Below are 133,356 nucleotides of genomic sequence, written 5' to 3' on the forward strand. Positions count from 1 at the left end.
CCTTTTCAATGAAATCAGAAAAGTAAAGCTAATAAATAAAAATACAAATAAATAATCTTTTTTAAAATAAGGTAAGTCTGGTCCCACTGCATTGGCTTTCAACCAGTTTCTGGGCCCAATTCAAGGTACTGGATTTGACCGATAAAACATTAAAACAGCCCAGGACCACAACCCCTCAAGAATAACCTCTCCCCATATGAACCAACTCGGACCCTCTGCTCATCCATGTGAAGCCCTTCTTCCTGTGCCCTCACCACAAGAGCTTTGGAGGATGGCAACATTAGAATGGGTCTTTTTTGCAGTAGCTCCCTACTTGTAGAATGCTCTCCCTAGGGAGACTTGCCTGGTGTCATCATTATATATCTTTAGGCACTAGGCAAAAGCTTTCCTCTATAACCAGGTCTTTGGTCTTTAACTATCTGTGGTCTTTTAGAAGTGGGTGAGTTGTCCCGGACCGCTTTTAAAATGCTGGCCATCGGGAGCAAAGACTTTCGCCCACCGCCGGCCTTCAGAAGAGGTCGCTGCCGCCCGCCAGCATTTTAAGATCGCCCCAGGACAGTGGAGAAGTCTCCGCTGTCCCGGGGGCTTTTAAAATGCTGGGGGTCGGCAGCGAAGGCTTCGCTGCCGCCCGCCAGCATTTTAAGATCGCCCCAGGACAGCGGAGAAGTCTCCGCTGTCCCAGGGGCTTTTAAAATGCTGGCGGGCGGCAGCAAAGCCCTCCTGTCCCCGGAGCTTGTGGGGCGGGAGGTGGGGAGAAGGGCTTTTCTTCCCACCGCCAGCCTTCAGAACAGCCTTCTGAAGGCTGGCGGTGGGAAGAAAAGCCCTTGTCCCCCCCCCCCCCCAGCCTTCAGAAGAGGTTGGGGGACAGACTGTCCCCGGACCTGGTCTGAAGGCGGTTTCCATAGGAACGCATTGATTGATTTTCAATGCATTCCTATGGGAAACCGTGCTTCGCAAGACGAAAAACTCGCAAGAAGAAAAAACTTGCGGAACGAATTAATTTCGTCTTGCGAGGCACCACTGTATTTTGCACAGCCATACAAAACAGAGTTCAGTCATATCATCATTTTTTCAAACACAGTATTTTGGTTTGTTTGCATGGAATAAGTGAATTGTCGTTTTTCCAAAAAGGGGGAGGGGAATCAAATGCTGAACCATTAATACCCCTCCATGGAAAACTTCATACATTTCCTATGTTCCTCAAAGTGAAGAACATTTGCTTATTCACCACTGCAACCCTTGCCAGACTCCCATGTCCAAATATTCCCTGTTCCAAAGCATCCTATTTGTTCCATGTGTTCAGCAGGGCTTCCTCTGGAGCAAATGTGCTTCTTCACCCGTTATTATTCTGGGTGCCCTAGATATTGTCGTTGCTTTTTAACCAGGCAGCAATTGCTCAAGCAAAGCTTTCTGGCAACCCGGCGTCGCCGCGGCGAGATCGGAAAAGCTGCGCCTGTTGAACTTTTGTCCGCCGCGCTACTGTTAAAGGGGAGGACGCCAAGTCGAAGGGGGGCGCGCGTAGCAACAGCTTCAGCTTTCACTGCAGGCCCCGTTTCTAGGGCATTGGGCTCGTTGGCTATGAAAGGTTTTTGGCCGGCTGCGAGGGGGGCGGGGCGAGGCAAGTTGAGAAGCTGCCTTCGAACGCCGAGAGGGGGCCGAGGCCGACCTCTGACCTCACGTCCAACGCGGCGCCTTGGAGACGGTTGCCCGGCAACGGGACGCAAGCGTCGGGGCCTGCGCTCTCTGGTCCCCACCCCAGCCAAGCCCGGCGGCCATGGATGCTGAGACGCTGCCCTACGCGCTGGACCTGGTGGCGAGCAGCGGCGTGTGCCTGAGCCCGGAGAAGCGCGCGGCCCTGCGGAACTCGCTGCTGCTGGTGCGCCGGGACTACCGCTTCGAGCAAGTCCGCCTGTGGGGCCGCATCCAGGGCACCCGAGGAGCCTACTACATCGCCGAGGGCGTGGGGCCCGACAGGGCGGGGGCCAGAAGCCGCCTCTACAGGTGGGCAGCTGGGCTCGCAGAAGATGGACTGCGGTGAAATAGGGCAGGTGAAATAGCGGGGAGGGAAGGGGGGGAGACATGGCTCCAGCAGGTTGCCCGTCCTTGTCTCCCCTTTACTCCTGTGCCTTTAATAGCTGCTTCCCAGGTAGAGGTTTGCACAGGTGCGCTGAAGGATTGCGAGATGCCCCCAAAGTGTCAGCTGTCAGACTTTTCAGCAGGTCAAGCTTTTCCCAGCAGCGCAGCACCACGCTAGAAACCCTAATCTCACAGTTATTGATTCAAGCCCCACATTGGGTGAAAGATTCCCCACATTTCAAGAGTTCGACTAGATGATCCTCGTGGTCCAACTCTACAATTCTGTGATTCTAATGGTGAGCCTTAGTTAATCACAGCTACTTTTTAAAATCCAGTCAAAACATTAAGTTCAAGTCAATGGAACAGAATTCAGGTCATGAGGGGACAGTAATGTCTACAAGCAACATCCTCCTGATGCCTTGTAAAAAAATGTGTGTGACAGAGGGAGTGAGGTTGATTTTAAATGGCAACATAGGCAGAGAGGGCAAGTTAAACTCTAAATTACAGTTAACACTTGTGGAACACTTCTGAGTGTTCAGAGCACTTTGCAGGCATTATCTATTATCTCCATATTGCAGACAGGGCAACTGAGGCTGAAAGAGTGACTTGCCGAAGGCCATCTAATGAGTTAATGGCATAGGCAAGAGGTGACCCATGAACTTCACAGCGCAGTCCCTTAACAATACATTCCTATTTAGAAACTAGTCTCATTGAGTTCAGTGTGTCATACTTCCAGGTACATTTGTACTGGATTGTAGTCTTAGTCACTATTTAAAACCATTTTCTTACTGGCAGTGGCCACTTTGGGGCATGGAGCTACAACACGAGGAAGCTGTTGTTATTGGTTTTTTTTAAACAAAGTTGTTTTGCAAGGCAAGGGGCATATTCGGCAAGAGATTCATCTTTTGTCTTTTGCATGTCCCTGCTTTATATAGCACCCTAGCTTGGTAGGAATTCTGACCTGATCCTTTATGAGTTTGCTACTATCTGTTTAGTTTCGCCCTCAGATTTAGAAGCCATTCTGCCTTTCCTCCTACCTATCTCAAGTGGCTTCCCCACTCCTCCTTTACACATTGTGGTGCCATGAAGGGACAGTTGGTTTTTATCTCTGCTTGCCACCTATTCTCTTGCTTGTTTCTGTGAGATCTTTCAGTAGACCTCCAAATGTCTGAAAACATGAGTTTTTTTGCCAGTAAAAATATGCTTTACCCTTTTATTATGTATGTGTGAATGACAGCTTGAATTGTGTGGAATGGAGCCTTCTGCCACCTCCTAATGAGGAATTTACTGCACTGACTTCAGTGCTAAAGGGACGTTTCCAAGGGGACCCATCCTATGAATATGAACACTATGAGAAGAAAGAAGAAGGTGAGAGACCATATGAAGAGGAAGCAACAGTGAGTACATTGCAGCACCCCTGGGATCCCATCACCTAATGCTCACAATATATTTTTTCACAATTTGCACTTCTGCTTTTTGGAAGTAAAATTTTTTCCTAGTTTTCTAGGAATGCAGAACAATATGATATAATAATGACATAAGACTACTAACATTTTTGTGTTGCTTCATTTTTGTTTTGCTAGTGTAGGAATTTAATATTTGGAATTTTTTTTAATTAGGTACCAGAGATTTTAACTGGAATTTCTTATAAACCTTTCTTATCCATTTAACATATCTGGTCCTTGGAGCTCACTGGGCTTGGTGCAGGCAAAATACTAAGTTAAAAGGCTTAACAGAAGCTTTTTATAAACACATACACAAACACACCTGCACTCAGCTTCATATAGATATCACACAGGCATATAAAGAAAAGATACAAAAGAGCTAATTCCTATGTTCCAAGGTTGGAATGGAAAGGTAGAAGAAGTTAGAGGTACCAGTGGTGACCTGCTATCCTTTATCCACCCCAGCAATCCAGCTACATATTCACTAGAATTTGTCAAGAGATTCATGCCAAGCTGCTTCTCCCTCTATCCCTTTTTATACAGTTCTTGTAAAACATTGAGGTTCCATAAAAAGTAATGTACCCCACTCCACTACCCTGCTAGTAATCTAGCCTTCCCTTTCCCTCCACATTTGACTTTGGCCTACACCCCAGATGTATCCCATATGTATGAGCTGAATATTCCAGCAAGTCTCTATATACTTATTTCCCACTTCTCTCTCTGTGTGTCTCATGTGGAACACATACATACATGTGCTGAGTACCTTCTCAGTTGAACCCTAATCTCACTTTCCTGTACTCCTTACAGCTGGTTCCTCTTTTCCTAATCTTGCTGTAACCTAACAACCTAACCTAACACTGTGGTTCCTGTTTTGACGCAGCTGACTTATTGTGTGTGTGTTAAAACAGCATCTGTCTGAAGCCCCAATGCCATGTAATGAAAATAAATGTATTGGCGTACGTTTCCCCTATGATAGATGAAGGGAATATATATTTTAAGTTTGTAGGTGCATGATTCTGTTCCAGTTTTCATTCTAGTATGTAAAACTAAGGTGGCTTTTCTTAATGTTTGCTTTTTTCTAAAGAACTTGATCAAGGAAGAAGTACGTCTTGTATCTGCAATAGATCAGATAGATAAAGCAGTGGGTATTGTTCCACGGGGTGCCTATATAAAGTCACCACTGGGACCTGTGCATGAAAACAGAAACTTTGAAGGTAAGTCATAACTGTGTCTTTGAACACAAAAGTAGCCACAAACAGTTATTTCTTCCATATTTGACTTGGTGGCAAGGGTCTCTGCTGCTACAGTGAGCTGATGGGAAATAAGGGGATGCACACATCCGCATAAATTAAAACAATAGAAATACTTAACCAATCACTTCGGTTCTGCCCTCCCTAACTGAGTCCTGCCTCTGCCCCCAAATCCTGGCTACGCCCATGGATGCACAACCAGAACTATTATTTGTTCCTTCTTGGGGCAACAACAGCACTAAAGTAGGAAAAAACATATTTCAGTTCATTTTTTGCATTCATGCTCTTTAGTCTTGCTAGTCATGCGAGGAAATGTTACTATGCATGACAGTGTAAAGCATCCTGTCCCTCATATGGAGGACCTTAATCATAGTAGATGTATGACAAGCCTTGTACATTTGACAACATAGGCCTATCTGGAATGACTTTGATTTTGGAGCTACCTATCTCATGATCCTGTAGTGCTTTTGGTTATGGTGCTGGTTTGAAGAATGCTTCCTTTGATTTCTGGGCTCAGTTTAGATTGCAGCAGCTACCAATATATTTCCCTTGGTTCAAAGTGGGCTGCATAAAAGTAACTGATTTTCCATGGTACTGCAAGACTACCTATTTCTAGAGGTCTCTGTCTACTTCTGTGGGTTCATTTAGTGTCATCAGCACATAGATGCTTCATAAGTCTATTAGATAGTGAGCTTGTAGTAAATTGAAAGATGGCAAAGTTCTCATTAACCCAACAGGTCTGTCTTTGGTGGAGGCTAAAAAATTAAGCTCATATTTCCATTTCACTGAGCCTGTAAATTTGAAGAACAAAACTCTCCTGGAGAAAGCTGACCTGGACCCTGCCATTGACTTCCTGGATTCACTTGAACATGATATTCCTAAAGGTAGGGAAGATGTGACATTCCAAATGCAAAATGAAAATAGTGTTGTGAAGCTTTCATATCCACTTAAGAAGTGCTATTTGCTTTTTCACTGTGTAATAATAACAATAAGCATTTATATGGAGCGTCTTAGTGCTTAGAGAACACTTGTTTCAACCCACTGCAGGTTTGTAGGTCTACAATTCCCATACTGTAGACTGTGGGAAGGACTCTGAGCATGATGGCAGTTTACCTAAGGCCATGTAGCTTTTTCATGACTAAGCTGAGCTCACAGTTTCCACTCTTGTTGGTGTGTGTGCATAAAAAAAGATGTATGGCCTTCCTTTCAATACAATAATTTTCAAAGTGGAGAACAATCTAAATACAGCAATAAAGCACACACACACAAAAGCATGAACCCCATAAGCAGAGCAGCTAAACCCAAATAAAATCAGATTAGGCACACCAAATAGCAAAGGCTGCCCCAAAACTAACATGCTACATTATTTCTCATAACAAAAACATGATACATATAATTTGTGCATGGTCTGGTTCTTCAGATATACCAACCTTTCCAGTGGCAGGATAAAACACATAAAAACAAATGGAGCTGTTGCATCCTTTCACTGGGTAGCTTTCTCTGTGTCTTGTGTCAGCACCCTGTTCTGCTTGAACTTTCTGTGTTTTCTCTTCATTAAAAGGGGCTTGCAGCAGCCAGTGTCCTGGTGGGCGAGATAAGGCTACTTAGAGATAGGAACATTTTTATGTGGTTTCAAGTATTTTGCAAGACCATTTCCACCCAATATTGCCTCTTATCTAAATGGGGTCTTGTTAACTCTAACCTTGTATCCTGGGCAGTCTAAGTTCAAACTTTTCTTTGATAAATCTCTTACCTTGGCAGGAGAAAATGTAACAGTTTAGGAAATGGAGGAATACACTCATTATTAAATGTGAATATCTTAGCCCCTAAGCACAATGAAAACAATTAATGTAGCTCTTATTGTTTTCTAATTTATGCTGTTTTACAGCTCCCTCCTTAAAATACTTTTTGCTTCCATATAAACATAACAGAACTACCAGAGCTGAATAGAGATTGCTCTTTTGTACAAATATGACCCTTTATTATCTGCAAATTGAACATGTCAGCCCTTCTGAAGTTTCCTAACCCCTCATCAACACAAACGTTATTACCTCTCCCACTTTCACACATTTCTTTTGCATCCTATATGCTGTTCTTGAGTTCTCATCCTCTTAATCTCTTCTCCAGAGCCCATTCCACTCTGCTTAGTATGTTGAATTAAAGTATTCCATGTTGTGTATCCAATGCTTCTCCTTTACCTCTAGCTACTCATTAAATACTTCCAACAGAGTTTGTGTAGAAAAGGGTATTTTAGAGTCTGTGGTGCTCAGGCTAGGATTTGGTTTGTAGTTTAGGACCTTTTTTATCATGAATTTTTATATCTTTCACATAAAAATCTTTGCTGATTTTGTTACTGTAGTTAGGGCTAACTGTGTTTGTGCGCATCCATTATTTCAAAGAAGAAGTCAAAAGGGAACAACAAAAATTACATGAGTTCGTTTTTGTATTTAATGCCCCCCCACCTTTATGGCCAGTATTAGTGAACTTCTCACAGCCAATTTGCTTTTCAAAGTCATTAATCTGCTACCTTTACTTCATGAGCAGAGTAGCATGTGGCATGGCTCCTTCCTATCAGTAGGGTGGCCATTTGTCCTACTTTACAGAGCGTGGTCCTCTGTTTGTAGGGCTGTAAAGTACAAGTCCTGAATAAAGATAAAGAGCTTTAAGAGGAGACAGCAGGGTCTTTGAAGTTGCTCATCTGCATTCAGTAGACTGAGCATGCAGACAGGTTACCTGGTCACAGTCTTGCTCTCTGGTGAGAGGTCTTGTATTTCTGTTTCTAAATCTGCATTATACTTCCAAATTGCTATATGCAAATCTATGGTTTCACCTTTATTTTGGCAATGCATAAGTGGTTATTGTACTTCTCAAACTCTGTGGTTCCATGACATGGGGAACCAACATGGAAGCTGCAAAGTAAGGGCTTCTACACTCAATATTTTATATAAATAGCAATGTTTGAGAATGGTGAATGAGCTTTCCATTCCAGTGCCAGAAAGTAGCAATAGCACTTGAAGCAACTTGGCTTGTCGGTAAATGCTATAAATTTGATATGGCTTCCAAGGGGTTCATATCGAAAAATGTTTGGGAATTGCTGAATTTGATGAAGAATTGTACAGAATTTGAGAATGGGAAGCTGGAGCGAGAGAGGGAGATTATTTGTGCTGTGAGAGAGAGCCAGTGTGGTGTAGTGGTTAAGAGCGGTAGTCTCATAATCTGGGGAACCGGGTTTGCGTCTTTGCTCCTCCACATGCAGCTGCTGGGTGACCTTGGGCCAGTCACACTTCTTTGAAGTCTCTCAGCCCCACTCACCCCACAGAGTGTTTGTTGTGGGCGAGGAAGGGAAAGGAGAATGTTAGCCGCTTTGAGACTCCTTAAAGGGAGTGAAAGGCGGGATATCAAATCCAAACTCTTCTTCTTCTTCTTCTTCTGATCTGCATGACTGCATTCAGAACAGCAGTTATTCATCCTGCTAAATACAGAGTTTTATAAATTTGTAACACAAGGTGGCATCCAAATACAGAAATGTCTGAATAAATTCCACATAAATGCATGAAAATATCCCCCCCAATATCACAATTCTGCTCATGCTCACTCTACAGAAGTGACAGGAAAGTATAGGTATGACATTAGATTAGAAGCAGCTGCAAAAGAGAGGACTTTGAAGCAAGTGACAATGGGATAGGCACTCATATGTCTGTGAAAATGTGTAAGGCATGCCTCACAATACAGTGGTACCTCTGGATGCGAATGGGATCCGTTCCGGAGCCCCGTTCGCATCCAGAAGCAAACGCATCCAGAGGCGTCTGCGGGTCGCAATTCGCTGCTTCCTCGCATGCGTGTGATGTCGTTTTGACCGTCTGCGCATGCGCGAGCGACGAAACCCGGAAGTGACACGCTCCGTTATTTCCGGGTCACTGCAGCGCGCAACCGGAAAATACTTATCCTGAAGCTACTTCAACCCGAGGTATGACTGTAGAGCTATGAACTCTGAAATATTAGAAGATGTTTTAACAAACAGGCTTGCTATAAATCTTATTATTTTTCAGATACAGCAGATCACTTTATTTGAGCCTAAGCAGTTGCTCTAGTTTTGTGTGGTATACCATATTTTTCGCTCCATAAGATGCACTTTTTTCTTCCTAAAAAGTAAGGGGAAATGTCTGTGTGTCTTATGGAGTGAATGTGTGGTCCCTGGAGCCGAATCGCCCGAGTGTGGCGCGCACCATTGCCCTGCCCTCCCGGTTGCCAAGCAGCCTCCCCTTTCCCCTCAAGTCCCGGGAAAGTTTGGGAGTGGCGTGCAGGCTGTGCACCGTTGCCTTGCACCCCCGGGCCGCTCTCTTTGTCTGATTCTAGAACAGAGATCTGATTTTAATCTTGAGCTCTCAATCTTTCCTTTATAGAAATTATGTTGAGTTGTGTGATTCTTGAATTGGCCCCTAATTGGCCCTCACACATTTATGGATATGTAAGATGAACAGAACAGAAATATAGCACATATTATGACTATAATATACCACATGTACGAAATGTATATCATGAGCCAGAGCCCCAACTTATTCCAACTCTCTCCCCAAAACAACTGATGATGGTGCTCATTGTGTCTGATTACCAGGAGTTACTATTAGATCTTATTATACTTCCTTCACTGCTTGTGAGAACTATCTGTATCAGAATTATCCAACACTGGTTTCCTTTGTAGGGTTGAACTTTATCGGTACAGCATTTAATGGGGCTTTAGTATTGGGCGATGGGGCCTCTTTGTGCAAGTGCTTGGAGAAAATCCTCCAGGTTTTATGTTAGTGCTTTAATAGATGCAAAAGCCCCAGGTGCTGGGAGGATTGAAGCTAAGAGACATGAACCTGTTTTATATCCAGGCATTAGCACAACTAATTTATTCCCTTTCACAGTCCCCCCGCTCCCCCTGAAGTGATTAATCCCCTATCAAGCTCTGTCTCCAGCTATTCAAGAAGCCTGAGTCTGTAGGGTTTTTGGTGTTTTTTTTTAACAGCCCCTCGCCAGCAAGCAGACTGTAAGGCAGCCTGTTATCGGTGTGTGGTGGAGGTGGTTTGAAGACAAATGGCTGCCTATCTCCCAAGTGGCCTTGCAAAACCCAACAAAGTGTTATGCTGTGCTGGCCACCTACTTTCCCCCAGCCTCCTCTCCCTGCTAACGTTTCACAGATGTGACCTGAGCCCTCCTCTTTCATAGCTTAACACTAAGCAGCACCTCCACAGCCTTGTGAAAACTCTGAGCCCGAGAGCACTTTACCTCGCAGCCTGCCAAGAGCCACATGGGGACAAGACCTTTCAAGCTGCTTTTCTGAAATCCAAAATAAGAAGTTTATAATGGATGAGGGGGAAGTAATGGTGTCAGAGAGAAAATGATGTTACCAAGAAGGCACGGGGGGGGGGGGAGGGAGTCTGGTGGTGCTTCTCTAGTCTGTTCTTCAGTGGGGAAGCGCAGCTTTGAGAACTTGCGGGTTCAAAAGATAACAGCAGTGCATCATTTGGAGCTTATGCAACATGGTAGAACAGGCATAGGCAACATTCGGCCCCCCAGATGTTTTGGCCTACAACTCCCATGATCCCTAGCTAACAGGACCAGTGCTCAGGGGTGATGGGAACTGTAGTCCAAAACATCTGGAGGACCAAAGGTTGCCTATGCCTGTGGTAGAACAATCCAGGAAGCAGCCATGCAGTGAATTGAGTTGCTGAAGTATATGCTTAACCTTCTGGAGGATAAATGACTCCCCAGACTGTGTGGATAAGTTGATCTGGTCAAATGGCCAAGTTAGCAGGTAATTTGCTTGTGCGTTAATACTATTTTAGCATTGGGCTGCTGTACCAGTCACCTTCCAGCAGGAGACACTGTGGGGTCAGCCTCAGTAGGAAGAACAGAAACCCTAATCAAGTAATATGAGAAAAGTTTGGACTCTTTAGTGAAGTGAAGACAGAGAAACCAGACTGTGTGTGGTATATGCTGACCTCTTGAACTGTGGATATGGAGAGGAGACTATCAGCCCTGCTAGAGTTCGCACAACTTTCAGGAGGCTATATTGCTTTCCCTTAGTACCAGCATCTTATGTGTGTTCAGCTCAGGGTCTCCCGTGATTTTCCCTATCAAAGGCCACACACTAGGCCTGTTCATGCCAAGAATGTGTGTCTGTATTGACACTTTTGGAGTCTGATGTTGCTACTCCTACACTGATCATAGGGTGTTCCCTCAAGGTGTGACCTTTTCTTTGGAACTGATCCTTATGAGACAATTGTAACATGAACAAGAGCCAGTTAGAATTGCTGCTTTTGACTTTCTGACCACCCACAATTTGCCCAAATTATTGGAACTATGCCTTTATCTCTTGAGCTTTGCTTCTGTATGTAATAAACTGTCATACTGGGTTTTTGGGTTCAAATTGTCAAGTACTTCAGGGGTCTGGTTTATCAAGAAATCTTGGCTACTCTTCGTGAAGGAGACTGTTCATTGTTTCTGAGGTGGTTTTACCGTCCCCAGAGCAAACAAGGACAGGGGAGCCGAGAGTCTGTCGTGTCATTCCAGGGCATGCAATTATAGGCTTTTAATTTTACTTTTTTTACTATGTGACTTAGTTCCTGCTTCATATCTTTTTTTCCAGTTTTGTTATAGGGCTCTTGATTCTGCGTTAATAGCTGCCTTGAGACAGAACCAGGTTATATTTATTACATAAATCAGATATGGTCTAAATCTGGTTCTAGGGACTGATGAGCCTTAATGAAAGTAAAACCCTACCGCAAGAGGCCATTTTTAGGAAACCAGAAGAAAATTTAGCATAGTCAGGCTTCATAAAGCTCTATCTGCATCTATCTGGTGGAGGTTGCTTTGGGAAAGGAGACATATCCCAGCTTCCCTTTGTAAATGAGGGGAGGAAAGGTAAACGTATAGGTCTTCTTTATGAATGAACTGTATGCAAAAACAACTTCAAAGCATGTCAGTGAAATTTTCATGCAAGCTGAGAAATAAGGATACAAAGCCCCCCCCCCCCCCCGGTGTTTTCATAGCTAATCCTTTTTAAAGTTGACATTAGGGATTCACTGTTTCATAGCTCCCAGCTAGCTACCTGTGTGCTCCATTTAGTAGTGGATGGTCTGAATATTTCTGAATACCCACTGATTGACTTTTAGAAAGTACCGGTAGTTTCTCCTTGGCTGTTCTTATTATTTGTGATGAAGAACTCTTATAGTTGAGCCAGATGTTGAGATCTCAGTGATGGTCATCCTCAGAACTGCCAGTGCTCTTCTTGCATGCTGAAGAACTTTTTTTTAATTACCTGATGCAGAGTCTGCCAGTCTGACCCTGCACAATTTGTGCAAATGTTGGAAGAATTTTTCACTGTCACTGTCAGAGCATGATGCCTATCTCAGAATTAAATTGTTATCCTACCATGTGTCCCAATGCATGCCATGGTCAATACAGGATATAGTGGTTTTGAATCCAAATACAGATGTTATCAAGTTGCATTATTGGAAACTGCAGCAACAAAAATAAGTGCAGACAATAAACTGCCAGTGGATTGTAAAGGAGATTCACTAATTTGGGCAACTAAGTAAGAGAAGCCTTTGGAAGCTGTCATGAGGGTTTTTTTATTTGTTATTTTTGTCCTGCTTTGTATGCTATTTATGAATTGGTAGCTTAATTTGCACATTGTATGTCTGTTTCAGACATGTCCCTCTTATTTGTACTGTATGCAATGACCTATGGCAGCACGCAAACATTTATAGTACCGACAGAACATGTGTGCCTTAGTCTTTGAGGTCAGCATGAAAATTTCAGTTTATATCTAGCATATTTGCAAGTTGTTTTGGCATTGTATTCAGCAACGTATTATTCTATTGCAATAGTACCTGACAGAGATCACTGTTACTAGATTGGAAAGCTGAGATGAGAGATAAGAGATGAGTACATGGAGAACAGTAATGCAAAAGAGAGCTTCAGTGTGACTCATTGGGTAATTTTTAGATATAGACGTGGAAGACCTTGTTTCAAATCAAAGTTCAGCCATGGACTCATTGGGTGGCCTTGCGTTCAGTTTCTATCCACAAAGTAGGAAAAATAATAATCTACTTAACAGGATGAAAGTAAATGCTTTGAAGTCAGTCGTTCTATAAATCTGAAATAAATAATAAAAATTAATCAAGTACTCTGGCATGATGTAAAAGAAATAAAGAAGCAGCCATCTTATGAGCACAGGTCTATGCTTTCTGGACGGGGCTGCCATACCACCACCCTGCCCCTCCTTTTTTATTTCTGATGGTGAGAAAGGAGAGGTTGGGGTCAAGTTTATGTACATGATACAAACCGGATAAGCTGTAATGAAATTCCCATCAAAAGCCTACCCACGTTGACCTAGGGCATCTCTTTCCCCTTGTTGTGGGAAAAGCTTCTCAATCCACATCCTTCTCCCTGCTGTGTGTGTTGAATTATTAGTTGGAGGACTAATTGCCCTTGTTCAGGTTTGCCTCCTGCCCCAGCTTTTTTGGAGTGTGGCCAATTAAGGCGCTTCTGCCCCAGCACTCTTGTCACATTTCATCTCATTTCAGTTTCGATCCCTGTAGTTCTGGAACTAATCTTTATATGTTTCCCATACATGTGCACTTCCTCCTACCAGAATTGCTGGTTTTTGTTTTTTAAAAAATATTCCTTTCTTAATAAATACTGAATTTGTACAATTCTATCCATACTCATCTCAACAAAATCTATCATATGTCTGATTCAGATGTAACGGGAAACCATGGTTTCTTATAACTCCCATGAGCTGCAGCAAGCCTTGAGCTGTGTGCTCCCTTCTCCTCTTGCATGCCAGAAGGGGACACAAATTGCAACTTCTAATTTTAAACTAACCAGTTTTCTGCAGTGTCCACAGTTGGGGTAACTGATTTGCCTAAACCGGGGTGGGAATCCATTTTCAGCCTGAGGGCCACGTGTGAATGGCTTGTATAGGTACCCCTCCCTCCTTCATCCAGGAAGCAAGATGTATCACCACAGTTCAAGAACAGGCACAAGCACTTGCAGAGGGATGGGGCTTGGAGTAGGCAAGCAACTGCTGGAGGGCTGAAGAAAGAGGACTGGAAGGCTGCATTCAGCCCATGGGTGTGAGGAACATAAGACGCCAGGGGGAGCAAAGAGGGGATCATTCCATCTGGCAAGTCAAAATGCTTGCCTAATGTTTAATGTTGGCAAGAACATGTTGGGGGAAATGGGAGTAGTTAAAAATCAAAGTGCAACTGTATATATGGATGCGAGAGAAGTGACGTAGTTAATTCTGTTGCAGTTGTCTTAGCAGGAGAACAAGGAGCAGAAAAGGATGTATGCGAACACAGCCATAGCCATACGATGCTTTGTGAATAGTATCACCTAGATATAATAGAGGTGTCACTGTTTTTGTTTCCCTAATGCGGCCTTTTGGAACAGGCAGCTTTTACCAGCATTGAAAACTGCTTCTTCCCATCCCCACCCCTGTTCTTTGAAATACATCCAAAACAGGAGTGTTATGGAAGAGTAGATTTGAAGTGGATCAGCTCTGTTGTTTTAAGGGCCTCTCATTTTACAGTTAGTAGATCAAGCGTCTCCACTGCCTGCATATCATAGAGGGCCCAGGTCAGAGCCCAGACAGACATGGGGGATGAGAGTGGATACAGTGGCAGGCTGGAGAGAAAGCAGAAGCCGAGGGGAGGGAGGTTGACGTTTAAAACACAGGCACTAGGGTCCTGGCAGTTGACAGAGGGCCATCAAGGAGTCAGTGGCTGGTTGAGCAGACAAGCTTTCGGAGCAGTGTCTTGTTTGGGAAATGGTTAAGCTCCTCCTCAGCATTCCCACCCGTATTTGGCAGGGTGAAGGTTGCAGCCTGCTCCAGAGGGGGAATGGGAAGCTCCAGATCTTCATCCAAAGGATATTTTTCCCAGGCTCTTTCCTCCCACACAGACCTGACAGGCAATTTTTTTCAGTCCAGACAGTATTTGGCTTAAGCTAGTTCTGGCGGGTGCAGCTTAAAAAGCAAATTATGGGGTTTATAGTTATTTGAAAAAATAACACAGTAACTGTGCAAAGCTTTTCTCATGAACGTGCCATATGCCGGATCTCTGATCCTTCGTGAATGTCATCTTCACTGCTGCTGAAATACTGTTGGAGCCACACCTCCTTGTTCACTGCCTCAGCTGGTGTCTTGCGCTTGCTGCTATGTGCTGAGCTCTGCCCACCAAAGTTTCTGACTGGGATATTGACAACAGAGGCAAGAAAAGTATCTCCTTCAACCATTTATAACATTTATGTGCTTATTTAAAATAAAAGTTGTGCGGCTACAGGAAATAAAGGAAGCATTAATTTTGGTCATAATCCAGCTAAATTGTGATTAAGTTGCAACTCACTTGTTCCTTTGGTTTCATTGGAAATGCAGTACAATCTTACAAATGTTTATTTGGAAGTAAGCCCCACTGTGTTCAGTGAGGCTTCCTCCTGATTAAGCCCAATCCTAAACATACTAGGGAGTAAACCTCACTGAATGCAGTGGAGCTTAATCCTGCAAAAACATGCATAGCATTATGCTCTCAGTCATGCTTAATTTTTTTGTTAACTCATTATGAGAACAAGATACATTATGTAGCATTAGTTCACAATTCTGTTACATCCTAGGGTATGAGTTTCTGTTGTACATAATACCATAAAAGCTACTTGAGATTCTACTGTATGTAATGGAACATAATTTTGAATCTGAATTTAATACTTTGTTTTCTTATAGGATAATTTATGTCCTGCACCTTCTACCCTAAAAAAGGCCACCAGATAGATCTCCCAATTATTCTGTTAGAACAGCCATGCTACTAAACCCCTAGTCATTTACTGTACTACGCTGCAGGGTTGTTTTTTACCTGCATGCCTGCTTTTTTTTTTTTACTAAAGTCCTCTTGTGAATAAAAAGCAAGTAAAAAATAATAACTAGCAGGCTAGAGGAAGCATAGTAGCTACTGTTCTTCCTCCTCTACACCCCATCGATCTGTCCATTTTCTCCCCTGCTCCATTACTAGAGATCCTCATAGGAAAGGGCTCCTTTTTCTTTTTCACAGGAAAGGGCAATTGGAGCCAGCTCCAGCTTCTGTCTCCATTTGCTGGAGCGTATCTTGGCCTCAAATAGCAGGCACAGACAGAGCTGGCTCACTGATACTTGTGCAGAAGCTGACCAGGCTGGGGAAGCAGGGACCCTGCTTCATCAGCCTGATCACTTGCCTTGAAAAAATTCCATGCATTTGCCTCTGTGAAATTCCTGGGCGCCAATGGTGATAATAATAATAATAATAATAAATTTTATTTATATCCCGCCCTCCCCAGCCGAAGCCGGGCTCAGGGAGGCTAACAACAATAAAACAATACAAAAGTACAACACAAACAACACTCTAAAATCATTCATTATAAAATTAATGAATGATCAGATGAATGGTTAATACAATTCTGTATTAACAATAATCCTGCCTTGCAAAATTACAAACAGACAAGAACTCAAAAAATCATTGTCTTCCAGGAGTTGAATTGAGGCATTTAGAGTTTTTAGCACCCCAACTTAGTGTTTTGCTATGTAATTTTGTGTAACAAAATAGGTAAGAGGTTCTGTGAATAAATTGCACCTTAATTCACAGCCTGATCTCTTCATGGACGAAATTTTATAGAATTGAGAACGTAGCACAAATGTTCCCAATTTCGCCTCCGTCTCAATTGCGTGAAGCAATGTGTTGATTACAACTAAAATGGTGGCGTGCACAGAGAGTGACTCATTTGGGATAGTCCGAGTCTCAATTCGGCTGCTCAAAACAGGAGAAATGGGACATTGTGGTGGGTCTGAAGTTTGATTGGCAGGTAACAAGGGGAAAAGCAGTGCTCTTTTACGCAGTCCTCTTGTTGGAAAGGCAGCTGCTTTGTGCAACAGCTGCAATTTCTGAATGGCCTTTAATGGCAGTCCCAAAGAGGATGTCCCAAGGAAAGTGTGTCAAGGAAATCAATATAGGAAAATATGGCTTGCTGGCTGGGGTTGTGCTGGAGAAGATGCATCAAATTGGCCTTCAGAAAAGAAAGGAGAGCACCCCTGCCCATTGCTGCTCTTCCAAGTGTCTCTGATATTTATTTATCTTAAAGCTAAGTTGGGATAATGTATGTAGCTAACACACCTCTCAGTCTTCTTGCTTCCTGAACATTTCTTTTGCTATATGAACTACATGTAGCATCAAGCATTTGCCAAAGCTGACAAGCAGCTTTTCTGAATTAGCTCTGTCATCAAGTGAGGATTATCATCTGTGAGTCTTTTTCCTTTCATTGCAGTATTTTGATGGTTTTAGGTTACTGTCTCCCCCAAACATCTTCTAGCCTCATGGAACCAAATCTGCTTTAATGCTCTTGCTTCTCAGGCTGTCATTTCAGGAACTGAAATACTCAGCAAGCCATTGAGCAGCTGATTATAGTAGAGAGTTCATTTTCACATTGTCTCTTAACCTTCTCAGCAGCACCAAAGCATAATTAATATTGAAGCTAATCCCTTTACTGCCCCAGTGCACACTTCCTCCAAAGGTGGAGGCAAATTAAGACTCCTAAGGAAAATTAACTCTTCTATAAACTACTTCCGAGCTGGAAGCTCTGTTAAGTTTCTCTGTCATTCACTTTCCTCTTGCTTTCTTTTCCTTAGCTTGTCCATTGGCCAAATTTCCTTCCTGATACAGGCAATCGGAAAATGTGTCCCAAAGTTGCATTTTAGCCTCAGGATAATAGTCTCTCAAGTCCCAAATTAAAACATAGTAGGTGCATTGATTTCAGTTGGTCTATGCAGTTTATGACTAATGTTGGCTATTGACAATTAGGGTAGCTAGCCCACATGTAGTCTTGCTTCAGGTGGAGAACACACACACACACACACACACACACACACACACACACTGGATGAAGAGCTGCATGCTTAGTCACTGCCCCTAAAATGCCTCATGCAGTAGCTGGGGCTCACACTTATCAATGGAGCTGAGGGAAAATGAACAGCTATTGGCTCCCATTTCCTAAACAATTTGGTATTATCAATCTGTCTGGAGCTGCACATAGTTTTGAGTATCAGCAACTTTGCATGTAGAAACTTTCATTTATTAATTTATTTATTAATTTTTACTATGTTTTTATACATGCTTGGAAGCTGCCCAGAGTATTATTATTAAGCCAATGTGCACCTCATGCTGCTGGTGGTTGGCCCTGAAGGCTTTTGCCCCTAGAAATCAAATAGGCTGTAAGGTGCAATGCTTGTCCTTTTGGAGCTTCTATTTGGAAGAAATCTGATTACTGTACACCTTCCTGATATTATGGGAAGGGCCTTAGCTCAATGGTAACCTGTTCTGCATGCAAACGGTCCTGCCTTCAATCAGACATCCCTAGGTAAGGCTGGGAAAGACTCTAGGTTGTATCCAACTAAGTCTTACTAAGAGAGAATCACGGCAAATCTTAGAATGAAAAGGCAGAGCACAGAATCCTAGAATTGCAAAATAAGTCATCTAGAGAGGTTACATACCCATGCTGATATAATAGAGAAGCTGAATGTCGCTCATTAGCCGACCTTGCTTATGTCTTCAGCCTCAGGACTTAATGAGAAAAAGGTTATCGTATGATAACTGGATCTTACTAGCATTATTTGCTTGTTATTTTGTGGACCTGGGACCTCATGCTGGAGTTAACACGCTTCACATACAAAGGTAGCAGCTACATGAGGGGGTAAGACACAGTTACATTGGTCTGTTTACTTGTGTGATTAACTGAGCCAAGAATACAGTAGTCTGTACTACAGCTAAGTCAAGCTTGTTCTAGTGCCAGTGTTCACTAAACACATATGATCCTAGTTTGGCTTATCACAGAAAAGCTGTCTTTGTCAATTAGGATGAAATCCAGCATCCTATTCTTATGCAGGGTCCTGGAGCATCCAATTTGAGAGGGGAGGCAGAGTGGTAGTACTACGAAGTTTGCTCTGGCCTGGACTCACATTCTACCATGTCCCCAATACTAAACAACATGGCTACATCTACTTTGGCAACGCAGAGAAGAACCTGGACCTGCCCTTCATGCTATGAATAATAGCACGAGGCTGAAAATGGAAGAGATGCCTTGTACTAATTTTGTATTTGAAACTGGGTATGTATTTTTGCTTTAATAAATTAGCATGAAATCAGTCTAATGTGTTTGTGAGACCATATTTTAAAATATTAAGTAGATCAGCTGTGTGCCATCTAGCCTGTAAGCCAGCTGTATGTTATCTACTCCTTCCCTCTAAATTATGTCAGTCTCCTTAGAGTGCAGCAAGACCAGTACCAGAAGCATTATTGTTGGTTCACTTTTGTTTTACTTTGTATTTATGTACTTAAACATTGATTTGGCAGGGTTTGTTTGTTTTGGTAATACTGATTTATTCTGCATTTGTTGAATTGTTGATTTTTGTCATTTGAATTTACTAACATGTTCTGTAATTTGTATGTTTGTATTTTCAATGTTTTGATTTTTTTTAATGTTTGGTGTGAGCTGCACAGTTCATTGTGGAAAAGCAGCATATAAGTAAACTAAATCATCAGTAAACACCTCTTGATAAATTACCATATGCACTTGCCATATGTACTCATTCCCTGCAGGGCTCATATTCTGTCTCCATTACTTTACAAAGGAACTAGAAATAAGAGACCTCCTAGGATTAGGAAATCAGGAATCCTAATTGTTGGTTTGCTATCCAGGCACATGAGCTATGTAAACACAGAAAATGAAATTGTTTTGTGGTATAAAGTGTTACAGATGGTTATGCATAGTCTACAAGTCTAGTAGGACACACGAGTGATTTCTGGTTTGACTATTTGCTCTGGACTCCAACATTTCCTTTAATTATGCACACTTTCTAAACACACATCACTTTTCCAATTGCACCAACAAAATCAGGCTGTAGTACAATCATGCTTCGTGTACAGTACTTCAGAACTTGATACCTTATGGACATTATTTTTGCTTTAATTATACATTATATTGGGCTGACTGCACATATTCACAGATTACATAAGTTGCATGTATTTCTGAGATGTAATTGTGTGTGAAAATGAAGTTTAGAATGCACAGGTCCTCTCTAGAAGGTTTCATTTGCAGCATAAAAAAGCCATTATAAAAATACCATTCTCTCCAGAGAGAATGGAATGTTGCTGTGTCTGATGACTTTGGTTAATAGGTTCAGGTAGGGAGGGATTACTGTGAGCTGGTAGATCTAAAAGACTGCTGGCCAGTGCCTCAAAATAGTGGCTGCAATAAAACAAGCATTAGAGCTGAGCAGCAGAAAGAATTAAGCATATTTTTTTTGACCCAGAGCATTTCCCCAGCATAGAAACTGAGGTAGCCTGTAGAGGAAGTGACAACTACAGTTGTGTGATACTAGTTGCCTCACTTCTATCCAGGCTTTCCCCCATATTCACAATTTAAGGCTCCCTTGTGCATGTTTCCCAGCAACCTGGCTATAGCAATACTCCCCCAGTCTACCCCATCACCTTGAAATATTCAAAATTTTACAGGACAAAAAGTATGCAAATCATAGGCTACAGATGAAAGGTGGCATACAAATAAATAATAATAATAATCACAACTGAGCAAAGTTGTTTGATTTTGTCTATACTGGTTGCAGGCTGTAATGTTCTCAGAATCTCCTTTTGGTTTCACAAATATTAATCTCATTTTTGTCCTCAAAATCGTAAGTTTTTCTGTCAAGGCTAAAGTGGACCTATATAACTGATCAGAAGATCGAAGCTGAATGTGTATTTATTGCATCTGTGGGGAACTACTTTGCGGTAAATATTCTTCCTAAGTTTACACATGCACTCCTGTAGGATTTTGTGGGGGGGGATGGGGACAGGACAATGGGATTTTTATTCTGCTTTAATTGTCTTCCTCCCATCAGCATCATGAGCAGTAATAGACACCATCTATTGATGTCAATTAAGGACATCACTACGGAAGGGGGGAAATCCACTTGAGCAGTGAGTTACAAATTCTTTCTCTATTGTACACGTGCAAGAGGTAGAAGCTACCCAAAGAACTGAAACAGTACACAGCACTAGGAGTTGACTCAAGAGTTTAATTGGGATTTAAATAAAAGAAGATAAAGTTTTGTTATCCTGAAGCAACATCTATTGCATTATCTTTCAGTTAAATGACAATTCTTCTTAGCCATTAAATTCCCTCTTTTCTGAAAATTCCTGTATGCTTCCAGAGGAAAAATGTTCATTTGGCTCTTTCCAGAGCACCAGACATAAAAATACCTGTAATGGATTGACAAATACTGAGCCACAACTATTGTAATTTGCTGTCAACACCAGCTCTATACCATCCTAGTGGTTAAAACGAGGAGGTTTTGACCCATAAGTAACATTATCACGGAGTATAGGGTGCGATATAGGCATGGGAACCTTGCACCACTTGTGTCCCTTGTTCCAAATGGGCCGCACGGATTTGATAGAGTATCGGGTAAGGTACCTGTGAAGAGAAGCAGAAAAGAGGTCATGAGTGACTCACAACTGAGAAAAGGTCTGACATCCAGGGGTTCTCACTTTCATTTGTACAAGAGTGAATGCTGGGGCACTATGAAGCATAGTGCAATAATCTTGGTGTCTTATTCTAATGGGTTTTTGACAAAAAGAAACTGAACATCTTGGAGCAAGTGGGCTCTTAGTTGTGACAGCGGGTGCAACTCACTGAAGCTGCACATACCCAGAGCTGCTTGACTCAGCAGCAAGGACCAGTGTAGCCTATGACAGGATAAATGCAGCTCCTGTTCCCCTTCCCTACTAGCTGTTGTTATACAAGACCGGCTTGGGGCATGTACAGTGTTTCTGAATCATGATCACTCACCCTCTTCTCCATTTCAATATTTAAAATAGATCAGACACAGATACAGACTTAAGCCTCTGGCAGGCTCCAATTCTGACTGGCTATAGCTGGATGTCAGGTTTTTTGACTGCATCAAAGGCCAGTTTCAAATGTATTCCTCCCGTTTCATCTTTTTGGGAAGACCCCAAGCTCTACAGAGTCATAAGCTGCAGGCACAAGACAACTACATAATAGGCCAGATTCATTAGAGAGTCTCCAAAGGAATTAAGTCTATTTTCCTAAGAAACTAGGTTAAGTTTTCTTTCTGCTTGGGAATAAGAATTTGGCAGGAGAATGTATTTTCACACATGCCTATAGAGACTATAGTGAGGCTCTTGTAGGATTCCGTTTGATTTGCTAGTGTTGGAAACAGAATCTGCAAAACAAAGAGGTGCAGCTCGAAAACTGATGTTATGTGAGTCTGGTTGGCAGTGTCTGTCAACACCCTGGAAGCAGCATTCTGCACCAATTTCAGCCTCCATTTTCAAGGGCAGCCCCACATAAAGTATATTGCAATAGCCAAACCTGGAGGTTAACAAAGGGTGGATTATTGCAGCCATGCTTTCTCTGCTCAGGAATGGACACAGTTGGCAAGTCAGCCATATAGCTGAATGCAGGCACTCCTAGTCATTGTAGCCACCTGGCCTCCAAGTATAAAGGTAGATCAAGGAGTACCCCACTTACTCTTTCAAGGGGAGTGTAACCCTATCCAGAACAGATTGTCTTTCCAACTTCTGGACCCCAGAACAGAAGTCCCCCACTGCTATTGGAAATTGTCCTGGAACATTACCACTGTAATACTGAGCCTCTAATGCCCAACCCTCAGAGCTGTTTCAAGAGGTCAATTGTATCAAAGGCAGCTGAGAAATCAAAGAGAATCAACAGGGTTGCACTCTACTTGTCTCTTCCCCAACAAAGGTGAACAGTTAGGGCTACCAAGAAAGTCTTGGCACTAATTCCAGCCGTGAATCCAATCCAGACTGAAATGGATCTAGAAAATGTGTCCTCCAAGCATGTGTGAAGCTGAGCCACCACCACCGTCTCCAGAACCCTGCCACAAAAGGGGATGTTAGCAACTGGGTGAGTTGTCCAACACTTCAGGGTGCAGAAAGGGCCTCTTAAGCAGGGAGCAACCCCTGCCCAACTATTTAAAACAGCCTGACACATCAACTCAGGAGGCATTTACCACTCCCAGCACCCACCCTCTAGCTAGCTTTTATTAGTCTTGATTGGCAAGCCAAATACATTCAAGCAGCTTTCCCACGTTCTCAGGCTGCAAATACATGGTGGTTGAGATCATTTTTACCATAAGCAACTAGTATTTTGGTTTTCAATCTACATTAACACAATTGTCATTTATTTATTTGCAAAACATTCTATACCACCAACCTTTTAAAAAGGTGGTAAACAACATGAAAGCCAACAATAAAATTGCATTGATAAAATACAGAATACTTCCTTAATCAATAGATCAGCCAAACGCATCAAAACAGCAGGGAAAGCCATTCTGTAAATGGTTTAGGGGTGCTGGTCTATCAGCATGGTGGTGGAGAACTACTGTTCTTCAGTGCAAGCAGTTGGGATTGGGGGAGGAGAGGAAGCAGGCTAGGTTCTTATGTAGTCTTGCAAGAGCACTAAAGCACTAAAAACATGACCACTAGACCTTGGCTCAGTCCAAAACTGGACCAGATCTGCTTCTTCTCTGAAAAAAATGCAACACTGCTGAGCACACAACTCTCTGGTGAGCAGTAACATGGTCTTATGACCCCAGTATGCCCCCTCCATCCCTGTGGTTTGGTCATCCTGTCTTCGTTGCACCATGCAAATTTAGATGTTAAGTGCTCTGGGCAGATCCTAGTGTAATTTATTTGATCAGTGAAGTGCCGAGCAAGCATTGGGGGCCTGTAAAATGGTAATGAAATCTCAACACCACCAAGTAGTTATGGAACATACAAAAACCTCTCACATTAATCCAGCATTTTTCACAACAAAGGATCCCAAAGAGCTTTTCAAACCAAGTGAAAAAACAGACTGCATTCAACACTGTCAAGCTTCAGAAACAAAACAGCTTCCAAAATGAAGCTCAGCAATAACCCTCTATCCTCAGCACACGGCAGTAGCTAGTATTACAGGTCCATTAGTGCAGAAGCCACTTCAGGTACAAGTCAAAAAGATCAGCAGCAAGGAATTAGCAGAAGTATTTTATGCTTTATGCAAAAGGAGCACCAATTAAATTTTTTTTTTAATCAGCCCAACGCATTAACTCAAACCAGCCTTTGTGTTTAATTCTGGCAGAAAAGGAGAAAGCTGGGTCTGTGGGGTCAATCTAGGAAGGACAACTGAAATTTAGAAACTCTAGTTCATTCTGGAAATGCTCTACTGGTATTTCATTGAAAGTGGGTAAATTTGTTTTACCTGAAGGCCAAACATCAATTTATTTCCCCAAAGGCACTCAAGGTGGCATACACAGTTCTCTCTCCCATTTTATTGCTGCAACAACGCCATAGGTAGATTATGCTGAGAGTGAGTGACTGGCCCAAGGTCACCCAGTGAGCTTCATGGCTGAGTGGGGATTTGAATCCTGATTGATAAACCCAATACACTAATCACTACACAACACTGGCTCTCCACTGGATTATAAATAAAATCCAGTGGAGACACTGCCTGTTCACTTTAACGGTTGAGGAGGATACCAATGTAACCTGCCAAACAACTTTTATAGGCATTTAATGGAGGAAAGGAGGCTCCTTTGATAATAAATGATCTCACTGGAAGAGGAAATCTGGAGGTACACAAGCAATGAGAGGTAGTTATGTTGAAGTCAATGGCTTAAGACATCCCTCCATTTTCAATTAGAGCCTTGGGAGGCACACACTCCAATTCTGGGAAGGAAAAGGGATTTAGCAAAGGCCAAATTTTAAAGCTTTTATTGTTTTTCTTAAGCAGGTTAATCCAACTCTCTGGTCCAGGCCTGTGGCTTCTTTTGTGAACAGCAAGCCGACTGGGGGCTTTTCACTGTTAGCTGAAACAGACTTTTGGACATATGCCCTTCATGGAACACACTTTACTTTTACTACTTCAAACATGCTTTGTCCAAAACTAAAAAATGCCCCTGTTTATTTACTCCTTTTAATGTTGATGATTTGGCATGGGAGAAAAACAAGCATTTCCCTCGGGCTGGAGGCAGTCTCTGCTACGCCAAACATTCCCTCTTTGCCTAACCCCATTTCACTTTGGTGAAACTAATTTTCTGCAGAGGAAAAGGGTTTCCACATGTCCCTAATTTCCAAATACAGTCATCAGTGGTACACTTGGCAATAAGAGAGATACTACAGTTCCTTTATCTCTTCTTTTCAAAAATTCAAGCCAAGCAACACCAGAGAAATCCAGGTTGATACTTGTGGGCATTTATTTTGGACAAAATCCCAAGGTGAGTCTTTTCCTGCAACAGGGAAAGGTGAGGTTACAGGGAACCAGGCAGAGGGCCTTCTCGGTAGTAGCGCCCGCCCTGTGGAACGCCCTCCCATCAGATATCAAGGAAATAAACGACTACAGTGGTACCTTGAGTTACAAACGCCTCAGGTTACAAACACTTCAGGTTACAAACTCCACTAACCTGGAAGAGTTACCTCAAGTTGAGAACTTTGCCCCAGGATGAGAACTGAAATCGTGTGCTGGCGGCGCAGTGGCAGCAAGAGGCCCCATTAGCAAAAGCATACCTCTAGTTAAGAACAGTTTCAGGTTAAGAATGGACCTCTGGAACGACTTTAAGAAGACATCTGAAGGCAACTCTGCTTAGGGAAATTTTAAATGTTTGATCGTGTTTTTAATATTCTGTTGGGAGCTGCCCAGAGTGTCTGCGGAAACCCAGACAGATGGGCGGAGTATGTATGAATGTAAAAGGTAAAGGTACCCCTGCTCATACGGGCCAGTCGTGTCCGACTCTGGGGTTGTGTGCTCATCTCACTTTATAGGCATTCAGACACTTCCAGGTCACGTGGCCAGCGTGACAAGCTGCATCTGGTGTGCCAGCGCAGCACACGGAACGCCGTTTACCCTCCCGCTGGTGGGCGGTCCCTATTTATCTACTTGCACCCGGGGGTGCTTTCGAACTGCTAGGTTGGCAGGCGCTGGGACCGAACGACAGGACCGCACCCCGCCGCGGGGATTCGAACCGCCGACCATACGATCGGCAAGTCCTAGGCGCTGAGGTTTTACCCACAGCGCCACCCTGGTGTAGTGTGGTGTAGTGGTTAAGAGCAGTAGTCTTGCAATCTGGGGAACCAGGTTCGCGTCTCTGCTCCTCCACATGCAGCTGCTGGGTGACCTTGGGCCAGTCATACTTCTCTGAAGTCTCTCAGCCCCACTCACCTCACAGAGTGTTTGTTGTGGGGGAGGAAGGGAAAGGAGAATGTTAGCCGCTTTGAGACTGCTTCGGGTAGTGATAAAGCAGGATATCAAATCCAAACTCCTCCTCCTCCACCCGCGTCCCCATGTATGAATGTATGTATGTTTAAATAAATATCAATGACAATATTGGGATCCTGTTGATCCTAAATTGTCCCGCATCCATTGACCTTCAAAAGCATGCTGCAATTACTTTCTATTGTTTTCAGAGAAGCACAGCACAAGATACAAATATGGTCTTAGTACATCCACCGATACAATGAGTATTACTTTTACCATCTACAACAATTATGAATTTAACTTCATGCAAGTAAAATAGCTAGGCAACAATTGTTAGAATGTTGGACTAAGATCTGGAAGACCAGGGTTCAAACTTCCACTTGCCTATGAAGCTCACAGGCTATTCTTGGACCAGTCACCATGTCTCAGTTATAAGCCCATCATAATACAACTACAACTGATCTATGTGTAAACTCAAGAGCATAAACATGTGAAAGCTTGCTAAAGCTTGCCAAATTGATTCTGGTACAAAAGTGTCTACCCCTCCCCCCATTCCAATTTTTATGAATGGCTCAACAAGGCTTGAAACATTATAATGGCATTAACATATAGTTGGTCTGCACCAACATAGATGAACACAACAAAAACCGTTTCAGTGGCCTAGAACAGGGGTTCCCAAACTGTGGTTTGTGAACCACTGGTGGTCTGAGCTTCATTCAGGTAACCCACAGCCTGTCTGTAAAATACAATTTAAAATCATAAAGCACCTATCACAGTGCATTAAAATTGCTACAACAGGCAAAAAAAATCCCTAAGTGGCCTGTCAAGATTCTCAGCAATTTTCAAATGATCTATGGAGAAAGAGGTTTGGGAATCATTAAGCTAGAAACTTATAGAAATCCTTGGAATGTGCAAATACACATATTAACATTTGGATTATGGAACTATAGGAGTTTCTACACATATTCACCTTAGCCATTCCCATTATGGGACAAACAATGAAAGGAGAAGGGCGGAGGGCTGTCCACTATAACATGTCAGCAGCCGAACTAGTCCAGCATTCTGTTGCCATAGGTATCTGGTCACCCACTGCAAGCTCATGAGCAGTACATGAACGCAACAGCGCTCTCCCCACTCATGTTTCCAGAAACTGGTATTCAAAGGCATACTATTTCCAATACTGGAGGTAGTACAGAGCCATCATAACTAGCCATTGTCAGTTTTATCCTTCATGAATCTGCCTAATCCATTTTAAAGTTGCTCAAGTGGATGGCAATCACTATAACTTGAGGTAGCAGATTCTGTTGCTAATGATTTGTTATGCAAAGAAGTCCTTCTTTTTGTCGGTCCTGAATCTCAACACTTTAGGTTCATCCATTTTTGCCACCAGAGCACCAGCAAGGGATGATGAGCACTTGTCAGGATCAGAGGGAAACCCCTCCCCTCTGCCTCCCATCTATAGCTCTGAGCTGGAAGCAGAGGCATGTTGGCTTGCTCGCTCTACCTCCATTTCTGAAACTGTGTAACAGGGAGAATGCCCTGAGCCCATAGTGCAAACCGACGCACCGTCCTCTCCAGCCTGGAGCCGAGGATGGTAGGCAGAGGCTTGTTACTGCTGTGTACTTGCACCTGCCAAGTGCAGAACAAAAACAATCTCAGGCTTCTGCCACAACTTTGGAATGGGGAGGGGATGGAATTCATCAACCTTCACTGGAGGAAACCTTGGACTCATCTCACTCTCCAGAGCCTGGTTAAACACTCAGCATTGTGAACGGTGAGGGAGACTGTCAAACCCCATGAAAGTGAGAAGCAGAGCTGTATGTTGAGCTCCTTGGAAGTAAGGTGTAATATAAAATAAACTTATGGTCTCTCACTACAAAACTTTAAATGACCTCAGTCTGAGGTTTCATGTAGATGGTAATTCTCTGTGAGCATCTGGCTGCAAGATGTGTGTGGTTTGGGAGTTCTGGTTTGGGGGCTGGTGCTTGAATGATACAGCTTGCATTATAGATACAGCCTGAACTTTTTGTCATTTGGTCCTTTCCATTTCAGAATCACTTTTCTTGTTTTCAAGCAGATCATTTACCCCCAAGCCCAGTTGGTTGGTCAGTGCCATCTGATATCAGCCAGCTTCTTCCCACTGTCCCATGAGAGAGAACTCCAAGCCTTTGTACAGTCAGGGCACCAGGCCAGACAAAGACAGCTCAATGGGTTACTTATCTCTTTGCTTAGGGGGAACAATGAAAAGAATTTTGAGGGGGAATTGGGCATGGAAAGTGGCCTTCAGGTTAAAGTAACCATTTAACCATTACATGTAAAGCAGAATTTCCCATGAAGTCACACGCTCTGTATACCTGACTTTCCATTCTGAGAAAATTAAAAAAGAAAAGAAGAAACCTCTTCCTGTCCTATTATGAGGTGGTAAGATGCAAAATTCTGAATGCTTGTGTGAATGAAAGAAAAGATCTGAGACACACAAACTCTAGTGGAGAAGTTTCTCAGTTCTGATATTTTTCAGGTAGCACTGCAAGCTGCTCTCATAAGATCTGAACATGTTCAATATACAGTCTATAACGTTTTTAGACAACCATTTCTCATGAACTGTTATTTCTGATTAAGCTTTTTATGCCTTCTTCTCTCAGTACATATAAAGAAAAGGGAGCAGGAATGCATCTTCCTACTGAACAATTTGTTCATATTGCAAATAAGGACCTCGCAGAAACACTGCCTATCAGACACAGGGGGCGAATTTATTAAGGAAACAGCTTTCTGGGTCAATTCGTTTTAATGTATGGTGAGATCATTGGGGGGTGTTGTTAAAAGGAATGATTGGGTGGGGGACACGCACACACTAATCAGGGATTTGCTTACTTCACCCCCTTTCAACTTTAATTAACTTTATTTTGGGAAATATATTCCTGTATATTAAAAGTGGGTTAATGGAACCACAATAAGACCACTCTTTTGGAAAAGTATCCAAGGTTATTTTCTTGTGTTTGTGTGAAGGCAATCTAGTCAAGCTGTAACCAGTGGGACTCCAACAGTCAAGTCAGAGCCACTGCACAGCTTTTCTGTCACTTTTCCAATTCTTCCTTGGAGAAATATTCAGAACTCTATGGTGGTATTTCAGATGAAGGACCTGCTTGCTAACTCAAGCAAGCATGAGGAGCCTGCTGCATTTTCAAGGAGCTACTTTGATCACCATGGACAGAACAGGCTCAAAAGCCACCTGTGGAGGGAACAGATGTATCCATCTTTTGTTTCCTTTGTCTTTTGCTTGGAGAAGGGAAGCAAACTGAAAAGTCTGAACAAGCTATGCTAAAGGAAGCCTTGAGCTAAGAGATCTGGTGTTTCCAAAGCAAAAAACATTATTTCTCCTATACTAAAGACCTTCAGTGGTCTGCCCAACTGCTCAAAGATGGCACTTCAAGACTTAGTAGCCCAAAGGCAGGAATGGCAGATGAGATGACCAAGAGGAGTAGAAAAATGAAAGTCCCCACAATATTGATATTTCTTCACAGCAGGAAAATGTGTCTCTATTTCCTACCGAAGATCCTGTCACTTCCCCCTTTTAAACACTGTGATTTATGACATTGCAAATTATGTAAGTCTTACAGGTGGAAGCATGAAGCACCAAAGTTGGAGGTACTTAAACAAGACTGCGGCAGAGCTGAACACGGCAACTTTCAAGCTTGGGGCCTGTACCTTAAACACAATTGCTTCTTTTGAAGCTGCTCTAAAGAAAATGGGACATGGCAGTTTGGACAGAGTGTCATGACCTAACCCCCCTAGGGCTGTAGAAAGGAAGTGGTTAAAAAGTCTCCTGTCCTTTGCATCACTGGCTGTTTCAGAGATCAACGTGGGAGGCACAGGTGGGGGTAGGCACAGAGCCAAACCCCTCAACACTGCTGTAGCGGTTGAGACATGGCAAGACTCCAAAAATGCAGAATTTTCTACCTCCAGCCGACAGAGACAATACCCTGATGAACTGGAGTAGCATTCCTAAAAAGCAGAACTCCAAGCAGCCCCCTTAAATATTAGTACCTACTTTCCTTTACTATCCCACCCTAATAATGCCTTCTGCACACTCAAAGATCAGCCCTTGTTCCTCCGTGGCTGCCTGGCTCTGTTGCCAGATCCATTTCTGGCTTTCTCCTTGAGCTCGCCACTCACCCCCATCTCTCCCAGATTCCTTCTGGGTGGTGGGAAAAGCCAAGGAAAGCAAGGACAGAAGATGAAGCAGGGATACCAAAACTAACGTCGTAGATGTGATGTCAGACAGAGCGACTACTCCTTTTGCCTATTCAATTTTGGAGGGGGGCAGGGGACTAGAATTCATCCCTTCCTGCCTTCATCTAGTAGGCATTATTTCACAGCTGCAGTGAGTCACCCTGGAGTTAATAAATCAATGTGTGAAACTAGCAAGATACAGATTTGATATTCTGAAAGCAAAGCTGTGGAGCGGCAGGAGTCTTCCTTTTCAAACCTCAGGCATGTGCCACACTTCTCTTCCCCAATATTTGCACAGAACATGATCTTCAGAGAGATACACTGGCCTATGGCACAACATCTTAAGAGAAATGGACTACCAAGGGCTAGGCCCACACTGCAAGAGGCATCTTGTGCTGAAAGCCTGGAGCCTCTGATTTCTCAAGCAACGTGCCTGTGGCCTTTAGTAACCCCACAGCTTGCTAATATGAACTTCATAAACTGCTTTGACATCCCCATGGAAACAGAAGGCGAGGTCATAAATAGGGGATTAGCACCTCTTAACACAGAGCAAAGCAAAAGAGGCAACAGGGGGTTTAAGTTCCCCCATTAAGGGGCAAGGGGCTGCTTGGCAAAGAGGGAGGGCAGGATGGAGAAGGAAGAGTGCGACAGAGGAAGGGCAAATCGCGGGTGAACTACAAACTGTAGACAAAAGAGGAACAGGCACAGGACAAAGAGGGCAACAAATCTAATGAGCTCCTCCTTCCTGTCCCGTCCACCACCCACTGCCAATACCTAGACAGCCTGTCTATTTCAAAGCTCACACCAGCACAGAAGACGGCAGCGACTGTTTTCCCCAGCTCCATTTTTCTTAAATGGCACTCAGCTCCTTCAAAGTTGACAGTAGGCAAGAGAATTAATGGGAGAGGGAGGAAAGATAAAGAAGGCACCTTCTCTCTCTCTCTCTCTCTCTCTCTCTCTCACACACACACACACGTTTTACAAGGTCAATATAAGCAGGTTCGTTCGTGTGAAAAAAATGAAGAATGGAAATATCAACCTGTCTGCAGCATTTCTCAAACTTATCCCCTGCCCATGTCTTAAGCCCTCAATATCTCATTTCTCTGCTCCAGTTCACCTCAAGCACTTGGCAACCAGGCATGCACCAGTCAGCAATTGGCAATTCCACTCTTTTCATTCAACAAATCCAGTCACATTATCACCAACATAGCATAAAGAGGCTGCTTGCACTCTCTCCTCCCCAGGACTAGGAAGGCCTGCTCCCCATTTTGAGAGATGTTACATTATAAAGCCTGGCTCATGAATAAGTTTGTGGCCTTCACTCCATGCATTCTAATTCTGAAAACAACAACAACACCCCTGTTTTCAGAGGACAACTGACCTGTTGAGCTTTGGTTTCTTGTTTTTTGGAACAAAACCTTCGGGAAGTTTAGGTTTATGATTTGGCAGCAAACCTGAAAATTGGGGTGGGGGGAGGGGGAGAGATTCAGATGTCAGTTTGAGTAGAAAATGTATGCATAAGATCACAGCTAAAGTACATACACACCCACCCTAGAGTGGGATGCCATAAGCTATTCTAGGTTACATACTAATCCCCAAATTATTATTATTATTTAAATAGAATTATATTTTTAAAATGCTAGTTTTAATGTATGTATGTGTTTGTTTTTGCTTAAAATATTGTAAGTTGCTTTGAGTTGCCATAGCAAAAAAGTCACTAACACATTTATTAATAGAAACCTCACTCAGATTCCATCTATTCACCAAAGTACATCACCAAAACCAAAGTTTTTCTCTTAGTCCAAAACTAAAAACCTCAACATCTCACTGTAGCAGTGTTTTTCTTTTTCCTCAAAAAAGAGATCTGTTTGACATACAGCAAAATAACTGCAACCTAACTGGTTTCTAGACTCCCTGTATGTATCAAAATGCTGCCGATGGTAAATCTCTAGCCATACTGGGCAACATTCCAATATAGAAAACAGGAGTCTGTTTCCTCTGTGTCCTCCTGAATGGTTTATTTCACACACAGCATATGGGAGCCTGCCTAGTATTAAGGTCAAAGAACATCAGGAGAAGAGGGGCAGTGGGGAGGCTCCTGGCAGCTCTGCTGCTGTTTTGCTGAAATACCTGGAGCACTAACAAGATTCAAAATCCAAACATTCAATGGGCTCTACAATGTTACACCACTGCCTAGCTAGCCTAACTCATTGTGAGTTGTCAAATGCATCAAAAGAAGGGTTTAATTAACCAGTAACAGGTAGCCATTAACTACTCAGAAAATCATAGTTGGACTGACACTCTGTGGCACTGCAAAGTAGTAGTCTGGGAAGCATTCTTAAGAAGCAAGGAACTCAGGATGGGCAAATCCTTCTGATCATTATAGGGTCGCTGAGTCCCAGTTATCTTTGGCAGCCCAGTTTTTGCATGTAATGCATTCCAACGCAAGGAAGCCTCAAAAACTGAAGTTAGCTCCCAAACAAAACGAGTTACCTGCTCGATGAGCCATTTTCACACAGACTTCAACCTTTCTGTGCTCTTCCGTACAGAGGCCTGTGACTCTCCTGGGCAGCATCCTTCCCTCAGAGGTTATGAATTGACTGAGCAATAAAACATCCTTTAGAAGCAAAGAGAAGGGAAAAACCCAATCAACACCAGAGCATGAATGACATAATACCTGCAAAGTGATGTTTGAGCCAAAGCTTCCGAAAAGCAAGAGAGATTAGCCGTCTTTGATGTTTCTGCACAAACAGCTCCTACAACACTATCAGGCGTTTCCAAGGCGCTTTGCTCTATCTACTGGACTAAAAACCACTCCCTCTAACTTGCCGTGGAATGCAGAGGATGGAAAAAGGGAAAGACAGTGTCATTTCAGTAGTGCAAGTAACACTACAAAAGAGGAATCATAAAATAATCTGAGCCTGAGCATGCCCATGTCAGTTACAAATTGGTTTCCATCCTGAAACATGGCATTTTTTATTTCTGATTTATAAAAGTTAAACCTGCCTGCTTAGTGTTATTTGTGCCTCTATAAAATGAAGAATCCAAAACATCACAATACCCTCCAGAAGAAAAATGTTTTGCACCTTTTTTGGAAATATATCCATGGAGCAATATTGCAACCCTACCTCAGAGGACATTCCAGAGCTTTCAACCAATATCTTGTGGCAAAATGAATAACATACAGTATTTCTTTAGTGGAGCTGGAATAATAGATAGAAATTTGGCTAAGAGGAACATTATTTTAAAAGCTATGTTGAGATGAGATGAAAGAGCAGGATTTAGGTAACTTAAAAGGCTAACTTGCACATAACTACATCAGCATGGGAGCTGTTTCCCCATGAATTCTTCCCATGCTGCACACAATAATTTTTTTTATTTATTCAAGCCAAAGGGAAGCCTACTACAGGCAAATAGATAGAAATGCATAAAATAACAATATCCTTAAAAACAGACAACAAATCACTCTTTAAAAAGTTACTAATAGCAGCAGTGATAGAGTCTCTCCTCCTCCAAATGCCAGCTGAAAAATATGCTTCTTAATTAGTCACCTAAAATATATAGAGAAACAGGGCCAGATGCACCTCAGTAGGGAGGTGGCTACACATATGAGGAGCTCCCACTACACAGTTGGCACCAATTCTTGAGGTTTTCTGCACCCATTGAAGGCCCATCTGTTTCCTTAGGCATTTGCTAAACATTAGCACTTGGGTGGATTTTGTATTTTTCTCTTGCTCTTGCTCATTAAGATGCGGTATTCTTTTTATCATTGCTATGTTTCCTTTTATGTTGTTGATTGGATTTTAATGTACCCTGCACCAAAACTGCCTCCGCAGTGAAGGGTGGGAAATAAATATTTTTAAATAAAATAAACACTGTAAACAAGTTTACTTGTTAGGCAACTGGGATGGGAGTGGAAGCTGCTTGAAAAGCCAACAGTCAGCTCAAATAATATGCACACCACCCACATGAGCAGTCACTTTGCCCAAGTAAGCTGTTTAATATCATTGGATTCACTCCTTGTTACAAAGTTTTGCAACAGTGTAATGTATGAAACAGCCCTGGGCCACCTCAAATGACCTGGCATTTGGGGACCAGGATGAAGCTTTCAAAGATCTAGGATTACAGCACACGCTCTTACATGTATTATTTTTGAACTGTATTAGCTTGTAATGCGAATTCCAAATCTTGTGTTTTTTGCAAAATGATAGCCATTCCCCCCCCCCCGTCTTACACACTGTCTGATTTACAAGAATTAAAAAAATTAATCAATTTAACTGGAGTTGGAGAACTACCTAACAGCAATAGTATCTCTGAGCTATGTAAATGAAGGTTGTTTTAAAAGATTTGTGATCTGGTGTATTCATTTGGACCTAGTTGGTGTATTTGCCAAGTTTAATTCAATAAGCATCTCCTTATGAAAAAATATTTAATACAATGGTTTTAAATACAAAAATAAAAATAAGGGTGCTATCCAAACAAGGACTTCTGTTAGTGCAAATAAATTTGGCTGCACAACTGAATTTCCGCTCCCTGCACCCCTTTAATCTGCTCTGGGCCCCCCCGTGCTCTGCAGCAGATTTAGGGCATGGGGAGAGGAAAAAGGCAAGTTCCACTGTGGAAATGGAAATCATTGCATTAATGGAACTATGTCCTATTGGAGAGATGTTGTTTGTAGATGACACAGCTTTGACAGGGCACTCTACAGAGTCTCATCAACTGTTTTGCCCAAACCCGTATGGAGTTCAGCCTTGGCATCACCCTGATGAAGACCAACATCTTGGGTCAGGATGTTGCCAGAACAGTGGTACCTCTGGATGGAAACGGGATCCGTTCCAGATCCCGTTCGCATCCAGAGCAGAACACAACCTGCATCTGCCCGTGCGTGGGTCGCGATTCACTGCATCTGCGTGATGTCATTTTGAGCGTCTGCGCATGTGACGAAACCCGGAAGTAACCCGTTCCGTTACTTCCGGTTCGCCGCAGGACGCAACCTGAAAAGATTCAACCTGAAGCTACTTTAACCCGAGGTATGACTGTACTCCACGCATCAGCACTGGTCACTACATGCTTAAGGTGCTAGACAATTTTGTCTATCTCGGCTCCACCATAACCAGCAACCTCTCCATCGATGCTGAGCTGGACAAGCATATTGGCAAGGTGGCTACAGCAATGTCTTGCCTCTCCAAAAGGGCATGGGAGAATGTGATGCTAATGACCAATACTAAGATGAAGGTCTACCAGGCTTGCATGTGGAGCACACTGCTTTATGGTAGTGAGACTTGGGCAACTTACACCCACCAGACATGATGCCTCAATGCCTCCCACATGCACAGTGTCAGGAAGATTTTGGGCATCACGTGGCAGGACAGACAAACAAATGTACCGTATTTTTCGCTCTATAACACGCACCCGACCATAACACGCACATAGTTTTTAGAGGAGGAAAATCCGTAGGCATGCCACCCGTAGGCATTCCCTCCATAACACGCACAGACATTTCCCCTTACTTTCTAGGAGGAAAAAAGTGAGTGTTATGGTGCAAAAAATACGGTAAGTCCTCCCAAGCCCACATTCCCAATAGGTTCGCAGATAATCTACACTGGCTTGGTCATGTCCACAGAATGGAAGGTGGCTGCATCCCCAAGAACATGCTCTACAGGGAGTTGGCTTCAGGCACCAGGCCCGTTGGCAGATCAACTCTGCATTACAAAGATATCTGCAAATGTGACATAAAAGCTGGCAACGTGACATGAAGGCAGGCAACATCAACCCCACCTTGTGGGAATCCCTTGCAGACAACCGCAGTGCCTGGAGATAGGCAGTCAAATTCTATTTCCATAGCAGTGACCAGAGGAGAAATGACCACTTGGAGGTGCGCAGAGAGAAAAAACGCCATGGTATATCTGCATCACCAGACACCTTCATCTTCCCCAGCTGCAGCAAAACATGTCTCTCCTGTCTCTACAGCCACAGCAGGCACTGTGACTCTTCAACAGTTTGACTTCACCCGCAAAGGCATATACTTTCATTGCCTCTCGAGGCAGACATATGGCAACCAAATTCTGTTAAGCCAGGTGGTGCAGCAAGAGGCTCAAAACTCCACAAATTTTATACAACCCAATTTCTCTCTTTTAATTTTTTTGAATCAACATTTGTACCCCATTCTTCAAATCCAGAGAATCATCAGAACAACTTGCAAGATTTAAAATCTATAGCACTAAACAGTGAGATAAACACATAACAGACAAAGAGCAGAATTCAATCTCATTGACAAAAAGCCTGGGGAAATAGATTCCTTTGGGAGCTGATGACAGAAACCTGGCACCAGATGACCCTTCCAGGGGAGAGAATGGTGAAGTTGGGGCACCATCGCTGTAAAGGCTCCATCTGTGGTCCTCACCAGTCACAGCACCTTGGAAGTAGCAGAATCTGATGAAGAGTCTCTAAAGCAGACCTGTGAGAAAGGGTCATGTGGGAGAAGGGGGCCCTTAAGTATCTGGGTCCTGTGCCAACTATATGTAGAGCAAAGTACTTAAAAAAAGAATACGAAGGCAGAAACTCTGTGTCAGGTAAATGGGATCACTATGGGGCATAGTTATGCTGCTGCTCTCCTCAACATGCCCTCTGGCTTCTCAGTCTTTAGTAGATCAGTGCCTGCACATTTCTCTTAAAAATGAAAGCTGGACTGCATGCATTTTTGGCATTATGAGAGGCATATCAATATATAGAATAAGACATTGTCCAGATGTAAGATAAGATGTGCAAGATAAGATAGCACTCTTAAAAAGCACCTCAACAGACGTTTTAGAACACTTGCCAAAATGACTTTTGTAGCACTGCTATCAGGCTATTCAGAGAGCCCATAACCACCAGCCCTCCTTCAATATTTAATTTTATTTATTAAACTAGTATCCTGACTTTCTTCTGAAAAGAGCCCAGGGTAGCAATCATCAAAATGTTAAAACAGTGAAATGCAAGTGTGATGTAGCGTTGGGACTAGGATCTGCGAAACCAGGGTACAAATCCCCACTTGCCCACAAAGCTCACTAGGTGACCTCAGGCCAGTCACCACTGCTCAGCCTAAACTACCTCATAGGACTGCTGTGAAGAAAAGGTGAGGAAGGGGAGAACCATGTATGCCGCCATGGAGAAAAGGGGGGAAATAGATAGATAGACAGACAGATAGTCATACTTACCCCCTACTTGAAAAAAAAATTCTATAGAAGTGCTTAGCAACTTGTTGCACTGCTCGCTTTATCAATCAAGTAGCTTTGTTCAGAACAATGTAACTAGTAGTTTGAACATTTCCTAGTTACTTTGGCCTTTACCTGAAAGTTTCAGCAGCAAGACTGCAGGAAGCACCTCCTGCCAGAGATGCATTATAATCTGCAAGGTCCCATCAGCAAACATCTTAAGAGACCAACTTAACTAGTGACTGTATAGTTACCAGTTTGTTTTGAGAGGCAGTGCTGACAGTGCTACACCCCAATGACTGCATGTAAAGTGAACTCACTTCCATGGAGGGAACTGAAAGAAGAGTTCAGCACAGGGTGCCTCAGAGGCACAGGCCTCAGTTCAGTTACACAAACTGTTTGGGAGCAGCAGAAGTCAGTGGCAAATTTCATGCTGCTCAGAGCAGCTAGCATAATTTACATGAAATATGAGAAGATTTTAGTAAGTCCTATGCCTATTATGTTCAGGTTCCTTAATGTTCCTGTGCCTTTCTAAAATGCAACACTGCTCATGTGACATTTTAAAAATAGGGAGCAGAAAAAGGCGCTGTTTCTTTATCTCAGTTGTCATCAACAGAATGGGCTCGTTTCCAGTTTCTGTTTGACCAAATAGAGGCAGCAACTAATCTGCTTCTCACTTGCAAAATGTCATTTCAAAACAAATCAATTAGGTCCCACCCATTTCCAGCCATGAAAATTGTACCCTAAGCCATTTGGCTTAAGAGGGCTGCTTGTTAGCAAAAGGTCACAGCAACTTCAGAAAAGTCCCAAGTGCAACAGGGACTCTCCCACTAGCATCATCACATGGATTTATCTAAGCAACAGGGACAATGCAGAAAGATACAGTCAGGTTTTAGGGCACAGGAGAAACAAACAAGAATGTAAAAGGGTTAAAGGAGAGAAAGAGAATTCTGGCAGATTTGCACACTGCCGTCATGTTCCATGAAATTAACATTTTGTGCTAGTGGGCAGCCAAGACTGCAACCACAGATTTGCTTTAATCACTGGACAGCTCCTGGGAGAGGCTGAACCCAGATTCCCACCCCTGTAATCTGTAGGATCTGATGAAAACAACTTGGATTGAATTAATTCGAGGCTAATAAGCAAATACTGCAGTTCTGTCTCTGCTTTGTGCTGCCAAAGTGAGATGACATTTACTGCATGATCAGACTAATCATGTTCCAAGGGAGAAAAGAGGAAACATGTTTTGCCTTCACCTCCATAGGGTATTTGATTTCTCCCACTAGGTAAACAAACTCCAAAGTGAACAACACATTTTCTGGATTTAGAGGTTCACTGGAACAGTGGACGGAACCAATACCTGAGGCCACCTGGAGAACTGACAAGTGTTAATAATCTGACTGAACACCATCAGAATCTGTGCCAGAGTCTGTTTATACAGCCAACACACTCTTTTCTTAGAACACATACTATCCCATCCCCTTGGGTTGCAAAAGATCTGCTGCCTCCAAGTTCTCCTCTGGTACTTCAAGCTATCAATTTAAAGGATTTTTGCTGTCTAAAGTTTTCATGTTCTAAACCTCCCAATTTCCCAGTGAAAAAAATCTGGTTTTATTTCCAATCATGTAAGAGTGAAATAAATAACAAACCTAAAAGAAGCAAAAATTTAACATCAATATAGCCCTTCAAAGTCTTTTTACTGTAACCCTTACAATCACCCTATAAAGGTGATTAGTATTACTATCCAGTGGAAGCTGAAAGAGTGGCTTCATTAAAGGTCACCCAGTGAATTTATGGCAAAAGGGAGATTCCTCAGAGGTCATTAGCAGCTTGTCAAAACAGTTATGCCTGGAATGAACTCTAAATTTTCACCCCACATTTAGTCTGCAATCCCAAGTCATTGCATTCACATTACAACACCAGATACATATATTGCCTGTCATGTCAAATAGACAATGAGAAAAAAACTGCAGAGAAATGAAAATTTGAATATCTGGAGGTATGTTAAAACATAGACGGTCATATTTTGTAATGTTGCCTCTAAGCCTGCAAATCACCTTTCAACAGGAGAATAGCACCAGCTGGCTTCTGAAATGTCAAAAATCACACCATCAGTTTAAAACTAACCCTGCTCCGCACATGCTATGAATTGGAGAGGAGTCTGGCAGTGCACTCAAGAGTGAGACTAGGTGGTCACATCTCTGCAGATCTCTATGAAGGTATGGCTTGGAGACCAGCTGCTTGCCAACATGAGAACATAGGAAGAGCCCCCCCTCCTTTACATTACATTTATATACCACCTTTTCCTCCAAGGAGCTCAAGGTGGTGTACATCATCCTGTTTTCATAGTGGCGAACCAGATGCCTGTGGGAAACATGCAAACAGGACCACAGCACAAGAGCAATCTCTTCTCTTATGGTTTGCAGCATCAGCATGAGAGTTTGCAACTCCTTGGAAGCAACACTACTACAGTGGGCTTGTCTCTGTTCAGCTCAGGCAAGTACAGCAGAGCACTTTCCCCACCCAAGAACTTCTGGATTGAACATCAACCTTGACATGGCTGGCTGATTTATTAAAAGGGAGTAATCCAAAGAGACTCCTCAGTGGAAAGGATAATACTTTGAACAAAAAACATATTACTGAATCATGGCATATGTCTGCAGAAGCAGCAAGTCTTTATGCCTTAGCCCAGAAAGTAGAGGAAATACTATTTGTCACCCTGTGAAGTTTGGTCCAAATACAATCTAGCCCCTGAATGGGAAACTAATAGGAGGAACACACACGACAAATGCAAACACAAAAACGTATCTATACATAACCAGTTAGGTATTTAGGATTTTACGAAAAGAATTATGTTTAAAGCCACAATCTTTGAGGATTCAGCAGCATTAATTAACATGGGCAAGAGCTGGTATTCCATGCTAAGATGGAATCTACTGAAAATTCAGCTACAAGAGATCCTATACTGTTGTTGGCATCTGTCTGTCTTAGGAGACAGTGGAGGAGTGCGCCTTTGGGGGGTGAGGTCAAGCTGTTGGAAGGTTGCAGAGCCTGCTGTGGCTGTAGAGACCAATGTGGGAGAGACATGTTTTGTTGCAGCTGGAGCAGATGAAGGCGTCCAGTTGTGCTATTGCCATGGCATTTCTTCTCTCTGTACTCCTCCCACTGGTCATTCCTCCTCTGGTCACTGCTATGGATACACAATTTGACTGCCTTTCTCCAGGCACTGCAGTCATCTGAAAGGGATTCCCACATGGCAAGGTTGGTGTTGCCAGCCTTTAAGTCACATTTGCAGACACCTTTGTGTTGGTCTGCCAATGTGCCTGGTGCCTGAAGCCAGCTCCTTGTAGAGACACGTCCTTGTGGATCCTGCCATCTTCCATTCTGTGGACATGACCAAGCCAACGTATATGTTGCCGAGACGGGAATGTGAACATGTGGGCTTGGGCGAGCACATCTTTGTCTGGAATTCTGTCCTGCCATGTGACACCCCATATCCCCCTGCTGTAGCGCATGTGGAAGGCATTGAGCTGCTGCTCCCGAGAGTTGTAAGTTGCTCACGACTCACTTCCATAAAGCAGCACCATCAACATGAAAGCCTGGTCCCAAAACTAAATCTTCAGAGTAACAGCTGCCTTAATAGTACAAATAGAGTACAGTGGTACTTCGGGTTAAGTACTTAATTTGTTCCGGAGGTCCGTTCTTAACCTGAAACTGTGCTTAACCTGAAGCACTTTAGCTAATGGGGCTTCCTGCTGCTGCTGCACCGCCGGAGCACGATTTCTGTTCTCATCCTGAAGCAAAGTTCTTAACCCGAGGTACTATTTCTGCGTTAGCGGAGTCTGTAACCTGAAGCACCTGTAACCTGAAGCGTATGTAACCCGAGGTACCACTGTATTACAAAACTTCTGAAAAAATATTTGGCCAGCAAAGGGGGTTTGGTAGTTGTTGAGGGTTAATCAACAATGCTTCCTAATATACCCTAGTTGTCAACTCAGCAGACTGATGGTTACTTTGGGATCCTCTCAGTCACCCTTAGCAATGACACAGCCATTTTCTATTGTTCAAGCCTATATTAATTATTAAAGACAAGAAGATCACCTTCCCTAATATTATTTTTCCATGTAAGGCAGGCCGATTTGACAAAATAGACAGGAGTTATGTGTCTGGACATGAGATGAAGCTCACCAGACAACCTTGGCCAATTCATTATCGCAGCCTAAAAGTGCCTTACAGGATTGTTGTGAGGATGAGTTAAGAACTGTATACCGTTCTTAATAACAGTGGATGCCAAAAAATGGCTTGACAGTACTGGGTAAAAAGCAGGCCTGCCAGATGTCTCTTGTTTTAAGGGAATGCCTTGTATTATCAAAATGCACAGACATAAAAAATAATGGGTTCTCTTAGGACAGACACTTCTCCCTTATTTTTGTCTTATTAACCTGTAAGTGCAGTAGGAGGCAAAGAATTTTTGGGAACTAACTATGGCCTACAATATCAGATCAGCTGCTCTGCAGTGATGTTTGTGTACTTTGCTTTACAACTGTTTTGAATTATCTGTTCATTTAACATTATGTTCTTCGAGATAATACACTTGATCTGAGCTTCTCAAAAGCAAATAGCAGCTTCAGAGAAGCTATTTTTGTTGGGCCTATGACAGGGGAAGAAGAGGGTAAATTTTCCCCACCCCCAACAGCCCCAGTGCTGACATAACTCCATACAACTACTATTTGAGCTTAAAACAAAATACATGTGACATTAAGCCATGTGTTTAAGGTCATATAGTGCCTGGCCTTAACACTTTCCATGTGGCAAATGTCATGATCACTTCCTAAACTTTTGATTTTGGCCTGTCATTTTCCATTATTTCCACACAAGCCTCCTCAGCCCTTTGAGTTTCTAAAAATGACTCAGTGGAGCAGTATCTTAGCAAAACCCCTTGGGATGCATGTATTCCAGACCTGCTAATTAACTCCATGTCTCTACTGTTTCCTTACCTGCTTTCTTGAAAGCTCATTCAACAAGGCCATCACCACTAAATTGTTTATCGCTCCTTTTCAATTCCTTATTTTTCTTGTTTCCCCTCTTTATTAGTGAGCCAGCCAGCCATTCACAAACCATTTATTTTCCTCCAGATGCATTTCTGTCTCTAGTCTATTAATCCAATTGACATTAGCTTATTCTGCAGCTATGGCTTCCTTATCTTTAATGGTGTACTCTTGTCTGGTTCTCTTCCTTTCCATTTCCAGCATGGTATTGCCTGTCCCTTGTCTATTCCAGACTTGGAATAACCTTTGGAAAAGCAACTTCTGAGAGTGCAAACATTGTTGCTCATATTCAATGGTATTTTCATTTGCTTATTTTTCTCTCTTTTTGTATTATGTCTATTATACTCCAAACCAGTATTGGTTAAAGTACTGGTGGAAAGGTGATGTGCAAACATAGCAATGACAGCTACTTAAGTATGCATAGCTGCAAATCAGGGAAACAAGTGTCCCACTGGTATGTGAATGGCATGGAAGGACGTGGAATACCAGTTTTATCTATATTATGAACAGCAGACTAAACAGGGTTGATGGTAACAAAAGCCACTGGGATATGAAGCCGAATTAGCAAGGTCACACTTCCCTTGTCCCTCTCGCAATAAAGGTCATCTATCAGCGTAACCAAGGCCGGTTTGATGCCAAACCCAGGACTGAACCAAGAATTAAATTGGTCTACATCAGGGCAGCCCAATTTTGCATACCAAGTGGGCCGCAAGAGTACTTTGACAAAGTACCTGTGGGCCGCACACTGCTTGGGGGGTGGGCGAGCGAAGCCAAAATTTGATGTCCCCCCCAAGCCCTCTCATTGCCTTCCCAAAGCTGGCAAAGCGAGGCACAGGCTTTGGGAAGGAGGTGCGAGGCTCTGGCAGGGTCCTAGAGCCTTCCCATCTCCTCCCCAAACCACAGTGTATAACTTATCCAGCTTTCAGAAAGCAGTGCAAAGGCTTGGGGGGGGGGAGGGTTAAGTGTTGCTGTGGGCCGCCAAAAAAAGGCCTAGAGATACCCGATGGACCACCCTAGTCTAGATAATGTTTCATCCAGAATGCCCGCAGCTGCTCTGCCATGTCCCTCTCACACAACTTCCCAAGAAAAGCAACTGGTCAGTTAACTATCCTAAATGAGGGAGTCCGGGGTGTTAAAAAATAAATAAATGAGCAAGTGTTCCACCACCTCTTTCAAGCCAGCAGGCACCACCACTGTGTAACATCGCATTCATCATACTTGGACCCACCCAGTCATGCCTTGCCACATAGATTTTATTAAACATGAACAACCAGGGATTGAGAGAACATGTGGTTGGACAAACAGCTCTAAGTACCTTGTCAACACTCTCAGGCCACATCAACTGAAACTGATCTCATAAAACTTGGCTAGACGTGGTGTTGGACATCTCACAGTTCTACACTAACTATGGCATCAAGGCTGCTACTGAGCCAAGCAATTTCACCCTCAAATTGTCTCAAGAAATATGTCATAGTGGGCCTCCAAAGGGTCCAGGAAAAGTCCCTCAGGAGCCTGTAACCTCTGAACCACTCTGAAGAGTAATTTATTCTGCTAAGAAACAGGAGAGTTGAGAGAGTAACATATAGTAGTATCTGGTAGCTACATGCAATTTTTAAGCCTTGAAAATACACTACAGGTCCTGAAGCTGTACTCACCTCGTAAGAATACTTGTGCTTTAGGTTCCAGCGACAGATAGGACATTGACCAGAAGGATTTGGAGGAGTCGGGGCTTCCTCAACTTCCAGCATTTTACCTTCAATCTAGGAAAGAGAGGGCAGATGGAGGGGAAGATTTAGATTTCAGACTTCCAATATATATTGTACTGCTTAATTTCCAACAAGTGTACCCCCCCAAAAAAAAACCTTAAGGAAACTTAAGGAAAGGGTTAACTGGTATTAGCTACTGGCAATCCAGAATACGACAAAGAATGGACTTGATGACAAACGCAGCAGAGAGTGCAGTTTAAGCACGCACGCACGCACACACACACACACGAGATTTCAGCACTTTTGCAAATGTCAACAAACTCAAGAATATTAGTCAACTACTTACAAGGAAGATTCCAATTTACTGTGTAGCAATAAATTCATAAATGGGCATAGCTCCCTCTAAAAGACACAAACTGCACCTCCCTGGCCATGAATAATAAGACATACTTTTGAAATTGCCGCTTTGACGATATCAGCAAACATGGGCTCTTAAGTAGACTCTTTTTAAAAAATCGGCAGCAGGACAGAGACACTTCTTCCATTGGTCAAAACTGCAGGAATGTTTATGAAAACTGGGGTGGCTCTCCACAGCACACTTTCCTAAAGTGTAGTCTGAATTTAGCTTTAAATTGCTCAAACTGATGAAATTGATAGCATTTCCCTTGGGGAAGTATTTAACAACTTAGCCTATCTGACAAGAAGCATTTCCTGCCAAGCAGCTCATGTATTCCTTTTCTTTAAGCAGACCACGACAAGCTTTTAAAAACAAACCAACCCCAGACCTCTCTCATTTGATACAGCCAGAACCAGGGAGTTCTTTTTTAAATATACAGCTTCAGTCAGAACTCATCAACTTAAAACTATCCTGAAGAAAATTCGATTTAGATGCAGTAGGCCTGACAGCTACAAACTTGGGCAGGCTATACATATTCCAAATGGCCAATTTTGTAAATGTTCAGGCTTTACTATTGATGTTTACATGCTATGATATAAAGCCATTATTCATATTCACTATTTAAGGTAGTATTCTCAACCAGTAAAAGAACTAAATGGTATATGCTATTTGTTTCACATAGTTGTGATTTGGGGCGGGGGGAGGCAGAAGAGACGTTCCTCCTTCAGTCAGGGAAGGAACACGACTAAATGTTTTTCCTATAAGATCATTATTCACGCAACAGAAATCTACATAGATTTGAAGAGCAGCATGTATATTATGTGAAACGATTCAGAGAGCTGCATCAATCTATGGCAAAAGAAATATCAGAAGACGCTTTAAAAATTGGCTTTTAGAAAGTAGCCTGACAGTTGAGCTTTACATCTCAATATTTTCCATTTGCAACTCTTTCCAGAGTCTCTCTGAATGAGAACTGTAAAGCTTGAAACCTGTGACACCAGAGCAAGTCTTCAACAGCACCTTTTGGAATATTTCCTCGTGTTAACTGTCCTTTTTTGTAATGATAAATCTAAAGCAAAAAAAAGTACATAGTTTGGGAATCAACAATACTCAAACAAATTCACTCTTCTATAGAAGGATGGCCATCTTGAAATCATTTATGGTGAAGGAACAGAATAATTCTTTTTTGGAGATGTTAAAACCTGTATCCTTTTACTGTAACTTATTATTTTGAAATGAATATAGCTGGGTCACAAGTACACCAAATTGATTTAACATGGTTAGTAGTACACAAGAAGTATATTAAAGATGTATATTAACATCACCTGGCTCAAAAACAGCCTAACAATTCAGATAGCAAAATGTTTTATTACACCACTCAAAATGTAACATGAGTTATTCTGGAAAGGCCCAAAGATCAAAGCTAATGTTCATGCCCCCACCATGAGTATCTTCACAGAGCTTCACTAAGTGCTGGCTAGAGGTACATGCACCTTTCTCCCCCAAGATTTTGGCTTTATTTATTTCCCCAACCAGACATTTATGATGCTAAAGAGAAAAGCAAAATGTTCCAGAAAGCATATTCAGATCACACTTATAAAATCAAGAGAAAATTAAAATCAAACGAATGACCTCACTTTTTAAGCATATTTAATTTCATCTGTGCTACATCTTTAACATCGCAGAGTATTCTTTTCCCCATGAGAACATTCACCCTTCATCAAAGCACAGATGGGGATTTTCAGTGAACTATCCCTCATTATTCTTGAGGATGCTAGGGAAATCTTCACCATTCAGTACTGAATATTGATGGTCTATCAACTACAGCAGTCTTGGGAATTCTTCATATCTAGAGTGTTTTTGCTTGCCTTCTCCCAAAATAACCTTTGCTTGCAGAGAACATTGCATTTTAAGCAAAAATCCAACACCCAAAGCACCACATGATGCATTTTTATTCTGTAGCGCTGTGAGGTCTCCGTTTCTTCCCAGAGAAGATGTCTCTGTTAGAAAACCTCCCTATATCCAGGAATGATGTCAGCATATGAAGCAGTATTATCATAATATCATAAACATTTTAAGATGTGTTTTCCCCCAAGTGCACCTCAAGTGGGGAAATTCATTCCTTCTGTTTACTGACAGAGAATGTAGGGGAATGTCTCCCACCCAAAACCTCAAAGTATACAATATACTTAAGGCTGTCTAATTTCTGCTTGTAACTTACAAAGATATTCTGGAAAGCTAATGATTAGGTTTTTCTTGGCTGTATTACCACAGACAGAGTTTCATAAGTTATTCCTCCCACTTTCACTTCTTTGAGGAATTCTCATGGGCTAGGATTAACCTAAAATTTCCAAGTTCAACTAGCATTCCTCCACCAATTTACTTGTTAAGAATTTTATACATTGCCCTTCACCAGAAAAAGATTCTGTGATTTGTAGAAAAGAATCAATAAAAACCTAAAGTACAAATCAGCATTAAAAAAAATCAAAACACTATTGAAAAGCAGCAGACTGAGATTTAAAAATCTGTAAGTGTCTGGGAAAATAAAAGGAGGTTTTCCTGATACCTAAAGAACTCTCAAGGCTGTGGTATGCTAACGCTAGAAGCCTGTATTCTCCTATTAGTATCTTTATATTTAATAATAAAAGCCACAATTCAGCAAACATTTGTTCTGACTTAGTCCCTTGAAAGCAATGGAACCAAACCAAGCTCCATTCCATTGCTTTCTTGGAGCCTAATCATGACAAACATCTGGTCGACCATTCAAATTCCAACCGGATAATAAATACTGCCAGACGAGTAAAAATAATCTATAGAGATAACATACTTTGGGCAATATAATCACTGTAGGGATAACCTGGTATTTAACTTTTGGAAGGAGATCTGGGGTGAGACCAGATGAAGAAATGAAATAGAAGAGGCGACTAGGAAGAGAGGCCACAGCACTAGTACGTAAGTCATTTTTGAGCTTTGGGCACATTTTTGGGGAGAAGTAAAATACAACTTGATAATCTACTACATATTTTGGAAAGTTGTCTATTTGTTTGCTATGCATTTGTACACCTCTGAAGGTATTGTAACTAATTTTTGCATTAAGGTTCCTGAAATCAAGAAGCAGGTTTTCACCTATGTTTGGATACAACTGAATGCCATTTTGAATCAAGATAATGGACTAAAACTTTCAAAGCTACACTAATTTGTTTGTTCGTTTGTTACAATTCCTGAGCAATGCTGGGTACAAGGCTGTTGCTTTTGTTATTAATATTTCTCCTACTAATAGTCACTATGGTAGGCCTTCTAACACACTTGTTCACTCTTCCAAGACAGTGTTTATTAAGCAGTAAGGCTCAGCCTAGTGAATACCATATTTATAGTCTCATATAGCTTTCAGAATTAAAAATTTGATGCCACTGTGCTTATTAAACTAAACTCCTACTTTTTGGCTTTTATTCATAGCACATTTGGTTGATATTCAAGTCGGGTGCTACTTGTCTCTTTGGGGGAAAAAAATAAAAGGAAATTCCAATAAATTAAAGCACAGTAAGACTTATATGGGCACATATAGACACTATATTGTGAGTGCTTAATTTCCATTCAGAATAAAAAGAAAAGTTTCAAAAATATCAATGAATGGAGAAATTTCTTAAACCCTTTTCATATTACTTCATGGTGTGGGAGCCACTGCGGCATGACTTCTTCCTGCACCATGAAGTCAAAAGCTGAAGCAGCAGCTTCCACGTACTGTTATGGTAACTTTGGGCTCTTTTGAGTATGCATAACTGCAGGCATTCCTAACCTCTGCATACACCTCTAATTTCTCACAAATTTCTTTCACTGATGCAATGGGCACTAGAAAATTTTGAATAGGGTTCAGGAGATGAAAAGGTCACCTGTTTACTCTCTTCAGGAGAATCACTGTATTCAAGAAAAGAGGCCTAAACTTACATTGGTTACATGATGGAAATTATTCAATTGCATTTTTCTGCACAAACACAGTTGCTGCGTTACAAAGACAAGGATCTGAGACTTAGAAAATAAGTCAGTTATTGTACTTACAATAGTGGTGTTTCCTTCAGTAGTTTCTACAACTGCAGGTACAGAAAAAAAGACAGGATGTCAGATTCATTCAAATACAATTATATGCATTCTTGTTCAGTACAGAAATTGTGCCTATGAAACACTGAGAGGAATGCTGTTAAAAAACTGCTATGACACTGACAGCAAATAAGCATTTCACTAAAACTGAGATAGAGGTATTTCACTTAGTGCAGGTAGAGACAGATGACATGAAGTAATTGTTTTTACTGTCTGCCGTCATAAAATCACCTCCCTAATACTGCTCACAAAAACTACAGAAAACCTTATTAACTCTTAAGGATGGTGCAATAAAAAATAACGCTAGCCTGTATTGAGGGATTATTCTGCCTTGTTTTACAGATTATTGAAATAACATTTTCATATGCATTATAACTTCTCACCAGGAACCATTTCAGAACTGCTTATGGCAAAAAGCAGCCTAGCCCTGTTGTCCCTCTGTAAGGCTTTGGGCCACAGAGATAGCATTAGTATTTGTGCTCTCTCGAATATCAGAGGGCCTTACCTCTTCCTTTCAGAGGACCTTTTACTGCATAACTCCCTAAATACTCCCTGACAAGGAAGCTAAAAGCAACCTAATACTAGAGTTGGAGCCTTTTTCGAATATGGTTCATGTGCTCTTGACTGCTAGATATCCTAGCTTTTCCTAACCTTTTTATTCTAACTTTCCTGGTCTTGCTTGGACCACTTCCTATCAAGGTTCACTCACAGTAGCTACTCCCCTCTGCAGGGATGAGGGAGTTGGTGACCCACTCCAAAAGGTTAATGAAATAAACATAATTCTCAAGGATGCTTCTGTATTTTCTGTTGGCATAACTGACTTTCCTGTCAATGCTTTGGTCACTCTGTGGAAAGTGGAGATGACTTGGGCCAGGAGCTGACACAATCACACCTACGGTAAGTGCCATTTTCTGCTGAGCAGATCCATGTCAACTTGTTAAGGTTCTGGGGAGTTGAGGACACTGAATCAAATAGGAAGGTATCTATAGTGCAAGCAGGAAGAGATTCACTGGGAATCTGACTGAACACTAATGGAGTGCTCATTTTTGAGCCTGCATGGTAGATGTGATGTCAGCAATGCAACAGCTCTTTTCCATAACCACTGCATCCTCACAGTGCTGGGTTGTTCAGGGCCTTTTGGAATCTGTTGCTTGTCATGCAGGTTTTAAGTATAGCCACAATATTAAAACAGAACCTCCAGGTTTAGAGGCAATAATCAACTGAATACCAGAAGCTGGGACAAATAATTCTGGTGGTGGGAGAGCTATTGCCTTTAAGTCTTGCTTTTGAGATTCCCAGATCATCTGGCAGGTGTGGTTGCTTATTAACCAGGGGGAAAAACAAGTTCATTATTCTTTCAACTTTTCCAGGCTAATTGCCAAAAAGTAAGGGTCAAGGCTGCTTTTATCTCACTTGTTTTATTTTCTTTTTATTAAAGAAAAGGTGTACACTTTTAACCAAACAGACAGTTTTGTATTACATTACATTTATAGACCCACCATAAAAATAAATGCTGGAGCCCACCCTCAAATCCGCCATACCTCTGGCTCTAAATTTCTCATTCAAGGCTAGAAAACACTACTACCAGGTAACCAGGATTAACAGAAGTGACAGAATTCTCATATGCCTTTTATTCTTTTACAGGACTCTTGGCACTCTTGAACACAAGAATTCAGTGTTGCTCAGTGCAACATAGTAATAGTTCCTGCTGCAACCAACAAGTTCCTGAGAGATACCATGTGCTGGAGAAGGATTATTTTGCTTCTGTTTAGCTGTTGCCCCAACTAGAGACAGAGTTCTGATTGCACCATCAGCAACTGCCCCATAGCAGCGAAGAATGGGACTCCCTTGCCTCTGTCTCATCCTAGGCAGAGAGGATTATACTATACACACTACAATCAACAAATATGCAATCTGTATACAAGAAGCATACAGTCTTGCATACACAATAGCTGAACTATAGAAATCAACAAGTGTACATTTTTTTCACACAAATACCTGTAGATGTGTAGACAGTTTGTACCTGTATTTGGCATAACTGGTGAATAAGCCTGAAATGAAACCTGGAGTGAAGAATAATGGTTTTCCCAACCCCCCAAAGCAAAGAGCAGAAAATGATACAAAAAGGGGAAACACTAGACTAACAAATGATCTACCTGGGGTCACTGGTGCTTGTGATAAAGATGAGGGGTGCAGGACATAAGAATTCTGAACAGCAAACTATAATTTTGGGTCTCTGAAAGGATTCCGAGTTGATAAATTAAAAACAGGATGCTTGACTAAAGCTGCCATCTAATGCACCCACCTGGGAGTAAGACCCAGATCATTAGACCCTTAAGCTCAGGGTTGCGGGTTCGAGCCCCAGGTTGGGCAAGATTCATGCATTGCAGGGGGGTGGACTAGATGACCCTCGTGGTCCCTCTTCCAACTCTTACTCTATGAACTTAAGCGGGGCTTACTTCCAAACAAACATGCACAGAGCGGCACGGTACAGGTGGATCCTCACTCTGCCCCTTCCACGTCCAAAGGAGGCTTGCCTGAAGGAGCTGCCCTTTCAAGCCTTAGCGCCTGTTACCTGGCAAGGGACCGTGGCCACCTCCTCCGAAAGGATGACTAACCAAGTAACAGTCCTTTATTATTGTCGTGTTATTATACTTCCAGCCGGCCTCGTAGCCCCGACTTGAGCGAGAGGGATGGGGAGGGGGGAAACACCACGGCTCAAGTTGTTTATTCTTCCCCTCCTCGGCGATTACCGGAAAACGAGCCGGCTCCGGCCATCCAGGAGCTGACGGGAAGGCGCCTCTCTCGCCGTTTCCCTACCTCAGCCCCTCGGCTCCCCTCCCCGCTGCAGCCGGGAGAGAGAGAGCAGGAGCCGTTGGCACTCACCCTGCCTCAATCCGCGAGACGGGGCGCGAGCCCAGCCCCCCCACAAGAACCCAGACACCAGCCGCCTGCAGCCGGAGAGCAGCGACATGGACGCAGCCATCTTGGCAGCCCTCCGACGGCTTCCGCTTCCAGGTTTCATTGGCTGGCGCGAGAACGCGCGCGCGCGGGGGGGAAGCCGCTTTCTTCCTCGCCCGCCCCGCCTCCTGTGGCGGGAAAAAGCGAAAGGCGTTGAAGTGCCGCCATTTTGGTATCCAAAGCAGGGATGGGGGGGGGGCGGACGGGGGCGCGAGGATGGGATGTGCTTGGGCCACGCCTGGCACACGCTTGTTATTGGTTGTTATGGCAGATTTGAAACTTCATTTCCCCTTTTTCCTTTTAGTAATAAATGAAAAAACCCAACATTGTCAGCTGTAATTTAGGTTACCAAAGCGCATTTTTCTTTCGCTTTTTTTTTAAAAGGTCATTTTATACACTGAGCTATATAAGCTGTTTTTAATACTGGATTCTAATGCTTTAATATGCCTGTTGTCTTTGTCCATGGAGTCTTCTTGGCAGGGATACTGGAGTGGCTTGCCGGTTCCTACTCCAGGAGGATCACGGTTGGTCAAAACTCTCCACTATGCCCTGTCCGTCTTGGGTGGCCCTGCAAGGCGTAGCTCATAGTTTCTCTGAGTTATTCAAGCCACTTTGAGAGCTGGACCATAAAGAAGGCTGATCGCCGAAGGATTGATGCTTTTGAATTATGGTACTGGAGGAGACTCTTGAGAGTCCCATGGACTGCAAGAAGATCAAACCTATCCATTCTTAAGGAAATCAGCCCTCAGTTCTCACTGGAAGGACAGATCCTGAAGCTGAGGCTCCAATACTTTGGCCACCTCATGAGAAGAGAAGACTCCCTGGAAAAGACCCTGATGTTGGAAAAGATGGAGGGCACAAGGAGAAGGGGACGACAGAGGACGAGATGGTTGGACAGTGTTCTTGAAGCTACGAACATGAGTTTGAGCAAGCTGCAGGAGGCAGTGGAAGACAGGAGTGCCTAGCGTGCTCTGGTCCATGGGGTCACGAAGAGTCGGACATGACTAAACAACAACAATGCTTTAATCTGCCCTGGGACTGTAGGATGAAGAGTGGGTAATTAATCATCATCATCATGCTCATAACCCATCCTGGCACTTTAGAATGAAGAGTGGGTAAACAACAACAACAACCACCACCCATCCTGGCACTGTAGGATGAAGAGTGGGCAATTAATACTACTACTAACCCATCCTGGCACTATAGGATGAAGAGTAGGGAAAATACCAACAACAGCAACAGCAGCAGCAACAACAACAACAACCCATCCTGGCACTGTAGGATGAAGAGTGGGTAATTAATAATAATATTGTACAAATCTTTTTCAGTACCCTAAAGTATTGGGAGGATGAGATATAGGCGCCTTCCCTTTGCTTAATCACTAGTTTTACTGGGGTACAATGCCAGCCTCTGCTAAAAGAATTTGAGTGGTGCTGGTTAGCTACTTAGCTGCATTCAGGGGATTGGTAGTGGTGTGCAAAGCCCTGGGCAATTTGGGAACAGAATACCTAAAATATTGTTTCAGCCATTGTATATCCAACTGAGCTTCCTACAGGTATTGCCACAACAAGAGCTCTATGATGTACAAATCAGGCCTTCAGTGTGGGGGCACCTGCCCTTTGGGACTCCCTCTTGCTGCACATCAGACAGATGCTGTCTCTTTTATCTTTTTGGTGCTCACTGAAGACCTTCCTCTTCCAACAAGACTTTTAAGAAGATTTATATCCCAGCCTTTTGGGACCAGGGGTTGCTGAAAAAAAGTTCAAAACAGGGATGCAGAAAAGGGAGGCATGGGGAAGTCGCTGAAATTGGGTACATGAAAAAATTTATGAAATTATACATGTTTATATGTTTGTTTGTTTGTGTTTGTCTTCTGTATTGTTTTATATTATATGTTGAAAAACCAATAAAAATTTTATAAAAATATATATATATATATATCCCAGCCTTTTTTCTTTATTGTATTTTTAAAAATATTTTCATTGCAGATGATTTTATTGTAAATCATCCTGGGGTGTTTTATGGGAAGTGATTCATAAATTAATGAATCACATAAGAAATGACACTCTGAAATAGCTAACCTTGTAGAAAAATACGAGTGCAAATTGCCATTTGTGAATGAAGTATCTCAAGTGAACTTGTTTCATGTTGCACGGACGTTACCGCAACAACCTTGTGGCATTTACCCTTTTAGGCTGCGGTGTAATTTCTCTTAAGTGCAGGAAGTAAGTCCCATTGAACTCATACAGAGTTCCCTGAACTGTCATAAATTCATATACAAATACACAGTTCATTGAACTGTCAACCACTAACCTTTTACAGGCTGTTACTTGGAACATACATATTTATTTAGCAAAATGTATACACCACTTGATTGTAACATAACCTCCATGCAGTTTACAAGAAACATTAAATTGTCAGGAAAACAGTTAAAAACAAATAATGAAGAACATTTTAAAACAAAATCAGCAGTAAACTAAAAAGAGATTAATACATGTCTCTATAAAAGGTAAAGGTAAAGGACCCCTGACAGTTAAGTCCAGTCGCAGACGACTCTGGGGTTGTGGAGTTCATCTTGCTTTTAAAGGCCGAGGGAGCTGGTGTTTGTAGGCAGACAGTTTTTCCGGGTCATGTGGCCAGCATGACTAAGCTGCTTCTGGCGAAACCAGAGCAGTGCACGGAAACGCCGTTTACCTTCCCACCGGAGCAGTACCTATATATCTACTTGCACTTTTGGCGTGCTTTCGAACTGCTAGGTTGGCAGGAGCAGGGACCGAGCAATGGGAGCTCACCCTGTCGCGGGGATTCAAACCACCGACCTTCTGATCGGCAAGCCCAAGAGGCTCAGTGGTTTAGACCACAGCGCCACCTTGCCTAAACAAAAATGTTCCGAGCAGGCGCCAAAAAGAATACAGAGGTGCTGACCTGATGTCAATAGGCAGGAAGTTCCGAAGTGTAGATGTTGCAACTCTGTAGCACAGGGAAGTGCCACTGCTGTGGCTGCTGCAGTGGCAGTAGTGGCATCTTCCACTGCTGCCATCCTTGTTGAGAAAGGGGCCTGCAGTGAAGCAGGTTTGCTGCTGCTGCTCACCAACTGCAGTGAGATTGCTCTGGATGGTGCAGACAAGTTTGACCCCTTCCTGCTGCGGAGTTGGTGAGGCATGCAGCTGTAGCTGTCATGGCAGCTGTGAGTGGAAGACAGGAGGCTGTGAAGAGCACCTGACCTCAGCACAGCTGCAGGATCCACCCTACTTAGCCCATCCGTGCCATGCTGTGACTTCCTTCTTTCCCCCCAACCCCTACCTCAGCTGTATGACACTAGTCCTGAAAAGTGGACCTCTCCACCTTTTCCAACAGGAGGAGCATCAGCTCATAGGAGACAAGCAGATCAGTACTGGACACACACACACTGCCCCATGCATCTACTAGAAGTGCATCTGGGTCCTAATAGATCATTGCTTCTATTTTGTCTTTTGTAATACAGTTTGAGTCAGGTTACAGACTCAATTCGTTCCAGAGGTCCGTTCTTAACCCGAAACCGTTCTTAACCTTAGGTGCACTTTTGCTAATGGGGCTTACTGCTGCCGGCGCGCTGTTGGCGCACGATTTCTGTTCTCATCCTGGGGCAAAGTTCTCAACCCGAGGTACTACTTCCGGGTTAGTGGAGTTTGTAACCCGAAGTGTTTGTAACCCGAAGTGTTTGTAACCCAAGGTACTGCTGTACTTAAAAAATGTTATCTGTGTGAAGTATTAAAATGGCTATTCAGGGTCTAGCCTTCATCTCAGAAAATCATGAAATTAAATATTTGAATGGAAGGCAAATGCATCTTTATCTCAGTGGACTGGCAGAGACAGGAAGACAAAAAGCAGTTTTTGACATAGCTAAAAGCCTGTTTGAGAAGAGGCTTCATGCTCCATTTGAACGCATGTTCCTTTTGCCCCAGTTAAACAGGTTTTTAAAACAATACAGAAACCAGTTTATGAAACGGAAATGTGGGATAAATGTACACACCAGAAAATGCCATCTGACTGTTGGACAGTTTTCAGCTTTCTGTCCACAACCAAAATGTCAGTGCATTCCTTTCCTTCCAGCTCCTCACAATCACCTACTATCTAAATTACCTACGTTGCTAAATGTTTTTATTTAGCTGCAGTTATTCTGTCATTAAGTATGACCAATCCACTGAAATGAAATAATCTAGATTGTTTAAACTCTTGTTAGTGAGCCAGCATGAAGGACTTTGGACCAAAGGTAGGTCCATATATTACAAATACTCGAGCAATGTAATGTTTCCTCTGAAGTATGCTGGACACTTTGGAGAAAGGACAATAAACTAAATTGGCCTGTGGTCAAATCCAAAAAGTAGCACCAATCTTCTTCATTTAATGGCATCTAGTGGCAATTCATACTTTCCAGAAGTGACCAGGCAAGTGGCGACCTGTCAGGCTAGTCTATGCAAAAATGTAATTTCTTTTCTTTTATACATAACATTTCCCTCCTAAAGATGCATTAATTAATCTAGATCCATACCTCATGTAATGCCACCTGATTTAATGCAAATTAACTGTTCTCAAAGCAAATTGGAATCAGAGAACAGCCTGAACATTTGTTTCTCATGTTTTCTTTCCTTATCTGATCAGACAGCATTTTCTGTCGTGATTGCTAAGTGTAGCTAATTCAATCCCAAGGCTACAAACTGTGTGCCAGCTTGGATAGAAGGCCTTAATATTTTTTGCAGGCTAACCATAGCTTTGATTCTTCCCTGTTCTTCTGTATTTGGAAAGATTATAAGATTTGGTCCGAAAGTTTTTCGTTGAAGGAGAAAGGGGAGAAAAATAATGATAGAAACTACTTGTATGTTGCAAGAAAAGAGTGTTCATCTCTCTACAGAAGGGGTGGCCAACCCTTGTTCCATGGGCCACATATGACCCCCCATAGGTCTTGTGGTGTTTCCCCAGGACCCCTCCAAAATGTGTCATTTCTCAAAATAATTAATTTTTAAAATTATTTTTTAGCAAATCCTTTGTTTCCCTTGAAGTGATGCTATGATGTCAAAAGGTTTTTTTGTAGAACCTCAAGAGCACCCCAATTTTAAAAAAAGTTTCAAAAAAAATACATTTTTTCTTGTTTGCTCCCATAGGTTCCCCACTGTGATGCCAAAATAGTTTTTGTATCCACCAAGGCCTTTTTTGCTCTTTTTTTGCTGGCCGCTCTTGGGGGTTCGCTGCTGCGATTATGTGCTGCCAAAGAGTATTTGTAACCGCCCCGCCCCCCAAAAAGTGTATTTCAAAAATGACTACACTCACTTTTACACTTTGGACATGCAAAGTTTGACATAAGGGAATTTTTATTATTGATTTTTAAATAACAAATTTAAAGTAAAAGAGAATAAAGAGAATATGAGAGATGGAGAGAGAGAAAAAGGGAAGACACCCTCTCATTAAAAATAGAATAACTTTTGATACATCCACACAAAAGAATGGTTTCAAATGTAAGAAGGGCAGTGAGGCCCTTGGACCATTGCAGAATACGATATTTCAACGTGAGCGTTGACCATGGTTCATGTGACACTTGATATACGATGGTCAATTTTTAGCTTTATAAGCCAAACTGAAACTGAAACTTTGGAAATAGGGGCTGTGTCTTGAAGGAAACAGGCAGCACTTGCTTGCAGTGGCGTAGCGTGGGGGGTGCAGGGGGGGGCCGGCCGCACCGGGCGCAACATCTGGGGGGGCGCGCTCGCACTCACAGCTCTCTGCCCCTACCTGGCTCACTCACTCTCTCTCAGAGCCGGGCGCAAAGCCCAGGCCCCCTCAAGCTCTGCCCACCGCCAATCTGGAGCAGAAGCAGTTGCCATGAGAGGGGTGGGGCTTGAATGAAGAGCGTTCCAAAGCAGAAATTTCGTTCCTATTGGGTAAGTCGCGGCACGTGATGGGAGGGATCGGGGAGTTTCAAGCGACTTTTGTGGGCGGGGCTCGTGCCGCTGCTGTTTTTGAACGCCGGGGCGGGCTGCTCCGCCCGTGACAGAACCGGGCCTTCGCCTGGGCCGTTGTCGGCCAGCTGAAGGGTAGGGGGCGCGCTCGCGGGCGGGTAGGCGGGCAGGTAGTGTCCGGGCTAAGGAGGGCCGCTCTTGCGCAACGCCATGGTTCCCTTGCTTGTGCAACGCTCCACGCGCGTGACCCACCGCGTTCTCGGTCGTCGCCCCTTTTCATCTCTTTCCGCCTTGCTTGGCGAATTTCTCTTCCTTTCTGCTCCTGCTTCTGCTCCACTTTGCAGCCTCTCCGCGTACTTTCCCTGGCTGGCCATCCGTTTGCTTACAAGGTTGGGTGGGAGTTTCCGAACAGGGCAGGAATTCAACCGCTGGAAGTGTTTTGCACCCTATTCCGGCCCCTCCCACCCATCTGCCCCATGTGAAATTTGTACCTGTTGATTTTCTGGTGTGTTTAAGGACACAGGAATCTCAACCCCCCCGCCCCCCCCAATGACGACAATCTCATCTTGTTGTTTGGGAATATCTTTTTTTGCATTCAAATCTTGCCTAGCACCTTCCCACGAACATACTTTCCTTTGCCCTGGCTGGGGAAACCTAGCCAGATGGGCAGGGTATAAATAATGATAATGATAATCATAGTAGTAATTCTGTATTTGGGTTGTGCTTCCTCTTTAGCTGCAGTCATGATAACTGTAAAAAGATTTCCTTTTTTGAATTATAGATCCTATTCTAAACAGCTGTAGGTTTCTCTCCATCCCCCCCACCTTTAAAAAAATATATTTTTAAAAAGGGGATTATTTTCTCTTTAGTAAATCGTATTTATACAGCAATCTCTTTCGTCTGTGTATTATATTTCATAACACACGAAGCAACGGTTTCAAAGGAAGTAGATGTAGAATGAATTTTGTCACTGCGCCACTGGTAAAATGTTCTTTCTTTCTCTTTCTTTCTTTCTTTCTTTCTTTCCTTCCCCTCCAACTTTTTCCTTCCAAGGAACTCAAAGGTGGTGTACAGGGTTCTCCATTCCCCATTTTATCTGCAAAACAACCTTCTGAGGCACATTAGGTTGAAAGACAGTGACTTGGAGAATTTCAGTAGAAATTAAGGAGGTAAGAAGAAACCTGTTGGATCAGACGAAAGGCCTATCTAGGCCAGCTTTCCTGCAGACAGGTGCATCTAATAGGCCTACAGGCAGGCCTATGAAGGTGATCACTCTCCCTGGCTGTTGCCAGCCTCCCCTCGTAACTATTTAGTGGCATGAAATCTTGAGGATCCCATTTAGCCCTAATCAGCTTTTAAAGACATCTTAGCCTGTGGTCATCATAACCACATATTTATTTTTTATTCTACAGTCATACCTCTTGTTACGATCGGTTCAGGTTACATCTTTTCAGGTTGCGTCCCGCGGAGACCCGGAAGTACTGGAAAGGGTTACTTTCGGGTTTTGCCGCTCACGCATGCGCAGACACTCAAAATGATGTCATGCGCAGAAGCAGCGAATCGCGGCACACACAGACGTGCAGATGTGGTATGCGTTCTGCTCATGTTGCGAACGGGGCTCCAAAATGGATCCCGTTCGCAACCAGAGGTACCACTGTATTAAGCACCTTTCTTCCATAATGGAACACAGGGTGGTGTACATGTGGTTCCTTGATTACACCCTATGTGAAGAAACATTTTCTTAGGTCTGTCCCAAATGTATTACCAATCAAAGTTTTGCCACAGGTGGCCTCCCTGTGACTTGAAATTTCAATGCATAATAATAATACAGTGGTACCTCTGGTTACGTACTTAATTCGTTCTGGAGGTCCGTTCTTAACCTGAAGCACCACTTTACTGAACCACTGAAGCACCACTGTACTGAACTTAACCTGAAGCACCACTGTACTGAACTTTGTATAGTGCTTTCCTGCATTCATTCACATTGTTTAGTTCACATTCACATTCACATCTTTAAGCAACCTTGGAAGACTAATTAGCACATTGTTCTGCAGCCCAAGACCTCGTTCATTTTGGCAACGAGGGCAACAAATAAAAATGATAAAAAATAAAGCAGACGTGCTGAGGTGCCTAGATCGGGATACAAATAGCTTTCTTTCCTTCATCTGATTGCTCTTTTGGTGTGTACAGTGGGGCTAATAAGCAGATTACAGCTGGTCTGCCTGGATCAGTTGAGGAGGGATATTTGCCAGTGTGTGCGCATGCAAGGTTGTGGGGTTGGTCGCACGCAATTTCGGCCCCAACCACTAATCTCATGCCAATCCTGAAGGGATAGTAAAAGCACCTGACTTCCTTAAAGTATCCTGGTAATTCATAACATCCTTAGAAAACTGCAGCTCTCAGGATACTTTGGGGGAAGTCATGCCTTTTAATGTGTGGCTTGCACACAGCCCAGCAAAGGTAAGTAAAGCTGGAGGCTGGTGGCGGGGAGAGAGTTCACCTAGTGAGATTTGAACAGATTCATAACCTACCACTCCTGTCTTAAGACACAAAGTATCTGTGAAGAAGACTATGTTACTGTTTTACTATAACATACACTATGTTATGAAATTCTTGCTGTGTTACTATGAAATTGTTCTGTAATGTTTGTCTCAATTTTAAAATTTATTTAATTTTTATGCTGCCCTTCCTCTGAGGATCACAGGGGCAGCTTACAATATAAGAACACAAAAATACATAACATAGTATCAAACAAAAACAGTAACCCTCCCACTTAACCAGAGGCCTGGGAGAAATCTAGTGGAAGAGACTCGAGTGCTAAAATCCACGGGTTAGGGGGCGCAAATTACTTGCCTTGCCCCGGGTGCTGACAACCCACGCTACGCCACTGCTTGCTTGCAATACGCCCCTCCCCCCCCCCGTATTATAGAGTAGGCAGACTCCTGTTTTGGAAGAAGGAAAGTGGAGCGATTATTACTGTGATTTGAATATTCAAGAAAAGGGGCTTTCTCTCCATCTGACTTACTCTTTTCCTTGTTCGTCACTTCATGCTATGCCTGCCTGCTTCCAGTCACAGAGGAAATGTTCAGGCTCCCATTCCCCTCCCTGTCCATGGCCTGCCAATGCTAATGAATGGCATGTGTCTGCCTTGCAGGGTACCTCCATCCAAACTGCAGATCTATTTCATTGGTGGGCTGGTAGCGTTTTAGACAATTCCTAATTAAAGAATTAGAAAAAGGAGATGGAAAAACCTATTAGGTCATCCAGTTCCCACACAGTAATGCCCTATTCAGGTTTGCTCCCCACAGGACATTTTCTTCTTCTTTCCAGAGGGGGCACTGCAGGTCAGACTCAGTGCTATTTTTATTAAACAGTCCTCCCAGATTTAAGAAACTTCAGGAAATTTCAGCAGCAAGTTGGCTGCTGGATTATTATAGTCTACATTTTTGAAGTCATAACTATTAATTCTTTGTGGCACTGGGAGATACCTTGGGGTGAAAAAACCACCCACATTATAGTTAGATCTACAGCCTCTCACAAAATGAAACTGGAGGACATAGGCTATAATCCTAAACCAACTTTCTGGCACAAACTCTATTCCCTGCTTTGAAAAGCCTTGACAAACCTGATTGCCAGTGGCAGCTGCTTCTATCAAGAAGCCCTGCCCTGACAAGAATACTGAGCAGCACGCAGATCCCCACTTCCTTTACGATTTTGCAAATTGCAGAGAATTTGCAGGTCTCATGCACACCTTTAGGACAGGCAGAATAGGTCCCTTTTGAGTTCTCTGGCGTGAACTTGGGGGATAGGTGGGGATCTCTCAATTCCTGCTGAGCTTCGGAGGTGTGTTTCCACCTGTCTCTTTACTTACTGGAATATTTATAATCCACACTTTAGTAATAGCATATAAAGGCGGGACACATCATACAAAATATAATAAAAAAGGCATCCATTAAAACATAATTCAAAAAATCAGGAAATACTGGTTGCGTAAAAGAGAAATTCCTATTGTGAAGCCCTGTCTAAAGTATACAGTTTTCAGAAGACGTCTGAAAGAGCTGACATCTGTTGCACAGCCCACCACAATATGAGACCTCCCCCTGAATCCTCTGCATGCTAGGGAACTTGGGGGCTGATGTCTTCTGCCCTTTTAAGGGGTGGAGCAGGCAGAAACAGAGACATCCCGGCTGCTCCTGCCTCCTCCAAGACCAGTGCAATGTGGGAGACCTCCTCTCACTTCCCCAAGTCCTCTGTGTGTGCCAGAGGAGGTGTGTGCATGTGTGCGAGGCGGGTGGTTGGTGATGCCCATAAAAAATGATTGCTCCTCTGTGGTCAGCAGCATGCAATCTGGGAGATTACCCTTGAATTCTGATTTGGAGGTAGAGTTCTTGATGACATTTCATTGTCATCAGATTATGTTATCAGAATGGGAGTAGGCTCACCCACTCGGGTATATTTCCTTTGTAAGCATGGATCTTGAACCCTTGCTGGGAAAATGCAGCTTGTGCAATGAGGGTAAAGTTGGATGAGGAAAGTGCTGGGAGAGGGGAGTTCCCTCCTCCTGCTTCCTGCCTCTTGCTCGAAATTGTGCCTTCCTGATCCTGCTTCGCAAAGGTGAAGCAACAGCCAGCATTTAAAGGCACATGGTGGAATCAGCATATGTAGTTTTGCCCGGATGGACCATTAGAACATTCTCCTGGAAATGATGCATTTAGAATATATAATGGGAATCTTTGCTGCCACTTCGATTTAGGATAAGGCCTTAAAGCCCACAAAAAGGCATAACGGTGGGAAAATATGAACAACAGAGGATGATGGCACACTGAATAGGGAAAAGGGGGAACTGGCCTCAAGATGAAAAAGTGGACTTGAAAACAACATGTTTATATCGCCAAGGTTTCTTGGTTTTCCCAGTGGACAGTGAAACAACCAAGTCATAATTTTATTAGATTTCCTTCAGGCTAAGTGTAAACAAGTCAAATCCAGTGGGGAAATTAATTGAAATGTATTTTGCAACAACATTCTACTCTAAAATGATTTATTCTACTACAACGTTTGTTCAATAAAGGAAAAGTAAGTGAAGATTTAAAGAATAAGGTTAAGAAAGCAAACATTTGAAAGCAAAGAAATCCAAAATTAAACAGTTCCTTCCCTCGGGGGCTAGCACATGTCCTTTCCTTTGTATTGTGAAAGAGGTGTTAAAACAAACAGCAACTTAAACCAAAATAATTGGACACTTTAAATGAAGTTCACAAATATCAAATAAAATAACCGTTGTTACGTCGTTTCATTTATTCACATTTCCCACAAACTATTAATTTATGGATTGTGCATACAGTTGTACCTTGGGTTAAGTACTTAATTCGTTCTTAACCTGAAACTGTTCTTAACCTGAAGCACCACTTTAGCTAATGGGGCCTCCTGCTGCCACTGCGCCGCTAGAGCACGATTTCTGTTCTCATCCTGAAGCAAAGTTCTTAACCCAGGGTATTATTTCTGGGTTAGGGGCGTCTGTAACCTGAAGCGTATGTAACTCGAGGTACCACTGTATATTAGGTATACCTTCCTTATTTTGCACTTTCCTCTGCTTATTCCTTTTGTGCTTACCTCATTTACTGGTGCAGATTTAATGCTATTGTGCTGGCCACTTGGGTGGGGTGGGGCGGTGGCAGGAATGGTTCAGTTTTCAGTTCTTTTGCTTTTTGGCAGCTATCTTTGAAATTATGATTTTTGGCATTGCAATTATTTGTGTACTTGGTACGCCAGATAGCTAACAAGAGTATCCTGCAGTTAAATATATCTGATATTTGCTCCTAAATAGAAAGCAACTGTGCTAGTACTTGCCTTTATTTCGAGACATTCCTTAACTCTCTGAAACCTCCCACTACCTCCCCCTTCCCTCCAACAGTTTCTGCCTTACTACAAATCTCATTTCCTTCTCACTGTGTAGCAGCACATTTTCCTCAAGAGGACATAGCCCTATGCCTACATTCACATGCAAGCCCAGAACGACTGGCATTTGCAGCCCCTCAGCACTATTCTTCACCACTATCCCTTCAGCCAACAAAACTTGGTTCCTCAACTGTACTTCCTCTATGAAAACAGAATATTTGGAAGGAGGGAAAAGGAAAAAAATTGACATTCAAATGAAGATTGCCACTAAGCATTGGGAAATTTTCTTATTTTTATCTGCTTATTTAACAATTATATATGGCTTGTAGTAAGTGTCAGAATAAGTGGTTTACAGAAACCCAACATTAAAAGTATCAGTAAATGACAGTTGAAAACAGGCATTTAAAAATATTGAATTCTTGGTGTGAGTGGGCAAGAGAGGGAAAATGGGCCTGAAACCTGAGGACAGGTCTGGCTCAGCACGTCTTCACCTGAGGAAATATAGGTGATACGTTACCATGGGAACTAATTCTTAGACTAATTCTTAGTTGGAGACAGTTTGGGAAAGCTCCCTGGGGAAAGTGAGCTCAGAAAGCCATTTCCCCACAGATAGGGACTGGATTCAAGAAGTACCATTTCCTTAAGGAGCTGGGTAAGGAATCAGCCTTCTCTCAGTCATGCTTCACAAAGGAGGCTTAGGGAAGCTCTGCAGTTCCTCCAACAAGCTTCCTCCCTGGACTACGATTGCTCAGGGTATGACTTTCCCTTATCCCAACTTCCGCCGTTGTAGCCCGGAAGACCAATCTGACCCTCTCTGCCCCCCCCCTTTTCATTGAGTACCATCATGATGATCTTCTTTAGGCCTTCTTATGACTGCTATCCAATTCTTTGTGCTTTGTGTGTGGCTTATGGACAAGCCCAATAGAATTTGCGTTCTCCCTTTTCTCTGTTCGCTATCTTGTCTTGCTAATGAACTATCAATTTCTTCTCCCTTCCTTTCAAGCCTGGAAGAAGCAACAGTATTTTATTTATTAGTTTCTTTGAAAAAAGAAAATCAGTATACATTATTTGGCAAACTGAGTAACGGAGCTGGCACCACTCAGGCAAATATGCTGGGTAGAATAACAAAAACAGGCCAAATGGATCTCTCTCCAGTTTCTGAAATCAATGTACAATTTTAGCTTCACTGTTTTGGGTGTCTTCACCGATTGCACTTCTTTTTACTGATGTTTTCTCCAAGCTTTCCCTTTGCACACTTTACAGAGCTTGATTCAAGTTTTCAGGCAGTTACTGATAGTTGCCAGCTTGGAAAAGATCCGATATTAATTCCCCAATGTTATTCTGATCCTTCTAAATTGGCCAGAGCAGGTGACTTTTGGGTGACCTCTGGAAGGATAAAGCACTGAGTAAAGAGAAAATCGGAAGAAAAATATTGATGTTTTTGATTTTATAAAATCTTAATGGGTGGATGTGAGATTTAAACAAAGATTCAAATTGGTTGGATTAGAAATTTTAGGTGAAGGTTCATGTTGACAGTTATGTCATCCAAGCCAGTTTACTTCATTTCTAATCAATGTGTGTACCCTTTGCTCTGCATTACACATTTCCCAATGAATGTTTGTTGATACTGCGATGGAGACATTTTCATTACTCAGAGACCTGTGGCCTGTGAGAGGTGGGAACTGCTGTGAAATACAGCACTCTTTGGTTCTTCTCTGCTCAAGAAATCATACGCCTTTTAGTCAGGTGGGTTTAATCTCCCAGCAAAGTTTCATGAGAATATGTTTGAAATATTGACTATCCTAGGGAAGGTTAGTCATCTTTTAACCCAGATCTTGGACACCCCTGGCAAAGTTTATTGCTGGTTCTAAGTCTTGGGGGACAGCTCCACCACAATTTATCTCATTTTACACCTGTCTAACTCATTTCTCATTTCCACTCTTCCTGCTTTCTCTGGCATAGGGTATCTGGTTCATGTAAACGTTCTGAGCCATTGTCTGAAAGTAGTAATGTACTGGATGGATGTTAATAAATTGAAATTTAACCCAGAGAAGACAATGGGGGCTGCTAGACTATTACTATTTTACAGTAGGATTCAATCACATACCGGCCTTTTCTTGGTGCAATGCTGTCCAACATCAGAAACAAACTAGGATGAATGCTCAATAAACAGGTTGTCTGAAAGTGCCCAAATGTCAGGACTGCTGATATGGAAAGAGGAAACCAACCCATCTTGGACGGGGTAACGCTTCCTTGAAGACTCAGGTTTGCACTTGTGAGGTATTCCTGGATCCTGCCTCCTCGTTCCTTGATGCTTAGGTGGTGGCTAGGAGTGACTTTGCCCAGCTTAGGCTGGTACATCAGCGTGTCTATTCCTGGAGTGGTCCAGTCTGGTTGGGGCTACACATGTCTTAGTTACATCAAGACTGGATGACTGCAGTGTGCTCTATGTGCAGCTACTTCTGAGGTGTGGCAGGCCCATACTGTGGCAGTCAGAAAGCTGATATGAACTAGACCTTGGAAGCTTGCAAGTCTCATTAAAAGAGCCACAATGACTTCTGGTTCATTTCTGGGCATAGTTCAAAGTGCTGATCATTAACTTTTAAAGCTTATAAATGATTTTGGATCAGGGCATCTAAAGGACTGTCTGCTCCAGGTTCTGAGACCCTGAGCTTATCCCCTGAAGTCCCCAGTGTAACCATATTATTGCCATCTGGAGGGCTACTCTTGTGCATGGCAGAAGTGGGACAACACTCCCCACCCCCTGGGACATTAGTGGTATGAAAAGTTACAGTTTTCCTGCAGGACATGCACCTATGGCAAACAAAGTATTATGATCAACCAAAAACTTTTGCACGTGCCAACGGTGTTGGAATTGTGATTGCAAATAACCGCCCTGATTACGTGAGCACAGACCATGATGAATGCTCGATAAAAAGTACGTCCGCAGGGGCCCTCAAATGCAACAGTCTGATAACTGTTTATTTCTTCTGCTTTTTCCTAAGTTAATTGGCCATAGTAGAGAGTAACAAGCTTGGGAAAGTTTTCTTAAAAGAGGACAGGTTAGATAAACAACCTCTGGGCGGCTCTATCAGCATGATGCTGAAGCTTACGTAGGTGGAGAGATGCACAGCCGTCATAGTTTATTATTATTATGAGCTTGGTCTGTGTTCGTGCATGGCTTGTGAAATGGGGGCAAGAACATATGTCTGAGACTTAGACTCTTGGTGGCCACTCGGTTTTTTGTGTTCGTGTCACTGAGATTCTAAACAAAAGCTAGAAGTGAAGTGGTTGTAAAGAAATGCTTGAAGAGTTTGAAAGTGGTGTTTTAGCAGTGGCCTTTTCTCTTGAGGGTCCTTCTAGCATCTGTATCATTAACAACAGAGATGAAATGGTTTTAGGAAAGGAAAGTTCTTTCAGAAAGCAGTTTTTTTCTGCAAGCATTCCTAGCACCAAAAAGCATTGGGAAGAGTAGGCCTAGGACGGGGAAGAAGCTGCAGAAAATATGTATTCCATGGCAAAGGAGCTGGAGGAACAAATGCCAAAAGGTCTGACTTAACCTCACTTTCTCTCAGCCTTAGTTCCCCATTCGTAAAATGGCACGATAAGCTACCATATGGATTGATGAAATACAGTTTGTAAAGTCCTACTTAACCTTCTCAATATTTTTTGCTAATGATGGTTTGTAAGGATCTGTTTCTGTAGACTTGGACCATCAATTTATGTAATCTTTTGCAACAACTCTGCGAGATAAAATATTATCACTTCTGTACAGCAGATAAGGAACTGAATAATGGCCTGAGTTTACTCAAGGACCAATGCAGTGGTTCTCAAAGTTTTTATAGTGGTGGAATCCTTTACAAAATTTTGGCAGAACCCTTACAGTAAAATTTAATTTTAATTTTTTTAAAAAAGCAAAGCAAAACAGAATGGTGTTGATTATTTGGGAGATCAAGGAAGGGAGAGCCAGACAGAGTGGCAACTTTTAAAGTTAGTGATGTTGAGACTTAAAAAAAACTTGGCTGTTGATCCCCTCATCTCTGATAGGAGAAGCCTATGCTTTGCTCCAGCTCATTGGAAAGTGCAAAGATTCCTATGATGTGGGATGGCACAGGCAGCCTGGCATTTATATTCTATACAATTAAATATCCCGTTGGACCATTTAAAATCTATTCTTTGTCTCTAGTGTTACTTGAAATTGTTTCCATGAAAGGAAGTTAACACCCTCCTCTGTAGACTCTGAACCATTTAGCACATATATACAAAAAAACCCTAATATATACTTTCCTGGATTCTTTTCAAGGAACGGTAGAGCCTTGTGAAATCTCTTAGACTGCAATCCTGTGCACACTTACCTAGTAATAAGCCCCATTTAGCTTAATCATACTTACTGAATATACATGCAATGGATTGTGCTGTTCATCATGTTTTAAAACACAAGTTCCTGTTTCAGTTGAATACTTTCTTCCTAAACACTTCACTAGGAAAGAGGTTTGCAGCCAAAATCTGCTCCTTACATTTGAGAACTTTGTATGGATTTCCCCTCATCAAACTTCCTTTGAGACTAGCAGCTTTGACATGTGAGTGTATTTGAGAACATGCTGGCTCAGCAGAACTTGTGAGGTCCTCATTTGTCTTGTGAGAAAAAGGACACAGATTTCTCCTCCAGAATTTGGGACAAGGCTACCTGCTTTGAGCACCACGTCCTATTTTCAAATTTTATGCCAATGCATTCTTGGCTTTTATGTTTCAGGAGACATCCTTTGTTTCTTCCACTAATTTGAGGGGAAATAATTTCTGTAATCTTGTAGGGGATTTTTTTTTTTGAGGGGGGGAGATGAAGCACAGTGCTAGTAACATAACTACCAGGGGCTCCAAATCACTGCTCCTTTTTAGCTATGATCAAGGTCCATAGAAAACAGTGAAAATGAATAATGTAATGCATTTTGTGTGTTATTTTCGATAGTATATGCATTTTGTGCAAACTTTGCCCTAGTATAGGCATATCTGTGGTTTGCCAGGGATAGTACAGCATTATCATTCATGAAGCCCAACGCATAATTAGAAGATTTTTAATGGTTTTGGCTTCAGTCCCCAACAGAGCTCAACATCACTTAATGGTGGTTCCTGCACTATTTTTGTTATGTAGTAACATTAAAACTACTTTGAACAGATGTAAAGGCGCGAGCTGCAGTGACCAGGAACAGGTCCAAACCATGCAGGAGAATGAAGCTATGATTACTCAGAGCAAGAAGACTCATTTGCTCAGAACTAATGGCCAAGATGAAGTCTGACAGGTCCACACAAGTGGGCTACTCTCCCAGCAGGGAATTTACAAGGTCTTGCCTTATGTAGCCACTTCCACTTACTAATGGAAATGAAAACCAGATATGCCCTTCCCAGCAGCTGCCTCGCCACCACCAGAGCTTTGCATAACTCTTGCTCCACCGTCCTTCTCTAGGGGAGCTCTATAAAATAAACAGATTCATTACATGCGGATTTCCTCTTCCTCTCCTCTGGTTAAACAAAAAGCCTATTAGAAACAGAAACACACACATGCACAATATAATTATGCATATATATATATACATACATACACACAGCACAAAAGGGGTATGCATACACACAGAAACATGCACAGCACAAAAATATTCACTTCTCTCTCTCTCTCTCTCTCTCTCTCTCTCTCTCTCTCTCTCCATAGTTTTGCAAATATGTAGCTTTATAGTTCCATGCACACTTTAGCAAATGCAAACCGTGTAGTAGAAGGTTCAGTTTGCATCTTCATTTTGTTTGTGATGTTTCTACTTGGGTGGGGTTGCCATATTTCAGAAAGTAAAATTCCTGACACATGCAAAGTTCTTGAGCTTTTTTTCGGGGGGGGGGACCTCCCCCCAAAATAGTGACTTTAAGCTTCTGGAGCTGTTTTCGCTGTTCTTCCCATCGCATTGCCATACATCCAGGTGTTCCCTGACATTTTGCCAATTCGGCAACACCCCCCGCGATGCCATTTTTACACCCAAAAACCAGGACATGTCAGGAATTTTCCTGATATATGACAAACCTAACTTAGGGTCAAACTGGATCTCTGTTTCTCTATAACAGCTGAATCAGGTTTGTGTGTTTGAGACATCAGAGAATCATCATCATTATTATTATTATTATTATTATTATTATTATTATTATTATTATTATTACCCAGTGTATTCCCAGCCACTCTGGGCAGCTTACAGGACATATAAAAACATAGTAAAACATCTAACTTTTTTTGGGGGGGGGGGAGAATTTAAATCTTTGAATGGGGTTTTGCTTCTTCTGAAGGAGAAAGTATGCAGTCTGATCCTGGATACACCTGAGGCTCAGGTAGCCTTGGTGCCTTTTCCCAGCTTCAGCTGGTATGGCAAATGTGGCCATTCCTGTACTAAGATAGTTTGATCCTAGTAGTCCAGGCATTGGTAGCTTCAACTTCAACTGGATTACTGCAACCAGAGGCGGAGCTAGCCGGGGGGGTGGGACGAGCATCACGGGGGGGCGGTGCAGAGATGTCACCCCCCCAGGGATGACACCCGGGATGGACCACACCCAGCGTACTCCCCTTCCTCCGCCAGTGACTGCAACGCACTCTAGGTGGGGCTTCCCTCAAGCCTGGTCTGGAAACTGCAGTTAGTGCAGAATTCCACTGCACAAATGCTGACACCATGAAAGAGATCCTACCGGCATGTAAGAATCTAAGAAGAGTCGGGGGAGGGGGGGAGAACAACCATATCACTTTAGCCAAACATAGGGTGCTACCGAATGGTGGCTAAGTATTGTAAATAGGTTTGATTTTTCAAACTTAAACAGAATTACACGATAACAATATTCCTGTTTAAGTTTGAAAAATCAATACAGAATGTTTAAAAAACTAAAAGCAAAAGAACTTGAAAACGGGCCATTCAGATATTGCCAATGGGTAATTGGCAACAAGATTGTTTATGTTCTTGGATTTCCCCTGAGAAACGTAAATCTGGATTAAATGTGGGGCGGGGATACAGGCTAGAATTTAAATGCTGATGATGTTGTGTGGATGCTGCAGAAATACTGCATTCAATTTAAAATGAGAACTGAACAAAATCCCTAGTTCAAATTGATGGAGACCAATCAAGGTTTTAAAAAAGAAGCAGCTGATGGCGGCGTGGCTACATTCCTAGAAAAACAGAAGCCGTGTGGAAACATTTCTTACCTTTGTTTGAGGCTCCATCTCCCTTCTCACCACAAATTGCTTCCAGGGACTGAGACAGCAACTAAGACCACAGAGTTCAGCCAGTGCTTCAAACAAATTCTGGTTAACCAGGAATCCCTATCAGCTCCCACCAGCCTTGTGCCTACATGCTTGCCTCATGGCTGAGGGAATTATTTGGTTGCATCTGACCTCCTGGAAGGGTGTGAGGTTTGAGGACCTTCCCAGAAAAAGCTCAGAGATGATTCTGTTTCCATGGCCACAAATATCTACATTTCTCTCCTCCGCAATTGTTTCCCCCAAGTTTTTGTGTGCTGTTTTGATGCCATTGCCTATCCACACCCAACAAACACTGATGTCAAGTAGAAGGAGAAAAAACTATTCTGAGGGAATGATTTTTATTTTTATTTTTTTGCTGTTTGGCATTTTGATCTTGAATAAGCAATGATCTTGGTATTCTAGCAGGCTGATTTATCGCCTAGCAGGAAATATGGTGTTTGAAATCACCTCCTTTTACTGATTCAATAGAATTCAACAAGTGAGAAGTCACCACTCAATGTGTCCTGTGAGTAGGGGCACCATCATCTGACAGCGCCAGGATAGTGGTGGGTGGAATTTCAGCCTTCCTGCTTCTTGCGGCACCTTTGCTAAATCCTATGGGAGGATGGATGGGATTTTGCAAGGAATTGAGCAGCTGTGGGCTTCAAAGTCTCAGCTGCACAGAAACTTGGGCTATTTTGCCCCATGTGCTCCCACGAGCTGTGAGATCAGGGCTGGGTCCTCCTGCTGGAGTAGTCATAAGAAACATACATTTTACCTCGAGGGTTCTGGAACTGGAATGTTGGGATCTCATTAGTGACAGGCTTTGGTTTGAATTGTTCAGCCCAGGCAGGTTGGATAAAAGCATTTCCTTTCATAACCGTCCCAAGATGGTTCGCTGGGAGTACAACCAGGGCAAGTGTCATAGGGTTAGCTGCTAGTATGGTCATGACTGTGACTCACACATGGGACCACACCCCAGTCAAATCATAACTATGGGCAGTCTCAACTCCCAGGTAACAAAAAAGACAGCCCCTCTTCTGCCTTTGCCACCAAGAAACGACTCAGTTCAGGATGGTGTGAGCTCCCTGGGCTTGGCCCACATCCCAATCTGCCCAAGAACCCATTGATCTCTCCTTGATGCTCACATCCACGGTCAATAGCAGTTTGTCTCTGGGAAGGCTTCACCCATGATTTCCAGATTCTAGCCATGTGTCAGCATTGCACCATTGATGCTCCCAATCCACTATCAGTAAGGGGTATGCTTCATATCACAGACAAAATGATAGCAAAGGAAGTCACAGTGGGCAGAATCACTGGCCCCTTCTCTCTCCCCCCCCCCCCAGTTCTGGACTTTAGGATTCCTACCTCCATCATCCCAGACAGTATCCAAAAAGGCATCAGGTGAGTTCTGACCGATTCACAACTCAAAGGGTTCTTCAATTAAGGATCTTGTACCACTTGAGCACTGCTCCATCAGATGTACCTCTTTCAGCAAGGTGGTGGAACTCATGCAGAACTGTAGCCCAGACACCTTTTTGGCAAAATTCGATACCCATGGGTGTTTTGGGTGCTTCCCAACCACCAGACTTACAGTAATTCCATTCCAATAACAAAGGCGGCCTGGAATGCTGACCCAACCTTTATACTTCTACCATGCCATTTCCCTCATGTATAACCAAATAACATTGTGGCCTGCTTTGCCCAAAACCATTATCTAAAGTATATTACTTCTTCCGCACACATGAAGCACAAATCTGCAACTGCTGCACAAATAAATAGTGGCAAAAATGTTACATTCCGTTCTTATCATTTTTAATATTGTAGAAGGCATAGTGGAATACTTGCAACTTTGCTACCACTTCCAGCCACCATGATTTAATTTTCAGCTTTAAAATGAGAACATTAGCTAAGAGATAGATCACCTAGTCCAGCATCCTGTTTCTAAGAATGACCAGCCAGCTATTTCAGGGAAGCTAACAAGTGGGGCTTGTCTCCATTGTTTGCCCTTCAACTAGCAAAGGGATGGGGAACTGGTGGTTCTCCAGAGGTTGTTGAGCTCCAACTCTCATCATCCCTGCCCATTGATCATGGTCATCAACATCTGTAGGGCCATAGATTCCCCATCCCTGCCCTACCGGCTAGTATTCAGAAGCACAATCCCTCCTATTCGGTCTGTAATTTCCTCCTGGATTCCTTTTTATAATTGAGTTTATGTTGCTCCAATGCTCTAGGTACCAATTAAGGTGGAGAAAGAGGGAAAGAGAAAACACCAGGACCTGCATTGTGGAGTGTCTCCCCTCCCTCTAAATAAATGAGAGATGTGGGGCAAGCCCAACATCCTCAAGGGCCCATAAAAAAGAAGCCCGTAAACCAGGAGTGAAGGAACAAGATGAAGCAATCCAGTTAAGCAGGGAGGAAACCACCAATTAGGAGTAGCCCCAAAGGAATTTTTTTTTGTGGCCTGAGGGCAATTTGCCAGAGGTACATTTTGAGCTGGATCTGGGTTGGCTGAGAAGGGCAGATGTGGTGAAAACTGCTCCCCAAAGACAGCTTGCCCTTCTAACCTCCTCTCTTGTGTCTCTGAAAGTCGAAGGAGCTTGGGCTGCTCTGGAGTTTAATAGCAGTGAGGCAAGTATACCAAGACCTGGAGGGGAAAATGATACATTCTTCTTTCAATTTAAATTATAAGCAGGACAATTTGATCCAGTAGCTAACAGTAAGGTGGGCTTGCCGTACAGTAATACATATATAATCATGGCCAATAGGTTATTTTACGAGCGGGATAAATGCTGAGAGGAATACAGAATATTAATGCTAGAGTAGTGCCATTAAATCCCTGGTTATTTACTGAGGGATATCCAAACCCTCTCAGGGCACACCAGCAGCTTACATTTAAAGCACTCTTATATACCACTTTAACTGTCATGGCTTCCCCTCAAAGTATAATGGGAACTGTAGTCTGTTAAGGGTTCTGAGGGTCGTTAGAAGATCTCTATTCTGCTCACAGAACTACAATTTTTAAGAGTTCCCTGTGAACAGGGATTGATTATTGAATCACTCTGAGAATTGTAGCTCTGGGAGAGGGAATAATTCCCTGGCCTCAGACTCTCTATGTACGCTCTAGTAAATGAGACTCCAAAATTCCCTTGGCTGCTTCCTCCATTACTTTTAACATGCACCATCTAACAAATACCAAACCTAGTCTTGATTCTCCCTTTTCCTATCTATGGTTTTTGCACCATTTTATTTGTTTAAAAGGGGATTACTCATGCTGTGTCCAGCCTTTCCACCTGCGTTAGATGTACACAGTCACTTGGAATAAAACATTATCATATTGGTTGTTCTTTGAAGTATCCATAACATTCCTAGATCATAGCGCCCACAAAAGGCCACAAAACATCAGCTGAGCCCTGGCTACTGCCAAGCAGAAAACTCTTTACTTCCTGTATTTGGGAAGCAGTGCTCTCTGAGCAGTCAGTGTAAAATGGATAAAATTATTAATAGATCGAGGACTGCTTTATTGCATAGCAAATGTCCTACACCATCACTTTTCCAAAGTCATTTGAGAGGAATGCACATTATGGAAACCTGCCACCATGGGCTTAACAAATGTGGCAAAATGGGCATGATTTGCACATGGCTTAACAGGAACACAAGCAACAGAAAGATTTAGGCCTGATTTGTGATCTTTTATTTCATCAGGTTAACTATCTCTTAGCGTTGACTGTGCTATGTCTGATGTCAGAGTTGTACTGTCCTCCTTCTCCATCTCTGGCAGAACACAGGACAATCCAACCAGAATCGCTAAGGCTGAAATGGAAGGATGTGGCTTGTGGGCTGACTATGATTCTGTCTAACAAAGACCAAACCACTGTGGTGTGGTTCTTATTCTCTTCATTCATTCTAGCTGCCCTTGGGGGGTTCAGACTGTCCACAGGGCAACTTTGTGGGGAGACACATCTAGCTGGAAGTCATTGACCAGTTCAGTCAATCCCCAGCCTTTTGTTTGGGAATATCACTACGTCAAAGGCCGCTGTGGACATGTTGCCTGGAAATAAGGGAAGATTGTTGTAGAAACATGCAGCTAAAGGCAGCCGAATGGATTTCATTTCTGGGTCAGGATTGGGAAAGATGGATGTTTCTCAATCAAAAACATATTTTGCTGCAGTCGAAGAGCTCTGGGAGGGGAATAATTATTCTAGAAACACAGTTTAGGCTGCTATCCACTGCATGTCTACTCAGAAATAAGTAACACTGGGTTTTACTGAACTTGTGCTGTTGGGGAATAGGGAACACATGGCTCTCCAGATGCAGAATGTATCCACCAATGTATTCACCACTTAACAGGGAATAAGTGGTGAATACATTGGTGGATACATGCAGCATCTAGAGAGCCACATGTTCCCTATTCCCCAACAGCACATGTAGCTCTGGGAGCAAGGTGGTAAGTTTACCTTATTGATACATGAAAACCCACTCTTTAGTGCTCAAGAAGAGCAAACGTCAGTCAGGGTTTTCAGAAGATTGCCATTTGTTCCAATTCAGCTTTAAAGAGCAGATTTTCACAGGGAAAGCTCCAGGAGGAGGAGGAAAAAAGTGCTTAGACACAGAAGTTTAAAGTGTGGACGCTGCCTGGAAAGAGCAGAGGAAAGCTAAATGTGGATAAGTGTGCATAAACCTCAGGAAGACACCTTTGTTTCTGTATGCAGTTTGACATGGGAATTTCTGTTGTATCTTAATTACATGTCAGATTGCTGACAGAAGAAATTTGCTGGTGTGAATTCAGTATGTGATTTCTGTTCCATTGATGGGGGATATATGTTTTTTAATGGAATTTCCGAACCAAATGAATGCAAGTCTGGAAATACCAAGATAGATCGGTGGAGCAGTTATTCAGATTATAGCAAGAGAATGATGCAGATCCCTTCCTACTTCCATAAAAACCGCAACATTATGGAAAAACTGAGAAATTTGCTTGGTCAATTAACATTTCCAGGGAAAAGTGAGATTTCAAAAGGAGGGGTGTAGGTGGTTTTCATGGGTATGAACCACTAAGACTTTTCTTCCTGATTCATTTTTGAACTTTGATTCCATGTTACGAGAAGTTAGTGATTCAACAGTTTGTACTTTCCCTTGCTGAATCCATCTAGAATGGCATAACAAGATAGGGGGCACTCAAGCACAAGAGGTACCATCTTCTGAATGGGATCAATTGCCATTCCTTTTTTTTTTTTTTGGTTGTAAAATTCCAAGTAGCGTTTAGACAGTGCTGTGTGGAACCTGGGCAACTTTTATTTTAATTGCTTCCCTTCTGTAGTTTTCAACTGCATGTGAGATTTACCTTTATTCTCTAAAATAGGGCCTGTTTTCTTTCGCTTTATTCTCTTCGATCTTCACTGCTGTGTTACTACAGCACCTACAGAAATCAGGATATAAATATTGATCGTGGTGTTTGAAGGCATATACTGAATAAGATAATGCTGGTTATAGCATAGCAGAATTTGTTCGTTGTGGAAGTGTAATGTTTAAAAAATATCCTCCATCTTAAAATTTCATCCAATATGCCAAAATTTCTCAGTTAAATAAGTTTCTCAGCCCCTTCAATATCACTATATAATATTGTAAATTGGGGGTCAGCAAACTTTTTCAGCAGGGGGCTGGTCCACTGTCCCTCAGACCTTGTGGGGGGGCTGGACTATATTTTGAAAAAAGAAAGAAAGAATTTCTATGTCCCACAAATAACCTAGAGATACATTTTAAATAAAAGCACACATTCTACTCATGTGAAAACAGCAGGCAGGCCCCACAAATAACCCAGAGATGCATTTTAAATAAAAGGACACATTCTTTTTTTTTTAAATGATATTTATTAAGATTTTTCCATTATCAAACAATCAAAGAAAAACACAAAAATACAAAAAAGAAAACGAAACAAAAAAGAAAAAAAATTAAAAACATAAAATTCAAAGTCTTCACTTTCAATAACATATTTTCCTGACTTCCCCTCACCTCCCCCTCTTGTATTCCAGTTCAAATTAATAATAATAATAATAATAATAATAATAATAATAATAATAATAATATCTTTATTGTCATTGCCCCCTCTCAGGGACAACGAAATTACTCGACTGCTCCATAAAAACACTAATTAAAACAATACAGTATAATACAGCAAGGAAGATTAGATGACTTTCAAAGTCCAGGCTTCCCATTCAGGGCTGAGATCGCTCTGGAGAAGAAGCTGTTCTTAAGACGGCTCGTTCTTGTCTTCATCGTCCTGTATCTCCGTCCCGACGGCAGGAGCTCGAAGAGACAGTGACCAGGATGCGATGGATCTTTTACTATGTCCAGTGCCTTCCTATGGCACCTTGTGGCATAAATCTGCTCTAAGGTGGAGAGTGGGCAGCCAACAATGCTCTCTGCTGCCTTAACAACTCTGCACAACCCCATCCTGTCCTGGGTAGTACAGCTTCCGTACCACACACATAAGCCATAAGTGAGCACGCTCTCAATGGCACAGTGATAGAAGGCAAGCAGCAGTTTCTGCGGAAGATGGTTTTTCCTTAGAATTCTCAAAAAGTACAGTCTCTGCTGCGCCTTCTTCACAAGCCCCCTTGTGTTGACACTCCAGGACAGATCCTCTTGTAATTCAATGCCCAAAAATCTGAACGTTGTTACCCTCTCCACACAGACCCCATCAATCAAAAGTGGCTGGATATTGCTCTTCTGTCTCCTGAAGTCCACCACAAGCTCCTTTGTCTTCCTTGTATTTATGAGCAAGTTGTTAGCTCTGCACCACTCTGTCAGCCGCTCCACCTCATCTCTATAGTGCGTTTCACCCTCCCTTTCAGGGATGAGCCCAATCACGGTTGTGTCATCTGCAAATTTGACAACCCTATTACTAGGGTGAGCAGCGACACAATCGTACGTGTAGAGAATATAAAGGAGCGGACTGAGTACGCATCCCTGTGGTGTTCCTATGTTAGTCTTAAGCATTTTAGAGGTATAAGGGCCCAACCGAACCCTCTGGGAGCGGTCTGACAAAAAGTCCAATATCCACCCACAAAGTGATAACGGAAGCCCCAGATCTTCCAGTTTAGACATCAGACGCTGTGGTAGAATGGTATTAAATGCCGAGCTGAAATCTAAAAAAAGCAGTCTGGCATAACCCCCCCGCTGCTCCAAATGTGCAAGGACGGCATGGAGGGCAATCGCCACAGCGTCCTCTGTCGATCTTTTCGTTTTATAAGCAAATTGGAATGTGTCCAGTCCCTCTGGTAGGCAGGCAATGACATGATTTCGTACCAGCTTTTCAAAGCACTTCATGATTATAGGTGTGAGTGCTACTGGACGAAAGTCATTCAGTTCTTCCGGGTTAGGTTTTTTTGCTATTGGAACGATAATAGAGGACTTTAGGCAGGATGGAACAATAGCCTGGGCTAGGGATCGATTTAAAATCCCAGTGAAAACTCCTGCTAGTTGATCTGCACAGTCTCTCAATACCCTTCCAGCTACCCCATCTGGCCCTGTGGCCTTCCTTGGGTTGATTCCCTTCAACACCTTCCTCATCTCTTCTTTTTCCACAGAGACTACTACATTCCTTTGTACTGATGATGGTGATGGTAGTGATGATGGCAAAGCCTTCCCAGGGAGTGGTGGTGGTGGTGGTAAAGCCTCAGCAGGTGTTGCTGCAGATGTTACTTCAAAACGGGCAAAAAAGGCATTCAAATCCTCTGCGAGGGATGCCCCTCCCTCGTCTGCCAGGGAATCCTTGGATTTATACCCTGTTAATTCTTGTACACCTTGCCACACCTGCCTGGTGTTGTTACTTTGTAGATGATTCTCCAGCCGCTGTCTATACGCCTCCTTTGCTACACGGATACCTCTCTTTAGATCCGCTCTAGCTAAGCTGTACAGCGACTTATTTCCACTTCTGAAAGCAGTATTTCTTGCCTTTAGCAACCCCTGGACCTCCCTTGTCATCCAGGGCTTCCTGTTTGGGTAGATCTTTATCCGGCGCCTCTGTGTTACATTGTCAGTGCAGAACCTGATATAGTCCAACACTTGCTCAGTATGAGTCTCTATATCCTGTTGGGCGAATACCTCCCAATCGGTGTCATGAAAACAGTCTTGTAGTTGTTGGGATGCTTCAGCTGGCCATATTGTAATATCCCTCTTTATAGCTGGAGTCCGTTTCCTCAATGGAATATATTCAGGAGTCAGGAGCAGGGACACATGATCAGATTGGCCTAGATGTGCCAATGGTTCGGCCTTATAGGCCTGTTTAACATTTGTATACAGCCTGTCCAGAGTCTTTTCTCCCCTGGTTGCACACTTTATGTGTTGATAGAATTTAGGTAGAACCACTTTCAAATCTGCCTGGTTGAAATCCCCGCATACAAGAAATGCAGCCTCGGGATACTTGCCTTGTTGTCTGCTAATGGCATCATGCAGAAGACCCATTGCCTCTTTGGTGTTCGCATCAGGTGCAATGTATACTATAGTTATCAGTACTGCTGTAAATTCTCGGGGGATATATATAGGTCTGCATTTAAGCGTCATAAATTCCACAGTTGGAGAGCAGTGGCTAGCTATCACAGCGTGGTTTGTGCACCAGCTGTTATTCACGTATGCACACAAACCTCCCCCCCTTCTTTTACCAGAGTCCTCTGTTCTATCATGGCGGAACAGTGTATAGCCCGTTAGTTCTATGGCTGAGTCAGGAGTAAATGGTGTCAGCCAAGTTTCTGTAAGCAGCAGAAGACAGCATTCACTCACAGTTTTCTCCGTTGCTATCCACAATTTCCAAATTGTTGGCTCAACAAGTTCTTGTCCCCAATTTCTGACCTTTTTACATTTCAGTCATTTTAGAAAAACCAATTTTAGCTTTTAAATTTTTACCTTATAAATTTATAACTTATAACTTATAAACATCAATAATTGCACATCTGTTCTCATACTTAAAGCCTTGTTTCTAAAGTTGACCTAAATTCCCTTCCACGATTTCCCCAATTCTCATACAGATAACAAAACAAGATAAAAACAAAACAAATTATAATTATGCCCCCTTTGGATTCCCAAACTCCACCCCCCCCTTTCCCAGTTCCAATCCCAATAATCGTCCATCAGTCAATCTACTCTCTCAGCCTGGGGATCTCACGTCCGAGGCTCTCAATTCTCTCTCAGTTCCTCTCTGCCGGCTTTTTGGATAGTCCTTAGTATTAAACACCAAATCTCGGAGAAGCTCTAGTCCAATAAAGTCCATATTTCTTCCAACCAGACCTCCATACTCAAAAGTGGAGCCTAAGTCTTGTTTCTTACTCTTTTTATATCCAAATGTCCCAAAAGCTCCAACTTCCTTCTTAATCAGATTTGTAATCCATAGGTCTTCAGATCTCCACACAAGATCTCTCCATTCTTCAGCCTCCACTTCAAACCAAATTTTCACCATCAAGTTCTTATTTTCCTTTACAGCCATCATGCCAGGCCTCTGGCTCTCCTTTACCATCTGTAAAATTACAGCTCCTCCTTCCTTTTTCTCAGAAACACCATATATCTCTTTCTTCCCACTCTCAAAGCTCTCCAGTTTCTCTTCATGTTCAGCTGCATGAGCTTCCTGAGTCGGTTCCTTGTCAGATTCAATGAATTTGTTTACTGTTAAGTCCAGAGTTGTAACATTTGTAGCCAAAACATCAATTTGGCCTTGTAACTTTCCCAAGAGAACAAAGACTCTGTCCAGTTCAGCTTGAATTTCCCCTCCTTCAGCCATTCTTGTAATGTCCCAAAACCCCCTCTAGAGGGATTTCGGTTACTTAGTATTCTTTCCAGTTCAAATCCAAAAATCAGATTAGTTTGTATCAGTTCTTCCTTGTTTTCAACAAAATATAGTCAAATTGTAACAAATATAGCCAGCAGAAGCAACAGAAACAAAGTTCTCTCTTTCCGTCTGACAGCTAATTTGACAGCTGTCAAACTCTTACAATACCTTCAGCAGGCTCTCTCGCGGATCGCTCCCGAGTCCGGGGGGGTAGCACTTCAGCTCCCAAAATTAGCTCTTATCCTCCAGTAAGATTTCTTCTAGCGCCAAATCGTGAAATTAATGTCTTTTGCCAAATGATGCAAAGAAAAAATTCTCTCGACCTTAGTTAGCAGGTCCTTGCTTTAGATTATTTACAGGAGGAGGAGGCTGACTTCCTGTTTACACCTCCCCCGATCGTACCTAATTCATCAAAAAATTTTCTTTAAAAATCCAATTTCCGTACTACTCACGGGTTGTTATTTTGGAGTCCAAATCACAAGAAGAAGTCAGCGCTCTCCGGCCATGGCACGCGGCTTCACTCCACAGGAGAAGCAGACGACTCACAGCACCGCGCCACTCACCCCGTCCCCTGTTCCGGAGCCTTTAAAAAGGCTCCTTCGCGGGTTGGGGGGGCACAAATGGTGCCCGCCGAGTCACCAGGTTCACAGGCTTCTCCGCCTGTGATTTTTAAGGGTCTCCGCGTCGCCGCAGCGGTACGACCCTAATCCTGTGGAGCCGATTCCCTCCGGAGCTCGGAGGGAATCCGCCATTAGCCGTTGGCGCTAACCCGGAAGTCCCTAAAAGGACACATTCTACTCATGTAAAAACACACTGATTCCTGGACCATCCACGGGCCAGATTTAGAAGGAGATTGGGCCGGATCCGGCCCCCGGGCCTTAGTTTGCCTACCCATGTTGTAAATGATGGCCCCAAATAATGCTGCTGTATTTGTTGTTTTCTTTAATATCTGACAGTGGCATGCAGGCTTACCAGATTGTGGTTAAACAGATATCTGATTATACACCAACCACCAGATTGTGGTTAAACTGTCAGCTGATTATTACATCAGCCAAAATGCTTGGTTTCCCCCTCTGTGACTCCTCTATGAAGAAAGATTGCGGTGTTTGAAAACGTTTTAGTTTAGAGAAATGGTGTGTGAGATGTGACATGATAGAAGTTTTATAAAATTATATATAGCATAGAGAAAGAGAGTAGAGAAACCTTTTTCTTCCACACTAGAAACTTGTGGATATCCAATGCAGTGGAATGCTGGAAGAGTCAGGAGAGATAAAATAAAGTACAGTGGTACCTCGGGTTAAGAACTTAATTCGTTCTGGAGGTTCATTCTTAACCTGAAACTGTTCTTAACCTGAAGCACCACTTTAGCTAATGGGGCCTCCCGCTGCCGCCGCAGCACGATTTCTGTTCTCATCCTGAGGTAAAGTTCTTAACCCGAGGTACTATTTCTGGGTTAGCGGAGTCTGTAACCTGAAGTGTATGTAACCTGAGGTACCACTGTACTTCTTCATGCAGTGCATAGTTAAACTATGGAACTCTCTCCCACTGGAGGTAGTGACGGCCACAAACTTGGATGGCTTTAAAATAGGATTCATCCAATTCATAGAGGGAAGGGCTATCAGCAGCTACTTGCCATGATAGCTATGCTCTATGTCCACAGTTGGAGGCAGTAATGCTTCTGAAAACCAGTTGCTGGAAACCACAGGAGGGGAGGGAACTCTTGTGCTCGAGTCCTGCTTGTGGATTTCCCACAGGGATCTGGTTGGCCGCTGTGAGAACAGGATGCTGGACTAGATGGACCATTGGCTTGATGCAGAAAGCTCTTCTTACGTTCTTATGGTCAGTCGGCAACAAACTGAGTACATTTCTTTTACTCTGTGTCACGGTCCAGCTTATGGGTGGTTGAAGTCCCGACTGGGGACGTAGGGACTGGAGGCAAGATGGCGGGGTGGGAGCAGGAACGGAAGTCCTGAAGCCAGGAGTTGGGAAGCCAAGAGTCCGAGGGTCAGAGAGCTGGGAGTCACAAAGTCAAGGGTCCGAGGATCAAGAAGCAAGGAGTCACGAAGTCAAGGGTCTAAGGAGCAAGGAGTCAAGGAACCAAACGCAGCAAGGCAGGGAGCGTGTTGCTGTGGCAAAGAGCCAAAGGGAAATGCTGACCTTATATCCCTTCCCAGCTCTTGCCACCAGGTGCTGTGAGTTGCCAATTGGTGTCACCTGTGTGGCCGTGCCTTGCCTCTTCAGAACAAACTTGGGAAAGCCCAAGTCCTGCGATGCCCTACCAGTCACAGGGCCTGGCTCCTGCATGCACTCCTGACACTCTGCTCTTCACAGGGTGACACTCTACCTGGATGCATGGTTAAGCAATTGAATTTCCACTTCACCATTGCATTGGAAATGCAATGAAGCCTGTCAGTACATGATTTTCGATGAAGCTAAGAGGCAAGAGGCAGTGTAAGGATGCTTCCTTACACTGTGTGTGACCACTGATGGTTACAACAAAACTGGAGGTGACACAGGGATCATTCATGAAAGAAGTTATCAGAGGAATTGATTCCACCATTGCAGGCTTTCTGTGACGGTTGCTATCCTCACCTGCTGATCTTGCTTGTTTGTTGGAACTTGCTGCAGTCAGCATGAAGCTGGCACAACTAACAACTGTGGGTGCTAAGCATGCCAGTAAGTTACCGTTCTGGTACCCAGAAAAGGACCCTGTTCACTGGAGAACGCTGACAGCTGGACGGTTCCTAAAATGCAGCTACTCCAACGAGTAATTAAGCAATTAAAGCATAAGAATCCCCATGTCAAATTACTTAATATATTTTATCTGAAGCAGTGAGGGGCTTATTCCAAAGTGCTGAAAGATATAACTTTCTTTGTCACATAATTGAAGGGATGCTTAGCGCAGAGCGCTTGGATTGACCCGATTGAGCAGATCAGTGTAAATATGAGATTTTCCCAGAGCAGACTAGAGAGCCCGTCCAGCAGATAAATGATGCAGAAGCCTATAGACTCTCTAAGGGCTGTTTATCCTCAGCCCAAAAGCGTCTCCAGGCCTCACCCTGGGCCTTTCTGCCAAGTTGTACATGGAGAATGATGTCAGGCTCAACGGCTCACTCAGATTCTAAAGATCTCTGACACACGCAAGGGGGAAGTTGGTGACGATCCTTCCAGACCCCACTGAGGATAACAGTTTTAAGGACCAGGCTTTGACCTCACTTTATCAGACATGGGTCTCTGAGTGCAATGTGTGAAATCATGTCCTCCAGGCAACTCACTGCAGCTGCGGGGGGGGAAAGCCAAAAGAAAACGAAATGGCTTCACTGTGTGCTTAGTAACATGTTGCTGTGAATACATCAGCACTGCAGCTGCTCAGGACTCTCTGCCTGCACACTTAGTTAAAGGAATATAACTACAAGTCTCTTGTTTGCTTTTTGAAATATAATTGTGCATGCCATTGACTGGGTGGCCCAACGGATGTGACTGTACAGTAGGTTACAGCCCAGCCATAAAGAAACCAGAGGTTTCTATACATATTTATGTATAGTTTCTATACAATTTATTGTTATTCATGTTTTATACTGTATTTTATGCTGTTTTTGTTGTATCAATTAAGTGTCTTAAATTTGTTGTTAGCTGCCCTGAGCCCAGGGAAGAGCGGGGTATAAAAAAAAAAATATTATTAATTATTATTATATCTATGTCCAACTGGGCAAGCAAGGGCATTATTACCGTGCAAGGACACATTCTAGCCATGCCAAAAAGCAAAATTTAGAGGAAGGTGTGAAGGAAGCACAGTGAGGGGTATGGACAGGGGATGAGGCACGGCCTGTGGAAAGTCCTGGGAGTCAGGCAGAGGAGCTCAACCAACCATGTTTGGCCCCCAGGCCTGAGGTTACCCCCTGCATTAGCTGGATAGTGTCACCTTCCTTAGACTCTTGATTGTGTCATAGCTGAGCCAAAGGCAGCCATGAAAAGTGAGACTGTAGATGGGTGAGAGAACAAGCTGCTCCTGAGCCAGTGAACATTGTCACTGCCCAGGCAGACTTCAAGTCTGACTCCAAGACTCCTTCCTGGTAAGATCAACCAATGGCCAGCCTGACTGGACAGAGCTACTCCAGTATCCAGGATCTTGTTATTTTCTAGAAAACTACCCCGCCCTGTAGCCCTTGTACATAGAGCTGTGCGTTTCCAGCCCTAGCCCTGTCAATTCCTGTTAGATGGAAACTGCATTCCAAAAACTGGAAAAGCTATCCAGGAACATTAGTATAATCTTGTGAAATCCCTGGCCCCTATCAGAAGAACTTGTGTGTTTTTTTGTGTTTGTTTTTTGCAAAACTGTTCAGAGTAATCAAAATAGTCCTAACTCACAACTCCAGTATGATGCTGCTAATTTGAGACGGGGCTAACAAGGGCTCAGCTCAATAATATATCAAACGAGGGTAAGTGTACCATGGCTCCTTTTTGAAGAAGAAATCCACTTCTGAAAAGGTAGCCGAGAAGGGATAGACAGGCTGAAACTGCTCAGCCCTTTCTACTTGCTCTTTCTGCATTCCAGACTGTTGTTCACCCACCCCAATAGCTTTCAAATGCATATTATGAGTGCTTGTGTGTAACATGTGGTTGGACCTGAAGTGTTATTCAATTATGCTACATGGCCTGTATATTATTTCTTGGTGTGCTGTAGTAGTTGACTGATAGACAGGGCCGTAGCTAGGGGGTGGCGAGGAAGGCCCCATCGGGGCGCAGGCAGAGGGTGGGGCGCAAAACCGGCTAAAAAATATGTCCATAAATATGTCTATAAATAAACATATTGACTATTGCCTCATAAAAAAGGTTTTAAATACAGTGGTACCTCGGGTTACAGACACTTCAGGTTACAGACGCTTCAGGTTACAGACTCTGCTAACCCAGAAATAGAACCTCGGGTTAAGAACTTTGCTTCAGGATGAGAACAGAAATTGTGCTCCGGCGGCGCTGCTGCAGCGGGAGGCCCCATTAGCTAAAGTGGTGCTTCAGGTTAAGAACAGTTTCAGGTTAAGTACGGACCTCCAGAACGAATTAAGTTCTTAACCCAAGGTACCACTGTAGAGGGTCTTTGTATGATATGTGGGGGCCCTGTTTTTCCCTATTTTTCGTGGCTAGGGGGTGCAACCTTGATGGTTCTGCCAGGGATGCAAGATCGTATAGCTATGGCTCTGCTGATAGATGCTTGTACTTTGCAAAGAGATTGGAGATAAAAGAATCAACGTGATGCAGTTATTCTTACTACAAAGCCAGAAGGCTCCTGGGTGAAGTGGCTCAGAGAATCCATCCAAGGGAATATATTGACCAAACTGAACTCACTGTACTTCTCCAGTTACAGATGTAAGTTAGACTTACTTCATTGCTTTCTGGAATAAACTGCTCTCTCCTTATTCCCTGTAATGTTTAGTTCTAAAGATGCCCAGAGCCAAACTAAACAAGGAAAATGAAGCAAGGAAGTGTCTGAAGAGAAACCCAGTGTTACAGAATAGACTAAGCGCACCAGAGGGGGCACTGCCTGACATTTCAAAGATTCTGCAATCTTTAGAGTGCATCATGACCATAGAAGGGTGGTAAGGGGAAGGCAAGCTTCTTATCGGTCATCTTCAGCATCTAAACAGTTAGATCAGCTGTACGCAAGACTCAGTGAGGCAAAGAAGAGACATAAGTTTGAGGAAAGAGCCAAGTGCACTCATCTGCAGGGAGGAGACAGCTGCATTGCTGGCTCCAGGATAAAGGAGGAAATGTGTAACTAAAGCCCATAGAGAGAAACATGATTAATTCATGCTGGCATCTGCTCACACTTTGCATCTGGCCAGGTAGTTGAAATGGAAGGAGAATTGAGCCTCAAAAATGATTTCCTTGGTTGCAGATGTTTGGGGAATAGTGGTCTGTAGGACTAGTTAGATATCTGGCTCTCTGTTCTAGGGACCAAAAATATTCAATAACAATACCGTAAATGATGGGTGGAGAAATTGGCTTCCTACTAAAACCATGGATATTCCAACAAGAAGGACCCACCCCCAATAATGCTGCCATACACATATTTCTTGGGAGGAGGAAGTCAGCAGTTCTTATATTTCCATCCCTAGGCTTCAAAAACTAGGTCACAGGGGACACAGTCCAAGTCTAATCAATATAATGTACTTTGGCATCCCCTTGGTTCAGAGCCTGAACAGGTCACATTTCTGAATTACATTTATTTAGTTGACCCATAAATCTAACCTCAAGACTTCATTTGATATGCTTTGCTTCAGATTTCCTGTTAATACCAGATTGACAATTCCTGGGCAAAGTTCAGGTGTCACTTCCGACAGGATCTGTCCTGTACTTGAGACTAGTAAGCACTGACTGTCTTGTGGTTTCTGTTCTAGCACTTGAAATAGGACTCTGATGAACCAGCAAATGTAGTTTGAGACGGTGGTGGTGTCTACTTTCCAATGAGGTCAGATGATGACCTAAACCAATTGCTCCTACAGACTTGCGTGAGTAGATGCAGAAAAGTCATAAATCCCAGATACTCACTATTGACTCACTAGAGAGAAAGTAACATTCACTGGAAAATAATAATTCCATCCAAAGCTTTCCTAAAAGTTTTCTGAACCTAACTACCAAGGCAGCTGTTATTGCTTCCAGTTCTCCTGTGAGCAGATGGCTGCAAGGGAGATGCACTCACAATAGCCAAATGACAGCTCCTTCCATCTGCCCCATGGCTCCAATCTAGAGGGCATCAGGTTGACCCACCCTGGGTTGACCCGTAGACCACTTCATACCCTTCCCAACAGTCCTTGCATGCATCACACTGTAACAGTCTTTGGGGACTGTTGCATGGGGAATGGTATGAGTTGTCCTATGGTGCTTTCGCTGCTGAAGGAGGTGCCCAAAGTATAGGTGTTGACTGCATACCAAGAATTTTGCTTCGGACAGTTTGTGGCATACAAGACAGCATGCAGGCTAGGAAAGACTGGGACCAGGCTGCAGAACATCTGGAGGACATCAAGCTGGCAAAGGCTGCACTGGCACAACCTCCAGATTCAGCTCCAGAAGTGGTGGCAGGCGGACTGGAGGGCATTGTAATAGTTCACATGCTTTAATTAGGAAACTCCCAAACATTCCTAGAGTACATCAATCCAGTTTCTCTGGCGTACTTTTTTTTAAACACCTAGAGCAGGTCCATAGTACAGGATGCCTACATTAAAGATAGGGATAGGAAAATCTGTTAATCTGTTTCTCATTTTTTCCAATGTTAAATTCAGTTCTCTCCACATTTCCACATCAGTTTGTGATTTTTTAAAAAAATCAAAAGTCCTCATGAAAATTCATCAGCATTTAAATGTAAATTTATCCTAATGCAGATAGGTTTGCGTGCAATTTTGCGCAATCGACACATTTTTACAAAGCAATTTTTCCAACCATAATGCATTTGTATGTGCTATTCTTGCAAATATATGCATTTTAATGCACAACTTGCACCAGTCTATGCATTGTTTCACTGGAGAACTGATCAATTCCAGCTCAGTTTATGCCAAATGAAATTATGTTGTCAGTTTATACTGGTGGAATGAAATAAGCAATGGGCTGGGCAATGTGGGCTGGATGGAGTAAGCTTCCTTCAACAGTACCAAATTGGGCTGGAATTGCATTGGAATTGCACTGGAAATTCCGTACCTCCTATCTTCAGACAGTGAAAATGGGGGGGGGGATTCTCCACCCGTTCAGAGGCTGCCCCAAAACTAAGATTCCCAGAAACGAGTTTTCTGTTGTCTCAGCTGTAGCATGCAAGTAACACAACTGCTGTGTCAAATGCTGAGCAACTGTGAATCTCCATCCTCTGTGGGGCTGGAGGTTGATCTTGCTGCCCTGGAAACTACTCATGTCCAGTCTCTGCTTACAAGCACACCATGTCTCCAGACAGCCTCCTTCCTCTCCCACATGTCTGGTTGCTATAGACTGAGCTACAACCCAAATTGGTTATGTGCAGCTTTTGCAGACAGCCTCTAGGTCTGTTAAATATTCCAGCTGTCCTTGCGCTTACAGCTGCTAGGCTATGCTCAACACTTTACCTACCCATCCAGCCAAACTGGCAGCTGAGAATAATTTTAATAGGCATGGGCAAAAGGTGGTTCTGCAAAAGGCCACCTTGCTCTAAACCTCCAGTGGGTGCTCTTTGCACTGTGCCAGAGGATGTTTCTGAAGCTGGCCTATGAGGTTTTTTTGATGGGTGGGATGTTGCGGTTTAGGAGGAAGTGTCTCATAAGTCCTCCTTAGCTAGGATGGCTTGAGTCCTATTTTACAGTGCACAGGAATCTATTTTAAGGGGTCATATGTCTGAAGCACTGCCCAGTCCAAGTCTGGTTTAATGATAAAGAGTCATAAGAATGGAAAGCAGGAGCCTTGAAGTTGCTCATCAACATCTGGGCACCTGGGCAGCAGCCTGAGAAGGCAAATAGATCACCTGGCCACAGCTACAGCGAGGTGCATTGTATTTCTATTTAAACCATAGTGGTTATTTCTAAGTTTGCATCTATGCATATGAATCAACGTATGCAAATTGCATGCAAATTGCATCCTCACCTGCCTCTTTTTCTACATTTTGGCTTCTTCTTCTTCTTTGGCAATCACTTGTAGCTGAGTAAGTTTGTCTTCCATGAGCATGGTCTTAACAGTGAGTCCGTAAGTGACTGTCCTTCCACAGTGGGGACATAGGTTTCCAGGCAGAAGTTGATCATGATGAGGGTTTGCCAAGCGTGCCTTCCTCTTTGTGCATTTCCCCCTTTTGTCCTGAGTTCGAGTGTCTTCAAAACCCATGACACCTTTGGTAAAGGTGCGCTCGCAGGCCAGTGTTTCCCAGTTGTTGGTGTTATACGCAAGTGACTACCCTATGCTTATCATGCGAGCTCTTGGGATTGAAGCTTATGTTGATGTTCAGCACAGGGATAGTCGTTTGGTAGCATCTTGATTCTTCAACGCTCATATTCCCCTATGTCCTCCACCCCTTCAATTACATAGTATAATAGTATCTGTTTCTCCTGGTTAGTTCTGGTTGCTGATGCATGCTCAAAGCATACCCAACACTAGAGCTTACCAGTTAGTTTACTGTCTTTGGCAGTCACAATACAATCTCCCTCACATTACTTTACTGGATTTCTCAATCTTGGTAGTGTGTACTGTATTCTGAAACATGGTAGTAGTCTGGCAACGCATTATTGCATTTAAATTGTATAAATACAATATGTCTAAGGAAAGCAAAAACCTGCTTTGGGAGCCTAGATAGATGTATATTTTGAAATTGTCTTTGGGCATGCCACCAAAATTAATGAAGTCAGCTTGCTCACTAGGCTATTATTCTGTGAACTTTGGTTCAGTTAATGAAAAGTACAACTACACATGTTTTTGGTTTTTCTTTTCCTTTGGCAGAAGGGATGTTCATAAGAGGTGGGAAAATGTATCTATTCTCAGACTTTAGGTGGGTATGAGTTAAGGCTTCCTAATTTTGGAATAAGGCTTCCTAATTTTGGAATAAGCCTCATTAAGCAAAATGGTCCTTCCAAGTAAGCATGGATAAATTCAGGGATACAGAAATGTTAGAGGCTATGCAGAGGCATAGGAAGGGGGGTGCGGTGGGTGCGGTGCGCCCTGGATGTCTTGACTGAGGGGGGTGACAAAATGGCAGGTGAGTGGGCAGCACACCTCGCGCCCGGCGGAAACAGCTCTTTTGACCCAGCGGCAGAGAGCAGCCCTCCTCAGCCGTGGAGAGGCGCACCCGGCTGCTGCAGCTCCATTGCCGGGTCATGTCTGACCCGGCTGCGGAGAGCAGGAGGAGAGTGAGCAGCAGCTTCCTCACCCCTCTCCTACCCTGAACTATGGCGTGTGGGAGGGCACCCTCTGCACCCCACCCCCCTCGGGAGCAAGCCCGCCCTGGGCAGCGCGGGCATATGCTCTGCCACTGAGGCTATGGCAGTAAAAAACAAAACACATTTGTAGAAAAAGAAAAAATCCTGAGCTGTGTGGCAATGGTTTATTTTGTCTTTTAAATCTTCCATTTATTTCTACACTTTTAAATGAAAAAATCCAAGCCAGCCAATACACTTTGAAGCTCTGGAAGGTCCTGGAAGACACATTTAACTCATGAGTGCTCGTGCGGCTTGAGTGGAAAGAAGATGTAACTGCCGTCTCAGATTTCTCAAGTGCACTATGTTCCCTGCCTGCTGACTGCTCCAGCCTTTACTTTGCCAAAAACAACACAACGCAGGATGATTTGGTCACAGATGTGAATCAAGCGTAAGCCATAGTTCTGGAGCACTGTGATGCATTCAAATGAAGTCAGTGATGACACTTCTGGCTCCTTTCTGTGTTCAAGGAACGTGCTTAAAGTTAGGTAGAGGCAGATGTCTTAGTCATAGCGCCCCAGATCTGGATGGGCTGACTTGCGTAGGCTGGGCTTGATCTAGGGATGGTAGAGGATTTGGGTTTAGACCACAATTTGTTGTGATATCCTCTTAATCAGGGGTGGCACATCCCGTTTTTCCACCTAAGATGAAACAAGAAGGTGCTGTCCCAAGCTGTCATAGTTCCATGGAAGCCTTCCTTACCTGGGTTGTGTGGTGGCACCTGTGAAGCGGCACCATCTGTGGGTTCTGGCGAGATACCATTGCAAGCTGGCGATGCTTCTCTACTGGTTGCAGAGGTGGGGGGGCAGTTGCCTGCAGAGGTGCTTCTGGCCAAGGCAGCTGCCTCAGCCTGCCTCAGAGGTGGCCTGGCCCTGCTCTTAATCACCCATCAAACCATTACTTGGAACAAACCACAGATCCCCAATACCAGTGTTCGAGCACTGGTTTCACCATTGTACTCGTACTTTATGTGGTGGAGCAAAGGCCACTTTCTTTCATTTTCTTGTTATAGAAACAGTTTGGAACTACTTCAAAGTGTGGCGCTTCCACACGCTGGGTAGAACTGCTTTTTAAAAACGATGCAAGAAGCAGCACGCCACTCCCTATGTAATTGTACATACAAAGGACCACCATTTAGACAATGGGAGCTTAGATCATGCTGATGGCTGTTTAGCCTAGAGAGAGATAGGAAAAGGTGTCTACAGAAACCAAAAGTCAGGTAGACTGCTTGTAGGCCCTTTCAGATGCTCTCTTTAAGAGTTCAATGAATATGGGTGGGTTGGGCTGTGGCGATGGACACAGACTAACTTCCCACCATCCATGAGCAGGGAAGCAGCCTGTGCTCAGGGAGGCTCTCTTCATGTTTAAGAGCTATGTGAGGGGCCTCCATCAATACATGTCACTCCCAGTGTCATAAGATCACTCTCCACAACAGAGATGAGGGCAAAGCTAGTCCCCATAGGCCTCTCCTCACACATTTAATGAATTCTTTTTTTAAAAAAAATGCCTGAATTGAGCTTATGGTTGAGGGTGGTTGAGATTCATTGAAATGCAGAATTATATTGGTTGAAAAACAGCCACTCCCCAAAGGAGCATGGAGGTTGAGGTGGATTTAGGGGAGCACAACCAGTTTGGTCGCACTGGGTGCGGAGCCTCAGGAGCACCTTAGGGGATGCCACAACTATCCTTTGGAATGTAGTGTGAGAGGTGTGGGGCACCAAATTTTGGTGTTGCGCAGGGCACTGCTGAAATTTGAGACCCCAGGTTCTGCCACTATTGGAGGACAGGAGTGGAGTGGCAGTTGGCCTGCTCAAACCCTAAGTAGATTAGGGTTAGGGGGACGGATACATGTTATGAGGTTAAACCTCCTTTCTCTGCACCAGGAAGGGATGTTTCAGAAAGGAGAAAAGTAAACATGAGGTCTTTTCCTTCTCTCCAGAACTTTACATAATGCTCAGCTCTACTGCAACATTTTGCTCCAGGTCCTGCTTGTTTATTTGCAATTGTCTAATTGGGGAGTTTGCTGCAGAAATCAAATCTCTTTTGTTTTTATATTTATAGCATCTCTCTGCCTACTGCTTCTCTGAAATGTTTGTTTTTCGAATGTATGAGCATGACAGGTGAAGAAAGTCTACTGCGTTGGTTGTGGCATTTCTTGGATCACTGTACTCTCCCCTGTGTGGTTTGGCCAGACACCCTACTATTTCCAAAATCTGTAGTGTCACAAGCTGCATCTTCCTTTTGCTGTAACAATGGTTCCACAAGGGGTGAGGCGGAGCTGAGTCATGCTGTCTGGGCTGGTGTAAACGTGCTTTCTGGCCACACCACTTGTGCTCTGAATCACAAAGAGTGAGTTCTCAGGAGAAGAAGCTGTAACATGAGGAAGCTAAAGCTGCAATCCTGTGCATGTTTACTCAGGGCATAACTTCCATTGAAATCAACTGGGGTGATTTTTGAGTAGGCTTGCGTTGAACTGCACTCTAGTTACCAGTTTATGGAAAGGCTATACTGAGTGAATGGTGGAAGTCGGGAGACTAAAAAGAAAGAAAGAAAGGAATGGGGGAAACAGATAATGAGTAAAAAGGGAAGGCAAATAAACAAGGCAGGCAAAAGAGAAACGAAATACTTACACAACAGTGGTAACAAAACAGAAAGATCTCTGGCTATTTAGTTTCTGTAGCAACACATAATCTATACTTGGTGATCTCTTTAGTTGTCTAAAGACCCATTCTCCCTACATCAAGATCTCTGCCATGTAAAGCTTGTCCTCCTGGTTTGATCTCTTTCATAACTTTCTACAACCAGAGTTGTAACGTTGGGGTGGAGGGGCAAAACCCCATCTAATCTAGCCCCCAACTTCATTACTGTATATTTACTCAAACATAAATCCCACTGAGTTCTGTTGAACTTTACTCCTGAGGAAATGTGCATAGGAGCACATTCCACCCCTTCCCAACCAAGCCAAAAAGTTTTCCAAGTCAGAAAGGCAGTTTAGAATCAAAAACCTGGTAAACGCTTTTGGATCATCATTCAGGAATCCATGAATTAGGATGAAATGTCAAGAGCTCCTATATACAGGCTACCAACAAGCAGTTCCCTGTTTTCAGGGCAGGCTAACCTTTGCCCCCCAGATATTGTTTGAGTGGAATTCCTATTATCCCGGATTGCTGTCTGTGCCAGATGACGCTGATGTGAGCCAGAGTCAAACAACATCAATAATGCCACCCCATCATTTGGAATCCTGTAATGTGGAATCCTGTAATGTGGACAAAGGTCCGTATAGTAAAAGCCATGGTTTTCCCAGTAGTGATGTATGGAAGTGAGAGCTGGAGCATAAAGAAGGCTGATCGCTGAAGAATTGATGCTTTTGAAATATGGTGCTGGAGGAGGCTCTTGAGAGTCCCATGGACTGCAAGAAGATCAAACCGATCCATTCTTAAGGAAATCAGCCCTGAGTGCTCACTGGAAGGACAGATCGTGAAGCTGAGGCTCCAATACTTTGGCCACCTCATGAGAAGAGAAGATTCCCTGGAAAAGACCCTGATGTTGGGAAAGATTGAGGGCACAAGAAGAAGGGGACGACAGAGGACGAGGTGGCTGGACAGTGTTCTCGAAGCTACAAACATGAGTCTGACCAAACTGCGGGAGGCAGTGGAAGACAGGAGTTCCTGGCGTGCTCTGGTCCATGGGGTCACGAAGAGTCGGACACGACTAAACGACTAAACAACAACAACAACAATGTGGAAAGCCACTTTGGAGGCAACTTGGAGTGGAAAAGCTCTGGGTGGGTAAAATGTTAAGGATATCTTCTCCACACCTGCTTCTCAACTCCAGTTTACCCCCTCCCAATATGGCTTGTCAGGGTATTGTTAGATACATTGATGCAGTGCTTTTTTCTGGGGGGGACGCAGGGGTACGAATACCCCAGCCTAAACATTTTGTGAATCTAAGTTTGGCCTCATTGAAGGCCGTATTTCAACATGAGTAGGAAAATGAGAGTACCCCTAAACATTTTTTTAGGAAAAAAAAGCACTGCATTGATGTGTATTGTGTAGTTAGACCCATTGTTTTCTGAGTTTCCTAGGTTCATCAAGAAGCTCCATAGACACATTTTGATGGGGATTTTACGAGGCATCCTCTAGAGGGCAGCCACTCCTCATTAGCATGTGCTAATTTAGTAAAATATATACAAACTTAAGGCCTCCCATTGCCAAACCACTGATAGTTGCAACACACCGTTTTTGTGAACTGAAACTATGTGAATGCTTCATCCTAAAAGAATGAACACAGAAGACTTCACAGGTACACAGAAGACAATTTACTGCCCAGTGCATTTCAAGTAGTAATAACTCTTCCTTAGTGGCAACTCTGAGTCACTTCTTTCAAGGAACTGAATTCCACACTGTCTCAAAATGCCTACATTTCCCTCTAAAACCCAAGTAGATTTCGAGCAGGAGTACCTAAACCTTTCAGGGATGATGGCTGCATTAACTCAAACCCAACCTTCTGGGAGCTGCAGGTCAAAGTGGTCATGGCCAGTTTTTTGGTTTTTTGTTGAAAGGGACACATTTTTCTTTCTTGAGCAAAGGTAGATTTCTTTGGGGGGAGTTATGGAAGACAGCAGGGGACTCTATGAGAGTGGCTGGTATTTTTTGTTAAAAAGTATAATTGTTGTTATTTTAATGGGCAATTTGGGGGAAAGTACACAAAATCTTTTTGCATCTGAGTATCACAGAGGGACACCTATGGGTGAAGTCAGTAAAAAAACCGGAGAAATTGTATTTAAATTTAGTCATTCTGACAGGAGCTGATGCAAAATGGTAATGCAAAGCATGTGGAGGGCACCAGATTGGGGAAGCCTGGAGATGGGGTACACTGAAGGATTACCTTTACTCAAACTGGACATCATATTTTTATTTATCACATTTTAGCACACAATTAAGGAGTGCAATTTGCTGGAGTTTAGTTATGAACACCAATTGAGGCCCCTTCTGCACTATACCTTTAAAGCAATACTATACCATCTTAAAAATCATGGTTCTCTCCCCCCACTCCCGAATTTTGGGGACTGAGAGCTGTTAGGACACCCCCTATTCCCCTTATAGAGCCGCAATCCCCAGAGTTTCCTGGGAGGAGATATTGATTGTTAAACTGCTCTGGTAATTATAGCTTTATGAGGGGAACAGAGGTCTAATAGCAGTTCTCAGCATCCTTAACAAACTACATTTCCCAGGATTCTTTGCAGGAAGCTGTGACTGTTAAAATGATACAATAGTGCTTTAAATGTATGGTAGGGATGTCCCCTCAGGTAAAAAGCAGGTTTCATATTTTTCTGTTTTCTTCATTTCTCTGTACGTTTATTTCATCCTCTCATTGGGGGCTAATAATAAAGAAAGAACTAGGGGCTGTCATTTTTGCTCGTGTTGCCAAAATCACATTAACTTGCTTCCCCCAGACAGCATCTCAGTTGAGGCTGCCATGTTCTCACATAAAGAAAATTAGCCACTGACTATGCCATATGTCTCCTAAATATATACGGGGGCACAGCAGGCATTGCTATTTAACCATACACATTCAGTGTCCTAGCTGCTCATGAGACAAAATATACCTGTTACCACCCTGTGTGGAAACCCCTCGAAGGAAACCCCTGCTTCATTTCAGTCAGAGAAACTTCGCTTCATTCAGTCCTTCTAAAGCAGAATAAGGCTAACACAGCTGGAAGCATTCTCATTGCCTAACGCATTCCAGATGTGGGGTCACATGCTAGAGTTTCATACATGTGGTGTTAATGGAGGATTCCCCCAGGATGGGCTTACAGATGGATAAATGACATCCACTGTCTTGGAACTGTTGTCATTGTCAGATTCAACTCTTACGATGAGGTGATTCACTGGGGGAGGTCCCTCTAACTGTCTGCCTCCGCTGGAGCCAGTTTAACTCTAGCTGCTGCCACAAGTGAAGAAGGAAGTTTAATTGGTGCATGGTGTATCGCTCCAATGAGCACATACTTTACCAGAAGTGCATTGGACGGAAGTTATTGGGGCTTGCTATCAAGTGAATTAAATGAGCCTGTGGCATGACGCCGTGGTAAAAGGGGCCAAGAGACGCATGGTGCCCAAGAGCCTTTCTGTCTTGCCCTCTCTGCAATTAGGCACACCCTACAGGACATGATAGAGGCCGGTAGTCACATGGGACAGGCATATCGTGACCACATTCCCTGGATGTGGGGACATTTAAAATTCCAGTGGCCTTCTCAGTATGGCCAGACATATTTTCTCTTATCACATTCCAGGCATAATGGGCTTGAGAGAGAGCCCAAGCTTTGTTTTCCTGTGGGTGTCATTGCAAGACACTTATGTGGTGGGGTCTCAGAACACAGGGTTGCCACAGAGGGAATGGCACAAGAGGTAGCTTTTCTGTGCATGAAAATGATCAGATGGGCTAAGGCTCTAGCTGTTGAATTTCTGCCTGAGAAAACGATCAGGACACTTTAATCATTTCTTTATGAAGAACCAAGACTGTATGAAATAAATTAAATTAAAACAGACCCAAGTTTACAATCTCGAAGCCAGATGAAGGCCAAACAATGAGAGGAAAGGGAGAGGTGGAAAGAAACAGAGGTTATTTCCAATACTCCAGTGGATAATTGCACGCAAAAGTAAGATGATGAAGCAGGGAACTGAAGGGTTGGAAGTGAACACAAAAGCCATCCAGGCCAAACTGCAGCCCTGAGGATCCATCCAAGACAGCCAGAATATCAAAAGCAACATATTTATCCATGTTAACAGAAGAATAAAGGTTACTATATCTGAAATAGCATGTTGCAAGTGATATACACCAGTAAAGTTTAGTAAAGACATAGCTATCCTTGTTACTTTATTAATTGAAGACGTTCACAGAAGGTACCACCTGGCTCACTGCTGTTCCACTGGACAATTTCTGGTGACCAGGTAGTACCTGTCAGTTGCTGGATTTCTTGAAAACAATGCTGAATTAGATGCGCTTTGGTTTGGCTTCAGTAAGGACTTTCTTATGTTCTTAAGGATGAAAGCATACTCAGGATCACTTAGTACAGATTAGTTATGGCTTAAATAACACATTGGCAGCCTGTCAACTGCATGCATCCCTCATTGGACCCCTGCTGTCTCCCAAACACCCCCTGCTGCTACCAATTTTACCGTTGATCTGGCTGCCAAAAGATTGCCTTCCATGCTCCGCCCCCGGCCTTCCTCCAAATGTTCTAACCAGGGCTGATCCAACCAGCTGTTTCCTGCTTCTCCTTGGAACACACTGTGGTCGCTCTGGCACCCGGAAGCAGAGGGCCAACCACAAGCAGAGTGTGTGAAGGAGTGGCGAGCGAATGAATGAATACGGAACTGCTTTGAGATGCTAAGTTATCTACAATTTTGCTTTGTAAATTTTAATGTGACCTGGGGGAGGCTAGTTAAAAATGGAAAATAAACAAACAGATAACACAAGGCTGACCAGGCAACCTCCATCGATTGCAAGCCTGGAGGATTATGCAACATGCATCCTGCTTGCTTCCCTTTGTCTCTTTCCATGGTTCATTTTGCATATCATAAATTCCTGTATATTTTACATAAACTAAACCATTCAGTATTCCAGTATTACATCCATCAAAACTTATTTACACTGTGGAATTTATCTTAATGCTGCCAATGTTTTCAAGTGTACACAACCCCCCCCCCCATATCCAATAAACATTTTCCAATCTTCTCTAAATGTATGTTCTTCTTGTTCTCTTATTCTATATGTTAAGTCTGTGAGCTGCGTATATTCTTGCATCATTCTCATTGGAAATTTGTTTTGTTGCAATGCTAGACAAAATTCATCCTATGCTCTGGATTTACACACACACACACACACACACACACACTCTGCTATCTCAGTGCTATCCTAGCACCACTGGCATGATGTTCCATGCTAGCAGATAGCATGGGACTAGCCTTTCTTATACTCCAAGCGTATTGGATTGAAGAAAGGCAAACTTTCCCCATCTTAATTCACTATACTGTCCCACCACCAGCACCAAAAGCGTACGTAGAGAAGGCAGAGTCTTAGGAAGCAATTTAGGGCTCATCCACACTTCCCCTTGCATGGGGCTGAGCTGTTTTCCACTTGACCCAGATCTGAGTGGTTTCCCCTGCCCCACTCCTTCCCAAGGGAAAACCCGCTCTTTGGAGATAAATGGGAACAAATGGTAATCCAGGGAAAACACAGATAGCTGTTTGCTCTGAGTGAGTGCTAATGAGTGGTTTTCCTTGGGGGCGGGGGGAGCAGCAGGACAAGAGGAAGTGTAGATAAGCCCTTGGTTTCTCCCAGATTCAAAATACATTTTTTGTACATTTCCCCCTTCTGATTGTATTTTGTGCTCCTGTATGGTTGATCAGTTGGGGAGGACACATCACCTTGCAAAAGTAATAAAATGCAGGAGGTGGGCCCATGATTGATGGAGGGATAGGAGATGGAGGCATAAGTGAAGGAGGAGTCATGAGAGATGCAGCCAGTCAGCTCCCCTAGTTGGGCAGTGTAAGGATGGATGCCTTTAAGGGCACCTCACATATCTAGTTTAGAAGATTAGGCCCAAGCAGGAGGCAAGGCTAGAAGCAGAGTAGGAAAGTAGCTAAAGGAGAGAAGACCTGTTGTGCATAGTTCTGTAAGAGAACTATTTCTTGTTCAACTCCTCTGCCTGCTCATCATTTAGACAGAGAACATTACAGCCAGTTCCCGTCAGCCTCAGGCTGCATACACATACACACCATACATTTAAAGCAGCCACCCAAAGAATCCTGGGAACTGTAGTTTATCCCTCACAGAGCTACAGTGCCCAGCACCCTTAGCAAACTACTGTTCCCAGGATTCTTTAGGGAGGGTGTTTTAAATTTATGGTGTGCACAAAGGTATAGAGAAGCCTCCTCACAATTAATAGCCTGATTGTGAGAAAGGGTGAGCTCACAAGAAGAAAGGCAACACTGGTGTAAAATGGGTGTGGACAGACAGCCATGTGTACAAGGCAGAGGCAGGGCTGGCACCAAAGGTTAGTATCACTGGACGCCTGCTATAGACCACAGCTCAGTCTAATTTTGATTTCTTTAAAGTACAGTGGTGCCTCAGGTTACATACGCTTCAGGTTACATACGCTTCAGGTTACAGACTCCGCTAACCCAGAAATAGTGCTTCAGGTTAAGAACTTTGCTTCAGGATGAGAACAGAAATCGTGCTCCGGCGGCGTGGCAGCAGCAGGAGGCCCCATTAGCTAAAGTGGTGCTTCAGGTTAAGAGCAGTTTCAGGTTAAGTACGGACCTCCGGAATGAATTAAGTACTTAACCCGAGGTACCACTGTACATAGTACACACCTAAGCAAGTCACATGGCACCCATTGCAAATGAAGTTCCCAGATGTAGGAAATTGTGGGGTTAGCATAAGGGCATTGATAGGCAGGTACTGTCTACACATCTAGCTGGAGTGACACTAGTCTTGCACTTTGGGATCATGTCATGCTTGTTTCACTCCCCGCACTTCTTCCTTGCTTTCAGTTTTGCATTAGAATGGAGTGTTCCTCTTGAGAGCCACCTTCTTTCTCCAGATTTAGCAATGTAGTAATTTTTCATGTTTCCTTCCAAAGAGATTATTTCCTTGTCTTGCTGTGACAATCCGGGCATGTAACAACTAGGAAAACCCAAAAATTAGAGATTTCTAGAAAAGTTCTCTAAATAATTAAAATGAGCTGCCATTTCATGTTCAGAGGGCAGTAATTCTCTTCCAGTTCTCAAACTGAAAAGTGCAAAGCTTAATGAAGCTATGTGACAGTTTGTTCGAATTATCTGCAGGAAATGCTTTTTATCATTGAAATGTCCAGCTGTGTAATAACTAGAATTGTGGAAAGAACTTAAACATTGACATGTTCATGCTATAAATGTAGCTTATGAGCAGAAGAGATTAATACAAATAAAAAGACTGAAAAGGGACTCCCACTCAGGAGGGAGGCAACAGGAATGTGTATTAACACAGGGCAAAAATGAGGGCCAAAGGACTTTTTGCAAAGCAGGAACTTCTTTTGGGGGGAAGGGAGGTCTAATTCAAACAGATCTCAGCTTCACACAGTACAAAGATCTGTAGGAACCGTATACCATGTGGCAAGTCTGCTCAGAAAATCTCTCTCTTTCTCTCTCTCTCTCTCAGCACATTGGTTTCTATGAGCAGCAAGTGCTTACTTTATGTATGTTAAGAGACTCTTTTACCATCCATCAGCAGAGCTTCCGGAGCAGCTTACGAAACAAGATAAAACATAAACATGGCATAAAAAAATTTTATACATTAAAATACATTAGAAAGTGGCAAAAACTGTATCACTGGAAGTGGAAGAGCCCACAACTCCCAACAGTATGGGTATACAGTAGTTCCTGAAATGCCTAGCACTCGCAGGGCTGGAGAAGTTAACTGCTATAATACATAGCAATAATGGTTGCTGAAAAATGGAAATATTTTGTTGAATATAGAAACTTGTGACTTGTCGAGAGGATTGTATCTGATGATGATTGAACACTGTGCTTTGTGTAACTTTTGAGTCTGTTTATAATAATTATAATGCGAATTAGGGCAGGGAGTAAAGCCAGAGAAAAAGAAAGGCTGAGAAAATAAGAATACGAAAACAAGAATGTTGGTGCCAGGTGGGCCTCTCTGGAAAAGGGAACACCACTGGATTAGATACTGTGAAAAACCTATATATGTGGTGGTGCCTGCTGCCTCTTGGGAATGGTAAGCTGGGAGGCAGTAAAGGGAGCCAAAGCCAACAAGAGAGAGTCAGCTAATTCTAGCATTATCCCCGGTCTGAAGGCACCTCTGGGGTCCCCCCCCTGCATGGAATTAGATGACACCAAACGGGGAGAGGTGACACCAAACTGGGAGGGGTGGCTAACACCCCAGAGGACAGGATCACACTTCAAAACGACCTTGACAGATTAGAGAACTGGGCCAAAACAAACAAGATGAATTTTAACAGTGAGAAATGTAAAGTATTGCACTTGGGCAAAAAAAATGAGAGGCAAAAATCCAAGATGGGTGACACCTGGCTTGAGAGCAGTACATGTGAAAAGGATCTAGGAGTCTTGGTTGACCACAAACTTGACATGAGCCAACAGTGTGACGCGGCAGCTAAAAAAGCCAATGCAATTCTGGGCTGCATCAATAGGAATATAGCATCTAGATCAAGGGAAGTAATAGTGCCACTGTATTCTGCTCTGGCCAGACCTCACCTGGAGTACTGTGTCCAGTTCTGGGCACCACAGTTCAAGAAGGACACTGACAAACTGGAACGTGTCCAGAGGAGGGCAACCAAAATGGTCAAAGGCCTGGAAATGATGCCTTATGAGGAACGGCTAAGGGAGCTGGGCATGTTTAGCCTGGAGAAGAGGAGGTTACGGGGTGATATGATAGCCATGTTCAAATATATAAAAGGATGTCACATAGAGGAGGGAGAAAGGTTGTTTTCTGCTGCTCCAGAGAAGCGGACACGGAGCAATGGATCCAAACTACAAGAAAGAAGATTCCACCTAAACATTAGGAAGAACTTCCTGACAGTAAGAGCTGTTCGACAGTGGAATTTGCTGCCAAGGAGTGTGGTGGAGTCTCCTTCTTTGGAGGTCTTTAAGCAGAGGCTTGACAACCATATGTCAGGAGTGCTCTGATGGTGTTTCCTGCTTGGCAGGGGGTTGGACTCGATGGCCCTTGTGGTCTCTTCCAACTCTATGATTCTATGATGAAGGGAAGCATGAGTCTTTGGGTCACAGTTTGCCCACCCCTGATATACAGAAACAGTCTTGTAAGGTGTTCTGGGAGCCTTCTTTGGGTGAAGAGTAGGGCAGAAATGCTTCAGATAAGCAAACAACAAATAAGTAAGAATTGCGCTGTTCCCACCTCGTGATGCACACATGATTTTAGGTATCAAACATATGCATGCTCAGGCTAGTCCAGCGTTCTTTTCAACCCCTCTCCCCCCACCATGCTTTTTGTAGTTACTTAGTATGTGCAGCATGAAATATACCCATTTCATTTTGTGTCATGTGAAAGATTGCTCTGGGTTTCCTTATTGGGCTTATGTAACTCTTGTCACAACACTGGTAAATATCACAGTACAGTGGTACCTCGGGTTAAGAACTTAATTCGTTCTGGAGGTCCGTACTTAACCTGAAACTGTTCTTAACCTGAAGCACCACTTTAGCTAATAGGGCCTCCCGCTGCTGCCGTGCCGCCAGTGCATGATTTCTGTTCTCATCCTGAGGCAAAGTTCTTAACCTGAAGCACTATTTCTGGGTTAGCGGAGTCTGTAACCTGAAGCGTCTGTAACCTGAAGCGTCTGTAACCTGAAGCGTATGTAACCCGAGGTACCACTGTAGTTTTCTGAAGGGGAGCACTACCCAGGCCTCACAGCCTTCTTGCTTGTCTATTTAGTGTTCTTTTAAACAAACAAGCAAGCAAGCAAGCAAGCAAACAAACAAACAATTTACTAATTGTAAAATAGATTCATAATGCTCCTTAACTGTAAGAAAGTTGAATGTACAGCTGTTTTTCCTGCACTCCGGTCAGGAGAGGGAGAGGTTAGCCCCGCCTGACATGAGCTGCTCCAGTCAGAGGAAGATCGGAACAAACAGCAGAGCCTGAGTTGGCAGCCTGCTTGGTTGCGTGTAAAGACTGCAGCCGGCGGAAGGTGGAGAGCAAACAGGCGTAAAAGAAGGTGGGGTGGGTGATGTCATTGTGGCTATCAAATACCAATAATCGGAACACATGACAAACGGAGAAATGCAGAGAAAGAAGAGAGTGAGGGCTGTGGAAACACCGTAAGCAGCACCACATTCCCCGGATATCCTCCCTGCCCCTGTCAAATATGAGTGCAGTTTAGACGCAATCTCTTGCCTTTCTCTGCTGATGGGCTGATTGGACCAGAGAAGATGACAAGAAGCTGATAGGTTCAACCCAGGATGTGACTCAGGCTGATATAGATCCCTGAACAAATTGCAGCTGGGTCTGGTTCTCAGCACACCACTGACTAAGCATAGTGGCTCCACCATCATCTGGACCCTCCAGCGAATCAGATGCTGGTCTGCGTCCAGCAGCGGTGATGCAGGGATAGGTTCAGCCCACTTTTCATCATGTCCTGTATTAATGGCAGAGTCAGAACCATTCCAGACGATGATGCAGAACCTGTTATTTATTGATATTTTTGGTGATGAAGTCGTGCTAGCCCAGACCCGGGGCTAGTTGCACGATATCTAGGCCACCCACAAGATTCTTTCTGTAGAAGTGTGCAGACACACTGAGGGCGAATCACCCACATGACATTTTTAATAAAACTAAACAAAGTAGATGTGGATTCTAGGGCTGGGGAAAGGGGAGAACCCAGCTGAGACAGACCTAATAGTGGAAGGCAGAAGCAGGAAATAAAATAACTGGGGTTTCCTGAAGTTATGAAGTTGCTTTGCCAGGGATTGATATAACATTTACGATGTTGGTGATATGGTAATTCAGCTTTTTAAATAGTCAGGGGAAAAAGACATTAAAAACCTTACTAAAGTTTCCAAAGTGCAAGCCCAGAGGAGGAGTGACATTCTTTTTACTCTTCTTATTTCATTAATGAATTGTATCCCATGTGGCATTTTGAAGTGATTTACAATATACTAAAACCATATCTAAGAAAATTATATTTTTGTTCTTTAGAACTCCCTACCTATTGACACCAGAAAGATGCTTTCACTGTACTTTTTTGTTGGCACCTACTAAAACATTTTAGTAGACATTTGGAATGTTGACATATGTTTTAATCTGGGTTTTAGTTTATTGTCGATTTAAAATATTTTTGAGGTTTTAAATACTTGTCTTAACCTTTTCTTTACAAATGATTTATTTTATTTTATTTTTTACAGTCAAGTGGCATATACATTTTATGAAAAAAAAATAGCTATCAATGATTCTAACCCCAGTTTCTGCTTTGATTGAAAAACAACAACACAAAACCTATAATAAAACTCTCCATCTGATGTAGTTTCATAGTGTAATATTTGGGGAGGACAGAGAACCCTTTTCTGTGCTCTATACCTTATTGTGAATAAAATGCAAATTTGCACCTTGTAGAGCTTCAGCGCTGGTCACTTATATGTTCACTAGAACTTCTGTCAGTGGAGGTAGCAAGAATTGGAATGCCTGGCCAAAAACATTATTGTAGGAAGGCTGAAGAATAGAGGGTTTTCATCCTTTTCAGAGGGAACGAACCATTGTGACAGGTATATGGCACAATGCCTTTCTCAGTTAATGTGGGTGCTCACCACGCCTTTGGGTGATTACCTCAGGGGAGAGTTCCCTGTTCTGTCTGGCCGAGATGACAGTAGAGAACAATGGCACCATTTACATGACAAGAGGATCAATAGCCACATCCCTAGCTGCGTCAAAATTTAGAGCAGTAGTTGCCTGCCGAGCAGGAGAAGTGGAACAATGGTACCTTTTCATGTTGCAACAGAATCTTGGTGGGATTAGTAGGACACCCAGAAGCTGCCATCCTGCTAGCGTGTGGCCTCTGCACAGGCACCATGGATGGCCCTACTGTTCAACAGAGTTCAACAGAGGCAGCTTGATCTCAGGCGACTGATTTCAGGTGCCATGAAAGGACAGCAAATGGTTAAGTTACTTTAATAATTGTTACATTTTTACTGTCAAGGAGGGAGAGAGGTATTTGTGGAACTTTGCCCATAGAACCTGGCCAGCTTTATGCATCTTGACTTAAGGGAATGGGTGGTGGAAGACCAGTTGCTGCTGTACCTCAGGCTGACCCTGACAGGGGAAAGCGAACAATTCAAAAAGTATAAAGTAGAGGTGTACTGCCCCCTCCTCTAAGAGATTCGGCACAAAATCGCTCATCTCTTTTAACCCAGCACTAGATTCAAGTGATACTTAAAACGAGTCTTAATTCTTCCCAAAAGCTGCTAAAACTAGCATGGGAGAAGAATTTCAGATTATTCTGAGAAAGCCTCAGAATAATCTGAAATTCTTCTCCCATGCTAGTTTTAGCAGCTTTTGGGAAGAATTAAACAAATGTGTGGCAGTACATATGGAGGGAACTGACTTTTGGGGGGTGGGGTTCTCTAGCCTGCTTTACATATACAGTGGTACCTCGGGTTACAAACGCTTCAGGTTACAAACACTTCAGGTTACAGACACCGCTAGCCCAGAAGTAGTACTTCGGGTTAAGAACTTTACCTCAGGATGAGAACAGAAATTGTGTGGCAGCAGTGGGAGGCCCCATTAGCTAAAGTGGTACCTCAGGTTAAGAACAGTTTCAGGTTAAGAACGGACCTTCGGAACGAATTAAGTTCTTAACCTGAGGTACCACTGTATATGAGAAATGGTGCTATTCTCCTTTATGTGATTCAGTTGTGGCATGGAATACTATCGTACTGTGAGAGCCTGAGGCATTGTGCTCCAATTCATTTGCTTGCTTGCATTGTTCCCCCCCCCCCAGTCATTGACTAGCAGGGGGTGGGAGAGAAATTCAGTTCTCATTAAAAGACAAATCTACCTAATATCCCTCAGAAACAAGATGCAAACCAAAACACAACCATCCTTCAGAAGTCACTTTTCTCTGAATTTTGCAATTCACTTCTCCATTCAAGAAAAGTGTAGAAAAATGTATACACTGAAGTATGCATAAAAACAATGAAATGGCATTCAAAAATGAATTATATCAGGAGAAATTGCTTTGCAAAAATGTGTGTATTAGGCAAAATTGGATGCAATAGTGTGTCTATTCAGAGAAATTCAGACTAATATGCTGATGAATTTTCAGGTGCACTTTTCTTAACTGCAAATTGATGTGGAAATATGGAGAACTGAATTTAAGATAGGAAAATAAGAAACTGAGTTAAACAAAAATGGCCAAATTGGCCCATCCCTAGCTATAGCAGTCCCGCTTCCTGATGCACCCTGGGGCTGTTTGTTTTCCACTCTTGGGATTTATGCTCTTTTCACATATGTGACATAATATATGGGGATACTGTGGAACTCCCACAAGGCAGAAACCAACAAACTGAAAGTTCCCAAAAGATTCTCCAAGCCCATGAAGTAGGTCAGTCTTTTTCATTTTGAAAAAGTCAAGCGGGGAGGGAGGGGCAGTTACATAATTGTTCTAGTATGACGTCTAGAAACCTAAAGCATGGTTGAACATGCATTAGTGCAACTGTCTTCCCCATGACTTTGCAATGGACCAAAGTGGTAGCACAGATTGATTGCAGGTGCATTTTACCCTGGGGTGTGTGTGTGTGTGGAATGACACATTTGCTTCGTGAAGGTAAGACAGCATAGTGTTAGTGGAACTAGACATGGTAAACAAAGCAGCCAGACAGAGAAGCCAGACGTTTTGCTCTGCATATTCACAGAGGCACCCAGACAATATAGGGAGCAATTCATGTATATGGAATATAAAATAAAGGGCAACACTCAGGGAGATGATTGGGATGCAGGCTGCAGCCTTTGTTGACAAAGACCTCACAGGGGCATGGATGCAGCGCATTTCTATGTGTAAAGTACATAGAGATGTATTGGACTAGTTTGGGGTCTCTACGATATACAGATCTTTTCTCCCTGCATTATGGTGACAGGCATTTCATTAGAAGATCAATAAACCCTCAATACCAGGGAACTCAGCTGGAATTTTGTTTTATTTTTCTTACTTTTGGCAGGATGACAGAAGATCAAATGTAGTCACAGTTCTTATTACCTTAGGGGTGTGTACGTAGTTCCCATTGCATGAGGCACATGGTCTTTCTTTAATAACAGGGCCGTATCCATTTCCAGAGGGGTAGCCGTGTTAGTTTCTTGCAGCAAAAACAGCAAGGAGTCCTGCGGTACCTTTAAAGACTTAACATATTTATTGCCGAATAAGCTCCGTACACAAAGGGAATGCCAGCAAGCATTCACATGTGGAGCAGAGAATCTCAGAAAATTCTTGAGTGAGGTATTATGACAACGAGAAGGCCACTTGTCTACTACATTTAAAACTAGGCAGGTAAGATGGGTAGAAAGTCCAGAGAAAACATACTTAATTTTGCTCTCACATGCAGCGTAGCTCTCACATGCAGAGTGCAGATGAAGGAACTGTGGGTCAGGACAAAAGGTACAAGAAGTATGGCATGATGAGGACATGAGGGGGCAGGGATGGGGTACCTATAGCCCTCCAGGTATTGTTAGACCCCCAACTCCAGTCAGCCTCAGCCATCATAGCCTACAGCCAGAGATACTGGCAGCTGTATTCCAATAACATCTGGAGGGCCATGGGAGGTTTAAAGAGTGGCACAGACTCGAATCCCTTTGAACCAGCCATGTACTCATCAGCGTGACTCTAGGGAAGAGTATCTGTTTTTGTAAACTGTGACTGAAATAAGATTTATGAGATTCCCTCCCTCTCTTTGCAGGATGGTGCAAGAGGATAAGGGGAAACCCTAATTATAGCATCAGGGAATTTCCTTGAAGAGGAATTGCTGGGAAGAAGCATGCTCAAATCCTGTGAAACTTTCGTTTTCATCTAGGGAAGAACCAGTCCTGATGAGAAAGAAGGCTGTTGGCAGTGGGGGGGGGGTGCACACTTTTCAGGCTATGGGGATGAGAAGCTTGCGGCTGGCTTTGTTGAGAAATGATTTGGACCTGGCTCTCAACACTAGCAGTCGTGGTTAATGTGACCTGCTGCCTGAGGCGTTGTGAGGCGGACTTCAGATGAGGCTTATTCTCATTTGCTTTTGAAAGGGTCTCCTGCGGCTGCGTCACGCACACAGTTTGAACAGGCTCCAAGTGTTTCTTTTTATCAACATTATTATTTTTTAATAAAGTTTCCTCATTAGCTTCTAAGGCTTTGTGTAGTCTGAGGGGTCTGGGAATTCATTTCCTCTTCTCTGTCATTCTGAGTGAATTCCAAGACCACTCAGATCTGCGAAAGGACAGAGGGGAATGGAGAACCACTTCTCAGGAGAGGGGGGGTTAGGGTCAGGACACCAGCCAGGCTGGATTAAAGAAGGGGGGGCCCTGCTGCAAAGGCACATTCTGGGGCCCTGCATTTCTCTGATCCACAAACCATATTGTTCAGTTCGTAGTCTCACAGACTGACATACAGGCTGACCCTCTTCGCCTGCTCCATCCAATCATATACTTCAAACCTGCCATGGTAAACAGAGAACTTTCTGCTTCTGAGTAAAACAGGATTGTATGATTTCATGTCCGAAAAAGGACCTCACAATAATTTTATCATGGCCTGCTTTTGACTAGCAGACCCTCTAAGTGTCCCTATTTTCCTGGGACGTCCGTGATTTGGAGAAGCCGTCTCGGTTTCTGATTTGATCCCGGAATGTCCCGCTATTCGTTAGGATGTCCCTATTTTCATTGGAGAAATGTTGGAGGGTATGGAGTTCTCCAACCCCAGAGTCATCTGAAGACAATCCTGTATAGGGAAGTTTTTTAAAAAAACGTTTAATATTTTATTATGTTTTTACAGTGGTACCTCAGGTAAAGTACTTAATTCGTTCCGGAGGTCTGTTCTTAACCTGAAACTGTTCTTAACCTAAAGCATGTAATGCCTTAAGAGAAAATATTATGAAGATGATCTATAGGTGGTACATAACCCCAGTCAAGCTTGCAAAGATTTACCATTTGCCTGACAATAAATGTTGGAAATGTAAGGAAAAGGAAGGCACATTCTTTCACCTCTGGTGGACGTGCCCGAAGATTAAGGCATTCTGGGAAATGATCTATAATGAACTGAAAAAGGTATTTAAATATACCTTCCCTAAGAAACCAGAGGCCTTTCTCTTGGGTATTGTCGGCCAAGGGGTGTTAAAGACGGATATAACTTTTTTTCTGTATGCTACAACAGCAGCAAGAATACTCATTGCAAAGTACTGGAAGACACAAGATCTACCCACCCTGGAAGAATGGCAGATGAAGGTGATTGACTACATGGGCCTGGCAGAGATGACGAGCAGAATCCAAAACCAGGGAAGAGAAGCAGCGGAAGAAGAATGGAAAAAATTTAAGGACTATTTAAAGAAATATTACAAAATTAATGAAAGTTAAAATGATGTTGGATTAGAAAATAAATGGTTACTATTAGTAATGGATAAGATAAGGAGAATAAGTAAGATCAAATTAAATTAAAATAAGGGAAGATTTGCTGAATAAATGATTAGAAATTGGAATACAGAAAAGGGAGGCATGAGGAAGTCGGAGAAGTAAGGTACAAGAAAACAAGATCTGAAATTGTACTTGTTTTTTTTGTTTGTTTGTTGTGTTTATTGTATTGTATTGTTATGTTTTTGTTGTTATAAAAAAAATCCTTTAATAAAAAAAATAAAAAAAATAACCTAAAGCACCACTTTAGCTAATGCCCCCCCCCACTGCCGCGCGATTTCTGTTCTCATCCTGAAGCAAAGTTCTTAACCCGAGGTACTATTTCTGGGTTAGTGGAGTCTGTAACCTGAAGCGTATGTAACCCGAGGTACCACTGTATATATGTCGGAAGCTACCCAGAGTGCTGGGGCAACCCAATAAGATGTGTGGGGTATAAATAGAAAAAATATCATTATGGAATGGGACACCCCTGTTTTTATCAGAGAAATGTTGGAGGGTACGGACTAGTACTGGATCACTTTGGCAACTTGGGTCAGTTGCCTTCTTGGCTTTGCTAGTAAGTTGAAAGAAAAAGCAACCAGAAAAGATATTTTCAGTAATTTAAAAGAGAAACTAAGCTGGAAAGGGAAAGGCCTATAGGGAAAAAGGACAGACAGATTCATTATTTCTACTAGAATACCCAGTGCTCTTGAATTACTGGATATAAAGCACTTCAAATTAAGGCCTGGATCTCATCAAGGCCAAAAAGGTTAAAATGAGACTTGGCTGACAGATCACAGGACTCATCCTTCTGGGATGGAAGTTGTTTGGAAATTCCCCACTTTGGCCAATGGTGGGAGTGAACTGAGGGCAGAGACTGGAGAATAAAATCCCTGGATGAGGGATCTAAGTGATCTCTCTGTTCCCAAGACACTTGTATCGATGGACCTCTTGGCAAAAACAGAAATCTCTGGATGTTAACAAAAAAAGGGAACTGGTCTTAAAGGAGAGATGGGGTTGCTTTGCTTCACAGATACAGGTAATAATGGTGTCCGGGTCAGGAAGCTATTTGAAATGACTGGGTTTCAAACCACCACACAATAACAGGCTGTCTTCTTCTTCAAGAGGTGTGTTGCTTGGAACTCACCTTGGCACAGGTAGCCACAGGGAAAGGGGACCCTTTAACAAAGGTGCCCTTATTGGTCTCCTACAGGGAGTTTAATTTAATTTAACAACACAGTGTATTCGTCTATCTTTTCCTCAATAGCAACACACGAAAAAGAATTTTAAATAGTATTTATTAACATCAAAATAGATACATTGCAGGGAACGCTTAAGATACCAGTTCCCAAATAATACTCATGTCCTTCCTCTGGGCACAATGGAAAGGAAGGGAGGACTATATTTCAGCCCTGAATTTGGTGTACTGTTCAAAGATTTAGAAAACAAACAGTGGAAAGTTTGCTATTTTCTAAGGGTCGAATCCAGAGATCTGTGAGCTAAACTCTGTTCACAGAATGCTGCTGTAAACAAGGGAGCGGGGAATTGAAAAATATTGTCTTGGCTACCCCCCTTCTGTTTGCAGGAACAGAAGGCAGGGAGGAGGGCAATAGTCAGCCATCCCCACCCCACGCCCGGCAACCCGTCGCACCTCTGAAAATTCATTCCTGAGAGTTGAGGGTTCCTCTGGTGCTGGAAGCTGCACCAGGTTTGGAGGGGACTTCAAAGTTGACACCTGAGCTAACTGGTGTAAAAAACAGGGAAGTTTACCAGAGCCTCATTCCAGGCCTGAGTGCTCTCAGGCTGCATATTGGGGCAGTGGAAGGATGAAAGCAAGTGAAGAACTTAGCTGCCTCTAATGCCAAACAGCAGTGAGTTTGGTGATGAAAGAAGTCCTACTATGGCCCATGTTTAGTGACATGGATAGACAGTCAATCTCCGAATTATATTCTCACTTCCTTCCCCCCTTTTACCTTGACTATAAAGGAGATTAGGAGCATGTTTTCCATTCAGTGAAAATGGGCATTATAAACTGCTGCATGGTGGACATGCAGAGTCAGCCATCTTGGCTTAGAGCCTAACTGCAAATTATACGGCCGGTTGCTGGGCAGTGAAATCTCTGGCCCCTGGCTCCTCTTGGATTGATGGGAAAGAATGCAGTTTTTGGTATGGGGTCTGCCTCTTATAGGTCAGACAAGTTCATGTATCGATGACAATTGAGAGTGAAGGATGACATTCCTGCCTTGATATTTCTGTTCTCAAACTGGCAGGTAGTTCTCAGCTAGCCTAATTATGACACCAGATCCTACGTTGATTGCAAAAGATCTGGTTTAAGATCCATCCTTAAACCGGAGATGTGTCAGGGTGGGTGTTGGGAGCAGGTCAGCAATAACTCACAAGGTGTCAGGGAAGTTAACTCTTAATTCAAAGAAACAAAACAGCTCAGGCCTGGTGAGCTCAACAACTTTCCCCAGCAGATCTTTCTCCAGTGAGGCAGTTGTGAGGACTGAAGGTCCCACAGCATTCCCACAGCTCTCTAAGGCCCCTCCTCCCCTGGGTCCTTCCCAAGGAATCTGAGACGACTGTCTCTGCTCTGCCCTCTTCATACCTCTGGGAGTTCTGGGAGTCCGGGGTGGGGTGGGGATAAGCTAGTCACAGCAGGATGGGGAGACCCCCTGGTTTCTTCAGCAGCTTGCCTCATCTCTACCTCTTGGTCCCTCTTCTCTCCTGCTTCTGCCTTTGATTCTGGACTGCTCTCTGCCACAGCCTCTTCCTGCTCACTAAACCCTGTTACCTCTTAAGATTCTTACTCCTCCTCCTCCCAGTCTGTTCCCTCTCCTTCCTCTCTCCACTCATCATCATCCTACCACCAGTCCCCTGGCTCTGAGCCTTCTTTCCTTGGGGGTTCCCCAGCTGGTGCCTCCCTGCACTCCTCTGCATCCACCCAGTCCATGACAACATGGGAAACCCAGCTGTGGTTCTCCAGTTGCTGTTGTATTTCCAACTCCCATCATCCCTAACCACTGGCCATGCTGGCTGCAGCTGATGCGAGTTGATGTCCAGCAACAGGTTCCTGACTTTAACTTTCAAGTTTCATATTCACAGCCACTTCAGGCACACACCTTTATAGAGAAGTTCAGCAATAGCTGTCCTTTAATGACTTGTCAAGAACTCCAGTTGAGAATACAGATTAGCAGGATAGTTCAACGGGTGTAACTAATCTGTGTTACTATGAAAGTAAATCTTAAAACAGTCGCAGGCAAACTTTAAGCTTGTGGCACCTACGTGTGTGTGTGTGTGTGTGTGTGTGTGTGTGTGTGTGTTTTAAAACTAGAATTCCAAGTTCTACCAACTGGAGACAGGTGTGAAACAGATAGAAAGAACACATACTTTTAGAATTAATGCTAAGCTCAGGAATTAGTTTTAGTACCAGAACTGAGTTCAAAGTCCTGTTACAGACAAAAATCCATTCCTGGCAAAATGAGTGAATTGTCTAAACTGGAGCAGTCAAACCTTGATACCTGTTGGATGAGATTGTTTTAGAGCTAAATCTGTTCGGAGTGGACATGGGAGCAATACAAGCAAGCACACTCTCTGTTCTATCCATAAATGAAAAAAATTGGGCTCCTGAGAAGTGGAACTCATTATGCACTAAGTTTCTGCACCACAGTAAGGTCAATTGCTTGACTTGGATAAGTTAGGCAATGTGATTATTTTGCATAATTATTCAACATGGCGGAGTGACAAGGGGCACTGACTGAACACCAATTTCCAACAAGTGTATTGCTGGCCACTGGAAGTTCTTCTATCTGCATTTTGTTTTCTGAGAATCTACTAGATGAGATGGCATTGTGCTTACCAGGAGGGAAGGGTGAGGCACAGGGAACTTGGTGCAGTGCCATGCATAGCGGCAGAGCCAAGCTGAGGCTCCTGCTGCACCCTTCCTGGTAAGTGTCAGTGACCCACTGTGTTGGGAAGCTAGGAGAGCAATGCTGCCCCACTTGGGCCACCTTGCCAGCCATTACTGGAATCTACCAAGAACAGCTTTAAGAAACCCAACACTACCAGTCACTCTGGACTCATCTGCACAGCTGCAAATAGGATGTTTTAAATGTGTTGTAAAGTGCAATATACAAATACGATATTAGATGGTGACAGTGAGCTATGCAAAATTCAATGTATTTTTCAAAACATTTTTTTAAAAAACATTTTCACTGTGTTTTTATTTGTGTGTAGATTCCACCTCTATAGAGATTTGTGTGAAGTTCTTTCTCAGTTTAAGGGCCCATGATGGACCCTCTGTCATGACAAGATCTACCGTCTCATTCCCATTCTGTTGCTGCCATGCTAAGATTTATGTATCTCTATAGCCCACATCCGCAGACAGTGATCTCCTGCTAGCTTAGAAAGGAAAGCCCTCTAGCAGGCCTTTGACATGCTGAAGAACCACAGTTTGGGTGGCTATGTCATGACTAAGTTAATATTTGAGAGACACGGTTTGTCTTGGAAGGGGAATCCTCAGTTAGAGATGTTAACATCAAGAAGCCTTCCCAAACTGAGAAGCAGCTTTCATCAGGCCTAACAAATGCCAAAGAAATGAGGCAGAAATCTCAGCAGAGAATTATAAATTGCAGAAAGAGTCCACTATTCAAATACTTTCTGTACTTATTTTGGCACACAAGGCTAAAGATTAATGCCCTATGCCCTCATATGCTTCCAAAGAAATAACCAGAATTCACTGCAGTCACATTTAATCCTGGGTTACAGTACCATTTGTCTTATAAATGTTCTTATGCTCATTTTCTTTGTACCAGAATAATTCAGTGATCAGCTTCTAACATGGCCTTTGTGCTCCTTGATACAATACTGCTCTTTGCATCTACTTCTTTGAGAGGAAGCGCAGGATATAAATTTTAATAGCAATAATTTCAGTTTGAGAAGCTTGTGCTTATCCACTTCATTACCTGCATGCTGATTAGCTCAGGCATCAGGTATAATCATCCCATTTACCCTTTCCTCAGAAATCTGCTTGCCTAAAAGCTTTTTCAATTCACAATTTGCAATGCTGTCCAACAGGCATTTGGAATCCTGCCTGGGTCTCTCTATACTCAGGGTGCCTCCAGACTATCAGTATTTTGTAGGAGGGACTCAAGTGCATACTGGGAAAGGTTTGGCGCAATTAAAGTAGATTAAAGCACTCAGTCGCCTTGGTGCAACAAATCATTAAAAAAAGAAAGACACTGCCTTTTTGCAGTTAGGAAAGTGATGGAGAAATGCCTTGAAAAATGTGGAATGATCCAGTGCTGAACAGAAAGACATATAAACACACCACAAGCAAATCAGGATAAATGCAGACTCGTCGTCGTACAAACTCCACACAAACAAATCAGAATGAATTCTCAATAAAGACCTGCTACAATCCTACCACGTTAGAGAATCAAGATGAATCCTCAACAAATACATTGTCTGGAGAAGCCCTTAGGTTTCATAGACCTTTTGGCAAGTCCTTCCAGTAAAAGCTTTTCTGTTTCTGTGTAGTTGCCAAATAACTTGTATTGCAAGGAATGTGTTTTTCGAAACCACAGTGAGCTCCATATTTCAGGACACTAGAGCTGTAGCATATCCCCCTTTTATAACATTTGTGCCAGGGTACACTGTAATATTAGCTTACCGAATTTTGTTGCTTTCTGAGAAACAGAATCTCAGGAAACGCGACAGCGGCATATGGCTATCCTCCAGTGACGTCGCAGCAATTATAAGTTCCTTCAGATGCATATGGGGTCAGGACCTGTCAATGAAAAAGCTATCCCCATCAAGTCCCTATAACCAATAGGATCTCTTCCCTCTCTTGAGAGCCAAACTAGATGTTACTTTAATTGCATGGTTAACAAACAAAACAAAGCTTTCAGTAGTTTTCATCAGGGCTGCAATGTGTGGAGGTTTAACTCTTCCTTTCCCAGCAATGATCCTAATTAAAACCACTCCCCATGTGGCACCTAGCATTAGAAAAAGGCTCCTGTTGTGTCATAGGGACTGTAGGGAAGAAGACAGAAATCAGTAGGGCTGTGCACCAGATTTGGCAACATCCAAAGCCAAATTGGGCTTAATCAGGGGAATTAGGGCCTGGGTTGAGTTGGGTTGAGACACCCCTGGATTGCTGCAGTCAGGTTGAGAGCCCCCGAGCTCCCTGGGGCTGCCAGGGGGCAGGGGGGCAGACAGGAAGCAGAGGCAGGTGTGAGAGAAGAGAAGCGGTGAAAAGGAAGGACCTATTGGCCAGCTTCTATTGCAGGAGAAGGAAGGAGTGGGTGCCTTTCCCTCCAAGTCTCTCCCTCTTCTTATCAGACCTCAAGTTCTTCCTGCCCTCTGAAGCAGACCTTCCACAGACCCCAGAGCTATATACTTTGTCCCACACAGGAACCCTTAGTTGAACCTCTTAGAAATATTATTAATACTAGTGATTGTAAGCATTAACTATATTGTTATGGGTTTGCCATCTGATTGTTGGGTTTGCCTTGAAGTGATGCTGGATCAAGAGTTTGGGGTTTGGACAGGAGGGAGTTAGTGGCGCCAGAGGGGATGCTTAAAATTGGTCAGAGCTATTGGCCAGATCTAACAATACCTTTTTTATTTTTGTAAGGGAGACGCTGGAAAATTGTGGAGATTGTAGAAAACAGCTGGAAGGCCCTGAACTGTTCTGTTCTGGATGGGGTGATAACTTTCTCCCCCACACTCTAGCTAAGGATGATGTAATCTAGCCTTTTTTTGTGAAAAGGAACAAAGGGACGGCCGCTTTTAAGTTAGTTGGAGAGGAGGCTGAGTTGAGTTTTTGGCTTCGGCAAACTGAAAGCATAAGAACATAAGAAGAACGCTGCTGGGTCCAACCAAAGGCCCATCTGGTCCAGCATTTTGCTCTCACAGGGACCAACCAGATGCCCATGCGAAACCTGTAAGCAGGACCTGAGCACAACATTACTCTCTGCATCTGCGGTTGCAAGGATGCCTCATTCCAGAGATCTGATGGGGGACAGTTTGTTTGCTGATAGCGTGCTTGGCCACATCCTCCTATGCTCAGCGTGCATATTTCCAAATAAATGCAAATCATTAAGGAAACCAAATCCAGGCAAGTATGCCCTGTGTCCTTGAGCTCCACACCACCCAGGGAAAGTTGGGAGCACCAAACTCCATGGTATTCCTCTGTTCTGCCTGCCCAGAGCAATTAGCTCTGTCCCCGGGAGACAGCGAAGCAATGGCTTGCTCCTCCTCCCCCCTCCAACAGAGACAGGTGACAAGGTCCGTCGTACAACGGAGGGTCTGTGTGGCACACTCGCTCCCAACAGGGTTGCTATAGGAAAGGGCAGGAGCTGGGGGGAATGCATGGGACCTATTCACACCCCAGTCCTAATTCAAAGGGTCCCTGAGGTAATGTTTGCTTGGCTTGCTGCGATGGCTCCCCAATAAAAGAGTGGGGGCTGCCGAGGATCTCATTAGGGATTAGAGAAATATTTGCTCTGAATGGGAGTGACTTTTCGAGGTGGAGAGAACAAAGAAAGCTGTTTGAAAGGGTGAGCGAGGCAGACAAGGATGGGAGGATGAGGCGGCACACGGACGCAGAGACAAGCTGCCCAGTGCGAGCTGTGAACAGCACTTTCCCTTCACGGCAGTCGATTGCCCTGGTTTCGCTCTTTGCACTTTCAAACAAGGTGAGGCAAACAAAGTAATGTTGTTTCTCCCCTTGCTGCTCAGAAAAAGGAAGGCTTCACCAGAAATATGTCGTACCACGGAAATCACAGACAATGCCATGCATAAGGAGAGTCCTTGCATCTGACCGAAGACTCACCTAGTCCAGCATTTTGTTCTCCCAGTGGCAAGCAGATACTTACAGGAAGGCTGCAAGCATGATCTCAGTGCAACTGTGCTCCCTCAACGCATGGGGCCTAGCAGCTGATATTGAGAAGCTTACTGCCTCTGAAGTGGAGACAGAACTTAGCCATTGTAGCTGTTGTTGTTGTTTAGTCATTTAGCTGTGTCTGACTCTTCGTGACCCCATGGACCAGAGCATGCCAGGCACTCCTGTCTTCCACCACCTCCCGCAGTTTGGTCAAACTCATACTGGTAGCTTCGAGAACACTGTCCAACCATCTCATCCTCTGTCGTCCCCTTCTCCTTGTGCCCTCCATCTTTTCCAACATCAGGGTCTTTTCCAGGGAATCTTCTCTTCTCATGAGGTGGCCAAAGTATTGGAGTCTCAGCTTCAGGATCTGTCCTTCCAGTGAGAACTCAGGGCTAATTTCCTTAAGAATGGATAAGTTTGATCTTCTTGCAGTCCATGGGACTCTCCAGAGTCTCCTCCAGCACCAGTTATGTGGCTAGCACCATTGTGGCTAGTCCTCCCCAACTTTGACTACTATCCAAGTTGCTGACCATCACAATCACTTATGAAATCAAATTTAAAGAATGTACTGTGCGAAAAAGGATTTTCTTTTGTTTGTCCTCTGTCATACAGCTTATTGGATGGCCCCAAGTTTCTGTGCCCTCCACACTACGCTATCGGAGACATGCCACTGAAAACCACCATCTTTGGGTGGGTGCTTTTCTCTAGTGTGGTATTTTTTGGCTAATATCTCCATGTAGGGCATCCTGAAGCCATTGCAACATTACTCTTTTTGTTCATTTGAATCAGTCCTTTTCCTGGTAAAAAGGCTGGTGAAAGTACCGTCCAGCTGAACTTACACTCAGCATGGAGACTTTTCTTGACCACAGTCTGGATGCTTCGTGGACTTTTTGGTTGCTGCAAGTACTGTATCACATCATTCTATAAACACAAAAACAACTTTCCCAAACACTTTTGGTTGTCCCCTGCAGGAGGCTTAGGCTGATGATGCAGGCAGGGTCATAGGGGATGAAGCTCCCATTCACTTGCCTGAGAAACTGAAGATGCAAGCTAAGCTATATTATCTCTCACGTTTCCCTTTTTAATGCAATAGCGGTTAAAAAAAAAAGGTTCCCTTCCTACAAGAGTGCCTTCTTAAAGTCACATCTTCAGATGTCCTGCTGGCATCTTAAACTAACTTCAGACCCTCTGAGAACTCCTGTGGGCAGCAAGGATTAAGGGAACTGGGTCATATTTCTAAACTAACATATACAGTTCTGTGGATCCAGCTGGAGCCTCTGCCGAAGTGCGGCGGGAGTGGGAACAGACATTCAGCGACCTGGAAAGGGATTTAGCCAGATATATTTTTCTTAGAACTGAACAGAAAATCAATTCAACTCCTCTGACAGCAGTGGAAAGGCTTCAAAAATCCTTCCACAAGCTTTTCTAGCCAGCTGAAGCCCAATGGGAAAGGGGAACCTTGCTTCAAGGACATATCAGTAAATAATATTGGCTGAAGCCTATTGGCCTGGGCTATGTAAGAGATAAGATGATGAAAGCCATCACTTCTGGCATTAGAATCTAGGATTTATGAATTGTCATCATGGCTGCAGCATACAGGAACTTTATTCAGAATGTGTGTAGAACACTGGCACTAGTTTACTATTTTGTAGCCCCAAAGAGCTGGTAGTGGGATTAGAAAGACAAAGATAGTGGGGCTGAGTGAGGGCCTGGTGATGTTAAATAAGCATTGAAACATCCATTCTTTTTGTGTCATCTTCTTAAAATAGTAGCCACACTGTGTGTGTGTGTCTGTAGGGTGAGGTGTGTGTTCAGGATTGTGATGCATGTGGAGGAGTTTAAATTCTTTCCCTTTCCTGAGGCTAATAACAATTTCTGAGGAGGTATTTTTGCTGGGACTGCAGTCCACAGGGTAAAAATTAATCCCATCTCAACATTATCTGCTTCCCTTCTAGGGGCTCTTCCAGACAGTCTTTTTATTATGCATTCATGATGAATCATGCTCATGATACTGTTGGAGCAGTCACACGGAACTCAGTTTTGAGTACTGTTTGTGCCTACAAAAGTCTGAGGGTGGCCACACTGCTTCATTCCCAGACAATGCATAACTGGCAACTTTCTGCTGAAATCCCATCACTTCATACCACAAGTGTCCTGGTTTATTTTTGGTCCCACCTTTGTTGGTCTAGGGACGTGGGTGGCACTGTGGTCTAAACCACAGAGCCTAGGACTTGCTGATCAGAAGGTCGGTGGTTTGAATCCCTTCAACGGGGTGAGCTCCCGTTGCTCGGTCCCTGCTCCTGCCAACCTAGCAGTTCGAAAGCACGTCAAAGTTCAAGTAGATAAATAGGTACGACTCCGGCGGGAAGGTAAATGGCATTCCCGTGCACTGCTCTGGTTCACCACTTGGTCATGCTGGCCACATGACCTAGAATTTGTCTGCGGACAAACGCTGGCTCCCTCGACCTATAGAGCAAGATGAGCGCCACAACCCCAGAGTCGTCCGCGACTGGACCTAACGGTCAGGGGTACCTTTACCTTTTTGTTGCTCTACAACCCTGCAATAAAGTGGTAGCATTTGGAGAAGCATTGCAGGAGAAACTAAACCCACCACTAATGTACCATTATTAGGTCACAAATATGTTGCAGAATCTACCCACAATAAAATACCAGCCTGGAGGGGCCCTTGGCTTTCCCCTCTGATATGGGCACTATTCCCTCCACTCACTTGTTTCTCGTATGATTTTGCCAGGTGAAATACCATTCCAGTCTCTCAAATTGTTGAATGCCAGTTTTGTTACCCCATTGCTTTTATTTTATTTTATTTTATTTTAAAAGAGCTGATTTTTGGAGATCCCTTCACAGTTGTGGCACAATCCCTTCTGGGATGGCCCTAGCGTCTCACCTGATTTGGAAACATAGCTTATGATATGTTCAGGCTATTGTGTGTGATCTTGCCTCTATTAGGGAGTTCCATAAAACGAGGTGCAACTAGAGAAAAGGCCCTGCCCCCAGCAGCCGCAGGGGAACACAGAAAAGAGAAAATCTCTGCTGGCAGGAAGTCTGCGATCAGAAAAAGCAGCCCTTCAAATGCCCTTTATAGAATAGCATAGCAGACTTCTTGGTGTGGGAAATTTCTGTATAAGCCACACTTTCATCAGTCAAAGCTAAATATATTATGAGTAGAAAAGCACAGGTTTAAAAATAAGTTTCCAAAATATTTTTCGGGACACCAGAGGGTCGTTTCCAGCCAGGATCGGAGGCCCCGGGGAATCAATCATGTAGGCCTCTCTAAAGGCAGTGGCTCCTTTCCTTGTTCCGTCTCTCTTCAATTTGTCCTTGAGCCTCTTCACACAATCCTATCACTGGTTCTTTCATGTTCCTTTCCCACTCCCAGGGCTTTACATGGAGAGCACTATTGATTTGTTTTCTTAGTGTCACAATCAATCATTGTCATCATCTCTCTCCCACTCCCTCCCTCCCGGGTTTTCTTCTAGGCTTTCATTTCAGTCCCGATTTTTGTAAGTGAACCAACAATCTCAGGATGAATCCAGACAGCTCCTATTTCTTTAGAGCAGTGATAACCAACTTGATGGTCCTCCAAACATTGCTTGACTACAGCAACTATCATCCTCTTGACCAGCGGCTAATGGGAATTGTAGTCCAAGGATATCTGGAGAACACAATGTTGATTTAAAGAATGTCATCTATTGTTATCAGTTCCCAGTCTAAGTGTGGAGGATTGTCATGGCATCAGACTGACCCTAGCTGATTTAAGTGAGGCATCCCAAAATTACAGAAGCCAATTGCAGAAAAGTGCCCTTTGGATTTATCTGTGAGGACACTGGATTAATCTGCCATCAGTTGTGGTAGAACTATTGATCCCAAATCATTTCCCACAGTAAGTCATCAGGTTTTGAAGGTCTCCTGTTCAAATAGCATCTCTTTCCAGGAAGTCATATCTTTTTCAAAATGTTAGTTTAAACCGCAATGATTAACAAGCCCTATAAAGAAATATAGTGGGACATTAGAGCAGCCTTTCTTGGTCACAATAGATGGGAAAAGAAGATGTGAATTCATTGCGTTGCATTGTTTTCACAAATGAAACTGACATCTGCCCTTAAGGTAGTAGTTCCTTCCCAAAGACATGTTCCAGAACACACTTTGGGCACTCTTGGGAGGTCAGCAGCAGCTAACTATTTTCCTTGTAGATACTGTAGCTAAAAGGAACTGGGAGAGCAAATGACCAATAATAGCTGTTATGTACTGAGTTGAATAGGAGCCAAAATGCAGCAGTCTGATTGGTCCTAGAACATTAGGATCCAAAATGCAGCAGTCTGATTGGTCCTAGAACATTGGGATCCAAAATGCAGCAGTCTGGTCCTAGAACAATAGGATTCATAACGCAGCGGTCTGATTGGTCCTAGAACAATGCAGCAGTATGATTGGCCCGCAGGAGCCACCCAATCCAGCTCCAGGTGGAAGTGAATCCACAACCTGATTGGCCTACAGGACAATCCCGGAATTAGCCAATCACGTGCAGCCCATTGTGTAAATAATGTATATAAAGCAGATATTGTGGGGGAACTTCCTTTCCTCCTCACCACTATGAGCTGAATAAAGAGCATGAAATCCACTCTCAACTCCGAGTATATTTCAATAGCACTTTTCAGTCTGCCAGTAGAGGTCATGACAATCCCATGCCATCTTTGCAAGCTAGTGCTGCCCAGTATATGCTAAACATCTTGCCACTGTTTGACTGGCTTCCAAATCACTTCCTAGATAGTTCACACAGACGCCATGAGTCAATCAACCCTTTCCTCCTAGCTGTCCTTGTGTTACTTTCCTTTTCTAAAAGGAGGGGAGGAAAAAAGAGTTGTGAATGCTTTAGTGCAGCTGATTCAGGACCTGGTGAGGGTACCTGTTCAGTACCGGCTCTGCAGCGAGACAGGAGGACTCTATCAAATCATAAAATTTGAGACCAGCAAGTCCATTTTTCTACAGTAAGAATAAGTTATGCACATGGTGCACATAATACTTATGCCTTCATAAAGACTGGGTTACCTTGGTACAAATTTTATTTTCATTTTCATGTAAAACTCATAGAACCCTACACTTTTTTTAGCAGCTATGTGTGAAGGACCAGGGAAAATAGTGGGTATATGGCATAGGAAGCTCCCTCATACTAGGATTCTAGAACATCAGGGTTCCTGATCCTGTACACCAGGAGGCGCTAGTGAGGCACCCGTGGGCATGCATTTGTTTTTAGAGACCTGCCCTGGAGCCCATGGGGTCTCCTCCCCCCACTGAAATTAGGCTTCAAATAAGTATGTTATTGTAGCCACCAGAGTAAGGTTGCGCTCTGTGCTTGGTGTTTGTGCAGTTCCCACACAGTTTCTCTAGTTTGCAAAGGCCCCCAAAAAGATTGATAACCCCCTGTTCCTCCTAATATTTAATCAAGATTTGTTTTTTGGAGGGTAATTTTGGAATCAATGGATTCAAGATCTACCCTTTGGGGCAGGGGCAGCCAATCTGATGCCCTCTAGGTGTTAAACTACAACTCCCATCAGCCCCAGCCAGCATGGCCAATGGTCAGAGAGATGGGAGTTGTATTCCAACAATGTCTGGCAAGCCCCTTGCTCTGAGGCAAAAGAAAATGATTTTTCTCCATTTCTATGAGACATCCCAAGAGCAAAAACACAAAGGTGGAATCTCTCAGCCCTGCATTCTTAATGCATTTAATGGTAACCACACTGTTACCATAATTAGTACAGACAAAAAGAAGGATATGATGCAAGTCAGAAGAAAAGAAGAATGAAATGAATATTAATGTGAGTAATTCAGGAGTCGGTGGCAGCTGATGACATGCCACTTTGGAGCTGATGCCATACACCCTGAGGTACTTAAGGAATTGGCTGATGAAATTTCAGAGATGTCAGATGAACACGGAGAACCCAAGGAAATCACAGGCAGCCAGGGATGGGGAATATTATCTAAAGATGAAAGTACTTACCTGGAATGGCAGACTTCGGTATCTGTTACCGGAGGGGAAACAGCATGGATGAATGTAGCACCCACTGTGGACAAGTACAATATATGAAAGATGTAAACAAGAGAAGGGGACGTGGGTGGCGCTGTGGGTTAAACCACAGAGCCTAGGGCTTGCCGGTCAGAAAGTCGGCGGTTCGAATCCCTGTGACAGGGTGAGCTCCCGTTGTTTGGTCCCAGCTCCTGCCAACCTAGCAGTTCGAAAGCACGAAGTGCAAGTAGATAAATAGGTACCGCTCCAGCGGGAAGGTAAACGGCATTTCCGTGCGCTGCTCTGGTTCGCCAGAAGCGGCTTAGTCATGCTGGCCACATGAGCCAGAAGCTGTATGCCGGCTCCCTCGCCCAATAAAGCGAGATGAGCGCTGCAACCCCAGAGTCGGCCACGACTGGACCTAATGGTCGGGGTCCCTTTAGCCTTTACCTTTTTAAACAAGAGAAGGCAAAGAAGTGAAAAGAGCACCAAAGTGAAAGATCCCTTTCACCAAGCTGAACAGCGTGTCTGTGAAGAAGTGGTGCAAGAGGGTTCTAGATCAGACCATTTCACCCATATTCATGACTACATCTAGGGCACTCCATACGACACTCTCACTAGCATGCAGGGCTGCTGTTGGACTCAAGGCTAGGCCATTATTATGTCAAGGCACCATCCGTGTGAGCGGCCCTTCCACATGGGCTCTGCACACAAAGCTGCCAACATTTCGGCAATGGCAGTGGCACTGTGGAGCTGCTGTTTTTAGGGAGATCACTGTGGCTGCACATTCCACAGCACACACATGGAGTCGCTTTTTCACCAATATTGTACCGCCACTGAAGCACAACCGGACTCCTTCAGAGGTCCTGAAGCTGTTTGGGACTATCCTCATGTACATGCTGGTCCTTAGAATGGTGCTATACCATATAATATTATGTGAGTTTAAAAGCACCATAAACCATATTAGGAAAAGCTGAAGAAAATGTGTGTCCTTCTTAGGGGACATGGTAATAACTGCCTTACACTATTGAACATTGTCACTAAGAATAACAGCTGGTTTCCCCATCTCCTTACCTACTGAGGTAAGGCTACAATGCAGTGGCAGATGTGGAAAACTTGGATTAAGTAATAAACAAACCTCCTGTTCTAGGAAGAGTCAGTGATGTGTGCAATGAGGGCCAAACTACACGGAAGGCAGCATAGTTGTATTTTCCACCTATCCCTTAACAGGCAAATAGCAGCTTCCAGGGGCAAATTGGTTGGGGAAACAGTGCAGGTAGAAGAGTGAAACACCCTCTTTCTCAGTACTACTGATCTGATCTAATCTGGAGTTGCTTGTGCCTTTGTTGAAGCTTATTTTTATTTTTATTTTTAAAAAGCTGAGAGCTCATAAATCTTTCAGGTCACATGCGGTTTGGCCCTCAGTCTTCTGACATTGTCTGTGTCATGTGTGGTTTGGCTCTGATGGACAGGAATTTATGTAAAGTAATTCAGCAAGCTTTAGAGCCAAGTAGGAACTTGAAACTCTGTTTCCTTCCAGCATCCATACCCTGCACTCTGGCCCTGCACTACACTACACTGGCTCTCAGTGAAATTGATGGTTTTAAAACTGAAATTGACAGTCCCGCAAATCCACACCACAGCTTCATTATGGACTCTGGAGAGGCCCTGATTCCATCCACACATGTTATTTTTATTTTTCTTATTAGTATTAGTGTTACCTGCCCTTCAGCAGAAGGTACCGCAGCAATGTAAAATAAAACAGTTGAAAAACAGTTGAAAACAAATTATTGGCACTTTAAGCTTTTTGGTTCAAATTGCAGCTACCCTTCACTCCAGTGGAAACTGCGACTGGAATGCAGGGAGGAAGACTGAGAAGCAGCATTGGTGGGGCCTGGAAGAGTTTGCTCAAAGGCTGTGTGACCCCAATTCTCTGCGCTGGAGGAAACAGCCCTACTAGCCCAGAGTTGGCTTCTCTAGAAATCAGATGTTCAAAGTGGACCCACTTTCTGAAGTACCATCTTCTAATCTACAGAGGTAAGGCTCCTGAGAAGAAATGGGTGTGAAGTGAAACCCATAAGTAAAGTTTTAATACAATAAAATAAAATCACACTACAATATAAAATGTGGGATGCGGTGGTGCTATGGGTTAAACCACAGAGCTTAGGACTTGCCTAAAAAGTTCGGCGGTTCGAATCCCCGCGACGGGGTGAGCTCCCGTTGCTTGGTCCCTGCTCCTGTCAACCTAGCAGTTCGAAAGCACCTCAAAGTGCAAGTAGATAAATAGGTACCGCTCTGGCAGGAAGGTAAACGGCGTTTTTGTGCACTGCTCTGGTTCGCCAGAAGCGGCTTAGTCATGCTGGCCACATGACCCAGAAGCTGTACGCCAGCTCCCTCGGCCAATAAAGCGAGATGAGCGCTGCAACCCCAGAGTTGTCCACGACTGGACCTAATGGTCAGGAGTCCCTTTACCTTTACCTTTATAATATAGAATGGAGCCAATGAATCATTGGCCCCAATTTACAGCCCTAAGACGGGGTAATCTGTGCCAATGGCAACTGTGACAGGTGCTTCTTAGGTATCCAGCTTCAAAGGTGTTCAAAAATAAGCTGCTTTTCCCTGATCACCTATAGGAGGAGTGGGGAATCTCAGATCCAGGAGCTGCATGTGGCCCTCCGGGCTTCTGCATCTGGCCCTCAGAATTCTCCCCAGGCCCTGCCCCTCCCTGGCTCTGCTTTGCTCCTTGAGTAACTCTGATAATGCCTAGATGGAGGATGCGGAGGTGTGGGTGTGCCTGGAAACTACCCTAGTGTGCAAAGGTAACATTTATATTTGTTGCTCACCCACTTTTGCCTTTGACCCCACCCATGACTGGCATGGAGCCCTCAGGCTGCGAAAGGTTCCCCAGCATGATCTACAGAGATCGCTATCCTCAAGATGGTTCCCAGATGCTTGACTGGGGACCTTGGTTTCCTCTCAACTTAATGTTCCGAGTCTTCCAGTGTTCTAGTTTTCACTTATCGAGACTTCACGGATGAATGTATATTTTGGCATTGTGTCAGGCGTCAGGATAAAACTGTGCAATTGTTATAAAGTAGGTGATGCAACTGAACTTTGCATAACCTGACACAACACGTCCAGAAAGTTGAAAGTTGAATATCCTGGGCTCTTCTTTTACATAGCATACGTATCTACATGAGGGAAGGCAGTGTGGTTGGCCTGCAACTTTGCCCAAGGCATCACAGCTTCCTTATAGTTATTCTAGAGTTTTAAATGGTTGAGTGGATCTCTCTCTCATGAAGGGGGGGGGGGAGCTAAATTCACAGGTGCATTCAAAGCACCAGAGAGGAACGGAGACCTATCAGAAAGACGACCACATTGCCACCGCCACCAAGGAGGGGAGGTTATGGTGGGATACAAGGACTGATTGGGAAGGGCATGGGAAGTGTGGAAAGGAGGCCCCCAATGATGTCATTGGAAGCAGATGGGGTCCAAATTTTAGAATAAACTGAAATATTTCCCAGGGAGCTGGTGAGGTGAGTGCGGAAGGGATATTCAGTTTTTCCTACCCAGTTCTGAACTGAGTCAAAGAGTCCACCTTTCACTACCTGGCAATCCTTTTTAGACCAGTGAGTTTATTATTTATTTAGAGTTTGAAAAATGCAAGTATGGACAGGCTTCAGCTGACCTAAATCTCTTCAGTGGCTCTAGGATTGTATTTATATAAAGCACACCCACACACCATTTAGATGGCAAGTACTTCACATCTTCCTGAAAGCCTGATGCCATATCTGTATAGCTTTTCTAACATGAGCATCTATATATGTGGTGGCCACTTAAAAAATCCTACTCAGTCCGGCAATCTGTGTACATGTCGGAGACGGATGCACACCGAGACTCAACAGAATTGGAGACCTTTGCAGAAGACACAGCTCATGTTGCACAGCACCCAAACCATTAAACTCTCATGAGGCTTCAAAGGAGATGAGGTTTCACAACCATCCAGTGTATGCCTTTTACGATATGCCCTTCATGAAACTGGTGGGGAAGGCCAAAGAGAAATTCTTGGACCAAGCCTGTATCAGCAGCAATAGACTATTAGAAGAAGGATCAGGATGAGCTCACCCTCCCTCGTTGCTAGAGCATTGGGAGAGGATTTCAGGTTGGGAAATTGGCAAGGTCCCTTTCACAGTGTGTACGTGGGGCCACTGCCACAGGATTCCACTTTCAGACACATGTTGGAGCTTGCATTGACATTTGCCATGCCGTATCCCACAGTGACTCCTGAACAGCACCTGCATCTTGGTGGCTAATTGGTGGAGGTGTACCTAGGGCTGGCGACACTGGCACCTGCCAGAGACACAGGCTAAGGAGATGACGACGATGCAAAGATCACCAATCAGGTGAAGTTCTCCTGCAACACCTGGAGTGCTGCCCCCTGTCTCAGCGATACAGTACCTGCTTCCACCCGCAGAAGGAATTCGCTGGGATCACCAGCAGGAAAACCCGTTAGAGGGGGAGATGGAAAGGGGTTCCTTGGAGTGGTTTTTGGGCAAAGAGCAGTGCAGGCGCAAGGAGGCATGTTCCTCCTCTCCAGGCAACCTTGCCTGCTTCTCAGATTTTTTCTGGGGGGCGGATGCCAATAGAGCTCCTTGCCAAGGGTGCAAAGGTATGCCTTTGCTATTCAAAGACAAAAGAAACAAGAACTGGCTTTCCAAGTGGATTACACGTGAGGTGCTGATGGTTGCATGAACTAGCCCTAAGACATTTTTTTTGAACAGCGCATGGGAAAATAGGCTGTTCTCCCAAATCATCCTCATCACCTCTTTGAAAGCTCATTCAGGAATCCTGTTTGTGCTATTGCACATATCATTAACCTTTCCCATCCTTCCTGTGGCTAATCTGATCCCAGGCACTGCCAGTGCTGCTCAGTTTGCAAACAGGAGGACTTGAAGCAGGAGCCAAGTATCTGTGACTTCTAAAGAGCAAGTGGGAGGAGAAGGATGATGAAAGCTCAGGTCTCCTTCTTCACACAGTTCTTGAACTTATGACTCAACGTCAGGGAAACTTGTAAAACGGTGGAAAAAAACAAACACCAAACCTGACTACAGAGGATGGCAGGGCGCATGGTTTGATGTATGAATCGCTTTCCTTTCATGTTGGCCATCATGATGCAACAATTCAAATGAATTTCTCTACCAGGCAGTCAGGAATATGCCAAATGGGGAGAGCTTCTTCCCATTTCTTTGTGTGCTTTGTCACATGTGAGTCACTCCTGAGGAACAGGTCTGCAGTTCCGCTTTAGAAGAAGTGTGTACACAGTGTGGGAGAACAAAATGGGTGTAAATAACAGGCAATGCTTTCGTTTTAGAATGCAGACGTCACAAAGGTAGCAAGTCGAGCCCCAAGAAGATACAACATAGACTATCTGTTTATACAAAGAACCCAATAAATTCAACAGGAGTCTGGTGGGCCACCAAAGAAGGGTTGTTGGGCCACCAGCTCCCCCCACCCCACAGTTTATGGAGAAGCCTAGTGTGAAATATCCTACAGTATAGGAGAATGTTTTGCCCAGACAAAGTTGCCCAGTGCATGTTTTTCTTTCTTCTACTCTTAGCTCTCAATGGCTTTTGGCATGTTCTTGGAGGATCTTGCCTAAACACACTTAAAATGATTCCCAAAAAAGAAAAAGGGGGATAAAATAAAAGAGCGGGAGTACAAGAACCATGGGGACAATAACACAGGAACACGGAGGAGGGGCCAAGATGGCGACGAAGTAAGACGCGCTTGCCGGAGCTCCCCTTTCCAGTTCATGCTGTAAGTTACTCCGCTCCTATTTTTCTCTGGAAGTTGGCACGATAATGTTTTGATGATAACGCCAGAAACTCACCCTGTGGAAGCTTGCAAAGTCAGCGCCATAAATCTCCCTAATGAGCTTCACTAACAACCTGATTAGCTGTAACTTGGGCAGCCACCGGCCGCGCTTCCCTGGCCTTCCACCAGCTCTTGCTTGGCCTTTGAAGGACTCTTAGATAACCAAGCCGCTCAAGGGGTTTAGCATGACGAACCTAAAACATGATCGTACCTCTTCTGTGGAAGACCTTTCCTTTAATGCCTCAGAACCTATGTCTAAGGTTTCGAAGCCTACTGGGCTGGATTCACCACCTAAGACCTTAGAGCCTTCTATCTCATCATTGGAGGAGTTTTTCTGCAATCTTGTGCCTCCTTCGCCTGTTACCTCCAAGCAGTTAGATTGCCTACATGATCCTGCAATGACTCCAAACAACCTTTTAAACACCTCCAAGCAGGTAGACTTTCTATATGACCCCGCAACGACTTCAAATACTCCCTTGCCAGGAGACAAATCGCTGTTGGATATAACCTCCAGCCCAGATGGCCTCTCTCCCCACCCCGACCCTCATCGTAAATCTTTATGTGATATAGTACAATCAGTGGAGCTGAGGACTTTGCAGAAATATTGCCTGCACTTGGCTGACGAAATAAAGGTGCTATCAGCTTCCATCAATATGTTAGAGGGAAAACTAAATGCTTTCACCAAAACCCCTGCCTCGATTTTGAATCCGCCATTAAATCATCAGGGACCTGATAATCATGAGGCACAGAGCCTAAGTAGGGGGCAGCAGCTAGTAAACCTCCAACTCACCCCTAACAATATATGCTTGAACATCGCTCACTCCTGCTTCCCCTACTATGCCTGGAGAAATTGTAAAGCTGCTGTGATCTCATTGCGAATGTTGACCAGGTCCTACTTGGCCCAGGGTGATCTCCTATCATTAGAATGGCTGCCAGAGACTCCAAAATTTAAGCGCTTGTTGCTCAAGTTCGACTCTCCCAGGCTTCCTGCACTTTTGAGCAAACTTCAAAATCGCCTCAACTGGTATGGAATCTTCCCACAAAGATGCTTCTTTAACAACTGTAGGGGCATTATTGGGAAAATCCCAAACTCAGCAAATTTGGTTAGGCGGCCTACAAGGAGGATTGAGGATTATGACCGGATTTCGCAGCAACGGACCCTTCCTATGAACCCCTCCCTACGATTTACTAGCCGACCATCCCACCGGCAAGAAGGGACTGCCTTAAGGGGTAGAGCTTTGACGGGTCCAGCCTTGGCCATTATAGATGCTCCTAACACAAGCCCATGTGGACCCCCCTGCAGCGATAACGATCTCCAATCCTCAAAATGGCTGCATTCCTTGTGCTGATACCATGACGATGCAAGAGACACTGGGAGATCCAATAGCCCTTTGGACAAACACTGAGGCAGTGGCAAGGCTAAACAAGCTACTGGAAGCTAACCGAAAAGGATGTCTTCTGTCTTACATAGTGCTTTCCCATCAACAAGCCTCGATCCTCAAGGCACGACTCCTGCAACTACAGAGCATACGGCAAACGACGAGTCCATGGACTTGTCGGCTAGTAACACCCCCTCGTATCAAGATTCTCTCTTACAGCGATCTATAAATTCGCCCCAGCCACTGGCTGTTCCTGTGACATGTGACAACTTGAACCTGAAATGCAAACAATCAAAAATCACTGCCTTTTTTCACTCTACTGCCCCTTCACGCAGCGTACACCCCCATTTGGATTCTCCAGGATTAACCACGCAAGAGAAATCATGACTTGAGGGAAACACAAAGCGGCCTCTTACACTACTATCATGGAATGTGGCTGGTATTAAATCCAAACTGACAGATCCATCATTTGTTGCCTATATAAATAGCAGCCACATCCTTCTATTCCAAGAGTCATGGGCTTGTGAGGACTTCTATCTAACAGGATACAAGGGCTTCTACCTGAATGCCACGCAGAACTCGTTATCACTTGGTAGACCGCAAGGAGGCTTGGCTACTTTTGTTTCCTTAGCCATAAATCTTCAGGCCGAAAAAATCGACATCCAGTCGTCACTCATGCTGATTATAAAGTTGCAAACAGCAGAGGAAACGACAGTAGTGATCAATATCTACTTATGTCCAATTTATAAGAGAAATTTGGTTGATCTGAGATGGCAGGAAATCCAAGTGACATTGGAAACGCTTTTTGATAAATACCCCGAAGCCACTTTTCTGTTGACGGGAGATTTTAATGGACGCCTGTCACATACTGACCAAATCTTATTCTCTAAATTTAACAAGTACCCTTCTTCACCTCTTATGACTACAGATCTTTTACCAAGGAAATTCAAAGATAACATAGCCACTTACGCAGGTTTCAAATGCAGGCAAACCTTGCTGGCCCTCAATTTCCTTCTGCTAAATGGGGCAGTCAGCTCGGACTACCCTGCCGAATTCACCTATTGGTCAGGTTCACGTGCATCCACTATTGATTTTGTATGGATATCTCCCGACCTTACCCCAAAAATATCCAGCTTTAAGGTGGCTACAAGATTGGAGAGTGATCACTTCCCTCTAGAAATTTCCTTGACTCTGGCTGACGAACTTGATAGGCACTCCTTTGTGCACCTATCAAATGATCATCTGGAGATAAGACCTACAGCCCTTAAATGGACCTCCAACTCGGCCCAGCAGTTGAACGAACTTCTCTGGTCTGATCAGCTCCAAATAAAAAGGGCTTCCCTTATGCAGGTGGATGAGCCTCTACCAATATATGATGATTTAGTAGAACTTCTAAAACCAACATTAGCTCGGTCCCCCACAAAGCATGGTAAACAGTTTTTCCACAAAAAATGGTTCGATGAGGAATGCAAAAACTTCAAGAATCATCTGTATAATGAATGGTTGGCATACAGAGCATCAAATGACCCCATGCCAAATAACCGCCTTATCACCCTCAGGAGAAGTTACAAAGTCCTACTAAAGGAAAAGAAGCTTGAGGCAGAAAGAAACAATTGGAACAACCTTTCGATAGCTGCAGAGAATAGAAATCCAGCCTCTTTTTGGCAGTTAATTTCCAGATACTTGGGTAGGCCGCTTGCAAGAATAGAACCCCACATCTCAGCGGACACTTGGGAAAGATACTTCGCCGATCTGTATGCAGCCCATTATGCCTGCGGAGATACGGTGGAGCCGGAAGCACTGCCCGATTGGGACCCAGTTACATGCCCTGAAGTTGAAACTCTCATAGATCGATTTAAAGCAGGCAAGGCCCCCGGTGATGACCTTATATCCATTGATGCCATCAAAGCAAATAAAGATTGGTGGATCCCACTTTTAGCAGCACTTTACACGCATATAAACAAAACAGCAAAATTTCCCTCAAGCTGGAGCTCTGCGTTGATTGTATTAATACATAAGAAAGGCCCACGTACAGAGCCGAGCAACTTTAGGCCAATCAGCTTGCTAAATGTCATTGGGAAGATTTACTCGGGGTACCTGCTAAACAAACTATCGAAATGGATGGAGGACGACAATATCATTGCCAATGAACAGGCGGGTTTTCGCCCTGGAAGATCTACCACAGACCAAATATTAACCTTGAATCACCTGGCGGAAAAGTATGCCGGCAAAGCCCCAAAGGTTCTTCATGTGGCTTTTATTGACCTTAAGCAGGCATTTGATCGAATCTCTAGAAAGCAGCTATGGACAAAACTGGCTGCTACAAAGATCGATCGTCGTCTCCTTCATCTGATTATCAGCCTCCATACAAACACCTTTCTGAGAATCAGGCTAGACAATAAAGGCCTAGTCTCCAACCCTGTTACCACCACTAGAGGGGTAAGACAGGGTTGTCTATTGGCCCCAGCATTGTTTAGC

General features: G+C 43.5%; 2 protein-coding genes and 3 long non-coding RNA genes across 12 annotated transcripts; 3 read left to right on the forward strand and 2 right to left on the reverse strand.

The window, feature by feature from the left end:
• Positions 1 to 1,688: 1,688 nt before the first annotated feature.
• RSPH9 (radial spoke head component 9) lies at positions 1,689 to 50,782 on the forward strand. Of its 5 annotated transcripts, none has more exons than XR_008329652.1 (6): positions 1,691 to 2,001; positions 3,314 to 3,473; positions 4,606 to 4,735; positions 5,509 to 5,655; positions 17,472 to 17,580; positions 18,695 to 18,828. XR_008329652.1 is itself a non-coding variant. In XM_053382867.1 (5 exons), the coding sequence occupies exons 1-5, from the start codon at positions 1,775 to 1,777 to the stop codon at positions 50,552 to 50,554; spliced, it is 792 nt and encodes a 263-aa protein (XP_053238842.1). In that variant the 5' UTR covers positions 1,689 to 1,774; the 3' UTR covers positions 50,555 to 50,782. The 5 variants fall into 5 exon arrangements, 3 of the variants coding, with proteins under 3 accessions (XP_053238842.1, XP_053238843.1, XP_053238841.1); XR_008329653.1 differs by having other exon boundaries at positions 18,725 to 18,817; XM_053382867.1 differs by lacking the exons at positions 17,472 to 17,580; positions 18,695 to 18,828 and adding an exon at positions 50,427 to 50,782 and having other exon boundaries at positions 1,689 to 2,001.
• On the reverse strand, positions 20,893 to 51,815 carry MRPS18A (mitochondrial ribosomal protein S18A). 3 transcript variants are annotated; one of them, XM_053382870.1, is made up of 6 exons: positions 51,669 to 51,810; positions 48,744 to 48,775; positions 44,240 to 44,344; positions 32,834 to 32,957; positions 31,722 to 31,794; positions 20,893 to 21,310 (listed from the first exon to the last, which is right to left on the reverse strand). In XM_053382870.1, exons 1-6 carry the CDS (start codon positions 51,805 to 51,807, stop codon positions 21,166 to 21,168), a joined length of 618 nt encoding a protein of 205 aa, XP_053238845.1. In that variant the 5' UTR covers positions 51,808 to 51,810; the 3' UTR covers positions 20,893 to 21,165. The 3 variants fall into 3 exon arrangements, with proteins under 3 accessions (XP_053238845.1, XP_053238847.1, XP_053238846.1); XM_053382872.1 differs by lacking the exon at positions 51,669 to 51,810 and adding an exon at positions 51,536 to 51,662; XM_053382871.1 differs by lacking the exon at positions 31,722 to 31,794 and having other exon boundaries at positions 51,669 to 51,815.
• LOC128410975 (uncharacterized) lies at positions 39,611 to 40,132 on the forward strand. The gene is made up of 2 exons (XR_008329657.1): positions 39,611 to 39,755; positions 39,886 to 40,132. It is a non-coding gene; the product is annotated as an uncharacterized LOC128410975 (long non-coding RNA).
• Positions 51,727 to 69,067, forward strand: LOC128410973 (uncharacterized). 2 transcript variants are annotated; one of them, XR_008329655.1, is made up of 3 exons: positions 51,727 to 51,800; positions 68,053 to 68,148; positions 68,742 to 69,067. It is a non-coding gene; the product is annotated as an uncharacterized LOC128410973 (long non-coding RNA). The 2 variants fall into 2 exon arrangements; XR_008329654.1 differs by lacking the exon at positions 51,727 to 51,800 and adding an exon at positions 66,047 to 67,116.
• LOC128410974 (uncharacterized) lies at positions 64,448 to 71,450 on the reverse strand. Its single transcript, XR_008329656.1, has 3 exons — positions 70,791 to 71,450; positions 68,938 to 69,036; positions 64,448 to 64,572 (listed from the first exon to the last, which is right to left on the reverse strand). It is a non-coding gene; the product is annotated as an uncharacterized LOC128410974 (long non-coding RNA).
• Between the last annotated feature and the right edge of the window lie 61,906 nt (positions 71,451 to 133,356).

The sequence above is a fragment of the Podarcis raffonei genome, chromosome 3 (genome assembly GCF_027172205.1).
Source record: "Podarcis raffonei isolate rPodRaf1 chromosome 3, rPodRaf1.pri, whole genome shotgun sequence".
Lineage (NCBI taxonomy): Eukaryota > Metazoa > Chordata > Lepidosauria > Squamata > Lacertidae > Podarcis > Podarcis raffonei.

Excerpts from the sequence above, each read along its gene's own strand:
- RSPH9 (XM_053382866.1), top strand. The coding sequence starts at position 1,775 with ATGGATGCTGAGACGCTGCCCTACGCGCTGGACCTGGTGGCGAGCAGC. Across the intron at positions 3,474-4,605 it reads CATATGAAGAGGAAGCAACA|AACTTGATCAAGGAAGAAGT; the intron begins GTGAGTACATTG and ends TTTTTTCTAAAG. Across the intron at positions 4,736-5,508 it reads TGAAAACAGAAACTTTGAAG|GTCTGTCTTTGGTGGAGGCT; the intron begins GTAAGTCATAAC and ends TTAACCCAACAG.
- MRPS18A (XM_053382870.1), bottom strand. The coding sequence starts at position 51,807 with ATGAAACCTGGAAGCGGAAGCCGTCGGAGGGCTGCCAAGATGGCTGCG. Across the intron at positions 48,776-51,668 it reads GTCTCGCGGATTGAGGCAGG|TTGTAGAAACTACTGAAGGA; the intron begins GTGAGTGCCAAC and ends CTGTACCTGCAG. Across the intron at positions 32,958-44,239 it reads AGCACAAGTATTCTTACGAG|GATGTTTTATTGCTCAGTCA; the intron begins GTGAGTACAGCT and ends TTGCTTCTAAAG.